General features: G+C 56.2%; 6 protein-coding genes across 7 annotated transcripts; 4 read left to right on the top strand and 2 right to left on the bottom strand.

Annotated features, from left to right (window-relative positions):
• Window positions 1–578: 578 nt before the first annotated feature.
• On the top strand, window positions 579–3,286 carry LOC137161040 (uncharacterized). Its single transcript, XM_067560042.1, has 2 exons — window positions 579–599; window positions 985–3,286. Exon 2 carries the CDS (start codon window positions 1,061–1,063, stop codon window positions 2,249–2,251), a length of 1,191 nt encoding a protein of 396 aa, XP_067416143.1. The 5' UTR covers window positions 579–599; window positions 985–1,060; the 3' UTR covers window positions 2,252–3,286.
• A 13,352-nt stretch (window positions 3,287–16,638) lies between these two features.
• LRRC14 (leucine rich repeat containing 14) lies at window positions 16,639–23,991 on the bottom strand. The gene is made up of 4 exons (XM_067560104.1): window positions 23,907–23,991; window positions 22,095–22,462; window positions 19,788–20,426; window positions 16,639–19,357 (listed from the first exon to the last, which is right to left on the bottom strand). Exons 2-4 carry the CDS (start codon window positions 22,415–22,417, stop codon window positions 18,787–18,789), a joined length of 1,533 nt encoding a protein of 510 aa, XP_067416205.1. The 5' UTR covers window positions 22,418–22,462; window positions 23,907–23,991; the 3' UTR covers window positions 16,639–18,786.
• Window positions 23,992–24,760: 769 nt separating this feature from the next.
• RECQL4 (RecQ like helicase 4) lies at window positions 24,761–59,597 on the top strand. Its single transcript, XM_067560105.1, has 25 exons — window positions 24,761–25,083; window positions 26,265–26,388; window positions 28,916–28,949; window positions 30,205–30,314; window positions 31,801–31,944; window positions 34,093–35,174; window positions 37,162–37,261; window positions 42,184–42,313; window positions 44,055–44,177; window positions 45,476–45,622; window positions 46,222–46,314; window positions 46,624–46,760; window positions 47,244–47,327; window positions 47,780–47,968; window positions 48,431–48,613; window positions 49,093–49,288; window positions 50,403–50,680; window positions 51,197–51,334; window positions 51,861–52,023; window positions 52,757–52,886; window positions 53,938–54,110; window positions 54,468–54,654; window positions 55,552–55,720; window positions 56,889–56,997; window positions 58,423–59,597. Exons 2-25 carry the CDS (start codon window positions 26,305–26,307, stop codon window positions 58,542–58,544), a joined length of 4,305 nt encoding a protein of 1,434 aa, XP_067416206.1. The 5' UTR covers window positions 24,761–25,083; window positions 26,265–26,304; the 3' UTR covers window positions 58,545–59,597.
• Window positions 59,598–61,539: 1,942 nt separating this feature from the next.
• Window positions 61,540–69,669, top strand: MFSD3 (major facilitator superfamily domain containing 3). 2 transcript variants are annotated; one of them, XM_067560107.1, is made up of 7 exons: window positions 61,540–61,667; window positions 62,309–62,483; window positions 62,697–63,048; window positions 63,313–63,460; window positions 63,761–63,867; window positions 66,705–66,814; window positions 67,298–69,669. In XM_067560107.1, the coding sequence occupies exons 2-7, from the start codon at window positions 62,367–62,369 to the stop codon at window positions 67,469–67,471; spliced, it is 1,008 nt and encodes a 335-aa protein (XP_067416208.1). In that variant the 5' UTR covers window positions 61,540–61,667; window positions 62,309–62,366; the 3' UTR covers window positions 67,472–69,669. The 2 variants fall into 2 exon arrangements, with proteins under 2 accessions (XP_067416208.1, XP_067416207.1); XM_067560106.1 differs by having other exon boundaries at window positions 62,309–63,048.
• A 7,563-nt stretch (window positions 69,670–77,232) lies between these two features.
• LOC137161041 (fucolectin-like) lies at window positions 77,233–80,626 on the top strand. The gene is given in 5 exon segments (XM_067560043.1): window positions 77,233–77,317; window positions 77,744–78,026; window positions 78,593–78,702; window positions 78,705–78,997; window positions 80,570–80,626. Coding segments are annotated over 4 exon segments (525 nt in total). The 3' UTR covers window positions 78,752–78,997; window positions 80,570–80,626.
• A 3,577-nt stretch (window positions 80,627–84,203) lies between these two features.
• Window positions 84,204–97,105, bottom strand: GPT (glutamic--pyruvic transaminase). Its single transcript, XM_067560044.1, has 12 exons — window positions 96,861–97,105; window positions 96,344–96,512; window positions 89,863–89,952; window positions 89,113–89,221; window positions 88,431–88,564; window positions 87,503–87,746; window positions 86,744–86,823; window positions 86,336–86,472; window positions 85,892–86,066; window positions 84,897–85,052; window positions 84,661–84,773; window positions 84,204–84,433 (listed from the first exon to the last, which is right to left on the bottom strand). The coding sequence occupies exons 2-12, from the start codon at window positions 96,473–96,475 to the stop codon at window positions 84,343–84,345; spliced, it is 1,461 nt and encodes a 486-aa protein (XP_067416145.1). The 5' UTR covers window positions 96,476–96,512; window positions 96,861–97,105; the 3' UTR covers window positions 84,204–84,342.
• Between the last annotated feature and the right edge of the window lie 7,622 nt (window positions 97,106–104,727).

Consider the following 104,727-nt stretch of genomic DNA (forward strand, 5'->3'; position numbering starts at 1 on the left):
AGAGCACCATCTTCAGAGCCGGCACACCTGGGGTCAATCCCTGCCTCACCCACTGATTTGCTGAGCCCGCCGGTAAGTCCCCGCCCCTTTCTGTGCCTCAGTTTCTTCACGGGGTTCATAACACTGGCCCGCTGCCCAGTGGAGTTATACACGCTTGAGTCACGACTTTTTGTGGAGCCCCAGCGTGTGTGAGCCCAGGAGTGTTATAGGCGGCATCTGTTCTCATCTGAGCAGGATGGGTCCCGGGGCGTGGGGCTGGTGCACTTCTTTGCTGCGGGGCGCCCATCACCGTGGCACCAGGGCACCAGGGCCCGGTGGGGAGCTCATGGGGAGCTGGCCGGGCCAGCAGCTCCGGGCGCCGCCAGCAGGGGGCGGGGCAGCGCCGGAGAGCGGAGGGGAGGGGAGGGGGGACGCTCTGGCCTCCAGCTGCCTCCGCCTCTGCTCCCGGCCCGGGCCGTGTCGCTGGCCGATGACGTCTGTAGAGAGCGCGCCGCTCTCTGGGCACCGGCACCCGGAAGAGCCCGTCACAATGGGAGCCGCGGGGGGAGGAGCCGTTCAGAGCCCCGGGGCGGGGGCGGGGACGGAGCGCCGGGGAGAAGGTAGGTCAGGGGGGGGCGTGAGGATGGGGGCTGAAGTGCTGCTGTGGGGGAGGGGAGCGAGTGTTCTGGGGGAGGGGCAGCTTTGGGGGGGGCGGAGGGAGGGGCTGCTCTGGGGGACCGGGGGTGGGGGGAGGGGCTGCTCTAGTCCCGAGGGCTGCGGGCAGAAAGCAGCACTGACAGAGGGGGGTGGGGAAGCTGAGGGGGAGGGGAGCCATCCAGAGAGGAAGGTGGGAGGCAGGGGGAGCCGGGGCCCCCCTCCCGGCACAGCTGAGCCATCTGGCTGCCGGCACCGGGGGTGTGAAGTTTGGGGCTGGGGTTTGAGGGGGGAGGGGTATCCGTCCCGTCCCGTCCCATCCCGTGTAACGGCGTGGTGCTCTCTCCGCAGGTCTCCCTCGCTGAGCGGCACTGCCATTGACCCTCTCTGCGCTGGGTGCGGCCTGGCCCGTGGTTGCTTGGGCGCAATGCCTCGGAAAAGGAAACATGGCCAGCGTGCAGCCCCCTCTCTGCTGGCTGCGAGCACTGCCGTGGTGGCCAGGGCTGGCTCGGGGTGTTCCGCCCCCATACAGCTGGGTCGCCGGATTAGGAGCCCAGCCTACTTTCCCTTCAGCTTTCTGCCCGTGGACTGTCAGCTCCACGTCTTCTCTTTCCTCTCGGAGGTGGAGAAGTGCACCGCTGCCTCCGTTTGTGAAGCCTGGAGCAAGCTGATCCGCACCCCCAGGCTTTGGAGGGTGGCTGACTTCATGAGACTGGGGGCCTTCCAGTCGGGCATGGATTTGGTGCTGGTTTCTGCCAGGGAATTTGAGAGGTGGAAAGAGTGGGTCCACCAGTATGCCTATCACCTGACCTCTCGCAGTGCTAGCCTGCTAGTTCTCAAGGCCAGCTTCGATCTGGGTGACCAGAAAACCAAATGGGCTGACTTCCTTTCACGCTTCTTGGACAGTGTCCACTGTGGGGAGCTGCAGGAGCTGGAGCTCAACTGGACGTTGACTCACTTGGAACCCCCAGACTTCTACCCACCTGGCGCTTGCAGCATGACTCAGGTCAGCTTGACCAAAATGGACCAGATCAGCAATTTCCAGACCCTTCTGGAGAAGTTTATCCAGCGGTCCCCAAAGCTCACCCGAATGAGGTTGCCCTTTGACTGGTCTGCACACTCCGTTGCCATGCTGACTCGATTCCAGCAGCTTCACACCTTGGAGCTGAAATACTTCTGGAGCTTCAAAGGGGTTTGCCCAGAGATTATGCAAGAACTCACCAAAGCCCTGCCCAACCTCAAAACTCTCATCCTTCATGTGCTGGTGCCAGTCAAAGACTTGGGCATCTCCTATTCTCTGGAATCCAGGTCCCTGGAGTACTTGGACGTGTCCCAGAGCCGTGGCCTGGTGTTCTGTCACCTCGATCTGCCTTCCCTGAGGGTGCTGAGAATCAAGAAGACTGTGCGGGGCATCATCCTGAACCGGAGGACCAGGCTGGCTCTTCAGAGTCGCTGGTCCTGTCTGTACAGCTTGTTACGGAGCGGCACGCCCAGCCTTCGCGTGTTCAACAACCAGGTGTTGCTGCCGCACTGGCGGGAGCAGACGTACAAGGAGCTGAATGCCTTGCTGCTGCAGTCGTGCTACTGTGTCCAGCACTCAGACACCTGGTTACTGTAAAGACTGATGGTGAAGGGAACAGCACGGAGAACTGAGTTCTCCCATATCTAATGGTGTCAGTGGAGGGGGGGTGTGGCATGAAGAGACCATGCATCTGCCTTGGGGGGACCAGGTAGCTTGTGTGTCTCTGGGCCTAGCATTTGTCAGATCAGGAGTGGCTGCGTTTGGGCCCAGAGTTTGCTGAAAATGGGAGGCTGACTGGGGGGTGTTTAGAGAGAAGGATGCTCTGTGTTTCTCTTCTACCAAGATAGAGTAAATGTTCTGTTCCCTACAATTGTTCTCTGCTTTTCATTTCTAAGTGCACTTTTCTGGCCTATAAGTGACAGCCCGTGTTTCTTACATGACAGGAAGGCCTCTGACTGCCGCACACAATAAAATTACATGGCTACAACCAGATATGGGTGCCCTGGTTGTCTAACTGCACTGATGCAGAAGTGAAGATAGAATTAGTCACCTTTTGGCCTCAGAACCCCATGAACCTCTGCCTGATGCATTCACAGAGCAGTTCCATGCTTTCAGCTGGACAGGGAGTGTTATCAGCTGGTTAGAGCGGAGGAGTTGGGATTTCTGGGTTCTTTTGCAGTCTCTGCCCCTGGCTTTGGACAAGTCACTTAGACGCATTTTTCAAAAGTGGCCTTTAATTTTGGGTGCCTGACTTGAGCCATCTTGTGAGTTGCAGGAGCTCAGCAGCTCTGAAAATCAGGACCAAGGGGTCTCGGATTAGGAACCTCAGGTTCGCCATCTTTGGGAATAAGCCGACCTTACCTCTCTGGGAAGGCTGTGAGGCCTTTAGACCCTTGGACGTAGGTGCTGTCAAAATGTAAAGTAGTATTAGACAGTGGGGGGACACGGATGTTTGCCATTTCCCAGCCACTAGAAGGCACCCCTACTTCCCAGCATGCTCATACGTAACCTGCCTGGTTCTCCAGACCATATGTCGTCTCAGCTGGTTCTTCTGACACTGGTGGCCTGGTGTTGAGTTGACCCTAATAAAAATTAATAGATTGCCATCTCTGTCAGTCTGTTCTAACCCAACAGTTGTCTCTGTTTCCTCGTCGCCTCTTCCTCGCCTGGAGGGAGCATAAGTGTAATCCTGGTTTTGTAGGGGTGACGCTCCTCGTGGGACGTGGCGTTGTGCTGGAGTCCTTTTCATGGGCTGTGATGAGGGAGCAGATCCAGCGTTATTCCTCTGAGGAGGGCACCTAGATGCATGTGGCTTTCAAACTGCACAAGTGGTGGCTGGGGAAGAGGGAGTTTCGCTATCAAATGCTGGCAAGGATGATTCCCAAGGGGGGACTCTAATGCTTGAAAACTGGCTTTGCTGGAGGTGGCGCTTGACAGCTGGGCTTGTATTTTCCTGTTGCTCCCCCATCCCTTGCCTTTCTCCCTGCCAGGAGCCGTAGCAGCATTTCACGTTCATTGCTAGGAGTGCTGCTTGTCTCCGTGCCGGCGGCACTGATAGCCATCTCCATCCCCCCAGGGAGGTGCCTGAGGATGGCACGGAACACATCGGCACATCTCCTCAGCAACGCTGACTACCACCAACATGTTACTCCTGTCCTCTGCTCCCTTCGCTGGCTTCCCAGAGAACATCGAGTCAAGTTCAAGGTCTTGGTCCTTATCATCGTGGCAGGGGGCCCAGGGTATCTAAAAGAACCTAAAGCTCTGGGATGCAAACCGTGATCAACAGTGGGACTCTCTCCAGTAAGGATAAGGCTTGTCTGTGCAGGAGACGGAGCCTCCTCAGGGATCAGTCCACGCCTGTGGCATGAACTCCCCCAAGTCTCCCACTGTTCACTCAGCACATTTCCTTGCCTTCTGTAATGTAAACATGCAGCATTGTGCATGTATCGATGTGAAAGAAAAGACTCCCTGGCATGCACTCCTCCCCCAGGGAGAATACAAGAGAACGAGCACGTGCCAGATGTGTGGTCATGTTGCTTAATGTGCTACGGGCAGGTGCTCCGATACAACGATGAGCGCGGTATAAGAACTGACATTGTATAGAATTTATTAGAACTGTGCAGCTCTGCAGCCTGAAGTGATTCACATGGCCATGAGTGCGTCAGTAATGTGCAGCGACTGGGTGGGTTTTGTTCCCCTTGCACGCAGCTGTGGTGGGGATTGTGGGTCAGTCACACCTTGTAGGGTAATGAGAGGCAGCACTGTACTACTGTAGGGCCTCAGAGCCCCAGTCATGGCCCAGGAGCCCATGTGCTAGGTGCTGTACTGACACGGAACAGTCAGTCAATGAGAGAGGCAGTTCTGTCTCGCGTTGTGCTGGAACATGGCAGCCAAGTTCTGCTTGTCCCTTGTGTGGGCAGAGGGAGTGCTGAATGCACGGTAAAGGCACCTGTTGGTTGGGGTGCGCTTTCGGAAAAGCCTTGACCTGCTTGAGGAGGGAGCATGCAGCACTTTCACTTCCCTGAGCTCGGAGGTGGCCTTGGTGAGAAAAATACACAGCTCAGTGTGTGTGGGCGGACGCAGCCAGGCACTTGAGATGCATGGAGCCCAAGGCTCCATCCTCTTTGATAGCCGAAGTCCTCTCTTCCCGGACAGCTGCACTCTGAGCAGTGCAGTGTAAGATTCCCCCTTGCCCTGGATGGAGGATCACCTTTAGGGGCCTGAGAAGAGTCTAGGCTTCTCTACATCTTGCTCTCTTTGGTGAGCTGCCAGCAAGGAGTTTGATTGTGAGGCTGCTTATGAACTGGACTGGGAAACAACTCCCTTCCCTTAGGCCACTGGTCATCAGCAACTTGCTTTCTGCTTGCATAGCCACCAGCTCATTACGAAAGCCGTTACCGGACGTGAGTCATGTGAATGGCTGCCCTAAAAGCGGAGGCCGTGTTCCCCATTACAAATCCCCTGAATCACCTAGAGCCTTGTCAAAGCCCAGTGCTCTGCTGTTCTGAGTATTAATTTGTGGTCACAGCATGAGAGTATTTTACAAAGGCCAAGGCCCTTTTCTCTTTCAGTTGCAGGAATAGTTCTACGCTGCGTCTGTTCTCGGTTCTTAATGCCCTTTTTTAAAAAAAATCCGAAATAAAAAAACGCTTCCAGTCCAGATGTGAATTCAGTTTTAAGAAAATCCACTGAGTTGTGGTTGGGTTTTTTAAGTTTCCCAAATCTTCTGAAAGCAATTCTGACCAAATATGTCCATGCAGACGTGTACATCACTTCTTCGCTGAGGAGAAAATGAAATATTCCACCCAAAATGGAATGTTTTCACCAGACAGACACCAGGGTTTGGACTGGAAGGAAGTGTCACCATCACTCCTCGCATTAGAAATACATAGACTAGGTGAGAATCTTTACCCAGGGACAGTAGTTTTAAGCTGGTATAGAATTAGGTGATTGGAGAGACCAGGTAGCTCATCTTCTACGTTGGTCTGGTGGGAATAGGTCCTGACAGTACTGCTCTCCCTTGTCTAGTCCAGTTCTAAAGCAACCATCAGCGTTTCGGCTTGAAGCTGCCAAGCTGTGTGTCTTGTTTTAATTCTGGAACTGTGTCCATCCCAAAACTCTTTGGGGTTAATGGGTTCTCTCGGAAGCAAAGGAGCATTTCAATGCGAGTCGCTAAACATGGGCTGAATATTTAAAGGTAAAAATGTATCACTGAAGTAGCTTTGGTTAGCAGGACTGAATAATGCTTCCCAGATGCACACAGACGAGGTTGCGTTTGGCTCATGTCAACCTAGAGTAGCTCCTTTGACTTCAGAGGGGAGATTTTGCATTTCCAGCTGTGTAAGGAAGTCAGGATCTGGACCACTGACTGCATACCCAGTCAAATGAATCTCTGCATCCACCTAGAAATAAGGAGAGAAATCCAGTGCTCGTCTTCAGCTGTGCTGTACGCATAATCTGTGTCTAGAAATGTGGTGTAATGAAACATCTGTGTTATTGATCAGTTGTCAAATGGACAGTGTTAACACTTGAGTTATGCGGGCTACTGTTTTTGTGACCAGCACTTACTGTTCTAGGCTTTGTTGGGAGCCTACGTGTTTGCCATTTATAATCTACAGGAATGGGAAGGGCAAATTGGTACCAATCAGTGGGATAAACATTCCTCTTAGAGTTCATCTCCTTTGCATTTCAAGCTGCATTGCCACCAGCACTACTTTGCTACAGCCTTGAGACTGCTGCTGCTGTCTCTTAACTATTGTGATATAGCGAGGGCAGAGGGCAGTAGGAGACTGGTCCCTATTTGCAAACCGGGAAGTACCCGCCCACTGCTTAAGACCCCTCCCCCAGCCTAAGGGGAGGAGCCACTAGACCCAGAATGCAACTGAATGCTTGGGACAACAAATGAAGAAACAGGGAGGGGCATGGGGGTCACAGGTGTAAACGAAGGAAACCGGAAGGGGACATCGAGCAGAGAGCCCCAGACAGTGTCCACTGCTCCCGGAAGGTGTCAAGGGAGCCAGTGGATGGGAGATATGTGAGCCCCAGAATGCTCAAGGCTCTGTTCCCTGCTGACTAGCTAAGAGCCAGTAGGGGTCAATTAGGAGCAGCTGAGGCCAATTAAGGACCAGCCAGGTGCTTGATAAAAGCCCTCTGCCCCAAACAGTCAGGGCCTGAGCTGGAGGAGTAGGAGTGGCGTGGCGTGGCGTGGCTAGGAGTGCTGAGTTGAGTGGAGGAGCAAATCGGAGTGTAGAGTTCTGTGGACAGAAGGAAGGTACCAGGCTCAAGAAGCCAGAAGGAGGGGGAAAATTAGCCCAGGGGAAGACAGTGCAGCTGGGAACACTGTGCCAGCAGCACATAGCTGCTTCTCATGGGGCCCCTGGGCTAGGACCCGGAGTAGCGGGTGGGCCCAGGTCCCTACCCCCTCCTCGGGGAAGACGGGGTGACTGGAGATGCCCTGGCCCACTACAAACAGTACAAGCGTGAGACCGACTAGAGGGGAGCCGGCTGCTTGCCACACTATAAATGCACAGAGTGCTTCAGTCATGCTTTCCAGCTGAGAAACTCAAAAGCACTTAGTAGACATTAACAAACTAACCTGGGAGATAGGTCAGTCCTATTCCTTTCCACACGTGGGGCTACCGAGATGGAGAGAAATGAAGCAACTTGGCTCAGTTTCCCAAGAGCCAGACCTGCTGACTTCCCATCCACAAGGCTGTGCTTCCTAAACAAGATAGCGGCTTGTCAAACAGAGTGCCTTTCAAACTCCTCAGAGCCTCCCTGCTCTGTGCCTCAGTTTCCCTATCTATACAAAGGTATCATTTCTACCTTGCAGGGTGCAGAGAGGCATGGTTCATTTGTGTTTGCTAGGCGCGTGGATACAGGGGAATGGAAGGGGCTACAAAACAGCACAGTATCAGGGGAGCAAAAGATCAATGTAAAGGGCTGTTTTGTGGCATGTGAGGGATCCTGAATCAAATGCAGCACGCTAAGGAACACCTCGGGCGAGCATCACCATGTTACAGATGGGCAGACTGACACGGAGACGTGATGCGACTTGCCCAAGATCACCAGCAAGTTAGCAACAGAGTAGGAATAGATCCTAGATCCTCATGACACCTGGCCCATTGTCCTCACTATTCGACCATGTTGCTTGTCCTGGCATGTCAAATCACAGTCTCCCAAGGTATGTCTTCTGTGTCTACCGCTTTGAGCTAGGCATCATTGCTTTGCCAATGGTACTTAAGATGAGCTCAGTCCTTAGTATTTGTTTTCTAATGCTCTAAAATGTGCTAAGTATTCTCCCCTCCCCAAACCAGGAAGGGGTTTACAGTCTAAATTAAACATCATTCCCCCCAGCTGTTGGGATTATTTTCCCCATTTTAAATACCTTAAATATATCGCACCGGTTGGTTGCTGAGAAAACAGAGTAACAAGAACTGGTCTTTACACAACACCTTCCCTCTGAGGATCTCCACACACTTTACTAAGGCGGGCAGGTTGCTATTGTCACTCTTTGACAGAAGAAACTGAAGCACAAAAGGGACCTAACTCAAGGCTACAGAGAGAGTCATGGGCAAAAATGAGACTAGAATGCAGGTCTTCAAATGCTCAAGCTTCTCTTCTAACCACTGCACAGTGCTGCCTCTGCAGCTGTTTATGCGGGGTCTAGCACACTTTTGTTGTGGCTGCGGCAATACTAGAAAGTGCTAACAGACCCTTTCCTCTGAGCGGGGTTGACGTGAGCTCTAGCTTAACAAAAAGAGCAATGGGGGCTTTACCTGAATCATAGAAGATAGATATGAAACTGACCCAGTAGGCCATGCAATCCATCTCCCTGTCAGTGCCTATTCTTTTGCTAGTATTTTGTCCAGTCTAGTGTAAATTTCCCAAGCCACTGAGCTGAAAGACACCAGAGAATCCCCCATGGTCCATCCCACTGTTTGCTAAGTGGCTCTGGCATGTTGTTTTCCAGCTTCAAAGAGAGTAAAACAAGCCTCACAGATCAATGGCAAAGCGCTACTGCAATGCCGTTCTCTAGCAGCAGCACCGTGGGACACCATGTTCATCGCCTCCCACTGACTCCGGATCGGATTCACTTCATTTCCTGGTGAAGAGGGGTTTGTGCGGCTGGAGATGCTCCCCCCCTGAGATTGGAAAGTCAAGCTGGGTGCTTCCCTGCTTCCTGGGGAGACTTTCAGGCTGATCCCATTCGTGTGTGGAAATTGCACGGAGCTCCATGGATGCAAGGTATGGTTGCTTTGCGCACTGGCCAATGCAAGGTTGGCATATTCCAACTGGCCTCAACTCCACAGATGGGGCAGGGAACCTGCTGCTGGCTTTATTTTTTAATATGCAACTCCGGTGCCATAGTCTTGCAGGGTGCTTTAGTCAGCAGGCTGTGCCATGAAGAACATATAACATAGGCTGATTATGATACTCTGTAGGAGGCTGGTGGTTATACCAGGCAAACAGGAGGGATGGTTGGAGAGGGGAATACACAGAATAAACCTATGGGCTTTCTTGTTGGTTCCTAGCTTTAGAAAAATGTTTGTTGTTTTTTGATTGCTGGAAAGGAAGTGGCAGATTGTTTGAGGGGCTGCGGGGAAAGGAGGAGGAGGAGGGAGTGCAGAGTATTGGGTCAGGGGTGTGCTCTGGGAAGGGGAAAGGAAACAACAGGGGCATGGCAGGGAGCTGTGTTGGTGGAACGCAGGGTCAGAGTGGTGGGGGACCGATGCAGGCGGGTACAGAGCTGGGCAGGACCTTGGTAGGCAAGGACTTTGAAATGGACGCAGAAGGGGCCGTGGAGCCAGTGAAGGGACTTGTGAAGGGAGGCGCTGGGGTCTGGGTGACGTGATCAGAGCAGCAGGTGAGAAAGCTGAATGTGGCGGCAGCAGTTTGGATGGGAGCGAGATGGGCGTTGGGAAGGCCAGAGAGAAGGAGGTTGGAGTTGTTCAGGTGGGAAATGGACGAGGGGTTGGCAGCAGGGATGGGCGGCGAAGGAAGAGCATCGGAGCCAGAGGTCAAGCGGTGCTAGGCCGAAATGAGGCGCCTGCCCGTGCCTTGAAAGAGCAAGAGGGGGAGAGCTCTGCAGCTGTAGCCTTTCCACTAAACCTGCCTTACAGCCAAATCCCAGCCCTGGCACTGCCGCATAGAGAGAGACAGTCACGCATCCCCCATCCCAGCTTCCACAAAGCAGCAGATGGCTAGGAACAGAGCAGGGCTCTGCCTTCCCTCCTACAGCTGGCTAAGAGGGCTTTCTCTGCCAGCTGTGTGCTGGCAGCGTTTCCTGGGCTCCAGCATTCAGCAGGGTTTCCTCAAGCGAGCTGTCACTCCTCCAGCCTCCTAGAGCGCACCACTTTGAAGTTCCTGGTAATTTGCAGTAAGCAGCAGGCACTTAGTGCCCCTTGTTGATTTCAGCAGGTGGCAGGAGATGAACAGCCTTCGTGTTATTAAGACTGGAGCTACTCCCAGCAGCAACCCATTAGGCTCTCAATTAGGGGGAGCATATAGCTGTGGGCATACATTTGTGGCCACGTGTATATTTAAACTTCAATAATGCAGGCTAAATGGAGTACGTCAATCCTATTATCTCATGCCTCCAAATTGGAGTTTCAATTAATGGTGGAGCTTCCTCGATGAATTTATGCTGGCACAATCGTAGAGTCTCTGCAGAGAGGGGAATCGCTTTATGAGAGGAAATGTTTTGGCAAAAAGGCAACTACTGGGGGTTCCTGAAATGTCTCCCCATTCCAGCCCCAGGCTTAGTAAAGAAAAGACAGCCTAGAAAAAGAACGGGGTGGTGATCTGTAAGCCCACTCGCCTGCAGCTGGGATCAGTAGCTGTGAGGGGCTAGGGAAGGGGAGAGCAATGGAAGGACCTGTGTTGCTGAGAAGCTAATAACTGGGCCCTAAAGGAGTTGAGCATCTGCAGTTGCCCCCAAGTTGTGGGTATGAGGCAAGTCTAATGTTGCTGAGGTGCTTTGAGATCCTCAGACGGAAGGGGTCTTAAACCTCCTGTTTTGAGGCTTAAGGTCATCTCTAATTTTAATGGAGCAGGATGATCACCCGTGGGGGGTAGATTATCCCACAACTGCCATGGCAGGATTCTCACACCTTCCTCTGCAGTATCTGGTGTTGGCCACTATTAGACAGGAGACTGGGCTAGACGGACCTTGGTGCTGATCCAGTCTAGCAACCCCTTGATCCCAAGCCCAACAGGATTGCAAAATGCTTCTATCACGGGCTGGCAGTGCTGCACGCCGGAGGTAGATGTGGCTAGCAGGGTTGGTGTCCGGCTACTCACATCCCATAGTTTTCGTGGCTAAAATCCATTAAATGGAGTCGGTGACCTTAACTTCTCCAGCCAGAGACCTGATACCCAGCGGGGGCCCCCCTCCTGGAAGAAATCATGGTAACGCTCATCACTTGGTTACACTGTGACGGCCCATTTGGGTTTCCTGCCTGTACTCGGCTGCCAAGCAGGGTGAATGGACTAGATTTCACAGTGGTGGCTCGGAGGGGGCAACTCTTGGCAGACTGTTGCTCCAAAGGGCACCCAGGTGGCCTTGTGGTGATCTCAGGAAAGGCGAGAGGTCATTGTGGGGTGTACAACCTTTGTAATGGGCCAGGGCACCAGGCGGTAGTGATGCAACCTGCAGAGCAGCTGCAGCTGGCTGTATCCCACATCTCCCTGAAATGCCTCAGCTGAAGGCAGACTGGAATGGAAAAGGGAGAAAGCAGGCTGCTCTCTGCTGGGCCTGGAAGGAAGCAGATCCCAGGGGCCTGAGAACTAGAGCCAGCCTGGAAGAGAGAGAAGGCAGGTTGAGGCTACAGATTGTCCCTCTGCTTGGTGAGTGGGCAGCCTGCCCAGGTCTCCTAGGTGGAAGTGGGTGGGTAGATGGCCCAGCTGCAGCCTGTTGGGATCCAGGGGGGTGGGGTGTGGGGGTTTCACCTCACAGCAAATGGATCTCCAGTAGCATAGCCCTAACTCCTGGGAATGTGAGTTCAGCTCAGAAATGCTCCTACCCTGCACCTCACTTGGGAAGGGAAACTGAGATGGATGAAAACAAGTGGAGAGGTGGAACTGACCCTTCGACAACTGGCCAGATAACTGCCAAAAAGTGACTTTTCCAGGACTTTGCTGGGTCTAGTGCCAGGTGGATGGCTGGGCAGGGATGGGTCTCTTGCCCTACATGAGTGCTTCCCTGTTCTACCTTGTAGCTGGGAGGGGTGGTCCCCCTCGGAGAAGGACCAGAGGGAGAACCAGACCCACCCTGGCTGATAGAGCCCCAAAGGAAAACCCCTGACTGGAAGCAGGGGGGCAGAGCCAGGCCTTTAAAACCCAGGCCTGCGAGCCCAGTCAGGAGAGGACGGCCGAGGGAGAAGGACGCCTCTCCCCCTGATCTCCCAGCTAAGACCAGGCTAGAGAGCCATGCTGAGCAGGAGCGGCCGATCTTAACCCCAGCCTGGGAGCCGGAGGAGGGCCCATCGGAGTTCCCTGCTGCCTGGGAGCTGGAGGAAGGCCCACCTGAGACACCCGCGGCCTGGAAGCTGGAGGCGGGCCGGCAGGAGCAGTATAGAGCCTGGGACCCAGAGAACTTACCGGTCCTGCCTGCAGCCTGAGGGCCGGAGGACCCGGAAGAGCTGCCCTCTGTGGAGGAACCCATGGAGCTGCCAGAGCTGCCACCCGTGGATGAGGAGGGCCTCGTAGGACTACCACGCCTCAGCGACCCGAAGGAGGCAGGTACCAGGGGTTTCGGGGCAGAAGCAGCCCAGGGAAAGCCATACGTTCGTGGCTGAGTCTGGGGCAACCCGGGCGGCATGTTGCGGCAGGAGCCCCGCCAACCCCGTGGCAGACGCCTTTTGCCACTGCGAGGGCCCTGGGCTGGGACGCAGTGGAGATGGGTGGGCCTGCGTCCCCCTCCCCCCTTCCCTAACAGCCCCGAGAGAGCCTCACCCTCCATACCACTCCAGAGAGCGGGCCTGCTCACTGGCCAGCCCTGCCTGGGGGCCGGGCAAAAGATTGCTTGCCCGGAAAAGAGGCTTGAGACTGCTCCCGGCTGGAGATAGCCGGCAGGGGTGGTCCCCCTCTGAGAAGGACCCAGAGGGAGGGGCCTGGACGCTGCCCCCCGCTTCCAGGGGCCCATCCACATCCCTCCTTGATTGGTGAGCTCACACGCCACAAGCAAACAGGCACTGTTCCAGACTCAAACGCTAGTACAAGCAGGGGAAGGCAGGCTGGCCAGCCAGCCGTGCATGCCCAGTTACACAGGGTTACACAGGAATAAACTTGCTGGAGTGAATGAATTGCTCTTTGGAGGGGGCAGGGATCTGTGCTGGTGGTGGGGATAGACAGGAGGTGGGGGGAGTGTTAGATCACTATATGGGTGCAGAGGCAGGATGCCCTAAAGCTCATGATCTAGATGATGCTCATTGCCCTTACAAACATGAAAATGAGACAGCCAAGGAAAGCCATAGCGCTATACTCTGTTTCCCCAACAGTTAACTGAGAACAGTGCTATGGCCCTAACTCACAGGACAATTAAAAGACTAAATGAACTAGTGTTTGTAAATCACTGTGAGATCCTGGGCTGGAAGATGCCAGGAAAGCACAAACCCTTAGTATTTCCCCCACCCCACAAGAGCTGTACTTTCAGCCAGTCTGTATAGGGCATAAAAAGAGAGCCAGTTAATTTCCAGGAATTAATGTGTGTGGTTTTTCTAAAGTTGGAGCACAGGGTTCTAGTGGCTAATTCAGAACAAGGGCAGGCACATTTCTATATTGGTTTCATTAAAATCTCTCAGTGGGTTCTAGAAAGGGGGATAGCTCAGACTGGAGGGTAAAAATGTCCCAGTGACAAGAACTGCACGCCAGTTCTGTTATCTACTAGCTAATTACAGTGCAAGAAGAGTTCACATTAATACTTACCCTGCTCTGATTATCCATGCTTTATGCTAGAATGACCACACTGGTTCTTCAGCAACAGAGGCTTTAGAGGCCAATACAAATGCAGAAGGGAGAAGGTTTACTACTATCTATTCTACACTAATAACATGCTCAAAGTGGACGGGAAGAAACCGGCCGATAATTTAATTCGTATCAAATGGAAGCTGCCTCCCAGAAATCTGCAAGATCAGTTCCAAGCATAAGGGAATCTATCACCCCACCTATGCTTGAAATGAACTAGCTCTCCCCTCTGCAACAAACTGGAGAGGGTTAAAACTATTCCATCTTACGCATAATGGAAACGCGGGTTCTGATGGATTGGAATGTATGCCTGAACCACTTTATCGTTCATTTTAAACTAATTAATTTAAAGGCAGGACTAAGAGTTTAATGCATTTACTCTTTTCTCTGTAATCACTCAGGGGAATGAACAGACACTGGAAGTTGCTCTATAGATTATTCTGATATTAGATACATGCCTTTGAGTATTAATAATGTTTGAACTTCTTGGCTTGGTTTTGGGTATTGCTGTAGAGGACATCCCTGAACTGCCCCAAGATTAGTCATAGTAAATAGCATTTCACTTTCCAAAGCACACGTGCAGCCTTTGCTGCCGCATGTCAAGAGCAAGCAGGTTTTAGGCTCAGCTGCACTGCAGTGGCTAAACTAGTGCCCTCACTAAGAACCTCAGCTAACTCGCATCATCAGTAATTTCATCTTATCCTTAATTCTGGGACGTGGGGGCTTTGGAGCATAGTAATCCACAAAGCAGAGGAGAGTTAGAAAAACAAGTACTGCATTTAATGAACTTAGCTGAACTGGAGAAGCAAGAGAGGATCGCTGTCCAACTCCACCCTTAGAACTCTCCAGGTCAATAGCGAGAGACAACACTTTCAACCCATGACACACACGTTAGAAGCTATACATCCTCTGAACATACTCGCATTAGTTGACTGTCCCCCAGAAGTGAGACACTGTTGTTGGCAGCTGCTGCCGTATAGAAGCCCACCCTTTCAGGGGTGTCATGTCAAGCACAGTGTGTTAATATCATCAGTACAGTTTTGCATTGGACAGCAAACTTTCCCTTTGCTGCGGATTAACAAGCCCCAAAGAAGTTGCTCTTCAGACTGTTCTCCACCGTTTGGTCTCATGATCATGACTGCAACCTACGGGCAGAACTCCCACCTACCCTCTGGAAAGATCCGAGTGGGAGAGTGTCCCATAGGGCATCATGGAGCAGGGTACGCTCTGTTTGGTTTTGAAGGGATACCACGTTTTTGTTTGAACACTTGGCCCCTTAGACTCAGACTTGAAACAGCGGCTTGCCTGATTTTCCTGGCAACAGTTTGCAAATGCGAGAAGCGTCTCTTCTGCCCTGACCCACCTGTTTGAAACGTGAAGGGCTAGTTCCCTCCTCCCATTTCAATGCTTGGAGAAATTGGCTATTGTAGGCTCCAGCCACGGCAGCAAACATGGCAATTCCATTTCCAAGGACACACACAACCAAGATCCTGCTGAGTTCTCATAGTGCTTTATCCAAGCGTTGAAACACCAGTGTACTGATCAAATTCCAACCTCTGCAATGACATTCTGCCTCCCTGCATCCCCTCCTGGGTTTTAACTAGACACAGCATTGTTCAGTTGTGTCCTAACGTGTTGTTGGGCTGTTGAATGTCTGGCGTGTTTCACCCCCGAGGTGGCTGCATGTCATCAGCAAATGAGGCAATCTCTTGTGCATAGTCTGTAAAACACCATGGGATCCCTTCTAGCTGTGAGGCTGTGGTACAAATGCGAGATCATTTCCAAAAAATAAACACTGGTTGAACCATCAGTAGCCACTGCGGCACTTGGCTAGAGTGAGAGGCTCACAGCAGTCCATGAGGAGATGCTCTCTGGCAGGAAGGGAATGTAAAAGATATTTCATCGCTGCAAAGGGTCTAGAGTAATGGAGGTGCGTAGCCATCCAACAAAGTGCCTGCTCCATGAATCTGAAACAGAAATGATGGAAAGACAGACCAAGGGTGAGGGGACAGAGCAGCTTGCGGGGCAGGATGAAAAAGTGTGTGGAGAAGTGAGGAGAAGGACATGAAGGAGGGAGGTGCGGGCAAGGCCACGAATGGGAGGAGGAGCCGGAAGCTGACAGAGAGGGAGACACGTTTAGCGTACACCTGCACTGGAGCTGGGAGGGAGCATGCTCGCAGCTCAGGTATCTAGCACACTAAAACTAGCAGTGTAACCAGGCCAGCATGGGTGGAGGCTCCGTCTGGCTTCCTGATTACAAACCCGGACCCCCTGGGGACATACTTGGGTAGCTAGCCTGACCCGCCACTCCCAGCTACATTGCTACTTTCAGTATGTGAGCTTGAGCATGGCTAGCAAGCATCTGTCTGCTCATGCTGGGACGTGTGCTACCAGCTCCAGTGTCAGACATGCCCATAAATGTCTCTTCCCTTCTCTAAAGGGGAAAGAGCTCTGGAGTCCTGGGGCTGACACACAGCACAGGGAGCTGGACTTGATTTCCTGAGGTCCCTTCCAGCCCTACATTTCTATGATTCTAATGGCCAAAACTTATCTGAACCAGGGCTTTGCTCTCACATTGTGTTGCTGCTGGCAGCTCCTGCAGCGATGTCTTCACCATGAATGCGACACTGAGCTTGTTTTCCCATGTCATTTGCACAGGGGGAGGTGGCAGAAAGAGAAAGTGGCTCCAGAACAGTCTTGACTCAACCAAGTGTGTCCAACAACAGCAGAGTGACCTCTGCCAAAGGGCAGCCAGTTAAATAGCTGTTACAGGGGGAAAGTCCCCTGGGTCAGAAGACACTTTATTTTGTAGAGTGTCTTTCCTATGAAGAGAGACTGGAGTATGGAGATTGTATGAAAGGCCAGAGAGGAGGCCAGCTTTAAACAAGCAGGGAAGGGGTGGGTGGGTGTGTGTGGAAGTGAGACAGGATGGCCAGTTAGAGTCTTTACAAAGCATATTTTTAACTGGATCTTAATCTTGGATGTGCAGGGACCTAATGGAGTTGTCTGAGGATGGGACTGCTAAACAGAGGACATACACAGAGGTAAGTGGATTTTGGAGAGGGGCTGCACTCATTAGCTAAGGTAAAAGGAGAATTTAAGCAGAGGGGGAGCCCAGGTAACACCGATCAAGGGTACTGTGCTGAAGTAATGAGTTACTAGCTTTCAAAGTCCCATAGCTGGGCAGTCTCACAAAATTAACCCCCCATTGGGCATGATTATACCAAAGTTACGGACAGCAGAAACAAAAGTGTGTGTCAAGAGCCGAGCTGGATGTGAGGGCGGGTCCTCTTGCCCAAGAGAAACAGTTGGGTCTTGAAGACTTTAAACTGATGGGAGTTAAAATGAAGCCAGAATTTTAACAGGTCAAGACAGGGATCATTGAAGGTGTCAAGTAATGTGTGCAGTAGAATATGTATCATCGGCATGAGTTAAAGCAAAAAGGAGCTTTAAAATGATTATGCAGGTAAACAGGACAGAGGGTCATGAAAGTAACCTTGTGGGATTTTACAGAAGAGAGAAAAAAGAAGCCCCTTTCAGACATAAGTTAGACAGATAGCAACAAACCCGCCCTAGAAGGGAACCAGATAGCTGCAGGGCTTGAGTGTGGAAAGGTATGCAGAAACCGAGAGTATAAATTAAATGGAAGAGATCTATTATGACCCCGCTCAGCTAATGCAGGGTTGTTCCCTAGGGGATGTTTTTAGTACTTAGTAAAAGTTCTAGTTTGAGGTGAGGGCCTTTGACACCAAAAGTCTGATATTCAAGGCGATAGGAGACCAGCAGCTGAAAGGAGGAGACGTGAAGAGGTATCAGCAAAAGCTGTCCTCACAAAGTTGGAGCGAGTGGATAGACTGACCAGGGAGAAATAGCACTGGGTGTGCGCCAAGCCAGGGGAATATTTTAGGGAGAGAAGATGGACAAGTTGTTTAGAGGTGAAGTAGGTCTCAGTGGAGAGAACAGGACTTAAGCTTTATCTGTGACTGCAACACTACCTACTTGGCCAGGTAATGAGGCTTTCCAAGGAGAAAGCATTCTTCAAATGGAGAAAAAGCGAGAGTACAGGGAAGGGGAAGAGAGATTCAGACCCTACACCAAGCTGAAAAACTCCATCTGCCCATGCTGGTAAACATACCAGAATCACCTTCTGCAGGATCGAAGCACTAATTTTAAAAAAAGGTTTCTTGTCTTTCCAGTTGTGAAGAAAGCCTTCTGCATACAAGCGGGGTGTAAACAGTTTGCATACAACGCCAATGCCTCTGCTGCTACTCAGACCTGCCATGCAGCAGCAGCACAGTGAAAACTGACAGGGGTGCTGTCAGTTTCACCACCCCTATACTCTGTAGGTAACTGTGAAATGGATAAGAACTGGGTCAATTGTATTTTGCTGCATCTTAGGAAACTTTCAGGCAACAGCAGAGAGAGGAAATATTCAGTTCAGGGGAACTCCAAAGCGAAGGCTGGGGGAGGGGCAGAGTAGCACAAGACACCCCACTCGCAGCAGCCAGAAAGCTGAGGGGGAGGACAGTAGAACTGTCTGTCCCTAAATACAGGGCTCCCCATCTTTCAAATCTGTCTGGCTAGTAGGTTTAGAGCTCTGGCTACTAGATGACAGATAAAATTTCTAAGCCCTACACACACGTGTGAGAGAATGATGGGATACGTTGGAAGAGAAGTGGTGAGAGGTTTTCAGCTGAGGTACTCCACACAGGGAAAGAGAAGAGCAGACTGCTCAGACGCTAGAAAAGGATTGGTGTTTTTAGAAGGGGGCCTTCTAATTGTTGGGCTGCTGGATTTTCACTCTTGCTAGCACACTTTGCTAAGAATCCTGCAGGGCTACACTAGAGACATGTAAGGGGCATGTAAGAACCGGCATAAGGTAAAGGGGTCGTTGGCACAGCAAAACAGGACAGCAATGGCACTATCTGGGATAAGCCTTGGATAAAAAGGCATAGAGCCTGGCAGCTTTAATCTCACCTTTACAGAATGGAGGTGCAGAAGGGGAGAAGAGAATTTCCATTTGAATTCATGCACTAAACAGATGCTGTTAAAGTGTATAAACGTGTTGTTGCTGCATCCGCTGAATTGCACAGCTTTGATGGGGCATTAAAACCCATCAGCCTGACCAGAGTTTGTTTCCTCCTTCATTATGCATCCCTGATGAGCTACAAGTTAAAATAATCTAGGGTATTGTGTCTGCATAAGTTCGTGGTCCAGACAGTGTCAGCCTTGCTTGCACTCAGCAGCATCTGCTGCAGCTCAGCGCTCACCCTGGAGAACTTCTCTTCATCCACAGAGCCATTCAAGAGGTTAGAGGAGGTGGGGGGCCAAGGCAGGTTCTCACTGTAGCAGTCCACAGGGTAGGGGTAAATGACAAGTTGCAAGTACAGCAGGCCCATGGTCTTCTGCAGCAAGTTCTTTAGCCCCCGCGTGGAGAGGGGGTTGCCAAACACGCCCAGGTAGCGAAGTCGAGAGCAGCGGCACAGGGCGGGAAGAAGCGACTCCAGGTGGATATCCATCAGGCGGCATTCCATGATGTCCAGGTGGAGCAGGGATGAGGCGGCCTCTTCTAGGAGATGCTGGAAGGGCTGGAGAAGCGAGTCAGACAAGTTGTTGCCGCTGAGGTCCAGCTTCTTCAGGGTGGGGGTGTGAAGGCTTTGGGAAAGGTAGGCGAGGTCATTGGGGAGCAGGTAGCAGAAGGCCAGCTCCAGGCTTTCCAAGGGACCCTGCAAATCACTGGTGAGAAGAAAGATTGTAAGCATAAGTTCCATTTCAGAGAATTACTGTAGCTCGCAGAGGACAGAAACCAAAATGGTTGGAAACGGCCACACCACCAGGTAGCTCACGGCCAAATCAAGACCTACATTAAAGGTTCAGACTCATATGGTGAAGAATGTCCCTAACGCTAGTTAAAAAGCCTGGATGCTCAGAGAATTGCATGATGGGACCGGCAGTGCATTGACCACACTTTCACATTAAAGGAGGCTGCAGAAGTCCCAACATGCAAAGAAGCTTCTCTGATCAAGATGGACCATTGCATGATGGGACCTGTAGTCTCCACGGGTCACAGAAGAGCCGTGACCTGGTCTATTACAGTCACTCACACGCCTGTCAAATTGCCAGCGCAGCCCTCAGCCGGGCCCCCTCTGCCCTACAAACAGCTTACCCCAGCAGTTGCCTTAGTTTTCCGGAAAGCCTGGAGGAGCCCAAATTCAGCTCCTTGAGACAGGACAATCTACTGAGCTGGGTGGCGAAGTAGTGGAGGCTTCCTTCCATTCCTGCTGAGAGCCGTCGCACATCAATGTTGCTGTAGGGCAGCTTCAGGCTGACCAGGTTGGTGAACTTTGCCATGTGAGGGAGAATCACCCTCAGGCCAGACAGCCCCAGGTTATTGAATCTCAGATCCACCTGCCGAACACCCGTGGGATCCAAGAACTCCAGGAGCCCCACTGTACTTGCAATGGGCAGCTCCTCAGCCCGGAAGTCCCGGCACTTCAGCCGCAGCACGCTGTTGGCGTTGTTCTGCAAGGCGTCTTTAAGGACTCCATAGGAGGTGCTGTTCACGAAGAGATCCACATGGACATCTACAGAAACAGGCTGCGGCAGCGGCAGAGCCACTGAGCTGCTGTAGGGGCCCTTCCTCCGCTTCAAGGTGCGCTTGGTGCACTTGCTCTGGTGTTTGGACACGTCGATGCAGGCTTTCGCCAGAGTCACCGTCCTGGACCACAGGCTCATGCTTTCTGGGCCCTGGTCTATTCCATCATCCTGAAGCCCCGTCATGTCCAGGATCTGCAGGCGCTGCCTCCTGTTGGGGGAGACAAGAAAAAATGAGCAAAGATAGAAGAGTGAAAAGACCTATTGGGTAACCTACTTCATTCACCCAGCCACGGCAGGGATTGTTCCCTATACAGGGCCACAGAGGAGGAAACCCCAGGGCCATAAAGCAGGGACTAGAATCCAGGTCTCCTGATTTCCACTCCAAGCCCCTATCCAGCGAACCTCACAGCCTTCCGTGGCAGGGCCTTTGTAAAACAAAGCATTGCATATCAATTAAGCTAGACTGAGATTTAAGACCATTCCCTCCCTTCCCTCTCTGAAGGGAATAGAGCAATGCTCATCTTGTAAGATGGATAAGACCAGTGGCTCACCGGCAGGAATTACAGAACTGAGTCCCACCTCCCAAAGCTGCTTATAGCCTGTCACTTGACAAATGGCTGTTATTTAATGCTGCGTACGGGTTAGCGCTTCAACAGTAGTGCCACACTGCAGAGAAAGCACGTGCATAAAGACCACAGAGCCTGCTTCCAAAGCATTGTCTGCAGCACAGTCACATGCGAGGAGCCAGAGGAGGGATTTAGCAAGCGGCTGCTACCTGAGAGTCATGGGAAGACACGTGGAACACTTAGTCCACCCAGGATTTAAGTCAGCCTCCAGCACCTCAGATCAGCAGCTCTTCCTCCAGAAGGACACAGAGCACCACTTCAATTTGGGCTATAAGCTCATTATGGAAGCCACCACATTTTCTTGTCACACAACCAAGAACAAAGGCAAAGCTTGTCTCAACCCTAGTGGATCACCACTGTGGGCTGTACTAATGGGCCTCAGGCCAATACCATTTAACATGTTAGTGCAGTGCTTCTCAAACTGGGGGTCCCGACCCAAAAAGGGGTTGCAAGGCTATTGTAAGGGTGTCACCAGATCACAAAAAAATATCGCGGTAACCTTCAGATCCTTTGCTAGGGTTTCCATATTTCAAGTTGCCAAATAGAGGACACTGCTGGGGGCAGGGGGAGCTCAAGGGGAGGGGCTACAGCAGCCATTGTTCTCCGACCACCTAGCTCTGAAGGCAGTGCAGAAGTAAGGGTGGCAACACCAAGTCACAGACAATTGTTCATATTTCAAAAATGAAAACTGAACGCGGAGGACATTTTAGGGTCCGCCTCAGTTCCCTGGAGCCACGATTGAAAAAAGTGTGTGCTTCAAAACAGCAGCGCCACTCGCATTAGGTGGCCAGATACTTGTTTGTATATAGTTGTGTATAAAGCCACAATCTTTGGACAATGTTATGATTATTGCCACAATCACTGGAAAAGGCTTCCAGCTCCCCAAACTGTAACCTGTTGTCTATTTTTCCCCCAGAAAACGTGTTTCTTAAATGTCCACATACTATATTTATTCCTGGAAACTGTTGCTTTACACTTTTTGAAAGGCTTCAGTGCCTTTGACTGCAGGGATGATTAGATGCTTCATTCAGTGCTCCTGTGAGTATGCACAGTAATTTAGTATCACTTGTTTTGGGAGGAGGGTCGTCACAGCCTGAACTATTTTCGAAAGAGGACGCAGCAAAAAAGGTTTGAGAACCCCTGTGTTAGTGTGTTACTAGACGTCTTCTCCCCAGCCTCCCCCTAATATGGTTTAGTCTCATTAGTATGTGACCCTTTTGGTAGGTGATGAGCTGTGTGCTGACAGGTACCTTTGGCTGCGGAGTCGATCTTCTAGAGCCTCATTCAGGTAGGTCACCACTCCCAGGATGACAGTCTGCACACACAGCTTGTTGGGCTTTTCCTGAAGCAGAGCACGGTCACAGTGCTGACACTTTCGCAAAAGCTTCTGAAAACTGAGTACTGGGAAAGGCCACATCTGCACCAGGTCTTGTAGCACAAGGGTCCTCTTGTCCATGAAGGCTGCCTTGAACAAGACGGGATACAACTCCTTTGGGATGAACTCCAAGGCACCGCGCACCGTGGAGTGGTGGGAAACCACCTTCTGTGCACAGAGGAACACAAGGGAGTGCATGGCTGCGGGGAGGCAGCAAGCAAGAGCCCCAGCTCCACGGAACCACTGAAAGAGAAGACAAACACCTCGTGATACACTTGTCCCTAGGACCCACCGCAACTCTCCATCAGCAGGGCAACTCTCCTGAAGAGATCCTGGACTTTCACCACCAATCAACCAGCTGTTGCATTGCTCCCTGCAGCTGCAGTGTGGGTGGGCAGGAGAGACCTACCCCATCCTCCTCTGACCTATTCTGCATCTCCTGCTCAGATTACCACTTGGCCCCCACCTACATGCTGGTTTGTTCCACCCTTGTCTCCTTATGCTGATCCAGACAGAAAGCAAGGAAGTTAGGTCAGGCGGTTGGACTAGATGACCATTGCAGACCCTTCTAACCTTATGATTGTAATATTCTAAATGGGATGGGACAGCGACTCCTCATGGCCCTTCAGCAGCCTTGCTCCACCTGTTCAGTCAAACAATCTGGGCATCAGAGGGTTTCAGCCACAGATGCGGGAGGTTCAAGTAACGAAAGACCAAACACAGAGCAAGAGGCATTCTAGTGCACCCTTCTCAAACCAACCAGCTCCATTGCCAGCAGCACAGCCCCCACTGCACAACACGGCCCACCCACGCCTCATCCCCCTGCACTTGGCCATAACATCACGGGGTGGTCCAGCGAACTCTGGCACCAAATCCTGGCCATCTCCCACACCGCGGAGGCTGGTCAGTGGCACACACAGGGGGACGCTCAACAAGGATAACCTCTGAGCCCTGTAGCGCTCCCATAGCCCCTTCCTTTTATTTCCTGCTCCAAGTCACAGGAGAAGGGCAGAGGGACAGCTCGACCAGGAGAGGCTGGGATTCAGGCAGTCACCGGTGGAGGAGACTGGACCACAGCCTAGTGACCAACAAGAGGGGGCAGCTCTCCCCAGCTGCTGCTGTCCCAAAATGCTGGGGGAGCCTCCTCTGACCGAGCCCCAGCCCCCCTGCAGGGGAAGCTGCTCCCCTGGGCCCGGTTCTGTTGGAAGCGGCCAAGGAGCTGCTGCGGGAGGCATCAGCACGGGGGGTGAGCGGGGCAGCGGGGGGGGGGGTTGCGGGGGGGAGGGGAAGAGGACCCGCCGCCCCTTTCCCGGCGACGTGGGGGGCAGAGGGCAGCAGCGGAGGGACAACCCCCCCCCCCGGGGCAGCGTCTGGGGAACGGCCCGGTGCCGCAGGGGGGAGGGGGGAGTCACCCCCCGCACACACCCCGCCCCCACACTACTGCCTAGGAGGGGCTCAGCCCCAAGGAGGGGGGCTCCCCCTTCCCCCCATAAGGCTAATGCCCCTCCCCCCATAAGGCTCATGCCCCACCTATTCCAGACCCTCCCCTACCCCCGGGGGGGGTCGCACCCCACTTACCCCAGAGCCCGGCCCCAGTGGGGTTCACGTCCCCGCATCCCCCCCAACTCTCCCCGGGGTTGACGCCCCGCCCCGCCCGGCGCGAGGAGCCCCACCCCCCGGCCCTTACCGTCTCCCCACCGGCCAGGCCCCGGCCCGCGCGCGCTCTCGGCCGGCCTCCCTCCCCCCTCGGAGCCGCTCCGGGCTCCGCAGGCCCCTCCCCCACCCGCTGAGAGAAGCCACCGCACTTCCGGGTGTGCGCGCTGACGGCGGGGCGTGCCCGCCCGACGTCTTCCGGCATGGCGAGGCGGGTCCTTCCCTCCCTCCCGCTCCCTTGCGTTTCCTTGGCGATGGGGGCTGGGATTGGGCAGCGGCCTCGTCCGTCCCGCTGCGGCCGCTCCCATTGGTCGGCGCGCCGGGCAGGCGGGAGGTTTGTGCGGGAGCCGGAGCGCGGTGAGTCCGGGACTTCTCGCGGCTCCGAGCCCGGACGCCTGGGTTCCTTCTCACGCGGGGGCGGGGCGTGGGCCTGGGCTCTGGAGGGTTCCCCTCAGGTGGGTGGGGGCGGGGGGTCCCGAACACCGGGGTTCCCCTCAGGTGGGTGGGGGGGTGGGTGGGGCGGGGGGTCCCGAACACCGGGGTTCCCCTCAGGTGGGTGGGGGGGGTCCCGAACACCGGGGTTCCCCTCAGGTGGGGGCGGGGGGTCCCGAGCACCGGGGTTCCCCTCAGGTGGGTGGGGGCGGGGGGGTCCCGAGCACCGGGGTTCCCCTCAGGTGGGTGGGGGCGGGGGGGTCCCGAGCACCGGGGTTCCCCTCAGGTGGGTGGGGGCGGGGGGTCCCGAACACCGGGGTTCCCCTCAGGTGGGAGGGGTGTTTGTCCCGGACTCCTGGGGACTCCTGGGTTCTATCGCCAGCTCTGCCACTGAGCGGCTGCGCCACCCTGGTGAAGTCTCTCCCTCTGTGCCTCAGGCCTGCTCTACACCCCGGCGTTAGGCTGATGTAAGGCAGCTGACCTCGACCTACCTCTGTAAGCGTCTACACTGCAGCCTGGCTCCCACCGATGTCCCTTGTCCGCTCTGCCAACATACCAACTCCATGTCCGCCGGCGACGTAGTGCTTCGGGCAGAGAGTAGTTGGGGCGACGCAGTGGACCCATGGACCGTGGCTGCCATTCAGAAGCCATCCCCCAGCGCCCCTCGCCGACAGTTACATGAGTGCAAGCGCTGCTGGTGAGGACACAGACTGCCGACGCAAGGAGCATAGTGTGGCCGTGTAAAAGCGATTCAGTTACCGTGGTGGCCGTGCAGCGAGGTAACTTCGGTCGACTTAATTTTGGAGTGTAGAGACTTGCCCTCATTTCCCCCACCCCCTCTATCTGTGACATGAAGATAGTGATTCCCTGGTGCACACCTGGGCTGGGGCAGTGAGTTACCTCTGAGTGCTCTACCAGGTGTTTGCCAATGTTTACCAAGGTTTGTCCTGGGGAGAGAAACCCCTTGTATACTAATTACTTGCTTCTGGAAACTCCAGATCAAAGACCCCTGGATCTGTATAAGAGGGTGGACTGAACTTGTGATGAGGATGCTTGTTCTGAGTTGAAGCTCTGATGAACTTGTAAACAAAAGGACTCCCTGAGGGAGGAGAGGTGAAGTGCTTATCCTGCCAGAACCCACATTAGAGTTGGAGTGAACTCTGATAAGCTTATTAGCATGTGTGTAGGTTGTTTTAATATGTTTTCCCTGTAATGCTTGTTACCTTACGAATAAAGTAGGCTTGCTTAGAAAGCTCTGCGTGGTAACTTATGTAGCAACTACTCTGTTATCAGTCTCTGAAGAGAAAGCAAGCAGGTCTGTTTAACCAGACTGTCTTTATTGGGAAATACACAGCGAAGGCAGGGAACTGTTCAGCCTGAGAATACCTTGGTCCCGCTGCAAAGAGATGCAGGCCCTCCACCCGAGAGAAGCATCAGCTGTGGAGCTGGAAGCCCGAGAGTGGGTGTCTTTGCTGAGTCACTGAGGGGAGATGCTGGTTCGGTTGCCTGGAGCTGTGAGAATACTGCACTGCCTTCTGGAGTGGAACGTGGGAGCTCTGTAACACCACTCAGTTTGGGACAGGAAGTGAAGCAGTAGACTGCACTGATTTCATACCATAGTGGGATGTATCCATTTGCCCTGTTTGTGGGGCACAGACAGCGTGAACCACTTGAGACTCTATCAAGGGTATTAATCCTCTTGCAAAGTACCCACAATGACGTAAGGGTTAACGTGCAGGTTCCTGCCAGATGTGGCAGTCCTCTGCTATGGCTAAAGTGGTCAGAGCCTGGGCCTTACATTACACTGACATTCCCCTTGTATTTGCCTATAGAAGGTGCTTGTATGACTACTGCATTAGTATTCACCAGAAAGCAGTGGGGATATCTGACTCTTGCTAATAAAGCTTCAAATGGCTAGTTCTGGAGAGGATTAATTTGAAGACCTGTGCAATATTTACAGCTGGTGAAGCTCTTCAGAGCAGGGCCAGGCCTTCGGAGCCATGGACAGATACAACGACGTCAAGGTCCTGCTGAAAAAATGGGAGATGACATTTCTTCAGGAGCACCAGAGGAAACCGAACAAGGTATCTATGCAGGGACTGGAGGGAATTAGATTCAAGGAATCAGAGGTTTAAGAGTAGCCTTGCAAAAGACAAATCCAGGAAAGAGAAGAACGGGTTTAAATAGGCCAGTGCTCATCTGTGCTAGGGATTATGTGACTCTGCTGCTCTCTGCATTGATTTGAGGAAAGATTAAAAGAACTTAATCTGCAGAGCGTGGCTGAGCAAACATCCTGGTGTGCCAACTGTCTGCAAGTTCAAATGCCAAGAAGAGCCAGGAATTGTTTAAGGTGGTATGAAGGAGGCATAAATTGAAGGGACGGGATGACAAGAAGAGGGGAAATTTATGACTGAGAATTGAGGAAAAAATCTTAACAGTGGGTGAAAAGTTCCAGAGGGGTAGCTGTGTTAGTCTGTATGCAGCAAAAACAACAAGAGTCCTGTAGCTGCAGCCCATGAAAGCTTATGCCCGCAGAAATTTGTTAGTCTTTAAGGTGTTACAGGACTCTCATTGTTTTTGCTTAATAATGGGTATGTAGGATGGCCTCTCCGGGGGATTGGAGGAAATCCTGTCACTTGAGAGATTCAAAGGTTATTATTTATTTGGATATTGATAATATCTGGAGGCCCCAGTGGAGCCAGGCTCCATTGTGCTAGGTGGTGCTCTATGTTGCATAGAGGAGGCCTGCAAAGTTTCTGTTAAATGGTGGGGAGGGTTTGGTTTTCTCCCTGTTTATTTTAACATTAGAAATTCAGGTTTTGTCTACCTTGGAAGACTCTGTGGATGACTAGAGAACTAGCAGGTTCTTGACTTCAGAGATATCAAGGAAGTGTGAAACTGGATTAATTTAGAAGGGAAGTGACTTCTATTCTCCCAGTTTAAAACTTTTTTTGCTAACCTCTGTGTAACTCCAGCTCTCTTAATGGTTGGAAGAAAAACTCTTTTGTTAAAGGTAAGGGCTGAGAGAGCTGCTGATCTGCATCTCTCAGAGAGGTGAGACTTGACATTCCTGATATTTTTAAGGATAACAACCGAGTAGAATTTCTTTGAATCTTTTCATAAAGAAGCAGGAAAGTGCAAAAATCTATTTTTCCTTCCGTTTAGGTCACCTGTAAAACTAGACTGGATAAGACACTAGCAATCATAATAGTGCATGAATGCCCTGATTCTGCAGTCAGATTCACGTGGTTGGACCCTGCACCTGTGCAGAGCTCCTTGGTCCAGTGTCTGACTACAAAACTGAGAAATTAGTAAGGACAAAGAACTGGTATTTTCAAAGGGCTATATAGATATTAGCTAACTAATCTGCATTAAAACCAATCTTGCATCAGGAGGGAGATAGTGTCATCTAGGTTCTATGTCCTCTAAGAACCTGGAAAATCTGATCTGTGGACATCCTGGCTTCTCTGCCAATGGGATAGATGTCACAGATATCCTAATGGCAGGTGGCAGAGAACTGTACAATTCTCCCTGCCTCAAGGACCTTACAGTCTAAGTGGAACAGAGTGCAGTTCAGCTGCATAAGACTCTGGATGACAGATCAGCAAGTCCAAAGTGATGCAGATACTGCATATGTATATTTTAGCTCCATTAACTTCACTTAAAACACAGTGAAGTACGTGCATAAGTGTTTGCAGGATCAAGGTCTTAAGTCACTATTTATTTGTTTATAACAGCCCATTCTTGCACTGTGCATCAATAGGGGACATCAATCTCCAGGGCACCATAAATGTTTTAAAAGAAAATAATTAAATATTGGGCTGCATAGAAAATTGGTCTTTTCCTTTTCTGTGCATCTGCCAAAAAAAAAAAAAACCCTCCCTGAATTTTGTCAAGTAATAAAGGCTGAGAAATGGAAGCCCCAGTTCTCTTTAACTGTGCAGTAATGTATGTCCTTTCAAGGAGGTTGAGGCAGTATCATCTAGTGGTCTGGGAACTGCTAAGATGGTTCGCCATTGGCTCCCTCTGTTGTCTAAGTCTCTGAGGCTTTCTGTGGCTCCGTTTCCCCATCTGTAACATGAAGATGATACTCTGCTACTTCTCAGGGAGTAGAGAGGTTACCAAAATGTGTGGAACGGGCTTTATATGTGAAAAGTGCTATGTGGTAAGAGTTATTAATGTGACTTCTGCCATCTTCATCTGGAGACCTGGCCTGTTACTACACCTCTGAATTAGGAACTGGATGGGATGGTATCACTTGGTTATACAACTCACTGATATGTACACAGTTCTGTGCAGTGGGTCACATTCACCAGATGAAAGGTGGAGTGAGGCTCTGTCCCCAAAAGCTTGCAGTGTAAAGGTATGAGCAAGAGCCATGCAGGATAAACATGGAGCGGCGGGTGGTCATTCCTGCTGGAATGCAATGCAGAACAGAAGGATTCTCAGGAGTCCTTGAAGCAGGATGCTTCGGGCACTTTGTGCACAGGGAGAGGACGGGGGTTCCAAGTGGGAGAAGGAGCCACAGGGGCAAGTGGGAGGGATGGAGCCTCACTCTAAACACAACTCCTTCTGTGGTTAATGCCTCATAGTTTGGCATTTGTTTTACAGACCGATATGGAAACGGCTCCAGAGGAGACCAAGAGTAAGTGTGAGCTATAAACCCCCCAAACGGCACAGCTGCTCCCCAGGGTGAAGGGAGTGTGTGCTTGTGTCACTAATGAGGGGTCAGCCCAGGGGGAAAATCACCATCGACTGCCGCGGAGATAAGGCCTTTGCTATAACTGTCCTGGGAAAAGCTCTCCTTTCCCTCAGGTGATCGGTAAGTTAGTTGGCTCCCCCTCTTCCCTGTACAGCTCTGCCTCAGACTTTCCCTGTGACCTTGGGTAAGTTACCTAAACTATCTGCCTCAGTTTCCCCTTTTGTGAACTTGAGATGCTGCAGCCCTGCTTCACTGGGAGTTATATGCGTTTAAATAAAGCACTCTGAGATCCTTGGAAGATGCTAGATGAGAGTAAAATTATTACTATATATATTACTATAACATTATTACTATTACTAATTAAAATTATGACAGAATATAGAAAACAGGCATTTAAAGTTGAAATGTATTTAAAGAGACGAGAGAACAGTATTCAATCTTAGACTTGAAATGTTTCAAAGTCTTTAATAATGTATCGTTAGGCTTGGAAGTATTAATTTTTAATTGGCAAACATCGGTAATTTTGGATTTCTCCCTCCACTCAAAAACAACAGGGAGCAGGAGAAATTCCAGAGTTATACCCATTGAAGTCAGTTGTAGTTAGAGGCCCAGTCCCATAAAGCACCGCCACTGGGCACATGGGTGACGTATGCTTTGATGGGACACATGTGAGGAGTGGCTTGATTTCAGCACATACTACTTCATGCTTAGAAACTAAAACTTAGGGCCCAATCCTGCCAATACTTACACGATTGATTTTACACGTGGGAGTTGTCTGTTTAACTCAGCGGGGCAACTCGTGTGTAAGTTTAAGCAGGTGTGCGTTTTTAGGGTCGAGCCTAAGATGTGAAATATGGTCATCAAATATTATGCGTTGACTTCTCAATCTCTTGCAAATCTTGATGCCAGTCATGAAATATTGTATAAATAACGATGAGGATGGTTTTGGTTTTTTATAAATTCCAGCTAGTGTAAACTGTTAGCTGTCAAAGCCAGGGGAGGGTCTTTAGACATAATTATTGATGTACAAATCCAATTCCTCCAAACTTAAATCTACAGAATCCTTGTTCTCCTGGGAATGGGAGTATGCCTTCCTTTACTAGCTCATTACTGCTTGGGTTTTCCAACAAAAATAAGATCATGGGGTATGTTCCAGCTACCTTATGAAATCTCTTATAATCCTTGTTTTAACGCACAGAACTGTACAGAGAGTATAAAGCACTAAAGCAAGCAAAAGAGCATCAAGGCCTCCCCGAATCCAGCTCAGTCTGCCAGCAAGCTGCTAAAGAAACCCCACCAGTGGAACAGGTAACCAAGGGACGCTCCTGCTTTGCTGAGCTCAGCGGCTTCTTTGCAGTGACATCTTTCTTGGAGTTCTGACAGCAGGCCTGATTCTGCAGTCCTTGTATATGCAGAACTTGCACAGACTTGATAGCTGTGGGTGTGGTGGGATTGCAGGATTGGGCCTACAGTGGCTGTCTCCTATTGATAAACATTTGTGTTTCAAGAAGCCCTTTTTTATCAAAATCCCATCCTGCTTTCACACTAAGTGATTGTCCTCTGTAAGTCTGAGGCTATCAATACAGCTATTTGGATTGTCTGCCCTAGAGAACTCTCTCTCTTCTGAAGATGGGATGAGAGAGGGTTGGGGGGGGAATTGAAGCCCTGTTCACTTTTGCAGCATCTCTTCTAAGATCGCGCTGCTGCCTGTTAATGTGCAGACAAGATTCCATTGATTCTGGCTATGCAGAAAGATGCTTTGCTTGCCCTTTGAAGGGAAAAGTGTCCCATTAGCAGCCAGTGTTAGGCCATGTCTACGCTACAAAATTACGTTGACCTAATTGATGTTGGCATACAGTCACTGCAGTTATTAAATCACTTGTGTGCGCACATTTGTCTTCGTTGGTCAGTGGTGTGCATCCATGCCAGGAGCACCTGTACTAATTGTATTGTCAGCGTGAGGCATTGTGGGACGGCTCCTGGAGGCCAGTAACAGTTGACATAAGCAACGCAGTGTCTACCCTGACACGGCATCAACCTAATTACATTAACCATGACTGTACAACACTCAGGGAAGGAGGAGTTACTAAATCTCTGGAGAGAGGCACTTTTATGTCAGTGGGAGCCAGATTTAACTGAAGACACTTCCACGGCGAGGTCGACATGAGGCAGTTTACGTCGATCTAACTGTGTGGTGTACACCAGGCTTTAGTCTGAGGTGAAAGATTAAAACTCCAGAAAACAAAGTGCAAAGAGCGTGAGGACAAGACACTGTATTGGTGGAATGATGAATGATTCCAGTCAATTGCATGTTTCGTGTTCCCAGGCTTCTAGGCTGTGATAGACCGAGATGTACAATAGGATTTCAGAATTATGTTCTGCTATATCCAGGATTCTTTTCTTCTTATGCAACTGAGATATTAACCATTGCCTTTGCAGCTGGTCTGGGATCTAATAGGTCAGAAGGTTAGCATTCCATCAGTTACTGCTCCCAGAACATACCCTTGTCTAGCAGTATTTGCATTTGCGTCTCTAGGTTTCAGCCACCGGAGGATGACAGGTTGATACACACCAGAAGACCTGATGTTTTCCATCCAGCTACGTTTGCCCTCTGGGGAGGGCTGACAGATAGCACAGTGTTATTTATTAATATGTAGGTGATCTCTGGCTCTTCATCCTCCCCTACTTGTCTCAAATATAAGTGAGCATGTGCCTGTGCTTTCTCTAATTGGCTCATGCTTGTGCACGGAGAGAAGTGCTCTAGCTTGCTTTAACTGGTTTCTCTTTATTCAAGGCACTTGACTCGGGTTGCTGGGGCGCACATCTGAATCGAGGGCAGGCAGCCCCCAAGTTGAGCCACCAAGACCGTGACACACTAAAGGCGTCTGTGCAGTATTTTGGAATGAAGCTGAAAGCCAACCTGGGAGCAGCCACAAAGGTCTGATGACTCAGTGATGGGGGCCTTTGAAGTTTGGGTAACTTCAGTGTCCTGATAAACAAATCCCTTGGCTTCCAAAGTGGTTGCATTTGTGTAAGAGGCTTAGGAGAGGAGTCTGAGCTCTAAGACTCTGAATGGGATTCACAGGGCAGAATCTCATACCTGGGCCCAAAGAGCAGAGGTAGGCAACGTGTGATCCCCTGAATTCGATAATGTTGTTCTCTTTAATGCAGAGGTAGAGACCTGAAGGACTACAGCTCTTAGGGTGTGATACTCCACAGGAGTCAGGGTTGGATCAAGAGGGAGCATTGCATGCTGGGAACTGTAGCCTGCAGCTGCCCTTCCCTTTAGTACAGAGGTTCAGCCTGCATAATCAGCTCCTTTTCATGCCTTCTAGGTGAGCTTCAGGCCAGCTGCTAATGCAGCAAGAGTTTGATCCTTTCCTGCCTTTCAGAAGGAGAAGCTCTCTTGCTCTCAGAGGCAGCATGTGCCAAAGGATAGCATAAGCAGGCGCAGTTTGAAATGAAGCTTGCATGGCAGGCAAGGGAATGCAGTGGGGAGAGAGCCTGGAAGGTGCCTCTTAAAGCCACTTATGGCCCTTTCTCATAAGGCGAGGAGAATGCCCCGCTGCATTTCCAGAGAGAACCCTCGGGGGTAAGTTCCCAACACATTTTCAGAGAACCTTATTAGAAAATCAAACCTATGAATGCTGCAAATCTCTCCACGAGTTACAGGGGCTCAGCTCAAATGATGCTGGGGAAGATAAGGCTGCCCAGTTGGAGTCATATGATCCATTTTTATGAGGTCATGGTGGTGGTCTGCAAACCAGCTAAGGGGTTAGACCGCACCCCACGCTCTGTGTGAGACCTTCTGTTTCATCTGTCTCTGCTGTGATCAGATAACAAGGCTGGAGAAGGGGGTTATGGAGATGATACAATTTTGTTTTTTGGGAGGGAGCCTGTCTAATGAATCTTTGATATGCCCTTGCTTGGCACCGTTCACAAGGTAGTTCTTTTGCTCAGCAGCTGCTACGTAATGAAAATGAGTCTGGTCTCTGGTGAGATCTCTTGGATATGTTCAGCACATGTGACTGAGTCACTGGAACTCTCCTTTAAGAGGCTGCTAATTCCTGCCCAAGGCAAAGCTGATGTTTTCAGAAGCAATGGAAATTCGGTTTTGATGTTTACTGTACCGTTGCAAATATGAATCCTTGGGACGCAGCCTAAAACAGAGCTCCTGACTTCTTGTAGTCACTACAGATCCCCTGGCACAGAGGTGTTAATTCTAGTGTCATGATCCGATTTCATTTTGAATGTTTACATTCTACAGCATTAAACCTCCCCAGTAGGTTCTGTAGGATGCCATATTCTTCACTTCCTGTCCCAAAGCTTTTGAGTAGTTTTGTTAAAACAGCTGCCACATTCCACTCCAGAGGTGGCTGCATTTCAGTGATTGTTGAAGTGATCCCTGTGTGCGTAGCTTGTTTATCTGGGCCAAATTCTACTGGGTTTTGCACTCACACTGCATCATGAGTAAGACCCGTTGTATATGGCCCATCACATCCTTGGGGGCTCTCTAAAAGTGTCAGTCATTCTTATCAGAGGGAGGCATCTGTTGAAAGTGTCTTTGTTCTCACATCTTTCCCTTAGTGTGAGTAGAAGCTAGGTGCTGAGAGTTGATGCGTAAAAGCAAATGCAACCCATTTGGAAGCCACTGATGCACTAAAGAAATGCTGCCCAGAGCAGCTGCGATGGTAGCATGGTTGGTTCTTCACTGGGGGATTTTTGAAAGCGCTAACATTTTCTTTGGGGCTTGTTCTAAGTTATGAACGTGCTGATGCTGCACTTAAGGCTATTTGGTGAAGCCAGTGTTTGCCTTGAAGAGTTAGCAGAGCTGAGGGAGGCACTGGAAGCCCAGAGGAAGGAATATTTTGGAGCTGCTTTTTAGATGTTGGTTTGTGTCCCTTGCTGTGGACATCCCAGAGGACGTGAATCTGTAGAAGCAACTTGGATTTGGGGAGGGGAAGGGCCTGGGGAAACGGGATTCAAAGGGTGTCCATGCACAGGAATGACATGGAGAGGAGCAGTGTAGGGCCTCGATTGGGACTGGGAATGCTGAAAACTTACTGCCATTTAATTCTGATGGCAGGAGCGTCCTAGACCTTTGAGGAAGTCCTTGACTCCCCGAGGAAAGCTAGCTGTGTCCCTTTTGGAGAAGAGCTTGGACAACAGAAACCAGGGTGCATCTCCAAAGCTCCCTCAGATGCCATCGGTGGATAGCGACAAAGACTGTATTACTAACTCTGATCCTAATGAACCAGGAGATCTCCTCCTTCCTCCATCCATGTTGGGGCTGGCCCCCACCATCCTCTCTGCAGGGCTGAAGCCGCATCCTCAGGTGAATAAATTCCAGCAATTGAAGCAGACAGTGGCCCAGAGACTGGACTCCCTGGATCCTGGCTGGCTGGATAGGTGTCAGGGCATCAGAGAGCAAGCAGTGGAGAGACCAAGAGAGGAAAGTGCTTCTACCTCAAATGGCAGGAATAACGATCAGACAAAAGCAGGCCCTACCCTGCTGGGAAATGCTGATCAACCTCTGCATGACCATTCCCTCAACCAAAACACTGGAGCTGGGGCTCAGTCCCTGGAAAACGAGAATGTTCCACCTTTTGGAAACTATAACTGCAGGGCAGCTGTGAAGGATGAGGAGGGTGCTAATGGAACCCAGGGGAACGGCCAGATGGACTTAGCACTTGGTGCTGCTGAAATCTTTATTGCCAAAGAATGTGTCAGGAAATCTAAGAATCTCCCGAAGGATGTCCCTCAGGGAGCAGAGCTTGGTAACACTTCACGAGGGGAGGAAGGGGACTCTTGTAGAGCAGGGGACAGGCCAAGTCAACCCAAGAAGGTCCAAGCGACTGATAAAAAGAGGCAGCGAGCTGCCAGGTCCAGCAAAGATGAAGGTGCAGCAGGCCCAGAAGATGGTGCTGTGGCCCCAAAGCGCAGGCGGACTAATGCATCAGCCAGAGATGGCCCTGTCTCAGCGAAGGAGAAAGCAAGTGGGGCTGTCCGTGAGCGAAAGCCGGGCAAAAACAAGTTGGGAGAGGATGGGGAGTCCGGAGAGGTTAAAGAGGAGAAGGGAAGGGATGTGCCATTGCTCTCTGAAAACCTCCTCGGAGAAGTCGAAGGGGAGGGGAAGCACAAATGGAGCAGCAGAGCCAGTGTCTGCAGGTGGGTTTTGGTCTCTCTTTGGTGGCTCACTTTTGGGGTTGGGAATCCAGCAGGGTTGGCCGAAGTGCAGCACAGAGGGATGTATGCCGTAGCCAGTTGTCCTTGACTTGAGTATAGAGAGGCAGCCCTGGGAGACTCACGGTACTATCCCTGTTGATCAAAGAGGCCAGGAACCTAGAACGTGCCATCTCACAGATCTGTAAGCTGGGCAGTTCTTGCAGAATCATCTGCAATTCCTGTAACGTAAAATAAATGAGTTAGAGTCAAACCTGTTTGGACCTGAACAGTGACTGAAATGGGTATGGAAACTGGTCTAAGCTGGCGTTGCAAGGTGCAGATGCTTTCCCTGTTGACTTCAATACAGAAGGAGCATCCTCATGTCCTAATTTAGCCTGCTTCCTGCTAGCAGCGCTTATGGAGTGTGCATGGGCCAGATTCTCTCCTATGTGAAGATGCACTTGGTGCAGCAGATGAGAGGAGCAATCAGGGAGTCCCCAATTCTCAAGCTGGTCCTGGCATAAATTGGAGCATCTTAGAGGCTGCTCTGATTGTGACGGTTGGCTCTGGTCCTTAAAGACCATACACCAGCTGAGAATTGCTATAGGGGAGCAGAGTTTGATCTGGTGCAAGTGAGAGGAGAGTCTGCCTCTCTGCAATGAGCAGGTGACTAAACCTCCAGCTGCCGATAGCAGGGGTGATTCTGACATACGGGAGAAATCAATGAAAATCAGAGTAGGGAAGGAAGCTGAGTGGGGGGGCTTGCCAAATGTGAATTGGGAGCCAGGGAGGTTTAGGACGAGAGAGTTTTTTCACGCTGCTGACAGTGAAATAAACCATTAAAACCTAGCCCAGCAGACATGCTGCGAGGAAGCTAGACGACTTTCCAGTTTGCTTGTCAAAGCACCTCCACATCCCATTTCAAGGCATGTGGCACGTTAAATATTGTCAGAGAAAGAGGATCTGTATCCAGAGCATTTATCGAGGTAAACACAAGTAAGTGGGGGTTGGTCCTGCTTTGAGCAGGAGGTTGGACTAATGACCTCCTGCGGTCACTGCCAGCCCTAAGCTTCTTTGATTGCAAGTGCTGAGCTGCTTGGCTCCTTCTGCAGAGTGACTGCAGGGCTTCTCAACTAGCGCGGGGGCACTGGAGGGGCAGAGCAGGGATCAGTGTGGACTGTCTCCGAATAGCTCCCTCCCTGTGTTAATCAGCATGTGTTGGAGTCTTTAAACACTGCTTTAAAAATAGAGCATGGGGACAGATTCTACCCCACCACCTGCATTGTCCAGTACCCAAATCAACGGGATCGCTCTCCTAACGGGCTCATTCAGGGGGTGTGAGGGTGGCAGAATCTAGCCCTTATCTTGGGTAGGCTCATGTTTAAAACATGGGAGTGGGAGTCAGGGCACCTGGGTTCCATTCCATTCTGTTCCCACAGGCGGAGCATCTGGCTTCGGGCCACACTTACGTCTCCACTAATTTTGGGTGCCCAATATGAGCCCCTTTGCACTTGTTTTTTCCCAAGCACCCATTGGCTCTGATTGGAGTTGTGGGTGGTTAACGCCTCTGCTGGTCCAGCCAAAGCATCTCAAGTTGGCCTCCAAATCAAGGCACCCGGAGTGAAAGCAACTTCTGAAACTGTGGCCATTAGCCTCTCGGTGCCTCAGTTTGCCTTCTGTGAAATGGGGGTAATAATACCTATGTCATGGGGGGTTGTGAAGCTTAATCGTTGTTCCTGCAGCACTTTGAAATCCTTGGAGGGGAGGTCCCAGGACTGTGTGGTGTTGATTTCACCAATGATGCAGCTTCACTACTTGCATTTCACTCTGCTTGGGAAAATGAAACCAGGCCTATTCCCATCTCTCACCATTGCATCATGTGCCTGCTGTGAGGCTGTCCCGCTTTCATTGCAGCAAGAATACAATCCAGTGCATCTTCAAGTGCAATGTGCACTCTGCCTGCCTCTACAGTCTGAACTTGCTTTTCCAGGGCCCCTCCAAAGAAGGATGGCAACTTTGTCAGACTCAATCTGAAGAAGAAATCTCACGTTAAAGGTTACATGTTGAAAGGAAACCGCCTTCGCAAACAGGTGAGGCTGCCAATTGCTTGGCAAGTGCGAATTAAGGGGAGGAACCCTCTCCCCTTTGTAAAAGAGCAATAACCCTCATTTCCAATGTCCCTGTGTGTTTCCATGCTGCTAACTTCTCCTTCCCCATCTCCGCTCCCCTGCAGCATATGCTGTGAGCAGTTCATAGAATCATAGAAGATTAGAGTTGGAAGGGACTTCAGCAGGTATCTAGTCCAACCCCCTGCTCAAAGCAGGACCAACCTCAGCTAAATCATCCCAGCCAGGGCTTTGTCAAGCCGCAGCTTAAAAACCTCTAAGGATGCAGATTCCATCACCTCCCTAGGTAACCCATTCCAGTGCTTCACCACCCGCCTAGTGACAAACTTTTTCCTAATGTCCAACCTAAACCTCCCGCCCTGCAACTTGAGACCGTTGCTCCTTGTTCTGTCACCTGCCACCACTGGGAACAGCCTAGCTCCATCCTCCCTGGAACCCCCTTTCAGGTAGTTAAAGGCTACTATCAAATCCCCCCTCACTCTTCTCTTCTGCAGGCTAAACAAGCCCAGTTCCCTCAGCCTCTCCTCATAAGTCATGTGCTCCAGCCCCCTAACCATTTTCATTGCTCTCCACTGGACTCTCTCCAATTTGTCCACATCCTTTTTGTAGTGGGGGGCCCAAAACTGGACACAATACTCCAGATGTGGCCTCACCAGTGCCCAACAGAGAGGAATAATCACTTCCCTCCATCTGCTGGCAATGCTCCTACTAATGCAGCCCAATATGCTGTTAGCTTTCTTGGCAGCAAGGGCACACTGCTGACTCATCTCCAGCTTCTTGACCACTGTAACCCCAAGTCCTTTTCTGCAAAACTGCTCCTAGCCAGTCGGTCCCCAGTCTGTAGCTATGCTGTAGTTCTGAATGTTGAATTCTGTGCTGCGGATCCTATTTCTGATGGATCTAGGTATTTATACCTCCTTGCTTGCTAGGTTTTGCCTCTTCCATTAAAGGGACTCAACAAGCTTGAAATCTAGTCCACTTTCTAAAGTGAGTTTAAAGCAGTTTCAGGTTTACCCTTGCCCGTGAATCCTCCTGCTAGTTTTTGTGGTTTTACAGTCACATTTTTCTATAGTTTCCTCCTCTTTGTTACCGTGTGGATCCACGCAAATGGAAGACAGCGACTGACTGTGCAGTGGGGATGGGGAAAGGGGAGAGTGACTAGAGAAAGTGCTGCCCGGTGCATGTAGTAAATGAACTGAGGGGGAGGGAAGAAGAGAATCATTTTTGTTCTCTGATCTCAAAGCTATAGGGATCTTGGGCCCTAATCTTGTCAGTTACTCTGAGAGCAGAACCCTGCACCCATGCAGAGCCCCACTGACTTCACTGTGTGCTCCGCTCCACAACCGGCACCAGACTTTCAGGCAGGATTGTGCTGCTTACATTGACAGGAGCCCTTTGAAGTGTTTGAGGCCTTTGCCGTAAAATATGCCATTCCGTCTAACATGCCTAAGGGCAATGATGGTGCGCAGAGAATTCACCAGAGAAGGTGCCCCTTAGGCTTCTTTAAAATCCACCCTGTTCCTCCTTTCCAAAGGCCACATGAGAGCCCTGAGTGAGACTCTTGGCGCCTTTAGCAGCCGGACGTGCTGTAGAATTACTGTTGTTTTAGTTTAGAGAATTACACTCTTAATGAGACACACGAGTACTGGAATCCAGCAGGAGAAACCGCTTCCCATTAACATCCTGACAACACTTCGGTGCCTCGCTGAGCTAATAATCCACGGTCGAATAGCATTGGCTTAATCTCACTGCCAAGCCAAGAATTGCTAAATAACTGGGAATTCAACAGCACGTCTTTTAAGAAGATGAAGATCTGTATGACTTGGGGGATTCCAGCCTGCTCGGAGATGTTAAACAGAGGTACTGGTCACGTGGTCAAAACTCCCAAGACATTTCTTGCGAGAGCAGTGGAATTAACCCTTATGTTCTGGCCAAATTCTACCACGGGCGGCTGCATTCTGCCTCCTTTAATCCCCCTCCACTCCCTGCAGCTCTAATTGGATACAGTTGACTTCCTTTCCTGCCCTAAATTGTGTAGTGTTGCTGTGTTAAGCGGCTGCTGCATTTAGCCCCAAAGATGGCCACACACGCGAAAGGATTTCTGTATTGTAGTTTTGCATTGTCCTGAGGGTTACCCCAGATAAAGTTCCTTGCAGCTGTGAGAACTGAAGGTGAAAGATGTTCCACGCTGTTGTTTGCTAAAATGCAGATTGATCTGTTCCTGCCCCCTTTGCTTGCCAAAGAATGGACACTTGACCAGTGTCTGCCAATTAACGTTGAAGACACCTGGCTAGAAGCATCAGCTTGTCCTTTGTCTCTGAGGAACCAGCTTACTCTCCCTTGCTGTCCCAAGAACTCTGTTTACTATGTATATGTAAATGGGGGTGTAAACACATTCCTTTGTTTAGGATATTGCTGTTTCACAACTTCTGCCTAGTCAGGGCTATGTGGATTCAAACATGCACTAACATCATCATACAGGGGGAATTCATAACTTTACATATAATGTTGCTACATATGTTTCACGGTAGTATTATTGACCAGTGAGTTTAGTTTTCAAATGATACCTCACAAGGCCTATTTTGTACAAAGATTATTACAGTAGTTTGCATGGTGTGCACAGGGGTGCATTTGGTTACATATACCACGTACTATACAAGGTGTGTGATGTAGTTGAGTTAGTTACTGTGGCAACTATAACACATATTGCTTTTCCTTCCGTGTTTTTAACTTTAACTGTGCAACATAAATGTAGGTTTGTGCATTTAATAGATACTCTGGGTAAATACATTGAATCTGTTACGTTCAAGGCATATGCACAGAGAAGTTGGATTAAAAACACAAAATATTTTTGCTGGAAAATTGCAATGTAATACTTTTATTTCGTAGAATTCTGAATGATAAAACACAGGAACCCACAATCAGAGAGAAACAAAGCAGGCTGCTCCTTATGGCAGAGAAGCATAACCTCCCCCCCACACCTTACTCTAGGCTGCAGCCGACTGAATGCTCAAGGCCTAGGTTGCACACTTCCCTACAGAGTCCCCTAGCCTGCTAGCAGGACTTAGAGTGATAGCTTGTAATTTGAACACAATTTGCAGTACGCCACAGGGGCCTTCTCCAAAGGTGCTACAGAAATATATTATTAGCCTTTTAGCAAAGATTTGCTGGGACGCCTCATTGGACGGCTGTGTGTGTGAGAGCAAGAGCGTGAGCGTGTCTAGTTGTGGAGGGTGGGGGAGGAGGAAATACATTCTGATTTTAGCTGAAAGAAAAGCCTGTTTGACGCTTGGCATGTTTACACAGCGAACCTGCAAGCATGTCATCCGTGAGCAAAGGGACCAAGCAGTATAGAAATATCTGGGTTATCAGTTGCTTCTCAAAACGGTTAACGTGGAAGCTCTGATAACCCATGGAAAGGTTAGCTCTTTGGATGATGATTGTCCTTGTGTCACATCCGAGAGGGCAGGTGAGGACAGCAACTGCTGCTAGGAGAGGCTTTCTGTAAGAATTTTCTTTCCAGTCTAATAAAACCAGGAGAAAACATCCTGATTTTGTTTATTTCAGATCTCGAGCCCGAGGTAGCGCGTTTCAGTTGGCGTAAAAGGCCATGGAAATGTCCAAGGAGGGTTGGTTGTATTTTGATTCTATCTCAAAAATAAACCTCTCCCTTGTGTTTGATCTGCTGTTCCCTGCCTCGCTATCCCCTGGCGTCTGGATCTCTTAAGATCTCAGACTCTTAGGGTTCTAACAGCCTCTCCTGCAGTAAAGGGAACCAGAGGCCAAAGGAATGCTGCCTTGGGCTGGGTGCCATGGAGGAGGCAGGGGGGTGCGCCCTCTAAACCCCACAGATCCTGGGTACCTATAGGCTAGAGATACTGACACTGTAGAGCGGGGACACTGCTTTCTAGGGGTGCTCTTCCCACCCCGCAGGCTCCTAGAACCCAGGCTCCAATCCAAACCGGAAGTCTATACAGCAGTGAAACAGCCCCGCAGCCTGAGTCCTGTGAGCACAAGTTGGTTGGCCCGGGCCCAGCTGTAGGTTTTTCTTTGCTGTGTAGACAGACCCTCAGTCTATTCAAGCTTAACAAAGAGAAGGTGAAGGAGTGAATTGATTGCAGGCTATAAGTCCCTGCACGGGGAACAAATATTTGATAATGGGCTTTTCAATCTAGCAGGGAAAGGTCTAACGTGATCCAAAGGCTGGAAGTTGACGCTAGACAGCTCAGACTGGAAATAAGGCAAAAAGTTTTTACAGTGAGGGTAATTAACCATCGGAACAATTTATCATGGGTTGTGGTAGATTCTCCATCATGGGCCATTTTAAATCCACCTTGGCTGTTTTTCTAAAAGCTCTGCTCTAGAAATCATTTTGGGGAAGGTCTGTGGCTCATGTTACACAGGAGGTTAGACTTGATGGTTGCAATGGTCCCTGCTGGCATTGGAATCTGTGAAACACCTAGCAAGAGGCAGTTCAAAGAGTTTACAGTCTAACTTAACCTAGGAAAATGCAGATGGTTTTAACGCTTCTTCACATCAGGGGCAAGAACAAGGAGTCCCTTTGCAGCACTTTTGTTAAGTGAGCTGCCAAAAAGCCAGTCTCCAGCCTAGGTCATTTCTATCCTCCCATCATCTGCAGTTTCAAATGAATTCAGTCTTCTCCTTTGCTTTGCTTCACAGCCTAACAGTTGTGTAGTGTTGCTGTGCACTGTTACATACCTGCTGACTGCCACTCCAGAGGTGGTACACTTCCCAGGAGGTTGAAGGGATCACTGGGGGGGTGTGGAGATGTAGGAGGTTAAGATGTTCCTCATCTGGCTGTGTCTGGTGGGTCTTGCTTGACTTACAAGCAAGGCCCTGGCTTAGGCATGCTGGTCACTTTACAGGTGTGGAAGCAGAAGTGGCAGAAGAAAGGTGAATGGTTTGGAGGAGGTGGCAAATGCTTTGACAGGGGCTCAGATACCTGCTTCAGATGCGGCGGAACAGGGCACTGGGCCTCCGAGTGTAAGGGCAGAGGTAAGGTTTTCCACTTCCCACAGCCAGCTGGCCCAACCTGAAAAAGCAAGAGACCACATCACCAATTCTTGCACTGGTGTCAGAAACTGCTGCATAATGATGATGACCTGCTAGGGACAACCATGCTTGGTAACAGTACTTTTGGGAGGCTGACGTGTGGCCAAGAGTCAGCTGGATGCATGGCAGGGGATGTTCCTGGATTTTACTTTTTTGCACAAGCTGGTGTGGTTATGCGTGCTACCCACTTCACATTTGAATGCTGGATAAATTACAGCAGCAGCATGAGATAAACGTCAGCTATGCAGCCCCGAAAGAGAACACAACCCAAGGTCTAATGAATGCAGAGAGCCCACAGCTGTGCAGGACAGTAAAGACTGCTGCTTGTCAGAGACAATAGGTAACTTTGTCAAGGCCAAGCGTCATCAGAAGTAACAGTGGGAATCTCTTCCCTCCCACTGGTTTCAGGACTTTGCCTTTGGGGGGGAACCTGTCATAGGAAGATACTGAAAAGATTGGGATTGCTACCTTGGAGAAGAGAAAAAAGGACATGATAAAATTCTATAAAACAATGAATGGTGTAGAGAAGGCGATCCGGAGCTTCTGCTCTCCCTGTCTCGTAGCATGGGAACAAGGGGACGTTCAGTGACATTCAAAGGTGGGAAACTGATCAGAGGAAGTACTTTTACAGAAAACCTGTAACTAGGTTATGGAACTCACTGCCACAGTGTATCATTGGGGACAAGAACTTAGCAAGACTGAAAAGTTAGAATAGCCGATGTAAAAGAGAAGTATTGGACGGGACATCAAACCTCCTTTTTCAGGATTTAAGCCCATCTCTGAGTACTAGAGACCAGGATGAGAACTAACGTAGGGGCAGACTATCCCACATCTGTTGCTGTGGGATTCTTACACCTTCCTCTGAAGCATCTGATGCTGGTCAGAGAGAGGATACCTCGGTCTGAGCCATTCCTGTGTTCCTATGCAAAGTGAACTGGTCCTGAAAGCTGCCCAGTCCACCAGCTGGCAGAGAGCTAGATATTGGCTCTTAAGAATCATTTTGTGGTCTTGGTCTCATTTTGCCTTTTTTCCCTCCACTTCAGCTAGATATCCCACAGCCTGATCAGCCATAAGCAGCTTCTGTTACTTTGTAATATTGGAAAGGCCAAGAGTTGGTTTCTGACTGTAGAGGTTTGTGTGAGAGCAGCCATTGCTATCACATGAGAGAGGAAAGCAGGAAGGTAACTGGAATGATGTGCTTTTAAGGTCCGGTATCTCACACCCCTTGTACAGTGAGAACAGAGGCTGTACTTTGCTATTGCAAAGTAGCAAACCAAGAGTGCCCCGCGGTACAAAGCAGTTGTTTCCAGTCTTGATGATTTATGAGGTATGGACCTTTGCACCTTAAAACTTGCTTTGGTTCTGTAGTCTAGGCATTCATCCAGAATTGAATATAGCAGGACCTGGACCTCGGGCCAGTGTGACAAACATAACGACCAGCGGCGATGACCTAAACCCTCCCTAAGTCCATTAGGACATGTATCGGCTTCATTTCTTTGAAGTGTTGGTATGAAACGCGTTGCATTTAGCAGCCAGGCCACTGGGCATTGCTCTGCAGTGGGCGCTGCAGCTGGCTCTAACCGCTGTGACTGTTCAGGGCTGACAAGTTTACATGCTGGGACACAGAGGCCCTCCCTCCAGTGACTGCCACCTCTATAGGAGTGAGACTCTTTCTGCCTTGCAGGACCAGCTCCAGCCGTTGAACCACCATTGGAGGAAAACAATGAAGCTATTGAAGAGGAGATGCCATTACCCACTCTGGAAGAAGTGGCCCGGATGACTAACACGGCTTACAGCAAGATCTCAGGTGAGACTCTAATGCCGCAGAAGTTAATGGTTCCTTGGTACCTGTTTGCTCCCTGAGCAAGTCAAGAGAGCTGGCTTTGCTCAATGGGAGGGCACATCTCCCTTGCTCTCCAGAGGCACCTAGAGCCTGGTCATGGAGTAGCAGGGCTGTCAGTGACTGGAAGGTTAAGTACTTATGTAGGGTTTTGTAGCTGCATCTACAGAAGGAAAGCTGAGATGGGAGTTTAGAAAGGTGCATGCTAAGAGGGAACACAGTCACAGATGGCAGCCTTTCATGAAAATCACAGCAGTCTGGCCTCTACCCTGCTGGTAAACTCTGTGGTCTCTTGTTTTTAATTGAACTAATCTGCAAAGTTCCCTTGGAGGAACAAACAAATGTCGTTGCAACCCTACAAAAACAGTGTTTTTCTCTCTACCTTTTTCATCTCCTGGGCTGCCTTTCTGCTTTGTGCTTGTGAGGAAGCAGGTGCCTGGATCTGCTCCCTTCTCTGTGCAATGAAATTTAGAAGACCCTAGCATGAGCCGTCAGTCAAAACCTGCTCTGTGAAATTGACAAGAAAGGCCCCCTGAGAGCTGGGAGCAGGGGGAGAAGCCCCAACGTCTGGACCTGGCTGAGCCATGAATTAGACATGGCTGCCTGGTTCCCAGTGGGAATGGGGAGGGAAGAAGTCCCAGGTGGCTTACCCCAGCTCCCTGCGGGGAGTGGGTGGAGTGGCAGGGGTGGTGAGAAGCAGGGGCAGCTGGATCCCACTCCCCAGGGGCAAGAAGCCCGGGATGGCTTCCCCCTGGGAATGTGGGGGGGAGGAGAGGAGCCCTGGGCATCTTCACCTGCCTCCTGGCAGGGGAAGGGAGAAGCCCGGGGCTGGCTCCCAGCGGGGAATGAGGAGTGGAGTGGGAGGAGCCCACCAGGAGCCTGTGGGGCTCCCGGCAGAGAACTGAGAGACCGGGCTTTCGGCTCCACACTGCCCCTCTGCAGAGTGGAGGGCCAGGAGGATGAGTTCATGGTGACCTGTGCTGCCACAGAGAGACTGTTACATTCTGTACCCGTCAGAGCCTTTCGTGGAGAGAGCGCTCCCCGGGTCTTTAATGGCCAAAGGAGTCAGAACCTCTGGTCTGTAGCTAGTCTGAGTGCAAGTCCAGCTCTGACTGCGCTGGAGCATTGGGTCTGTGCTGACAGCGGGAAAAGAGCCACGCGTGGAATCACCCGCACTTTGGGTTTCCTTGGAGGCCTCTCAGCCAAGTGCTGTATAACCCTAGCGTGGGTTTCATTGGCTTGTGCCTGTTCTGTTTCATCCCCAGCCGAGAGCGGAATCAGCCAAGCCGGGCCTGGGAATGGTGGCGAGGAGGAGTTTGACCTGCATATGCAGAGGCCGGTGTATGAGCCGCCTGCTCCGCCCCCGCCGATGGAGCCTCTCTATGGGCTGGGGCAGGATGGGAAGGTGAGAGGTAAGAGCCCTGAAAGGCAGCTGTTCCTTGGGAGTGGGATTGTGGTTAGCTTGTGCTTGCTCCTGCTTTCTGTTGGATGCACTGGGCCTCTTTCATGCAGCTGAGCGCGCGGGCCTGGATCGCTTTGCAACGGGCACCAGCCCAGGGATGTGGAATTTGCGTTCTGCACTGAGCACGTCGCTCTCCCGCGGCCCCTGGTGCTGCTGGTCCCTCTGGGAACTGCACTGCCACGTTGGAGGGGAACGTAGAGCGCAGTACAGTGACGGTTCCGTTGCATTCTGCTCATGCCCCTGCTCCCCTTGGGGAGAACAGCTTGCATTGGCTTGGGAATGAAATCGGACTTGTAATCCTTAGCCCAGGCGTCACACCCAGAGCTGGAAATAGAGCCCCGGAGTCCTGACTCCCAGTTCCTTTCCCTGTATCCACTAGTCTCCATGCGTTCCCAGAGCTCCGATAGAACCCAGGAGCCCTGGCTCCATTCCTCCGCTCGGTGCTAGCAGCTCCTCCTGGCCTGTGTGTGCTGCTGGCCGCCTTGTCCCTTGGGCTTTGCAGTCCACTGTAGGCCCTTTCCTGACTGCATGTGTCTCCACGCCATGCAGAGACCCCAGAGGAGGTGTTTCAAGCTCTGGCTGAGCTGGGATACAGCGCCTTCCGGCCGGGCCAAGAGGTGGCTGTCATGAGGATTCTCTCAGGTAGCCTGTTTCACTTACCCTGGAGTAGATTCTCCCTCCCTGTCTCTGTCTCCCCCATGCCTGTCCCCCCCCGCCCACTCAGGCACTGTCATCCATGGCACCAGATAGTTGGGGTTAGCTATATGTGCCTAATGGGGGGTTAGCTACAAGAGCGCTTCCCCGTCCCTGGGCTCATTTCCGTGTGGGCGGTCTGGGGGGGGGGAAGGCATCTGTGCAGCCCACACCTCTCCGCCCCCTGCCCATGCTGACTCCTCTGGTGAATTCTGAGGATCACAGCTGCTGACTCTGCTACTGCCCTTTGTGAGCCAGGTCTGTCCACGCTGGTGGTGCTCTCGACGGGGATGGGGAAGTCTCTGTGCTACCAGCTCCCTGCGTACCTGTATGGCAAGCGGTCCAGGTGCATCACCCTGGTGATCTCCCCACTCGTGTCGCTGATGGATGACCAGGTAAATGGGACCTGGCTTTGGTCACAGCCTTGCTGCACAGGAGTTCCTTCCCTTCCCCCTCACGCCCAGACCATGCAGGGGAGGTGCTCAGGGCCTGATCTCTCTGAAGCTGAGGACTCTTGCCACTGATTTCCTTCCTTCATCCACTCCCTTATCCCTCTTTTAATCTCTAGCAGCTGCTGCTAAGGCCCTTCACCCCACAGGGTGGTACGTTTTGGGATAAATATTTCCCATCTGCAGATCCATCCTGTTTCCAGTGCAGGGATGGGGCCGGTTGCTGGGAATTCCCCAGTCAGCTCCAGGGTCCTGTCCTTTCTGACATGCGAGGTAGGAAATCCTGGGAGCCTCAGATATAAGGATTACATAGGAGCCCCAAGCTGCTGGATACCGAGTCTATAGACAGGCCCCCAGACGGAGTGCGGAGGAGTGCTGTCCCTTGAAGAGCGCTGTCCACTGACGTGTGTGTAATGGATTAATTCCCAGGTTTCGGGGCTTCCCCCACGCCTAAAGGCGGTCTGCATTCACTCCAACATGTCAAAGAGCCAGCGAGAGGCTGCTCTGGAAAGGGTGAGTTGTCTGGGGTGACGGGACACTTGCTGTACGAGCTGAGAGTCTGAGCCTGCTCTTGGACCCCGGACTGGCTCCCCGCTCACATTTGAAGGGCACAAGGGGCACGGCGCGTTGCCACTTGGCTTGTGGTGCAGGCCTGCTGCTGTGTGTGACGTGCTGTCCGTTGGCTGGGGCTAATTGTATCGGTGGCTTTTGAGGTGCAGGCGTCTGACCTGAGCGCTTCCAGCTCCTCTCACACACAGCACTGAGCAGCCAGTGTGGGGTAAAGACCTTCTCTTCTCCCCTTCCCCCCCCAACACCCCATGGGTGGGGTTGGAGCTTTATCCAGGCCTATGGGCCATCCAGCTCCCCTCTCCTTGTGTGTGTGTATTTCTGGGGGGCAGGAGGGGCTGGGTATGTGTAACTCTTTTATGGGGGTGACCTTCCTTCCTGACTCTGTGTGTTTGCAGGTGAAGGGAGGGAAGGTGCACGTGCTGTTGCTCTCCCCAGAGGCCCTGGTGGGCGGAGGCGGGTTGAGATCTAGCTGCCTCCCCTCTGCCGACCAGCTCCCTCCTGTGGCATTTGCCTGTATCGATGAAGCGCACTGCGTCTCCGAGTGGTCCCACAACTTCCGCCCGTGCTACCTGCAGCTCTGTAAGGTACCCGGGGGCAGATCCGGCCAGGGCTCACTGGCACCAGCGTGGCATGACACTTCTGCCTGCGGGGAGGGGGAGAGATGGGCCGGGCTATAACGACTCCACACGCCTGCTCTGTGGATGTTCACCGCAGCACAGCAGCAATGAGACAGGTGGTGCCGGGGAAGGGGTCTGGTACAGCAGGGCTGCCATCTCTGAGATGAGCTGTCAGACCAAACTCCTGGCTGCTTAGTACCAGTTCCCTCCTGGGTAACTGCGCTCTGATCCCCTGTGCTCTGCTTGCCTCTGGTGGGACCTTCCTCCCGTCCTGCCCCAAGCTGTGGTGTGACATTGGGAGGGGGAGATTGGGAACTCTCCAGAGAGCGGGTGGGAAGGGGCTGTACCCCTATGTGCAGTGCACCGCCACCTCTCGGCCAGGAAGCACCAGCCCCTGGCATCGGGGAATGACAGCTCTTTTCCCTGCAGGTTCTTCGGGATCGTCTGGGGGTGCGCTGCCTTTTGGGCCTTACGGCCACAGCCACGCTAGCCACGGCGCAGGACGTGGCCCATCACTTGGGCATCCAGGAGGAGGCGGGGATAGCAGTGCGCTCTGCTGCCGTTCCCCCCAACCTGCACCTTTCTGCCTCGACGGACAGGGACAAGGATCAGGTAGGGAGGGAGAGCAGGGCTGTCCCGGGAACACCTGGTCGTTAAATCACTAGGGCAGCTTTCTGCTGTCTCGCTAAATCTCAGCTCAATTCCCCCCGTGGTTTCAGCTGAGTACAATATTCATCCCTTCCTGACCTAAGTGGTTGTGTGGTGTTCTTGTGAGCTGCTAGATGGCTGCCATGTGCCTCTCCTCTCTAAGAACGGATGAAATGATCTGTGTGCCTTATATCCTGGCTCCGGGCTCTGTTGGGGTGTGAGGCTGTCTATATGGGATCCTGTGCTGCACAGGGAGTGGAATTCCCCAGGAACAAGCCGGGGAGTTGTCCGTGGGAGCGGGTCAGCGTCCCTGCCTTCCGGGGACTTGTAAGCTCAGGTGTGGGCTTTTCCAGCCCAGTGAGAGGCGTGCGTTGCCTTGAGAAGCTCCGAGGGAGTGAAGTGTCTGTAGAGCGGAGACTCATCCTCTGCTTGTCTGGTTCCAGGCCCTGGTCTCGTTGCTGCAGGGGGAGAGGTTTGGGGGTCTGGACTCGGTCATTGTTTACTGCACCCGGCGAGAGGAGACGGCCCGGATTGCGGCGCTGATCCGCACGCGCCTCCAGGGCACAACGCTCAGGGAGTCCACGGCGGCTGAGGAGCAGCACGCTGACGATAGCGCTGGGCGAAGGAAGAAAGCCAAGGGTAGGGGAGGGTTGTCGCTGGGCTTTTCTGCAGCTACAGCGAGGGAAGCCTGATCCAGCCCCTCTGCTGTGATTAGACACTGCGCCAGCCTCGGGCCTCTGTGTATAGATATGCGGGGGGACAGCGGAGGCCGCTGGGATGCAGTGTGTTAGGGATGAATTGACATCTGGATGGAGCCGTCTAGGACACACCGGACTTTCCATGCTGGCTCAGACCACTGGTCCCTTAAATCCAGTAGTGAGTCTCTGGCAGGGCGAATACCTGATACTTCAGTGGAAGGTGAAACTCACTTGCCCCTCCTGCACCCCAGGCGCCCATCCTGGCTGCACATGGGGCCTTCTCGATCCCCGTGAGCGTCAGATCCCTGAAACACGGGCTTTGCTTACCCCATTACAGGCCATCATTGCAAAGGTCATTAACACCTGGCTGTTCGCCTAGCACCAGCTGTACACTGCGTGCTTCACACGCAGGTTAAGGGTCCATCGATGGGATCCACTTTTATTTTGCTACCCAGTGTTTTTGGTATTGATTATTTATCATCTTGTAAAGCTGAAATCCATAAGGGCTCCCAAGTCCAGACGTCCGTCCAACCCCAGCATGCGCTGGCGGGGGAGGTTAAACCCTCTCCGATGGTATCACATGAGTGGTGTCGGGCAGGGCACTTTGTCCGAGGATTCCTGCTGTCTGGCCCGTTGGCCTCTCCGTGTTTTTGACCCTGTTCCTTGCCTGAATCTTGGAGCAGTCCCACTCCTGCGGGTGGGAGCTCCTGGTCAGCGGTGTCTAAATCTCAGCTAGGGAGCATAAATGAGGAGTGAAGATTGAATTGAATCAAATCGAGGCTTAATGTTCCATCAGAGAGCCCCTGCCGGGGGAGGGGGAATGAAAGGGAATTGATCATCTGATGATCAGGAGCAGATCATGCAATTGCTACCCAGCGTGGGTGACTAACGGGGGAGGGAGGTGTATGTTTCCTAAACACTTCCTTCTTGGTTTACATCTCTGATTGATTGGTGGCTGCTTGCAGGGTGCTCTGACAAAGGGAAGCCCTAGGTCAGCGCTAATGATGGAAATTCAGTGGTGGTCACTTTTCTCTCTCCACATCTGCCTGGCGTAGCTAAGAAGAGCATCCGGCGCCCCCTGAAGTGGATCGCGGATTCCTACCACGGCGGCATGTCGGCCGCTGAGCGCCGCCGCGTCCAGAACAACTTCATGTGCGGCCAGCTGCGGATCGTGGTGGCCACGGTGGCCTTCGGCATGGGGCTAGACAAGTCAGATGTGCGCGGGGTCGTGCACTACAACATGCCCAAGAACTTTGAGAGCTACGTGCAGGAGATCGGGCGGGCAGGGCGGGACGGGAAGCCAGCGCATTGCCATCTCTTCTTGGATCCAGAGGTAATTGCTGCCGGAGGGCTGGGGGGTTAATCCAAGAGCCAGCGCAGCCCATCATCCGCTTCTGCTGCAGACAGAGACAAAATCCCAGTCAAACTCAATGCGCCTGATAAGTAGCTAGATGTGCAGCCATTCTAGGGAGAACCTACCAGGTGACCTGGGATGGCTTTAGGCACACACAGCCTGTAGCCAGGCAGCCCTTCGCTGAGGGAGCCAGTCACAGGCTTGGGCCAGCGTCGAGTCCAGAGGGAGGAGGAAACTCGCCCCAGATCCACATTCCTCCCTCCCCCCAGTAGGACTGACAGGGAAATGGCCATCTACAGCTTCCTGGCCGTCCAGCCTCCACCTCTGACGTGGCGAGCAATAAGACCAGAGCAGGAGGCAATTCTTGGCCCAGTTTTCCCCACCAGCAGCTTGGAAGCTCTGGGCTCAGCGTGCATGGCGGGGGCTGTGCTCTCGCCTTTGTGTGTGTGTCTCGCTGGTCACTCCACACTCCCCGGCTCCTTCCTTCCTTCCCAGGGTGGGGATCTGCAGGAGCTCAGGCGACATATCTACGCTGACACCGTGGATTTTTTCACCATTAAGAAGCTAGTGCAGAAGGTTTTCCCTCGCTGTAAGTGCCGGGAGCTTCACCGCAAACAACAGGACCTCAACAGGGTGAGGAACAAGTCCTGACTGCCAGTGTGGCCAAAGCATGGCCTGAGCTGCCTTCTCTCCTTCAATACAGTGGTGCAGCCTGTGGGGACTACAGGTCCCAGCATGCCATGCTCCTTCCTGATCTGATTGGCCTGCCCCCTTACCAGCTGGCTGATGGCAGGTTCAGAGAGTGACCTTCTGTCCGGCACCTGGAGGGGTACATCCGGATCGGGCCGACACACGTAGGCCTGGGATGGTGCCCGGGGTGGTGGTAGGACAGGCTGCCCTGGGCTGCACCTTTTCTGGAGATAAAGGGGAGGCTTCAGGCTGCCCGTTCGGCCTGGAATCACGAGTTCATCTGACCCTGGTTAGAAGTGGGATGGGGAGCGTCTGGCCTGGGGGAGCAGAGCTGCAGCCAGCTGTGTGGGGCACCTGTGTTAAGGGCAGGGCTGCGTGTGGCCTCTGCGGGAGAAGGAGGTCTCCAGTGCCCCAGCTGCTCTCCTCTGGTGTCTCCTGCCTGGCAAGGGTTCGGCGTTTTTCCCTGCAGGGGGGCGAGGTGTTTGACGCTCAGATGATGGAGCTCGTGGGAGCCAGCGAGGAGCAGGCTCCTCAGGATGACGGGGTGACTGGGCAGCAGCGAGTGTGTTATAAACACGAGCGCGCCATCCCCGTGCAGCAGACGGTGGAGTCCCTGGACATCCGAGAGGAAGGTGAGGCTCACGCCGCTGCTTGGTGTGGCGATCCGGAAAGGATTCTCCGTGGGCAGGACTGGGTCCCTGGCTGGGGTGGTGTGGGCTTCTTCAGCTTTGTGCAACATCCAGGGCTGGTGGCAGGAGCGCAGACTGGAGGGAACCTCGGCCCGATCCGGCACAAGCTGGGCTGGGATGCGGGGCCCTTGGCCTGATCCAGTAGGACAGACCGTCTTCCATTCTAGGTCGGGCCAGGCCTTGCTGCTGAATCTGTTCTCCTTTCCTTCTCCAAACTTGCTGAGGCACGACAGGCACATCGGGAGAGGGGGATTGCCGGGCAGCCAGCATGTCTGGTGTTTGAAAGTTGCCCATCCGGCCTGGGGCTGCTCCCAACCTGTGTCCAGCCAAGGGCCCGCACCTTGCTGTGAGCATGAGAGAGGTGTCTGCTGCACGCACAAGGGAGCAGCAGCTGCTCCTCTTCAACATAGAGGGGGCAACTCCTGGAGACATCTTGTCCCACCACGTCCTGTTCTTGAGCAAACCAGATGGAGGGCATTACCAGGTCCTGTGTGGGGCGGTCAGCAGGAGGCATGGGAGGCTAGGTTGCATCCTGGGGGAGGTGGGCCATAGTTTCCCTATGCCTGCAGCGCTAAGAGCCAGGGTCTCTGGAGTGGGGCTTGGAGGGGTGACTAGCCCAGGCCAGTCCCACCGGAACGCCCCTTGACTGGTGCTTTTCTCCTCTCCTCTGCTGCAGGCATCGAGACCCTGCTGTGTTATCTGGAGCTGCACTCGCAGCGCTGGCTGGACCTGCTGCACCCCACTTACTCCTCCTGCCGGGTGATGTGTTATGGGGGCCCCCCGCAGCTCAGGGCAACTGCAAAAAGGTTAGAGTCACTGCATGGCATGAAATCTGAGCGTGTTCCTGCTGGGAATGGATACGCCTGGCAGGGGATGTGCAAAAACTGCTGCCGTCGCTGAGCGAACTCTGTGGGAAACGCCTTAATCAGATCAGACACGGCATCTAAACGGTTCCATCTGCTTCTGGGCACCTCTGACCGGGAAGGGATAGTCAAGCCAGAGAAGTGGTCAGGGCAGGAGCTGAAAGACTGGACTTGGCAGGGGAGGAGCTCAGCTGGGAATGTTCCTGCCAGCAAGCATTGGGGGAGGGGATCAGGAACCTGCACGTGGGGGTGAACGGGGGATAACTAGGAGTCATGAGATGAAGTCAGGAATGTTTCCTGGAGGATCTATGAGGGGTACGATGGAGAGCTCCTCTCCTGGGATGCGGAGAGAGGGACAGGTGGCTAGGTTGGCAGACACCCTGCACTGGCTGGGGGATGGATTGGCCCAGCTGGGTAGTTCTCTTGCATCATGCATCCGAGAAACAACCTGCCCTTACAGCCTGATCCCCTGACGTGTCACGGGCTGGGTTACCTGGATACCTGCAGTGTGAATGCAGGCTGCCAGGTTTGTCACTACACCACCAGCCTGATGGCCAGATAATAGGGCAGCCGGGTTGGCAAGGGCTGAAATAAGTGCCCCGATAAAGGGATTGGATCCTGTGCCCAGTGCGTAAACCAAGGCCTCCAGGAGCCAGGCAGGAATTGCCCTTTATGGGCAGCATTGCACAGCTGGCCTGGAGCCTCAGGGCTGCCGGATACGCTGGCGTAAGGGGCCAGTGCAGAAAACCTTCCACTAATAAAGATACTCAGAACCTTGCACATCTTATCATTGTTTAAGCCTCCCAGAGGCAGAGGGACAGGCCCAAGGCCACAGGGGGAGTCCGTGTCAGAGCTAGAACTAAATCGGAGGAATCCCTGGCTCCCTGCTCTAGCCCCCTTCTCTCCTCAGTTTCCGTGCTATTGCTGCTGGCTTAGAATCTGTCTCTGGGTTCTCAGCATGCATCCTTGGCTTTTTCTCTCCTCCCGCCCTCAGCTCCCCGCCCATCGCAGTGTGCCTGGCCCGGGAGCGTCTGGCAGGGGTGGATCACACGCACGCCAGCTCTGTGGAATTCGACGTGGTTGCACTCAGCGACTCCATGGGCTGGGAGGTTCTGCCGGTGAAACGAGCTCTGCGCCAGCTCCAGTGGAACACACAGCTGCAGAAAGGTGCTGCGGCGCTTGTGCTAACTGAGACCGCTTCTCTGGAGACTGGTGTCTAGGGAGGGAGCTGGGGAAGGGAGCCCCAGAGAGCTATGTTGGAAGGGTGAAATCCCCCCTCCTGCTGCAATCCACGAGGGTTCTGTAGCACCTGCAGTGGGCAGAGTCTCTAAAAACGCCAACGGTGCATATGGGATTGGACCTCTTCTGTGCTCAGGGCAAAGCCCAGAGATTACGGAGGAAGCTGTATGGTCTGGCCCCATGTTTAGTGATTCTTGCGTGTCCCCTGCAGTGGGATTGTATCCGTTCACCCCCTTGCTGAGCCAGTTCCCATACAGAGCCCCTTCTCCTCTCTTTGCTGCTCAGGGTGCCGTGGCACTGGGAAGAGCGGTGTCCTGGTGGAATTCAGCGACCTGTCCTTCCACCTGCGCTCCTATGGAGACCTCACGGACCAGGAGATGGACTCGGTGTGCAACTTCCTGCACCAGCGGGTGATGGTGCGGGAAATGAGCGCGCTCTGCCAGCTCCAAGCCTGCTTCAGAGCCTTCCAGAAGTGAGTGTGTGTGTGGGGGGGGGGGGGCAGCGATGGGGACCCAAGCCCCACTCTGCATGCCGCGGATGGCCTGTCCCAGCAAAAACCTCCACAGATTGGTTTCATCTCGTGCTTCTCACCCCCACCCTCCCTCCCCTGCTGGCAGAGGCTCCTGGGGGTTACCAGGTCCTAGTGATAAGACTTCGGAAGCGGAGGGGGTCTCGTAGCACTCGAGCAGTGAGTTAGACAGCAGCAGTCCAGGGCTGGCCAGACAAATGCAGAAGTCCTGCGGGGTCTGTCGGGAGGTCAGATGGTGTGTGGGGCAGTGAGGAGGTACTGCTGGAGTGGGGTGGAGACCAGAGGCGGAAGATCCGTGGGGTTGGCTGGGGGAGTCCCCAGACAGCTTTTGAAAACAAGGCATAATTTTGCCCCTGATCCAGTGATGGGGGCCAGTGGAGCTGCGCCCAAGAGCAAAGGATCATGACATGCCTCCCCTGTCCTGCTCCAAACACCAAGAGCACTCCTCTGGTCTGCCTTCTCTGACGTCAACACACAGCAGCGTGGCCATTCCAACTCCCTCAAACCCTCCCCAAACAAACTGCTCCTCTGGGGAGAGGAGGAGAGAACGGACCACGCAGAGGATGCGTAAATTACATCACTTAAGACGTGGCTGGCAGGTGCTCCGATACACCGGAAGCAGAACCTGTATGATATAGACTAGCAGTCCAGGGCAAGGACAGAATGTGATTGTCCTGCTCTATAGGCATCGCTTGCTTCTCCCCTGTCCTTGGGATCGCTTCCCAGCTTGCTGCACGACCCTCTCCTTCCCTGTGGTGCATCCCACTGGCTTCTCCAGTTACCCTGCACCCTAAGAGCCAGTGGTGCCTGTTTGTCACTAACGTCCCTTTTCCCGAGCAGCGTGGCCTTCCAAGCCGGCAGCACCCTGTACTCGGAGCATGTGGATGAGGAGAGGAGTGCCCGGCTGAAGGCCTTGTTGATGGAGTATTTTGAGAAGACACCTGCACTGGATGAGACGGAGCTAATGCGCAGGGAAGAAGAGGACGCGGAAGATCTCAACAGCATTAAAGTGAGCAAACCTCTTTGTTTACTCCCTTTTGTTGGTATCTAGTTTTGAGCCCATCTGAGCCACTAGCAGGCATGTCCGAACCCCTGTAACCAGGGCATCTAGGCACTGGATGTAGTGTCAGCTGGTACATCAGACCGGCTGTCTGAATCGCTTATGGTTGTACTGGGGTAAGAGCTGGGGCTGCCATTGGGTGAGCATTCTGTTACTGGCGTTGAGACGCTTCTCTGATACTGAAGTTAGGAAGCATTTTGCCCAGCGGGGTGGATAGGGAGGGAGGGTGTGTGTGTGGGGGGGGAGGGAGATGTTTTGGTGTGTGCTTGTGTGTGGTTGTGTTTGTTTTTCCTTCATTGCACTTTGCTTTTAGAAGTTCAAAGGGATGCTATCAAATTATTCTACACCTTTAAATTTAGGTCTTGTTAGCCACACCTGCCGGCCAGTCCTGGTTTCATTGACATCCCTGACATTTGGCAGTTAGTACTTTGCACTTTTCATCTTCAAAGTGTTCCAAATATGAATGTAAAGGGGTTGTTTTGGTAAAGGTTTCACTGGATCAGCTGGGAATAGAAATGATTCCATAACTTTTATTTTCCTTTAATAAGTCTCCCTGCACTCCCTGTTTAAACACTTTCTCTGCAGCATCCTTGTGCTCCTGTTTGACAACCAGTAAATGAAACTGACTGAGTGGAAACGAAAGTGAAACTGATCCCTTTGGTTTCACTCTCCAAAGTGGAGAGCAAAAATAATCAGCCATGATGGTGAAAAGTAAATTAGAGGGGTTTTGCCCTGATTCCATAATCTGAGGCTCTGTTAGATGGACACAAATGTCTAATCCCGGTTTCTGTAGAGCACTGTGCTATCTCAGCACCCGGTTTCGAAATACGTCTTTTATCACGTGTCCTTTTTATGCAACCGAAAGAGAACTTTTTAAATCCAAGCACGGGATGAGACCGCACCTCACTGATTTGGTCCCAGTTAATTTAACCCTTTGGCATGAAGTGGGTTGTGAGTGCTCATTAGCACAGTTTGTTTTTTGGATTTGTCTGGTCAAGAAATGGTCTCTCCCAACACCACGAGGCTGTAGAGAGAAGGAATCTGCCGGGGAGACCAAGAGGGAACTTGGCTTGTTTTCCCCAAAAAGCTTAACAAGTTCCAAATATTTTCTCCGTAGCTGCGGGAGTGGGAAGGGCAGATCCGCTCGGACATCCGGAATTTCCTGTCCATCCGCCAGGATGAGAAGTTCACTGGCAGAGCTATTGCCAGGATATTTCACGGCATTGGTAAGGGAAGCCGAGCTGCCTTTGCTCTTTACGTGGTATGAATTGCAATAGTACTAGGCAAGATTTTGCATGATCTCTGTGTGACCGCTGCACAGATCTCATTTTAGCCCTCCTTAAAATGGCTCTGTAACCATGGCCCTGGTGAAATGTGCTGATTTGGAGACTGACTGCCTCTTTTGAGACCGGACCCCACTGCTGTCTTTGTTGTTGTGAAATGGTGAGCAACATCTCTGTCTGATGGAGTGGAGTGTAACCCCCACTATTGCAGTCCAGGGGGGGATTTGAGCTGCAGGGGACCTCTGATCCTTGGGGAAGGGGGGCTTCTCCAGTCAGGGGGAGCGTGTATCTGTCACGATTACAGGGCAAACTGTGCTTTAAGGCCCCTTTTAAGAACTGATTTTGCTGCCTTTCCCCACTCTCTGGGTGGAATCAGAGTCTTGCCTCTCTCAGACGAGGCATCTGGGCTGCGGTCCCCTGGCCACCACCCTTGTTAGCCCAACTGGGCCAACTTGTTTGGCACCTGCAAGCCCTTTTCCTTCGAGGCCTTCAGCAGCAGCTGATTAGAGTGATTCAAAACCAGCTTGTTCCAAGCAAAGCCTCATGCGCTCACCCCCCAGGGCCAGAGAGAACAGAGCCACGGGTAAGACCAGTAACGGCCTGTGAACATGTTTCCCCTTACCTAGACCTTCATCTTTCCTTGCCAGCTTGGAAAGCTCCCTCCATCTCTGGGTTGGCAGCCAGCCTGCTTGCAGCTCCCGTTTTCCCCTTGCATCCCTGGGCAGCTCCAGCAACTCACTCCACCCCTCTTCCTTCTCTATGCCCCGCGTCCTCCAGCAGCTCGGTATATCCCTTTGGTCCTGAGTTCAGGCCTGGGAAGAGTAAACTCGACCGGCCTGCCTGGAGCCAGGCGGGGGTATTCCCCGGTTTATAGCATCCCACTCTTTCCTCAAGGCCCCTTGGGAGATCTCGGGGGACTGTACCTTACCTTTGGCCATGGTTTTGTTTCCTGCTGCTTTCCCTCCTCCCAGCCTCCTCTGATTTAACTCCTCGCTGCCAGGCAGGATAATATCAAACAGGTGAACTAAGGGGCCATATGGTGATTATAAAACATAGTAGATATAACTCCCTCATCCTGCCTGGGAGCCCATGCTGATGGCGGAGTCTATCTCCCTCTAGTGGCCACACCACATATAGGTTCAGGGATCTGCTCCTGCCTCTGAACTAGGAGACATGCTCCTTTCTGTCCAGGCTTTTAGATGAGGAATCAGGCCTCTAAAGATCTAGGCCAAAGCTGCACGTTCTCAGCAGCTATTAATGTTCAGGCCACGTGTTTGAAAGCTTTGGCCACTGCTCAGGCACTGCCACTCGATGAAAGACGGGGCATGGGCTTAGCAGCTGACTGGGGCTTTTTCTTTCTCTCACCAGGGAGCCCGTGTTACCCCGCCCAGATCTACGGCCGAGATCGCAGGTTCTGGAGGAAATATATCCACTTTGACTTCAATAAAATCATGCGCCTGGCCACAGAGGAGATTATCCGATGCAAATGAGCCTGCAAGGGCCGGGGTATGATCCACAGAACGTCTGACACTAACCAGCCGGGGAATGAAATGGTACAACAGCCACCAGAGCAAAGCCAGGGAGGCCTGGAGGCCGTGGCTCCTGTGTGCCATTCACCTCCCTGCAGATCCCTTGAGCTCCCTCGCGGGCCCTTTCTCCAATGGCTCTGTGTCATGATTCGAGCCCAGCTTAACTCAGTGCTGGCATCTGGGGCTCCCGCTTGCATTGGGAACTCTCTGCACATCCCAGCAGCGCAAGTACCCGCCTTTCAGAAGTGGAGAGGACGAGCCTTTGGCTGTGCCCAAAGGAGGCTGGGCGAGAGAAGAGTTAAAGCTCAAAGGTGACCCCCCGGCTCGCTGGGAGGAAGAGGCTTTGGGCGATTGTCCAGTTGACTGTATATAAATGTCCCTTTAAGGTGCAGTCCCCTAGATCTGCCCCAAGCAAATGCACCTCTCTGGCTCAGGGAGGCGAGTCACCCGCCCTGTGTGCTAGGGGTTTTGTCTTCCCACTTTGCAGGGCTAACTCCACTTCTGAGTTCCACTCATTTTGTAAAGCTGCACAAGATATCTGAACCCAGGTCCTGCCCCGGCAGCCCCTCACCTACAGTACAGGGGAAGGGCAGGCTTGGTTCAGCAGGACTTTTCTCCTGAGGTGTGGGCTGTGAACAGAAACATTCAGTTCCCACGTGAGATTTAACAACCATCATGGGAGGTGGCAGCATTTGGCTGGTTCAGGAGGGTGTGGGGCACTGGCCATGCATTTAGATGGGGCAGAGGAGGTGGAATACCCCTTCCAATATGACAGCGTGTGTAAAAAAGTAACAGACGTTCATGCCTGTATTTATGACCAAGCTTTGACTGTTGTGTTGTTTCCCCTCACTAACGATTCCTGTTGCTCAGAGTCTACTCCAATGCCTGTGGCGTATCTTCTCAGTTCTGTGTGATTTCCACCGACCCTCTGAAATCTTTGTCTCGCCTTGTCCATGTGGGACAATATTTGGGTTTTATATTCACGCTAATAAACAGTAACCGCTTTTTAAAGTGCCCATGACTTCACCTCTTGGCCCTTCCCTTCCCTGTGTGGGAGCAGAGTTGCAAGACTGTCTGTCTCCCTGGGAGCTGCTGGGGGTGGTGGGACACTGCGGGGGGTGGGGTTTGGGCATGTGGCCTGATCTCTTCAAAGACCCCTGATAGAAAGAGGAGCTCTAAGAGCCTGTCCCATCCTTGGTTTCTATCTGCATAAATAACCAGAAAGCAACAAACTCCACAGCCTGCCCTTGTTCTGAAGTGAGGCAGACTGGGCTACGCTAATCTGCACCACAGGCTCAGGAGAAGTGGGGGGAGAAGCTGCCAAATCCAGACAAGGTCCCAGCACCGTCCTGCAATCCTAGTTGGCTGTTTTGAAAAGGATCTGCTTTAGGAATGAATTTGTGGCAGGTCTCTGGCCTGTGTTATACAGCTGGTTGCAGTGGGCCCTTCTGGCCTTGAACTCTATGCAACTCCTCTTAGCTGCCTTTTTTTTTTTAATCCACTAAGCTTGCAGGCTGTCTGGTAGTTTAATAAGTAGATGTGTAGAAGTGATTTCAGAACTAGCCCCCTGATGCGTTTCTAAACTGCCCCCGCTTTGTGTGGGGTGCATGCTGTCATGCTTCATCTCTGCTAACGGCTGTCACTGGCTTTTCATGCTGCTGAAAGCTGGCGAATTGAAAGCACGGCAGGCCTCTTGCAAATGGGTACAGGCTGGGTGATGGGAGGGCAAGCTTCCCTGCCACCCTGCTGCAGCCCTGCTGTGGAGGGCCCCTGGTTCTGGAGGTGAGAGGGACCTCAGGGGGGGTCATCCAACCCTTAGCTCTGCTGAGACACCCTCTGCCCCCAACAACGGGGCACTTCCACCATTCCCTCGCTGCAGCTTTTAGCTGACAGTGTCCTCCCCCCTTCCTCCCCCAACCAGCACAGGGCAGTGGCTACAGAAAAAGCTGCCCAGGCAGCTGTGAAAATGGAGCTGGGCTAAGAGAGATGGGCCAGCCAGGGCGTGATCCCCAGCCCTCAGAACATCCTTCTCTCAGCAGCCTGCAGCATGGGGGAGGACGAGTCAGTGATGGAAAATCCCCATTCAAGGGGGAGGCTTAGGCAAAATACACCCATGTTGTGTGTAGCGAGCAGTGGGGCGGGGTGGGCATCACACTTGTACCTGTTTGCTGCCTGCTTACCATCACCTGTTTTAGCAGCGGTCAAGGACCTAGAAGTGACTCTTCTCAGTAGATGGGGTCTCTGCAGTGGCGGGTTGGTACAGTGTGGGGCTGGGGGAGGGGGCCAGCAGGTGTGGGGGGAAGAAGGGGGAGATGTGGCTGGTTAGGGCTATGGGCTGCGGAGCTGATGCAGGGGTGAGATGCATGGTGGAGGAACGGGGGGGAGCTCTTGAGCTGTGGGGCTGTGGCAGTGGGGGGAGGAGGGCAGGGGTGCGGTGCGGGAAGCTGCGGTGTGGGGTGGCACAGGAGCAATGAGGGGGTGATGTTGGGGGAGGGGGACGGGTGTGGGGTGGGGTGGCACAGGAAGGGGAGGGCGGTGCAGGAGCAATGAGGGGGGGCAGGGGGGCAGGGGACAGTGCAGGGGATGGTGGGTTCAGGTAGCACCCCCGGCCATGGCCCTGGGGGCAGGGATGTGGCACATGCTGGTGCCTGAGCCCCAGAGCCCAGGGCTGGGCCAAGCTGCCAGGAGCCCCCTGAGCCCTTGGGGGGGGCGGGGTCAGAAGGGGCAGCCACAGCCAGCCCAGCAGGGCAAGACACCACGGTCGGTCCTCCACAGCCATAGAGAAGAGCGAGGGGCATGCTAGAAGGGCCCCCTCCGCCGCCCGATACCAACGAGGAGCAGGCCAGCGGCCCAGACGGGACCCTCTGCGCAGCCCCGGAAAGGCCAATGGTTCGCTCGCGCTCGTTCCTCAGCCAGTGGGCGGGGCTAGTCGTCGGGGGAAAGGCGGCCCCTCTAGCCGCCACTTCCGCGTTCTCCGTGGCTGTGGAGGACCGAGGCGCTGCTGCAAAGACCCCTGAGCCCCCCCTCCCTCGAAGAGCCGCCAGCCCCTCGCAGCTCCGCCCGGGCCCCGGAGCGGCAGCGGGGGTGAGCCGAGCCGAGCCCCGCCCCTGCTGGGGGGTCCCTGGCCTGGGGGCTCTGCCATCTTGGCTGTATGGTCACAGTAGGTGCCCGGTCACCATGGTGACTGTCGCCCTGGCATCAGGCATCAGTTGCCATGGCAGCGCTGAGTTGTGACTATCACCCTGGCATCAGGCCCTAGCTGTGGCATGGGGGGGGTTGTTGCCATGGCAGCGCTGGGTTGTGACTATCACCCTGGCATCAGGCCCTAGCTGTGGCATGGGGGGGGGGTTGTTGCCATGGCAGCTGAGTTGTGTGGCATTAGCTGGGCATGGGGGGGTTGTTGCCATGGCAGCGCTGGGGTGTGGCAGCAGGAGGCCATGTGGTGTCTCTGTTACCATAGCAACAGGTGACGGGTACCATAGCACCTGTTGCCATGGCATGAGGTGACTCCAGGGCCTGGTCCAGTCCAGCCAAATGCCCCCTCCACCCCCCCAGCTCCCTGCACCCACCCGCCCGCCTCGCAGCGCATTTAAAACCCGTGGCACTGAGCCCCCCAGCTGAGGCAGGGCCCTGTGTCTTTAGCCCTGCTGTGCTGGGCCGGTCGGCTCGGCCTCGCCTCTGGTCGAGCCCCGTGCGATGCCCGTCTGTGCTTGTCTTCCCCACAGCCCGGCGGGTCTCCCCCAGCTCTTGTCCTGCGTGAGCCCCTCGGCCTGGGGCTGAAGGATGAACGCCAAGTATGTGCTGCTGGGGGGTCTCTACTTCGTCCAAGGCATGCCGTACGGGCTGCAGTCTGGCCTGCTGCCCATCTATCTCCGCAGCGTGGGCCTCTCCTTCACCAAGGTCAGCTTGGCCAAAATACTCTACCTGCCCTGGATCCTTAAGATGCTGTGGGCTCCTTTTGTGGATCAGTACCACACCAAGCAGGTCTGGCTGGTGCTCAGCATGTCTGGACTGGCGCTGGCCTGCCTAGCGGGTGCCGCTATGTCGCCAGAGACCAACTTCCTGCCCGTCGCCGCCATGCTGCTGCTCATGAACTTCTTTGCTTCCGTCCAGGACATCGCGGTGGATGGGGTAGCTGTTCGGCTCCTGGGGCAGGACGAGATCGGGTATGGGAACACCATCCAAGTGGTGGCTTACAAACTGGGCTCTGTGCTGGCGGGAGGAGGCCTCCTGACCATGATACACCTGTTGGGCTGGGGGATTCTTTTCTTGTTTCTGGCCATCATTTATCTTCTGGCCATACTGTCCGTGTGGAGTGCACCAGAACTGCGACTCACGCTGGGACGTCCTTCCCAGGATGGCCGGCTCCGGCCAAGAACCTTCAACCCTTGGAGAATTCTCCAGGAGCTCCTCCGCGTGCCGGGCACCCTTTGGACCGCTGGCTTTGTCCTCCTCTACAAGCTTGGTGAGTGTCTGCCTGGTGGGGGAACAGGTTCCTCCTGCTAAAGAAAGGAGCGTTTAGGGTGGAGTACTCAGCAGGGCTGCAGGTGGAAGGGAGCTATTGGATGTAACAGCTGTAAATCTGGACAGGGTCACCTGGTGGGGCTGGGTTAGGGGGCAAGCAAAGCCCTTAAAGCTCCTTGTGCTGTTGGACACCCCCACACGCAGGGAAGCTGATAGAACTTGGACTCAGCTGTGACTCACCTGATTGTGTCCTTTCTCTTGGCAGGTGAGCAGGGTGCCAACACCATGTTCCCACTCTTCCTGCTGGACCACGGATTCTCCACCCAGCAGCTCGGCTTCTGGAACGGGATGGTAGCCATGGTCTTCTCCATCACTGGTTCCTCGCTGGGTGGCCAGCTGATGTCCAAGCACAGGTTAAGTAGAAGGGGACTCTCCTGCCTCCCTTCTTGTATGGGAAGAAAGGGGTTGGTTTGTAGGTGGGGTGGGGGAGGCGTGCATGGCAGGAGAGGACAGGGAGATGCCTAGTGTTGTTTTGATTGGTCTTGGGCCTAGGTGCTGTATCTGATTCGTGATCCTTCCTCTCAGTCCAATGGGGAGGAACCAAACACAACCTCCTCACCCTTCCTGTTCTGCTTGCTCTACCCCTGCCTGCCGCGTCTTGCTGCAGTGGCTTCCTTGACCATCTCTGCATCGGGTTTGTGTCTCATTTCCAGGCAGCCACTGTCTCTGCTGAAGGCTCTGTTACTGCTCCGCTTCTGCAGCCTGAACTTACAGACCTTCTTGGTCTTCATCTACGATGATGGAGTGTCTCTCTTTAAAGGTGAGCATAAAGGGCTCCTCCTTGATGTGGGGTGAGGGGAAAGAGGACAGAGAGGTGGTTGGAAATTTGCCATCAGAACTGGGTTTGGATGGAAAACTGGGTTTTCAACTATACAACATTTTTTTGCAACAGGTTTCAGTTTTCTATAGAAAATTTTGATTTAGTCAAACTAAGCCCACCAGAACATTTCAGTTTGGATATGCTGCCAGCTTCCTGGCCGGACTAGGAAGCAGCACATTCAGGGACCCTCATGATGCACCCCCACCTCTCTCCAAGAGGGGGAGACCATGGTGCATCATGGAAGATATTATTCAATATGGAAGCCCAGGCTATAGAGGAGAACAGGAGTGCGAGGCACCCAAACTACACCTCCCAGGCGGCACTTTGAGAGCATTTCCAAATGCAAGTGTTTCAATTTTGGCTACATTTTCACCAAAAATTTGAAATGTTCTATGTGAAATTTAGACAAAAACAATTTAGTTTTTTCACAGAAGTTTTTAATTGGGGGGGGGGGGGGGAATGTTTCCCACCCAGCTGCAGGGTGTATTGATTTAAATCAAGTCGATTTATATCATTGATTGAAATGATTTAAATCACCAAGAGAAAATCATTGATTTAAATCAAGTTTCCCACTGATACTTCTTCACATATTTCTTAAGCAATGGTGCAAATCTGATCACTAAAACATGTGAATTTACAACTCAGTACAGCGTTTTACAACATCGAGGAGGGTATACTGTGTGTACTGCTTTAGATAACTTGATTTCTATTAATTTAGGAAATAGCACATAATACTCATTACCTGTGTTATGCTGCAGATGCAGCAGCAGCGCATTAGGAATGGTAAGAACTAAATCACACACACACACACAATAGCACTTATATTTTATTAAACTAAATCTTAACTGTTACATAATGTTTCACATTTGCAATTGCAGCAGTCTCCTGAGTTGCCAGCTGACGGCTGTCCGTAAACTCTTTTTAAAAATTTTTATTAACTCTAACAGACAAGCCATCACAACACTAAACGTACGCTGTTCTTAAAACTTCTACAACTAGCTCTCATCTTCCCCGCCCACTGTCATTTTTATTCATAGACTGAAACAGAAATACGAGTGTTCCTGCTTTTTCAACTCCCAGTTGATTTCTTAGCTTTGAGTGAATAATACCAAACGATGAAAATATTCTCTCTGTGCCTGCAGAGGAAGCTGCTGCTGTGAAAAGTTGGCTTAGCACCTGAAGGAACTCTGTTTCAAGGTGCCTGGCTAATGATTTCCACCAATTCAGGGGAGTGACTTTGTTCAAAACATCCTCAGTGAACATGTGCTGTTTAAATGGTTCTGCTCCAGCCCTGAAATTTATTATGATTGGCATAACTGAGGAGTGATTTGGAGATGCCCATGTCATGGCAGCAACATCTTCTTCAGAAGTTAGGCATCTACCTTTATATCTGGGGTCGAGAACGTTTGGAAGAAAATGAGGTGGCGTTAGTGCTTGATCCATTCGCTTCTTTATTGCCTGCAGTTTAACTTTCTGGTGAGGTATTTCTTTCTTCAATGTCTCTTGAAGTGCCTTCCAAATTTCGACAGCATCAGCAATGCAGCAACAATTTCTCTGAAGTTGGTTTAAGGCTATGGATATAGGCTTCAGTATACTGAGCATATCCTCTACATTCCTCTTTAATCCAATGTTAGATACTTTGGACGAGATACTTCCATCGGTTTTATCACGGTTTTCATCACAAAGTTTTATGAGAATAGGCCAGTTCTTAATAAATTGTTCAAAACAATCAACCACAGAATTCCATCGACCATCTTGAGGGAGAATTAGTTTGGATCCTCCTGCTTTCTTCTGTGAAGCTGAAGCAAAATGGTTGTTACGGAAGTATTTTGCGACTTCAACATTTTCTTTCATTCCTGGAGAAGACGTACTTAAGTCTTTGGCTAAAAGATGCATTAAATGGGCACTGCAGCCATATGTAGTTAAGGAGCATCCTTCCGTTTCTTCTTCTAAGTATCTTCTCATCTTTGCATCTCCTTCTTGCACTGCTTACACGTGACACATTTTCCTTTTTTACCAAGGGAAGGAATTTCTTCAAAATATTCCCAGGTAGAGTCTCTCATGCCCAGAAGCCATGACCACGTTTCTGTGGCAAAAATGTGGGGGAATATAGGAAGCTGTGTGTGTATTGAATAATGTCTTCCCTTTTTCTTTCCAGTCCACTCCACTGTTCCTTTCTACTCTGCCTCCGTCTTTTGTCTCTCTGTCTTTAAGACAGTGTCTTAACTAACTCCTCTGCCTTGCTTGGCTCATCTCCCCCACCACATAAGCACAGAACAACAGCAGTCCTGTCCAGCCTGTGTCTGTCTTTGCACATGTGACTTTAGTCTGCTGAGAAACAGAAACGGAAAGCCCAGAACTTTCGAGAAGCAAGAGCGGGTAGTTAGGCTGGACAGACTAGAGCCATTAATTCATTTTTATGAGACTGTAAGTGTAGGTTTCACATGTTTGTGATGAGATTTAATTGTAACTGTTATTTTTTAAACAAGAGAGAAATTTAGTATTTTATTGATTTACAAAAAATTTTAAAAATCCAATTTAAATTTAAAAAATCCGATTTTTTAATTTAAAAAAAAAAATCATTGATTTTTATCCACCCTGCCCAGCTGTTTCTGAGAGGTGAAGTGACTTGCCCATGGCCACAGAGAGTGTCAGGGTCAGAACTGGGAGCAGAACTCTGGAGAACTCATGCGCGTGGGCCATGCCTCTCTCCAACCCCGAACTGATCACCTGCGTTTCTCCCCTGTTGCCCTGTCCTGCTGAATGCATCATTTCAGGAGCTGCGATCCTCAGTGTTTGTGTCCAGCACTTCATCGGAGGGCTGATCACCACCCTGGCTTTCAGCGCCATGATGCAGTGCACGCAGAGGGCGGATGGAAGCAGACAGGTACCCTGCAACCAGCACCTCTGGAAGTGTGGTCCAAGTGGGACTTGCTTTGAGCGCCTACAATCCAGGGCCATTTCAGCCATCTGCCTCCCTGTCTGCAAACGGGGGATGTTTGTAGTATCCACCAGTGCCGGGGGGCTGCTGAGTTAACTCGTCAGTGTTCGTAAAGAGCCTTGAGATGCAAGTCTCTGTGTGGCCCTCCCAGACGTGAATGCCCCTGAGGGAAGCGTTAAGCGCACTGGGCCGGTGGGGACTCAGGCACAGAGAGGGGAGGCGAATTGCCCAAGATTACACAGGGAAAGGCCCCCCAGGCCATCCTGCTGCCTTGAGATGAGGCTTGGCTCCAGGCTGCTGAAGGGAACGACAGCTCAGTGCTTCCTGGGACTCCTGGGCCTTTCCCGCAGCCCTGGGGTGGCAGGGGTTGGCGGCACTGCCAGGTTTCTTGGGACTCTGTGTGACAGCGTACCTGGCTCTCCTTTGCAGGCCACTCATTACAGTTTCCTGGCCACCCTGGAAGTGCTGGGCAAGCTGGCGTTCAGCACCTTTGCCGGGAGCATCGTGGACTGGCTGGGCTTCAAATCCAGCTTCTGCTGCTTCCTCTTCCTCTCCTTCACCTCGGTGCTCTACGTCCTGAACGTGCCTCCCGGCGGGAACTGACGGGGAGATACTGCCTGGCTTCTCCAGGCATTCACTGTGGAGGGGGGGCCGTGGGCCTGGCTTAAGGAATCCTATTGCCAAGGAGCAGGATGGCTGAGCCACTCTCCGGCTGGACTTGCCAAGGCCTCGAGCAGGCGTATCAATTTGCGCTCGTGATAGACGTGGAGGAGCCCAAAAATGCTCATCAGAGGGCCAAATGCTGAGCTGCTGAGCTCCCACCCTCCTATGGGAGCCCGCAAGAATTGCAGGGGCTCAGGATTGCCCCATGGGGGTCTCGGCAGCTGTAACCAACGTCTTAAGATCTCCTCCTGTCCCATCTCCTGTAGGGCCTACGCTCCCGGCTTTCACCAGAGCTGCGTTAAGGAGCCGGCTCCCGTGTGTGCCAAGCCAGGGGTGATGCAGCTACCAGGAGCCGGCTCAGTGCCGCACTCACTCATCTGCTCACACTCCAGCCCCTGGATCTGAAATTAAAACCTTGGTTTATTGAATGTGTCTCCTTCTCATGCCCCTGCACCATGCTGCCTCCACCCTGCTCAGAGAGCCGCTGTCCGGACTGGGTCCCGTGCGGGAGCCTTGGGAAGGGAGGAGCAGGGCTGGCGGTTACCAGGGCCATGCGGGTACCGGGTTTGATGTTCTTGCTAATGGTTAGACTGGCACAAGCTGCAGCTGGCCACACTGCAGAGTGCTCAGCTCTGGCTCAGCCAGGCTGCTGTTGTAGGAATCTCAACAGCAGGGCCCTGCCTCTGTGTTAGCAGAGTCCTTCAGAGCCAGCAGGCACGTCTGCTTCCCAGCTTCTCACGCTGAGGGGGGTGTCTCGGGGTGCGGGAAAGCCACACCATCAGCTGTGGCCTGGAAACCTGCCTTACGCCGTTTGGGGGGGGTTTCTGCCATGCATATCATGGGTATAGACAACTGGGTATTGCGGGGCGCGGGGGAGGTTTTGGCCCCCACCAAAGATTTAGGGATTGAATTAAGGAAGAAAGAAAACAGTGAGCTAGGAGCAGAAGCTGTTTTATCTCATTTTATTAGAAGTGGATGAACGTAGTCACTGGACAAAACTACTCATTAAAGGGGGATTCCCAGCTGCTATTTTAGCATTTTTGACCCTATAGCCACCCCCCAGAAAAAGCTGTCCGCTCACCTGCGGTGGAGGAATGTGGGGGGAGGTTGAAGATGTTTGAGGAAGATACAGTGCCTTGTTTCAGGCAGTTAGCTCATTGCTAAGGCAATCATCAGCCCCAGTGTTACAGGGAGGTCGTTCCTATGGTTTGAAATAAGAAATGGGATCAGCAATGCTAACTCCACCGCTTAGCAAAGGTGTGTCTGTGAGATTAGAATAGTTACATCATCATCATTAGAGTAAGGGTTAAGAAAAGAAAGCTGGCTGGGCCCTGGATCTGACTAGGATCCTAGGACGTGGCAGGGTATGTTTTTCCTCCCCGAAATGCTCATGCAGCGTCACGTTTGCCCCGTGCTGCAGCATGCCCTTCCAGAGTGTGAAGAGTGGCTAAACTTAAACCACAACATGCAAAGAGAAGGCCCCTACCCCACCCGCAATGCACTTGTAACCTGGCTCTGGCTGAAGGATGCCCCAACATACCAGTAACAGGCGCACTAGCACTGTTCTCAAAAGGGCCTGCTGATAACAATCTTTCTAATCTCCATCAGACCCCTTTGGCCAGGAAATAGCAGCCGTTTGAGAGGGGTTACATTTTGGTCTTTATGTGAATCCTGAGACTAGGGCGCCTTTCCTGAGGGCACAATACAGCTGACTTTGCTGACGTCCAGCAATGCCTTTGATCACACTCAGCCCCATCGTTCAGGAAATGGGGGAGAAGCATGAGTCCTGCTCATGTTACCCTAAAGCTGCAGCTCCCTGAAGTCTTTCATCTTCCCTCTATTTCATTAATACTCTTTTCCCTGAAACTACTTGTAAAGTAGAACCTGAGCCTGCAAAGGGTTTTTCGAACACGTTGAACTAGCTGCTGTCAGGGCAAAACTTCCAGAAAGAGCTTCTGACAACACAGCTAATGTGTACCACCCCCGTTCTCAGAACACTGCCAAGGCAGGGGTTGAACTCACATTATGTGGGCTAGAAAAAGACTTTCTAGCCTGGTGGTGAGGGCGCTCGGCGGGGAGGGGGCAGGCCTAACATCCTGTCATTACTCCAATGACCGTTTACCGACAGTGGAACAGCTTCAGCAGGAAAGACTGAGAGTGCATCACCTCAGTAGCTGGGACAGTCTGCAGTGTGGGGGGCCCAAGTGCAAATCCCTTCTCTACGTCAGGCAGAGAGGGGAATTGCCCCTGGGTCTCCCACATCCCTGGTCAGTGCCCTGATCAGTGGTCTGAAGTTTATGAGACAGGTGCCAGGGCCATCTTCTCTTCCATTCATTGTGTGACTGGTGCCTCAGTACCAATTATTTTTCCCCTTCCTCCCCCCCTCCCCCTCCCCCCAAAAAACCCCCCAAAACTATTTGGTGAATTCACATCAAATCTGTGAATAATATTGGTTCACGCCAATGGGCATTTTTCAGTGAATTTACTATTAGCTGACAAAAGAAATCACCCAATTCTCAGAGCAGACCTGGTGCCAAAAGTAGTTCAGCACCATCTGGGACGTCCTGCGGTGTTTTCTGGACTCTGAGTTGGGAACAAACCCATAAAGTGACACTGACCCATGAACAAAACTGGAAGCGGAAGAGATGTTGCAGTAGACGGTGAAAAGGCGACTACTCATATCACATCCCCGCTCCAGGTAATTCCTGCGGCTAGGCGTTCCTGAGCAGGAAGAGCTCGCTAGTCCCACTGTTGCTGAAAAGTGTTGCTACAGAGCTTCATTTGTACAGGCAACTCACCCACAGTTCTAGTGGCTCGTGGGATGTCACCACAAGTATCCAGGAGCTTGGATTTGGGGGATTAGTGAGCCCCCAGAGAGGCTCATAAGGGGGGAAAAGATCCTTTCCAAGCAACTACAATTCTGCTTACGGTCCTAAGTGCTCATCTCTTCCCACCACTGGAGATGTGGCTGCAAGAGACGACAGAGAGGGAGGGTTTTGCTGCGGTAGCTGTTGCAGGGGCCTTGTGGGAAGAGAGAACCCAGGGGACAGCCGCGGCAGGAGAGCTGAATGGACTCTGCTGAGACCCGCCCCATTCTGTCAGTCTTAACGCAACCGAATCACGGAGCTGGGGTAGGTGGTGGCGCCTCTGGACAAGCAGCCCCGGGGGAGTGGAGCCAGGGCTGCAAACAGACATCGGACGACGACTGCTCCACGCCGATGCCAGCCATGAGGGGCTCAGTGCTGAGCGAAGTGGTGTGGTCAAGGGGCTATCAGCTGGGAGCCCTTGGCACAGGCAGGTGGAGGGAGTTAGATGGACGGCTGCCAAGGTTCCTGGAGGGCAGGGCAGGCGTTTTACTCTTTATCTGCACATCTGTTGCGTTGCTGTGCTGGTTCAAGTTTGCCTGTTCTCCTTCCATTAATAACAACTCCCTTGTGTGCACAGTGTCTCAGACAGCTTGTGTGCGGCAAGAGTTCTGTGTTCAGGGCACGGAGGGAGGCTGGGTTTGATTTCCCCAGGATTCTGCGTGGGAGCCTGAGTGGGTTCAGTTGTTTGTCAAGAGGGACACGCCATGTATTGACTCGCTTATTGCTGTGTTAGCCGCCTGGCAGCCCGGTTCCAGACAATTAGAGTCGAATTGGGCAGAGCGTCCTTATTCCATCAGTCAGAATTATAGTCAGCTCTGCAGCTCGTGGATGAGGGGCTCGTGCGTCTACATCGATACGGCTTCAGTGCAATCCACGCTGAATGCTGAACTCACAGCTCGGCAATGCGGCCAGCCACGTCTGCCCTGTGTCAGCTGGCTTGGCACAAATACGTGCTTCTCGTCCCATCCATTCCCCAAAGGCTCCAAGGAATCAGGACCTTTCTGTCCAGGAGGCATTATGGACTTCTTCGGTTTTCTCTTGTATTTCCTTTTCTCGTTGCTGGCCTGGTATCCACTGCTGGGACATTCCCTAGGCATGTCATAGCAGCGTAATTCTTAACGCCTCTGTGGGAGTAGCCACTAGATCCTAGACAGGTGGTGAGCACTCTGTCCTTTTGTGGGCAGGCCCGTCTAGCAAGAGCCTGTGCGTAGCAGAGACTGCACTGACGCTCTCTTGTGGTACTACGTGTCCTCACTGCTTGACGGACGCTCTGCAGAGCTGCTGTTTCTCAGTTGATAGCCTTAGACCAGAGGCTTCAAGCCTGTCTAATGCTTCCGGGAGCTTTTCTCCCTGCTCCTCCAAACGTCTTCCACATACATGATACAGGCCAATGTCTGCAGCAAATTCACAGCTCCCGCCGCTTTCTCCATTAGACGCTGAAATGTGCCAGGCGCTCCAGCTATGCCTTGGGGCATGTTGTGTTTGAACCGATAGAAACCCCAGAAGCAAATGAAAGCTGTCTTCCCTTTCTCATCTTCTCCAAGCAGGATCTGCTACCAGCTACTTTGAAGGTCCAGCGCCCGCTCACGGCCTAGCAAGCGGTCCTGGGCAGCTTGTATGTGATGCATGCTGTGCTGGTCAGCCAGTGCAACTAGTTAAAGTCCGGGATTTTACACACTTCCTAACCTTTCCATTTTTCTCCCTGACCACTGCCAAGAAGGCTAACGGCACATTGGGCTGCATTAGTAGGAGCATTGCCAGCAGATGGAGGGAAGTGATTATTCCCCTCTGTTCGGCACTGGTGAGGCCACATATGGAGTATTGTGTCCAGTTTTGGGCCCCCCACTACAGGAAGGCTGTGGACAAGTTGGAGACAGTCCAGCGGAGGGCAACAAAAATGATTAGGGGGCTGGAGCACAAGACTTATGAGGAGAGGCTGAGGGAACTGGGCTTGTTTAGTCTGCAGAAGAGAAGTCTGAGGGGGGATTTGATAGCAGCCTTCAACTACCTGAAAGGGGGTTCCAGGGAGGATGGAGCTAGGCTGTTCTCAGTGGTGGCAGAACAAGGAGCAACGGTCTCAAGTTGCAGTGGGGGAGGTCTAGGTTGGACATTAGGAAAAAGTTTGTCACCAGGAGGGTGGTGAAGCACTGGGATGGGTTACCTAGGGAGGTGGTGGAATCTCCATCCTTAGAGGTTTGTAAGGCCTGGCTTGACAAAGCCCTGGCTGGGATGGTTTAGCTGGGGTTGGTCCTGCTTTGAGCAGGGGTTGGACTAGACACCTGAGGTTCCTTCCAACCCTCCTCTTCTCTGGTTCTGTGGTGTGTTTGTAACTGGGAAATGGCTGCCAGTACAGGACAGCTGGGGAGGGTGTGTTTCGTTATCACAGGTTATTGGGGGATCAAGCCTATGCAGATGTTTGTCGAAGGGGTGTGTAACCCAGGTGCCTGATAGTGATACTTGATCTCTTTACGGCATCTCTCGGGGGTGGGCAGGAATGAGTTGTGTCTGTCCTTGTTGCTAGGCAGATGCAGTTAGCTCCCCGTACCCAGCAGTTGCTGCAGTGGGGTGCAGTAGTTTTGGGATGCCCTCGGTTCCCTGTCGCTACACACAGGTGCCATGAGGGCAGTTATTAGTCAGGCAGCTGCTTTGCGAAGGGCCGTGTGCACTGTGTGGGCTGGAAGAAGCTGAGTCCCCGGAGTAGAAAGCAGGCTCTTTTCTCTAACGCTGAAGCCTTTGGCAGGAGGTTAGTGACATTGTTAACCTCCCGCCAGGGGAGCCCGGCCAGTGGTAATTATAGAAAGGGGAAAGTCGGAGGGAAAAATACCTGATTTTATTTTAATTCTATTCTTTGTTTTAGTTCAATTGTCTCAACAAGTGTGAGCCACCAACTTTTCTCTTATTTAAATGTGATGATGGGGAAAGGGGCATTTATTTTGCTAGTCAATTTCGTATTTTTCTTGTAACTGTTTTTTTGTTTGTTTGTTTGTTTGTTTTTAACTGCGTGGTTGGTTATTTGGTAGCTGACTAAGTTAACTGTGTGGTTGGTTAATTGGTTACATGGTTGGTTAATTGGTTAGCTGGCTAGCTAACTGTGGTTGGTTAATTGGTAGCTGGTTAGCTAACTGTGTGGTTGGTTATTTGGTAGCTGACTAGCTAACTGCGTGGTTGGTTAATTGGTTACGTGGTTGGTTAATTGGTTAGCTGGCTAGCTAACTGCGTGGTTGGTTATTTGGTTAGCTGACTGGCTAACTGAGTGATTTCAGCAGAGGCGGAGGAAGAGTCTGCCTGGCTTCCCACTGAAGATTCCTACAAGCAAGGGGAGGAAAGATGTTGCTTTCGACTCCGTAGACTGTGTAGATTTGGTGATCAGAGACTCTGGCTGAGGCCTGATCTACACCATAGAGTTAGGTTGACAGAAGACAGCTTACGCGGAGCTAATTACGGCGTCTGCACCGCAGCCTCGGTCCCACCGATGTAAGCGCCTCCTACAGCGACATGACCGCACCTCCAAGAGCGGCAAAGGTTCTGCTGGTGTCGCCAGGGCAGTGCACTGTCTGTGTAAACACTGTTGGCTGTCATTCTTCAAAATGACGAGAAAGGCTGGTAGGATCCCGGCTGTGGACCCAGTGCTGGGCTCTCAGCTCGGGCTGTCACCTCCAGCTAGAGCCCTGCCCCCTTGGGCTACTTCCCGCGGGCTCCCTGTTCCCCACTCCCCGCAGGGAGCCCGGCAGGAACTCTGTACAGGGAGCCCCAGGGGGCTGCCAGGCTCCCCGCGGGAGCTCTGTGCGGAGCTGAAAGCCCAGGCGCTCAGCCCCCCACGCTGCCCTCTGAAGTCGGTGGACGCTCTCCTGGGCAGGACGTGCACCACTGACAGGAGGGGGGTTGTGTGGACATGAAAAACCACAGTCATTACTGCCGGGGCTGTAAGTCGACCTGACATAGGTGGCCCTACGTGTGAGTGTAGACATGCCCCGAGACCTGGTGAGCTCAGCCGAAGCTTTGGGCAAGTCTGTCTGTCTCACGGTGGGTCTGTGGGAATTGACCCGGGTAGCCTGAATTTGCTCCTTTCTGTTTGTGTGTCACTGAAGATCAAGTATGTGGACTATGAAATGGCCATGTTAGGTTGTGCAGATCAGGTTGCAGTTGTTGTTAATTATGTTTCTTTATCATGAGATTTTATAAAGTTGGTACTTCAGAATTACATTCCTACCTACTGTTCTTTTGGGGACTTGAATGTGGAGAGGCTGAACCCGTGCAATCCTGGCTGAAAATCCTTAGAGACTGAATTCTGGGTCTCCAGGTGCTTTTCTATGGGACATTGGCTTTTTTAGGCACTGGTGAAGGGCAGTGAAGCAGACGCTAGCCCACCCAAAGGTTACATTTATTTTTGTCAGGTGTCTGGGGATCAAGAGGATTTAGCTGTCTGTGAAGGGGGGTGTTTAGTTTTCCCAGGTTCCTGGGAAACTGGTACTCCAGGTTTCTGGGGACTCAAGTGCATTTACTTTGGCAAGATCTAGAAGAGATTAGATATATTTGAACCCAGCTCTCATTGTGCTGTTAACCGCAAGGTAGAAAGTTTACACACAGAGGGGACTCAGCTTGTATTCAAATTAGGCAAACTGGATTCTTCATGAGAAGCGTGGATCACATCCTCATTGGTCCACACCAGCTTGCAGAGTAGTACCCAGTCACCGTACCACCCCTCGGGGACTGAAACAAAGCAGCTGGACTTCACTTCCCAAGCTCATTCGCCCACAGACCGTGGCTACCAGGGCTGGAGCTGTTGAAAGTGAAGTGAATCCCACCTGACCTACACAACTGGTGACTGCAAGGTGCCCAGGTGAGCTGGAAAGTCCCTCTTCACCTTTGCCACAGCTGGTCAGTTGACTTTTATACCTGCCTTTCCTTTCAGCCAAGCGAGGACATGATCCTTCTAACGCGCCCCCTTCCCAGGGGACACGCACGGAGCTAGAAATTCAGTGAGGGTGCAATTCGCCCCGGTGCCAGGAGCCAGGAAAAGAGTCAGGCTCCACATTAGTCCTCAGACTAGGATGGAAGTGGGATTGCACTGGTGACTGGGCCTCTTCCCAAGGCAATTTCTCTCTCAGTGACGCAGATGCATAAGGTACAAGCAGGATTTTCCGACAGGTTAACCCCAGTTGTTTCGGAAGGGTTGTGAGTCAAAAGCTGGCAACTCGCATCTTTGGCCGGAGCTGGAGCCAGTCAGAAGAGCAGGCGAGAAGCTGGCTGTGTGACTGCTTTCCTCCAGCCGGCTTTTCACTGAGCCAAGCCTTCCAGGGTCTGGTTTAAACCCCATTTTATCAAGCCTGAGGCAATAGCCCCACTTACGCCCTGTCCACATAAAGATACTTCACCTTCGGTTTTTGAGATCTCCGGGTCAGAGACGTTTTGCCCTCTCCAGGGATCAGTGCAACTCTGCAAGGACTGGCAGTGACACCAGGAAGCTTTTCAACATGGAGTAGGGTTTGTTAGTCACCTGCAACCTAGCCTGGGGAAGACCTTATGTGAGCAGAGAGAAGGAAAGGTAAAGACATAGTCCATCCTGGCCAAGCCAGGGGTCCCTGGAGCCATCCTGCTGGAGGAACCACCCTTGTATCCTCTCTGTCTCTCTGTTCCTTTGTGTCTCAGTCCCAGGTGAGAGCTCCGGCTTCTCCCAAGACCAGGTCCTTCCCTAGCGTCCTGCCACCTCCTGCTTCATTGTCTTCCTTCTGCAGACTCAGGCTGAGTTCTCATGTTCCACCTCCTGGAGCGTCCCGTGGCTGGGTGTCCACTGTTCAATCCTGGGGCTCCCCATTGTCTTTCTAGCTCCTCCATTGATCTGGGTCGGTTTCAGCCAGACCTTTAACAACCCATTCATGCCAACCCAGGCTGCTAGCGACCCAGCACCCCTGTCTCCTGCTCTGCTCCTGCTCTGGGTAGCAACCCCTCATCGAGTAAGTCACAGCCATGCATCTGATTCAGAGAAATAATACAGGTAATTCCCTCTTTGTCACATCATCCACAACACTTGATATTTAAAACAAACAAACAAGGAGAATTCCAGCCAGACACTACATTAGAGGTGCAGCTGAGAGAGCAGAGCAGTAATGCAGGGACGACACATGGCAGGGGTGATGCAGTTATCCGGGAACCAAGTGTCATAAGCTCAGGAAATGCACAGTTAAGGTTAAACTTAAAAGAAACCCACATATGTTGCGTTCACATTAGAGCAGCCAAACAACCTTAACTTTGCCCTGCCACAGACTCTTCCAGCTTCCCATACAGTTAAAACTCCCTGCGATCTTGCGCCTGCCTGCATCAGAATAGTCTCTATGATTCATGAAAGCTTTTTCCTGTTGTTCTTCATTGCAACAATGTTCTTCATTGGCAGAAATCTTCATTCTGCCCCACTGCGGCACCATGGAAACCCCAGATCCGTATGATTTTAGGGGGTTGACGTACAGAGCCTGGCTGCCGGACGGATAAGGACCTGTATTAAAGGATCTAGCCGCCCTGAGACAGGTTCACCGGCTCAGCCATGTTTTGTCCCCAACGGCCGGTGGAAGCTAATCAGAAGACGCTGTCATAAGCCCAGAAGGATGGACTAGTGGGCAGAGCAGGGCCCTAGGATTTAAGGGACCATGGTTCTGTTCACAGTTCTGCCCCTTACCTGCTTCAGGATCTTAGACAAGTAGCTGGCTGCCTGTGCCTCAGTTTCCTGCCCTGTAAAGTGAGGACCATTGGGGGGTGTGAGGTGCTCAGCTGGAACGCGCTACGGGCAGCGTTTATTCGGAATAAAACATTCCCGTGATCTCCTGTGTTCACAGTGCAGGGATGGCGTTTCTCTGGCGTCTGTTGCTGACTATCGGGATCCTGGCCGGGACGGGGGTGTCACAGGGCTGCACCCCACCGCCTGGGGGTAAGGAGCTGACACAGTTTGAATGGAAACTTGTTCTTCGTATTTTATACTCCATTCCCTTCTGCCCCGGTCTCTGCCTAGCAAGACTCTTCCCCCGCTGCCGCTGCTAACTTGGGCCTGGCCGCCAGCGGGAGGGGGCAGATGGGAGGGGCTCCATCTGAACATTGTGCCCCATCCCTGCCTCGGGGAGCAGCTCCGGCTGGGCATGGGACGGGGGGCTGAGAGAGGCTCTCTCTGGGCTGAGACCCCAGCACTGACCTGCTCTCACTCCTGTCCCTTGGGGCCAGGGCTCCCAGTATGGACCTGCCTCTCGTGCAGTGGCTGGTTTGCGTGACACTGCTGGGAAGCGGCTCTGGCTGCGTGTGGGATACAGGGCAGCTGGAGCCCCCTTGTGATGGGTACGTCCCACCTCCCCTCTCCTTGCAGCGCAGAACTTGGCGCTGAGACGCCCGGCCACTCAGTCCTCCACGTACAAAACTGGCGTGGCTGAGAACGCCGTGGATGGACAACGTAACGGGAACTGGTTGCAAAGCCCCTGCGGCCACACCCAGGCCGACCCGGACCCGTGGTGGACCGTGGACTTGGGCAGCCGGCATTCTATCTCCGCGGTGATCGTGAAGAACAGGGAGGATTGCTGTGGGGAGAGACTCCGAGGGGCCCAGATCCGCGTGGGAGACTCCCTGGAGGACCACGGCAAGCAGAACCCCATGTGAGTTGCTTCCCCAGTTTCTGGATGGAAGGAAACAACGCGTCACTGAGCACAGGGACCCCGGCCGGGCAATCCAGGGTAGAGCCGGTCTCCGCAGGCCCCTGCCTGTTCTCTCGCTGCCCGCACAGCTGCTCCTCGTAGAGAAGCATCTCATCCGAGGTATAGAAACTGATTTTCCTGGGATCCATAGATTTCTGGGGCCTGAAGGGACCTTTCCAAAGTCCAACTTCCAGTATCTCACAGGCCAGAAAACCTCAGGGTGATTCTACCCTGAGCCCGTCATTTCAGTGTGAGCAGCCGGGTATCTGTCAGACAGACGTCCAGTCTGGATCTAAAGACGCCAGCGAAGGCGAATCCGTCGTGTCCCTCAGGGAGCTGCTCCAGCGGTTACAGACCCTGCTAATACCGGGTACCTTATTTCTAGCCTGAACTTGGCTGGGAGGGGAAGAGGGACGCTCGGTCTCTTACGGTCTCTGTTGTTTACGCCGTACGTTGGCCTCTGCAGGCTTCCCACTCACTTGTGCTCCCTGATCTCAGCCTTTGCTTTTGTCTTCTGCTCTTTGCAGCTGCGGGACCATCACCGACACCGCAGCAGGATCCCTCAGCACCATCTGCTGCAACGGGCCGGAGGGGCGCTACGTGACCGTCACCATCCCGGGCAGGGCCGAGTATCTCACCTCTGCGAGGTCGAGGTCTACGGCACCCAGCCGGGGGATCAGTGCTAGGAAGCGGGAGTGACGCACCTTCTCCCTGCGCGGGGGGCAGGAGACGGGGGAGGAGAGGTGGGCGCGCAATGAGCCGCTGTCCCTTGATAAACGCCGCCGGTCCCTTCCTGCGTCTCTCCTGTCGTTTGTCTCCACCCTGCACTGTTCCGGCCGGATCTCCCATCGCCTTCCCTGCTCCTGCAGGCGCCGGGTTCTGATCCCACAGGAGCCAGAGGGGCCTTGGCTCCAAACCCCAAGTTAATCCAGGTCTGCTGCTTCCAGCCCTTCCCTTTTCCCACGGACCACTGCCCATTCCCCAGCCTGCTCCCCCGCTGCGCACAACCCGCTCTCTGGATCCCCCGCCCTTCTCCCGGCCTGGCTCTGAAGCTCCCCTTCTCCATCCCCCCATCAACCCAAACAGCCCTCCCCTGAATCCCAGCTGGCTCACGGCCCTGCTGCCGCATATGCTAGCCCTGGGCCATCAGCAGAGCAAGCTGGGCTTTGGGCTGTGCCTCCATGCGCTCTGCAGCTGCCTGGGCCCTTCTGGGATGCCTCTGACCGCGAGGAGCCCCAGGAGCTGGGAGGAGGACAGCTGCCATGCGGCAGATCCCAGGCTGGGGCAAGTGGGCACGACTCCACTGGGGGTACAGCCATTGCAGCCGCTTAGACCAGGGCTGAATTTGGCCCATCTATTGTGCCACTCTACCCCTGAGAACAGCCTAGCTCCATCCTCCCTGGAACCCCCTTTCAGGTAGTTAAAGGCTGCTATCAAATCCCCCCTCACTCTTCTCTGCTGCAGACTAAACAGGCCCAGTTCCCTCAGCCTCTCCTCATACGTCTTGTGCTCCAGCCCCCTCATCATTTTCGTTGCCCTCCGCTGGACTCTCTCCAACTTGTCCACATCCTTCCTGTAGTGTCAGATGATCGTTAGCACCTCTACCTCCACCGGGCTAGTGCAGATGTTTCTGTTACAAGCCTTTGTTGACCCACTATCCCCGCTGGCGGCGCCGTGTTACCCGCACGCTAGCCCCGCGCACAGGCCCTGTCACACCAGGCCTGTTCTCCGAAATTCCTCCCCTTGGGGTCCCCAGCGCCTCCCGCTGCCTCCTTCTCACTCTCAGCCCAGCCCAACCCTTGTGTCTGGTGGGCCCTGGTCCTTAGCCACTGGTTTTAAACCATCTGTTACCTCGGCTGGCACCAACCCGCTCCGCCGTCTGTGAGTTGTGCCACGCCCAGCGCCTGTCACACGTCCCAGCACAGCCACCACAAGCGGCCGTGCGCGCTGTCTTGGGGGGAGACGCGCCCGGCTGCTACCTACCTGTGCAGTGAAGCGTGTGCGAGTCACGGCACCAAGATGTTGGGGCTCCCCCGGCCATCCTGTCGCCTCAGTTCCCAGCCACAGGTCGCCGGAAAGCACCAGGCCAGAGTCCGATGTGCAGGCAGCGCTGCGAGGGGTTTATTGGGGTTACACTGACAAGCGTAAAACCAGAGCCGTGCCTCCAAGCCCATCCCACCAGCCGGGCTTATTGCGCTCTGCGCCGGGAGAGGTCCCTGAGTCTATACCCATGGCGCGCCCTCTTTCCCCGGCCATGGGTCACGCCGACGAAAACCCCTCTCCAGCCTTCTGCTTGACAGCCTGCGTTATACCTGCAGCCCCCCCAGAACCACCCCTGCCCATATACGGTCATGTGCTGCTGTGGGGGGTCTGGGTCTGGGGGCTTTAGTACAACCCCGTTTGTACCCCACGGGCGGGGCAGGGCGTGGAGGGCACAGCCTGGCCAGGGTCAGTTTATGGCCCTGTGTGTCTGTTTCTTTTTAACGCCGCCCTCGCTTTCCCAGCCGCCTGCTTGGCCTCGCTCTGGTGTCTGCCCTGACGAGGAGGCAGCGCGTTCCCGCACGTGTGCACTCACGTATCACACCGACACAGCGCCTGGAAACGTGTTCGCTGCAGCCTCGTCTGCCCCCCGTGACAGCGACAGCCCGGCTCAGAGCGGGCAGGCGGGACCACACCATGGCTGTGCTTTGCTGACAGGTGCCGTGAACCTTCAGCCAGGCACGCCGGCCCCGCTACCAGCGCCGGAGAGACACGGGCCTGGATTCCTACACACACCGGAACGTGTACTGATCTCCTAGCAGGGCCCCTGTGTTACCAGCATCCTCGCCAAGCACCGGGCATGTGCTGGCTCTGGGTCCCCCTCTCCTGGCTACTGCCAGCAACCGCAACAGCTGGTCGGGACTGCCAGGTGGGGGGGCTTTGGTGGTCAGGTCGCCGGTTCGATCCCTGCTGCCCATGTGGCCCCGGTGTGGGCCGTGCCCCCCCGGGGTTGTTCTGCTCCTGGTGGCAGGTCGGGTCCAGAGCAGGTGGTGCATGGAAGGTGCCAGCCAGCCGGCTGCTGGAGAGACCCTGCTTCTGCTGGCCAGAGCTGTCCCCAGAGTAGGGTGGAGCAGGGCGACTGCCCCAGGCCCTGCGTTTTGGGGAGCCCCCTCTCCAGCCTGGGTGGAAGGGGAGCAGCTACAGCCGGCCCAGCTGTGCAGCAGATGGGGCGGGAGCCAGGCAGTGGGGTATTGAGGGGGCCAGGCCAACCCGGCTGCGGGGCTGGCATGGGAGAGGCGGGCGCCGCGTGACGGGTAAGGTGGGTACGTCAGCTAAGGGGGGGAACAGCGGAGCCTGCCGCCCCACACAAGAGGAGGTAAGCGATGTGTCCCCCCCCCCCTGCGCAGGTTCAGACCCCCTTTTCTCCCTGGGGCGGCGCTGTCTTGTGAGACTCTTCCTGCCCTGCGCCGGGGGGGGGCATGAAGTCTGGGGGGGGAAACACCCCAAATGCTGGCTCAGCCCCTGGGTGCCGGAGCCCCAGGGCATGCCATTGGAGCCGGGCGAGCGGCTCCCCGCCCAGTGTGCTGTGCCCCGGGGCCCGCACCCCCCCGGGGCCGGCCTGGCTGCTGGCTGCGGAGGAAGGGCCTGATCCTGCCGCGCCGGTGCCAGGCGCACACGGACTGACGGGCTCCGGTGTGGACGTGGGCTGCAGCTGTGGGCTCGTAGCCAGGAGCGGCTCTGCTGGCCGAGCCCCTGGGCCAATGGGTGCTGGAACGCAGCTGACCCCCACTGGCACAGAGCCACAGGATCGGGGTTACACCCCAAAGAGCCCCGCTCTGCTTCCGGGCGCGCCACACAGCCTCCCTGCTGCCTCGCCTGCCCCCCGGGCTCCACCCCCTGCCTGCCCCAGGCGCTCTGCCCGGCCAGGGCAGCCGAGCCAGACGCCGGGCACAGCCTTGGCTCCCCCCAGCCAGGAGCTGGTGTGACACCAACCAGCCAGTGGCGGGATTGCAGTCAGCGGCCCAGGCAGCCCTGTGGGCCCAGCACTGGCATCCTGGGGCATCAGCACTGAGCAGGATCCGACCGGTCCCTTAACTGCCCGATTTCCTGCAACCCCCCCCCCCCCCGCCCCTCCCAGCGTGCACGGCTCCCCAAGAGTGTGGGCAGTGGGGGGGGAAGCAGAGCCAAGCCTGCATATGTGCCCCCCCCCCCCCCGTGCCTCATGCCCCCCATAGGTACAGACCCCCCCCCCCCCCCAGTGTAGTTGGGGGGGGGGGGGGCGCCCGGACCCCTCCGGCCCGGCTGGGGGGGGGGGGGGGGTGAGGCCCAGCATTTGGGAAGGGAGGGGAACGTAGGCTTGGCCCCCTGGGCACCAGAGACCCTCCATACGCCGCTGAGCTGGCTCCATCCCCAGGGATGCGGCCCCCCCCCACCCCCGCCCCACCTGGGCCTCCTCCTGCCCCAAGCACTCGCCCTCTCACCCTACACCCAGCTGCAGACACTGCCCTGGGGGGGGGGGGGGGTTATGGGGTGGGGCGGGGCTGGGCTCGCTCTCCTGCATCACTGCAACTCCCCTGGGACGCTGTGTCCTGCTCGTTCCCACCAGCCCAGCCCAGCCCTGCGGCTCCAGGGACCGGCTACCCTGGGCCCGACACTGGTGGTGGTGATGTCCCCGCTGGCGCCGCGCGGGCCTGGCCGGCCCCACACCCAGGCGCAGCGAGCCCCTGGGGCCTGCCAAGGGCTGGGTGCACCATGTGGGGCAGGTTTGCCTGGTTATCCTTGCCCTTTCTTGTCATCCTTCAGCCACGAGAGGGCAGGAGCACGCCAGCCTGCCCCCAGCTCGGCCCCATTGCAGACACCTCTCCCCCCCCCCCCCCGGGCCCCCGGGGCAGTGCGCACACACACACACATACACATACATGCATGCTCTGCCCCAGCAGCTGGGTTGGCAGACCCCCCTCCCCAGCGCCGCCTGCCTGGTGGTGCCCGGCTGGTGCCAGCGCGGCAGCAGCGTGCCCAGCAGGTGATGCTCACTCCTGCGATGTCCCCACACGGTCAGAGGTTTCGGGGGCCGCGTCCCAGGATTTCTGGGTCACTCGCTGTCTGGCGTCCTGGCCCCATCCCCCGACGCACCCCCTGCCTGGGCAGGGGGAAGCCCCCCAGAGGCGGGTGCAGAAGGGCAGGGCGGCTAATGGTTACAGCAGTGCAAGACTCAGGACACCCGGGTCCTTTTCCTAGCCCTGTCACTTGCTGGGAGACCCTGGGCCAGCCCCTTCCCCACCTTGTGCCTCAGTTTCCCCTGAGCGGCGTTCTGCGTGTCAATGTCCCTTGGGTGCTGTGGGCAGATTCCTCTCCAGAGCCCAATATCCAGCCCCCTCTCCTTCCCCCCAGCTGCTCTGCCCATCCCCCTACACCTCCCCCCAGCTCCTCCCCATGGAGCAGCAACCCTCGTTCAGTCATTAACTGCCTTTATTGATGCCCCGAAGGCTCCAGCCCAGGCCCAGGGGGAAGCCCCGGCTCCAGCCAGCCATTGCCAGGCTGCTGCCACCCATGCCGCCCGCGGGCAGCTCTCCACCTGGGCAGGTACCATGTGCCCGGCTCCCTGGTTGGCTCCGTCCGTCCTGCAGCCCCGGGGAAGGGGATGGTACAAGGTGCCCCGCTGGCTGTGGGGCAGACAGAGCCGCTGGGCTGCCCCCTCGCCGGCGGAGGTGGGGAGACAAGGCACTTCGGGACAGATGGCTCCAGGCCCCGTGTGGGTGGGGAGGAGCCGGTGGGCGCCTGGCAGACGGGCACGGCCCCAGAGGCCTGGAGCCTGGCACTGGGGGGCTGCAGGGGCTGAGGTGGGTGATGCAGATTGGGTGGGGGCATCGGGGAGCACAACGCGGCTGGCCTGCAGGACGCGGCGCGAGCCCACCCACAGGTCCCACTGACTGGCGACGCCACCCCCATCCGGCTGTGTCCAGCAGGCCGCCGTGGGGTCAGCTGGCTGGGCAGCGAGGGGGGCAGGGAGCGTGGGGGTGGCAGGCCCCCCTACCCCGGGCACACAGCTCCTGGTGCTGATGCGTCCCGAGCCCCGACTGCCCCTCGTGGAGATGGGGTGTCGGGGGCAAGGCAGAGCGCCTGGCATGCCTCGGGGGCACTCGGCAAGTGGGGCAGCCGGGCTGGCACAGGCGGGGCCGGTGTGGGGGCACGAGCACCTGCCAGCCCCGCTGCCCCAGCGAGCGCCGTCCCGGGCCCCGGGCGGGCAGGGCAGGGCAGGGCAGGGCAGGGCAGGCGGGCGGCTGCCCCGGGCGGCACGTTAGGTGTATTCCTGGGTGAACTTGGCATGGAACTGGCTGAGCTTCTGCAGCAGGATCCGGAGCTTCTCCACGGGCGGCAGGATGGTCATTCTGCGGGCGGGCAGAGAGATCCCCTCAGTCCCCGGGCACCCGGCCGAGCCCAGCCCCCCAGCCCGGAGGCAAGGGGGCCCGTGGGGGGTCACCCCCCCTGCAGAGCGGGCGGGAGTCAGAGAGCTCCCGTGGGGGCGGGGCTGCAGGGCGGGAGTGAGGGGCACGGGCAGGGCAGGTGGGGCTGGGCGGGGGGAGGGGGGAGTGTCAGGATTCGGGGGGAGCCTCACCTGAAGTGGTAGGTGCCCTCTCTCTGCCCGAACCCGCTGCCCGGCACGACGCAGATGCCCGTCTCCTCCAGCAGCTGGCGGCAGTAGAACATGTCTGGGGCAAGCCCTCGGGCCTGGGGCAGAGCAAGGGCTGGGCTTAGGGGAGGGGAGATGCCCACTCTGTGCCCAGCCCCCCCCGGCCCTGCTCCCCCCCGGCCCTCCTCCCCCCCCAGGCTGCTCCGGGCCCCGGCTCTCACCTGGGCCTCCTGCACAGCTCTGGCTGGGAGCTGGATCCGGGGGAAGGCGTACATGGCGCCCTGCACCGGGTTACAGCGGATCCCGGGCACCTGGCTGAAGATCTCCTGGGTCAGCCGGGCTTTGTGGGCCAGGTCGCTCAGCACCGCCTGCTTCTCCTGGGGGGGCCGAGAGAGAGAGACGCACAGCGCTGAGTGGGCAGGGGCGGCCGGGTGGGAGAAGAGATGGGGGGGGGGCTACAGGCAAGGGGAAGTGGGGACAGCTGTAGCAGGGCCTGGGGGCCAGGGTGAGAAGCCCATGGGGTGATGCAGGGGGCATGGGGTGGCTATGGGGTGAGATGCCTGTGGGGCTGGTGCATGTGGTGGGGGTGACTATGGGGTGAGATGCCTGTGGGGCTGGTGCGGGGGGCATGGGGTGTGGTGGGGCTGACTATGGGGTGAGATGCCCGTGGGGCTGGTGCATGTGGTGGGGGTGACTATGGGGTGAGATGCTGTGGGGCTGGTCGGGGGCTGGGGTGCATGCCGTGGTGGGGGTGACTATGGGGTGAGATGCCGTGGGGCTGGTGGGGGGCATGTGGTGGGGGTGACTATGGGGTGAGATGCCGTGGGGCTGGTGCATATGGTGGGGGGGCATGGGGTGGCTATGGGGTGAGATGCCGTGGGGCTGGTGCATATGGTGGGGCTGGTTCTGGGGGGCATGGGGTGGCTATGGGGTGAGATGCCGTGGGGCTGGTGCACATGGTGGGAATGGCTATGGGGTGAGATGCCTGTGGGGCTGGTTCGGGGGGCATGGGGTGGCTATGGGGTGAGATGCCGTGGGGCTGGTGCACATGGTGGGAATGGCTATGGGGTGAGATGCCGTGGGGCTGGTGCACATGGTGGGGGTGGGCTATGGTGGGGCTATGGGGTGAGATGCCGTGGGGCTGGGTGTGGGGGGGCGGGTTCGGGGTTTTCCTCGGGGCGGGGCCGGGCCGTGGCGGCGAGTCCCCCGCACTTACCCGGAGGAAGCTCTGGTACGAGTCCTCGCCAGGCTGCGGTGGGTTCATGACGACGTCCAGCAGCACCTGGCCGGGCACGGGCGGGCACAGACGCACGGACACCAGCTTGGAGAGCTGCTGCTGCACGGCCGGGTCCACGTTCACCACCTCCACGTACCCACCGCGGAACCCGCACCTGGGGCACGGCAGGGCGAGACATGGGGCTTGGCTGCCTCCCTCTGGGACCCCTGGGGGGCGGGGCCTGGCTCCCCCCTCCTTGGGGGGCTACTGATTTGCTCCCCCCCATAGGCACCCCGATTCCTGACCTCACCCCTCAGTGCCTGGGGCACAGGAGAGGCTGCCCGGCGCCTGCGGAGTCCAGGGGGCCGGTGGGGGCAGGTGGGGGCCGGCGGGGGGCAGTGGGGGGCAGGCGGGGGCCGGTGGGGGCCGGCGGGGGGCACTCACTCTCCCATGAAGCCCTTGGAGACGGAGTGGAAGGACGCCAGCTCCACGCCGGCCGCGTACGCGGGGCCCAGCTCGAAAAGGACCTTCTTGAAGGAGTGGAACTCGGAGCCCTCGGCGTAGACGTTGTCCTGATAGACCTGTGGGGCGGGCAGAGGGGTCAGGGCTCCCGCAGCTGTGCCCACGGGCGGGTGCGGGGCTGCCACCCTCCCGGCCTGGCCTGGCGTCGCCGGGAATTAAGGGCTAATCTCCAGTTGTGGGGGGGGACCTCCAGGAATCCGGCCAACCCCCACTGGCATGGGCCGCCCCGGAGCTCTGCCGGCCCCACTCCTCCCACGGGTCTCCCCCCCCCACCAGAAAAGGGAGCCCGGCCGTGGGGCAGCGAGGGTGGCCCCCGGCCCTCGCCCTCACCTCGTCAGCCATCAGGAAGAGCTGCTCCTCCCACGCAAACTTGATGACGTCCTCGATGCATTTCCGGCTCTGCACCTGGCCTGGGGGCACGGGACGGGCCCATCATGGGGGGCACAGAGGGCCCCCACCAGCCTGCACCTCCTGCCCCCCCCCCCACGCCGCCCTCACCCACCCCTGGCACTGGGTGGGCTGTTCCCCTCACTCTGCCTGGGTGGCTCCATTCCCCTCCTCACCCCACGCGAGGGGTCCCCTGGTGCCAGGGCCCCTGGACATGGGGCCGCCGTGCCCCCTCAGCTGCCCACCCACGGATCTCAAAGCCCTTCGAGAGCGTTCATTCTAGGCAGGGGCTACGTGTCACGGTGGGGAACTGAGGCACCGAGGCGGAGATGGGCCCACGGTCACACGGCGTCTGGCCGTGCTGGGACCGAACCCAGGAGTCCGGGCTCTCCGTGCCCGGTTGTAACCCCTAGCACACGCTGCCTCCACTTGGCCCTGGCTGGGGGGCGGGGCTCGGCTGCTGCCCAGACCCGGCCACCCCACTCTGGCCTGTCAGCGCCCAGCCCCACGGCTGGTGACGGGGAAGATGGAGCGGGATAAAGGAGCCAGTTCACGAGTTATGGGCTGGTGACGGGGGCTGGCGGGGCACCTCTGGAGCCCTCCTGGGCCGCGTTCCCTGCCCCCCTGAGCCCGGCCGTCCCCGCCCTGGGGCTAGTCCGGAGCTGGCGCCCCCCCCCCCCCCCCGTCCCATTCCCGCGGTACCAGTGGGGTTCCCGGGGTTGATGATGCAGAGCACGCGGGGCTGGCAGTGCTGGCGGGCCTGGTGCAGCGCCCGGCGCAGCTCCCCGACGTCCAGCGCCCAGCACCGCTCCTCGTCCAGGTAGTAGTCGACCTGCACGGCGTCCAGCTCGGCGATGCCAGCCGAGTACAGCGGGTACTGGGGGATGGGGATCAGCACGCCCGTCCGCGACCGGCCCTCGCCCGACACCAGCAGCTTCAGCATGGTCTGGGGAGAGAGGGGGGGCATGGGCCGGGGGCGGAGGATGGGGGTCAGGACCCTGGGGCTGGACCAAAGGGCCATTGATGCTCTGGGCAACGTCCACTGGGCCCCTTCGCACTCCCTGGGGCACCCCCAGCGACGGGGGGTGCAGGGCAGGGTCAGACGCCACCTGCCCTTGCAGTGGTTACGTGTCCCCCCCGTCGCTCCCCCTGATCTCCCCCATACTCCACCCCCCTCGCTGCCCCCAGCCAGCTCCCCCTCCCCCAATCCCAGCCTGTGAGGTGCCCATGGCTCCGTGGCTGCCAGGATGTGCCAGGCATGGCACAAAAGGCCCTTTATGCGGCTGCCCGAGCGCCCAGGCAACGCTCATGACTGCACGGAGGGCCCAGAGCGGGGCTGGGGGGGGGAGAGGGGCTGGGGGGGGCCCTGGGAGCTCCAGGGGCATCAGCAACCAGGCAGCAGAGGAGAGGCCAAACCTTCCCCGGGCACAGGGGCCCCGAGAGCTCAGCAACATGAGATTAAAGACACCGGGGGGGACGGAGCCCCCCCCCCCGGCTCTGCTGGTGCCCCTCAGTCCCGCCCTGCAGTCCCGGGCTCCCCCCCGACCCAGCTCTATTGATGCCCCTCAGTCCTGGCCTGCAGCCCCCCCCCGGCGTGCCCGGGGCTGGGGGAGGAGAGGGGTCGCCGTACCATGACGCCGTCGCTGGCCCCCGTGGTCAGGTAGATGTTGGCGGGGTTGGCGGGGATGCCCCCGTCCCGCCGCTCGATGTACCGCGCCACGTCCTGGCGGATGAGCTCGATGCCGGGGCTGGACGTGTAGGCACCTGGCGGGAGAGAGGTCCAAGCTGGGGCTCAGGGAGCAGACGCTGGGGGGCGCCAGTGAGTGGAGGGAGCCCAGGGGCCGCTGCCCTCGGGGCCTGGCTGCGGGGTGGGGCTGCACCCAGGGGATTCGTGCTCCTGGTTGGAGGGCTGCTGTCGGCGCTGCAGGGAACAGGGACACGCCGCCCGCCCTGGAGGGGCCCCTCTGGGGATCCGGGGGGTTCAGTGGTACCAGCCTGAGCCGCCCCAAACATATAACCCAGTAGCTGACGCAGGGATTTGAACACGTTCCGGGCTCCCGCTCTCCTGTATGGGTCGCCCTGGAGGGCAGCAGCAGCAGGGCCAGTGGGACGTGCCAGCCACTAGCCCACGGGCTCTCCTGCGTGGGCGCTGTGCACCCGGAGCCGATGTCCCGGGTGGCTCTGGACCTGCCCCTGCTGCAGGCGGCGCATGGGCCGTGTGCGCCCCCGCTGTGGCTGGGCCTAGGGGCGCGGGGCAGCGCGTGGGCCCTGGGTGGGGGGGCAGCACGCTGGGTTCCCGGGCGGGCACTCACCGGCACTGTGCCCGCCGCACGCGGCCAGCAGTCTGCGCGCCCTCTGCTTGGCGTCGTTGGGGAAGAGGGGCTCGCTCAGCAGCTCAGGGCAGAGGCACAGGGCGCTGACCTGCAGGGCACAAAGCCTTGAGACTGCCCCACACTCTGCCCCACGGCCGCGCCGCTGCCTCCCAGCTCCCCGTCCGGCGTCTCCAACCCCAGGAGGCTTCCCTGCCGATCAGTCTGGCTGCAGGGGGAGGCGGGGGCCAGCAGGGCCCCCCGCGCCGTGTGACCCAGCTCCAGGGAGGAGCCTCGAGTCCTGGCTTGGCCGCATCTCAGGACAGGGCTGTCTCAGCGGCTAGCCCATGCCCGGAGTTTCCTGCAGCAGTGAGTTCCACAGGCTGCTGAGCCCTTTCATCCCATTGTCTGCGCTGTGTGCCCCCTTGCTCGGGTACAACGGCTCAGGGACAGTCCTAAGCTGGGTGCTAGGACTCCTGGGTCCTATTGCTCGCTCTGCCATTGGCGCCCTGAGCAATCTGCTTCCCCCACAGACGGACAGCGGGTTACTAGCTGCACTGGCTGGGTTTTATAGCCCCCACCCTACCCCCACCAGCACAGGCTCTGCCCAGCTCCCTGCCTCCCCTCCCCAGGCCCAGGCTTGTCCCCCAGACTCAGATCGGGGATGAGGGGGGTGGTTTGTTGTACTTGGTCCCCCCCCCACACACTGTTCCCACTCCCGGTGAAGGGCTGGGGGGCGGGGCCCTGCCGTACCTGGCGCAGGAAGGTGATGGGGCGCTGTCCCATGGCATGGGCATCGCCGATGTTTGCTTTAATCACCTCTGTGAATGGCTTTTTCACGCCCTGCGGGGGGGGGGGGGGAGAGAGAGAGAGAGAGAGGCCGGGGAGATAATGGAGCCCACCCGGGAAAGCTGCCCCTGCCGGGGCATTGCCCCCGCCCCCCCCCCCCCCCCGCTACGATACCCAGCCTGCACCCAGAGGGGAGCGCGCCCCACTACTGAGCCCCCGTGACAAAGTGTGAGGTTTTTTTTTCTTAATGTTTTGCATGAACACGGTGTGTGCCTCAGTTTCCCCTGTGTGTTACACACACACCTAGGTGGTGGATGGGACACGAGTGTGGGGGTCTTGCAGAGACGCCCCCCCCCCCCATGGGCAGTGGTGGATGCCGCTAGCTGCCTGCCCTGGACACGCTGTAACCTGGCATCTGGTGGCCCGGAGCCTCTCGCCAGCCGGCTGTGACCCGTGGGACCAGCCGGGCCGAGGCCAGGTGACCTTTCTGCCCGGGAATGAGCCCCAGGGGGCCGGGGCGTGTCTGAGGCCGGGCTGCTGGGGGCTGCTCCGTCTCCTGGTTCGGGACTCGTGCGGGCAGAGCCCAGGACTTGGCTGGATGTTGCTAACAAGCTCTGCACGACGCTGGCTAATAAACCTGCTTTCCCTCGCTGGCTGCGTGTCGCTGATGGCGAGGTGGGGGGCCCGGCCCCTTTGGGGACGCACGCGGCTTCCCCGGTGTCCCAGCCCGGGGGACTCGCTGCGGGCACGCACAGTGTGAACGGGAGCTGAACGCCCCGAGGGCAGGCCCAGGAGGCGCCGGAGCCAAGGAGCCGTGGCCCAGTGAGCGTGTGCCCGGCGGGGACTCAGGCTGCGCTGGGGCCCGGACCGACTTCATCCAGCGCATCGCAGGGCGCCGGGACTGACAGCCTGGGACCCGCACCCAGCCAGCAGCCCCCCGCCCGCCACTGGGACCAGCACCCACTGGGGAGCGACTGCCCCCCTGCCTTGGGACCAGCACCCACTGGGGAGAGCGCCCCCTACTGACTGCCCCCCGCGCGGCACAGCGCCACCCTGGGACCAGCACCCACTGCGACTGCCCCCTGCGCGGCACAGCGCCACCCTGGGGCCAGCACTGACCGGGGAGAGCACCCCCTACTGACTGCCCCCCGCCCTGCACAGCGCCCCCTAATGAAGGGCTTTGACCGAGGCTCCAGACCAGCTAATTCCTGCCTCGCTGCCCTCAAGACGCCCCGCCGGTGGCGCGCCCGCCCCACAAACCCGGGCTGGAGCAGAGCTGCCAGAAGCTGCCCTCCACATGCTGGGTGCCCCGCCAGCCGGACTCCTGCGTCCCCTGCCGGGATGCAGCCCGCCCAGCCAACGCTCCTCCCCTGCGCCCCACAGCACCCGCTGCGGGCGGGGCTGGGGGGCGGCACCGGCCTGGCTGCACGCCCAGGCTGTAATGCTCACGCAGGCAGGGAGGTCGTTGCCCTCGGGACGCCGCTTCTCGGAAGCGAGAATCCCTGAGTCACCCCGAGCGCCAGGGACCAGCTGGGACAAGCGTCACCACGGGCCGGCAGCCAGCGCCCGCCACACCCCCGGGGACTTCGACCCACGCCACGTGTGCGCAGGGTGAGCCTGCAACGCCCGGCCTTGCCCACGGGACACACAGCCAGCCCCGCACGGGGAGGCGCCCACGCCCGCCCTGCGGGGCATGGCCAGGCTGGCCAGCCTGGACCGAGGGCCAGGGAAGCACCGGCCCTGGCGGAGCACCCGGGCTGCAAGGTGCCGAATGTCACCGCAGCCTACACAGACCTGTGCGTGCGTGTGTGTGTGTGCGTGCAAACTACTGCCCCCTGCTGGAGGGAGCCAGCCCTGGCCTCGCGTGTGTGTGCACGCGCCTGTGTTTGCCCACCTACATGTGAGCCTGCCACTGCCCCCTGCTGGTTGCACTAAGAGCCGATCGTACGTCCGGGCTACCTGCGGGCGGCCCGGCTAATGGCTCTGGGCTTGGCCCGCCTGCGCCCCTCGCGCTGCCGTCCGGGGACCTGAGCGGGAGCCGTGCCCCAGCCCAGGCGTGCCCTGCCCCGCCAATGCTCTGCTGCCCGGCCCAGGGCTGGCGTGGTGCGGGACGCCGGAGGCTGAGCCCAGCCCCAGACGCTGGCCCCCCTGGGCGTTTGCTGCCTCGCCGAGGCCCAGGCAGCGACCAGGCGATGCAGACAGGGCTGCCCGGTCACATCCTAGAGCTGCCAGTGTCAGCCCGGGGGTGGGCAGCCCCCTCCCCAGCCATGGGCCCGGGGAAGCACAGACAAGCCATGGGGAGGACACCCTGCCCAGTCCTGAGTTGCCCCCTCCCCGGGGGAGATGACCCACTGCTGCCCCGTGCCCCAGGGACGCTCGCCCATCCCCGCTCACCCTGGCGTCAGCCCTTTCTCAGCCCCCTCCATGCCGCCCTCTGCCCCGCACTGCCCCACCCAGGGCCCCGGCGTCCCGCGGGCAGGCCCCTCCGTGTCCAAGCGCTGGGACGGGCCAGGCTGTCTCCCCCACCCCCTGCTCCCTCTCCCGGCCGCTGGGGACTGAGCCCAGAGGCCGGGCAGGGGCGAGGGCCCCCCATTGTGTGTGCAGAGCGACGGCGTGGACTTGGGGCCGTGGGCTCCGCAGTGCGGACGTGGCCTGTGCCAAGCCAGCTGGACGCAGTCCAGGGCAGGGGAGGGGGGCAGGGAGGGCGCTCAGGGGACCGGGCCGTCCTTTGGGGTGGTTGGTCGGAGGCTGGCAGCGAGAGGGGCTCGCGAGTGACAGGAGAGGCAGCCAAAGCAGCCAGCGAGGTGGTGCCGTGTCACATGGCGGGAGGCACCGGCAGGGGAAAGCGTAACCGGCTGGTGCCAGAGGAACCCTCCCGGCCCTGCTGCCGCCGCTAACTAAGGAAGGCCCAACCTCTCCCCCGGGAGCAAAGGGCGCCCTGACACCTCATAGCATGCAGCAGGCACTGGGCAAGGGCCAGCCACCGCTTGCTGCGAGGCGAAGTAAGACCTGGCTGGGACGTAAACTACACACACACACCACTTCCCTTTCCTGCATGGACTCAGAGCTGCTCAGCTGTGTGTCATAGGCCCTGTACTGCTCGTAGCTTATAGAGATTCTCCTCTGGCTTTTGAAGCAAGAAGATTCAAACCCCGACCCAGCTGTTGCCGAGTTATTGCAGGTGCCCATGCACACGGCCCAGGGGATCCTGGAGCCCTCAGTGCCCACAGATTCACTCTCTGTGTAGGTTGGTTGTCAGTCAGGGCAGAGAGGTCACATTTAACCCCCCTGCTCGGCCAGGCAGTGGGGCTAATGTTGGGGACAGCCCCCTCCCTGCACTTCCGTCTTCCCCTCCCACCCCACTCCTGCTAGAGACAGACCCACAGCCGTGGGCAGCAATGCCTGTAATTCCAGCCGCCATAAGACCCTGTTTTCAGGCTGAATTTTAGAGCTTCAGCGGAACCAGCTCAGCTGTTTCTGAGAACGAAGTCAGGGGAAACCACAGTGCTTTGCTCTCGTTAAAAACGTTCTCACAGCCGTTGCGCTGAGATGATCTAGCGCCTCTAAGCTTTGAAGAAGGGACTGGCAAACCGGCACAGGGGCTGCTCACCCTGGGGCTGGGAAGTGCCTCTTGCTGCTCCTGGGGAAATCTGCCCAAATGTGGCCACGTTCCAAGCCTTTGAAAATCTCAGTTTGAAAATCTCTGCTGAGCATGTGCGAAGATAGAAGATAACAGCCTGCTACTGCTAGCAGTTACTCTGGGGGCAGAGGATCTAAAGGTCTGATCCCTGCTGCACCTGGCTCCTCAAGATGCAATCTGGGGCTGTCCATTTTTAGTGTTTGCGAGCTCTGCGTTAAAAGACCCTGTTAGGGCTGTACAGGAGAACCCCCGAAAGTCAGAAAAAGCAGAATTCAGGCTGCGTCTGTTGGACGTAATCTCAAAACCCACCGGGCCGCTGCCTGCGGCGCCTGCCCTGGACGGCCTCCAACCAACCCTTCAATCCTGACCCGCAGGCCCGTTGCTATTCCAGAGACGGGGCAAAGGTCCAAACGTCCCCCTCTGGGTCCCTGGCTTCCTTGCCTCCCTGCTCTGAGGCTGGGCCCCTGACTGCAGTGGGGGGATGGAGGGAGCTGGGGTCTGGGGGTCACAGCTCCACTGCAGGGGCCTTGGGGGGGGTTTGCATGAAGGTTTTTTGCTGCAATTCAGCAACCTGCGTGGTGGGGGCGGTGGGGGGCGGGGGCTGGGCTGTAATGCGGGTCCAGGGGGCTCGCTCTGGCACTTCAGATCCCAGCGCTGTGCCCAGTGCCACTGCACCCTCTCCGCCCTGCCAGCGGCTGCTGGCCACTCCCCTCCCCGCAGAGCTGACTGCGCTGGGCCGGGCTGGCTGGAGCCAGGTCTGATGTTCTGCACCAGGCTGAACGAGGCGGGTCCCGGACAGTGCCTGGAACGGGCAGGAAGGGCACAGAGCTCACAGCTGTCCGTGGCTGGCAGGGCAGGAGAGACGTCCCTGCCTGCCCCTGAGTGCGAGAGGCCATCCCCGGCGAGGTGGCATGGAGCCTCGCCCGCCCATTAACCCTTAGGTAATGCCCCCGCTGCCCCCCGAGCCGTGTGTTTGCACGCCCGTCGCCAGCCCCCAGCACATGCCCCAGGTCCGTGAGATGCCACACCTCGCTGAGCCCCTGCCTGCACCGAGCCGCCCCCCAGAGCCGGGCCTCGCCCTGGGCAGGTGGTGCCAGAGACGGGACCTGGGACAGGGAGCTCCCAGCCCTGGGTCGCGCCCTCCCTCTCGGGCTGTGCCCTGGGGCGAAGGAAAGGAGCAGGAGGGAGCCCCAGAGGGAAACAGTGGGGAGGGATGGAGCCAAGTTACGCACCAGGCACCTGCGCCCAGGTGTGCAGAGTACACGCCCGGCTGCAAGCGTAACCCTGGCGACTGGCCCCGCCCCGCCTCACCTGCCAGCTGGTGGGATGGCCTGAACCGGCAGCACCAGACCCAGATGCCGGAGGAGGAGACTGGCCTATCCCTGGGCCACAGAAATGGGAAGGGGGGACCCCACGGAAGGAGGGGGCTTGTCTCCTGCCCCCTGCAGAGATTGGAAGCTGCTCCCACAGCCTGCCATGGCGTAGCTAGTCACTCTCCCAGTAAGACCCCAGGGCAGGGCAAGGGGGCATGGTGCGGCAGGGAGCGGGGTGGGGGGCTCAGTAGGGGGGCGCTCTGCCCCCTGTCCATGCAGACTCTGCTGCCCCACTGCAGTGCTAGGCCAGTGCCTCTCAGCCTTCCCAGAGGGCTGGGCCCCTTTCAGGAGGCTGATTCGTCTTGCAGACCCCAAGTTTCACCTCACTTGAAAGCGAGACATTTACAGAATCAGCCATAAGAGGACAGCCGTGTGGCAGCGCCTGCTCCTGAACCGTCATGGGCTCCCTCCCTCCTCCCTTAGCGCTGGAACAAAACCGCCGGGAACAGAAATCTGGTACTTGCATTTCAGGGCACATCCAGCCCGAGAAACAAGTCAGGGTTTGTGTGAGAGTTTAGTCTGCACGGACTTCGCCAGGGCTTTGTGTGGAGCCTGTTGTCACACCAGGCAAATATCAAGCCCAGTGGATGCACCCCCTGGAAGAGCTCTGCATACCCCGGGGTACACGTACCCCTGACTGAGAACCTCTGTGCTAGGGGCCCTGTACCCCCAGAGGGGCCATCCTTGAACCTTGTGCTTAACCAAAGTCCCGCTGCGCCTTCCCTGAGAGCTGGGCTTTCCTCTCTGGAGCCCTAACGAAACTCAGCTCAGGGAATCACAGGCAGCTCCTGACACGGTTCTGCTTCCCTTCCTGGCCTGCTGCCCACCCTCACCGTGCGCTGCCCCGTTCCACCCCAGAAGTGGCTGCATTTCAGCAGGGCTGGCGGGATCCCTTTAAATGCACCTACGGAGTCTGCAAAGGGCTTTGGGTGCTGAGGGCACGAAATGCAGTTAATTCTTCCGCTTCCACCCCCACCCCGCCTCCCTTTATGTCACCGGCAACTCCCAGGTGTTTGCTCAGGATCTGGCATGCTGAGAAATCAGCAGCTGGGTGCCCTCCTGCCCTCATCCTGTTACAGGCGGTGCCAGGGACCGGGTGACTGCAGGCCAGCTGTCAGAGGAGCCAAGTGCTGTGCCCTACCCAGCTGCAGGGCCCAGGACCAAGAGACCCTTCCCAGGAGGCGCTGGGGGTGTCTTGTTCAGGATCCCACCTGGGGAGGGGGCGCAGGGGGGCCTGCCGAGAGCCTGCCCATGGTGCTGCCTGCCGGAGGGGTTCTTTTCTCCTTCTCATTAAGGAGACTTGAGTTTATCCGGGCAGGGCCCCCAGAGATCCGGGTCTGCGCCGTGCCAGGCGCTGTACAAACAAACAGCGCGGCCGGTCCCTGCCCCGAGGCGCCGGCCGGCTCTCCCCCCAGCCCCCCCTTCCCCTTACCTGCTCCAGCTCCTGCTCCAGCTCCAGAGCGCGGGCCAGGATGGGGCCCCGCACCGCGTACTCCAGCCGCTTGACGCACGGGTTCATGGAGTCCAGGCTCAGCACCTTCTCCCGCAGCCCGTTCTCCGCCATCCCGGCCGGATCCGCCGCCGGTCCCGAGGCCCGGGCTCTGCGGGGCGAGAAGCGGGGAGAGCTGAGCGCCGGCGGGGGGCGGCGGGGGCCGGCGGGGCGCACGGGGGATGCCCAGCCCAGCGCAGCCCGGGCGGCCTGCAGCGCCCTCATGGCTCGGAGCCGGGCTGGGGAGGGACCCAGGGGCTGCCCCCCACCCCGAGCCCCGGGGCCGGAGGGATCCGCACGGGGCAGAGGGAAGGGAAGTGAGCGGAAAGTGAGCAGGGCAAGGGCAAGGGTCTGCCCCCCCCCTCCTCCCCGGGCCGCCTCCAGGGACGGGCCGCCCGCGCGTCTTGTTGCCCCCGCCCGGCCCCAGACGCGCCGCCCCCGCCGGAGAAGACAGAGGCACCTCCGCGGCTGCTGGCGGGGCCGCCCCGCCCGGGTTCCCAGGCGCCGGGCTGGAGCGAAGCGCTCGGCGGCTCTTTAATAGCGAGCGGAGACGGGGGAGGAGACTGCCCGGAGCCGGAGGGGACGCGTTTGGCCCCGGCCCGGAGAGGAAAAGCGAGTGAAAGAGGCGCTGGGGCCGGTCCTGCAGCCTGCCAGGAACGAGCCTCTTTGGCACCGTGGGAGAAACGCCCCCCCCGCCCCCCGCGGTGCTTTTCACCGGCTCCAGAAGGGAAATTGGACTTTTCATCCCCTGGGCGGGTGGGGTAGGGGGGGGGGGGGCCAGGCAGGGCTCGGCGGGATGCCCAAAGGTGACAGCGCTCCAGCCCGGGAGTGCTGAATCCAGCGGGGCAAGGCACCGGAGGCCACTGGAACGAGGTGCTGGCTGGCGTGGTTGTCCTGGGGCCGCCACTCAGCATGGTGGCCAGGCCCCCAGCCGCCAGGCTCCTGCCACTGGAGCTAAGTTAGGAGACTCTCCACTCCCTGCAGGCAGTACAGGGCCTAGGACACAAGGTGGAGCAGTTCTGATTCCACCCAGTAGAGGGCAGTGGAGCACACTGTAGCCACATATACACCTGGCTCTGCAGACTCTGCTCCCAGTAACAGCTGCGGGGCTGCCCAAAGCGGCTGGGGAAGAGGGTTCATAGAATCACAGCAGAGGAGGGTTGGAAGGGAGCTCAGCAGGTATCTAGTCCAACCCCCTGCTCCAAGCAGGACCAACCCCAACTAAACCATCCCAGCCAGGACTTTGTCAAGCCTCAGCTTAAAAACCTCTAAGGATGGAGATTCCACCACCTCCCTAGGTAACCCATTCCAGTGCTTCACCACCCTCCTAGTAAAAAACTTTTTCCTAATGTCCAACCTAGACCTCCCACCCTGCAACTTGAGACCGTTGCTCCTTGTTCTGTCATCTGCCACCACTGAGAACAGCCTAGCCCCATCCTCCCTGGAACCCCCTTTCAGGTAGTTAAAGGCTGCTATCAAATCCCCCTCACTCTTCTCTTCTGCAGACTAAACAAGCCCAGTTCCCTCAGCCTCTCCTCAGAAGTCTTGTGCTCCAGCCCCCTCATCACTTTTGTTGCCCTCCGTTGGACTCTCTCCAACTTGTCCACATCCTTTTTGTAGTGGGGGGCCCAAAACTGGACACAATACTCCAGATGCGGCCTCACCAGTGCCAAATAGAGGGGAATAATCACTGCCCTCGATCTGCTGGCAATGCTCCTACTAATGCAGCCCAATATGCCATTAGTCTTCTTGACAACCAGGGCACACTGCTGACTCATATCCAGCTTCTTGTCCACTGTAACCCCCAGGTCCTTTTCTGCAGAACTGCTGCCTAGCCCGTCGTCCCCAGTCTATAGCTGTGCATGGGATTCTTCCTTCCTAAGTGCAGGACTCTGCCCTTGTCCTTGTTGAACTTTTCTTTGTTTCCTCTCACCTGAGCCTGCGTGGGAGGCATGAGACAGTCAGGTCCCGACTGGGGAGAGGGCAGTGGCTGCCTCACCCTGCAGCAGGGCCCAGGTAATTGTGTCCCACCCGTATCACGTTCCGCGGCCCGTCAGAGCTGAAAGGAATGGAGCAGAACTCCCTCTGCACGCCAGGCAGCGATGCTGGGGAACAGGTTCTCCCATGCACCGGCCGGCAGAGCGCACCAAGAGCCACCTTGGACAGGCTGGGGAAAGCCAGCAGCCGGGCGTCTCTGATTGTCCCTCCGCACGCAAGGCAAACTCATTGCGGGGAGGAGGGGAGCCAGCGCTGACCCCAACCTCCTGAGTCACCGCTGATCACGTCCCCAGTGGGACGGGACGGGGGGTTGTGCCCGGCCCCCTGATCCCCTCAATGCAGGAATCCTTGGGGGCAAAGTGATGCCCAAATGGGACCTGCCTCCTTGGCCAACCCAGGCTTAATGCTCAGCAGTAGGGAGAGAAAACCAGGACCCTTCTGCTGCTAGGCCTGGATCACTTGGGATAAAGGAGACTCTCCCTCAGCTGCAGCAGTATAGCGCTTATGAGACACACTGGCGCAGGTCAGCTGATCTGCCTTATGTGGCTACCCTCGGTGCAGTCAGGGGAGACACAGGCCCACCCGCCATAGGTCCCAGCCTCCAGGATCACGTGCGAAGGGGGCACAGGAACAAAACCCAGCCCTCCTGCTGCCCTAGCACCCCGCCTACGGGCCCACGCGGCAAATCACCTGAGTCCAGCGAGGCCGTTTCCCCAGCATCGGCAGTTAACGATGTCAGCGGCTCTAGAACACGGCGCTTGCGTCCCGGCAGGCGAAACAACAATTCAAGGGGCCTGATGCGGGCAGGCAGCCTGCTCTCGCAGGCAGGGGGTGGGGCTGGGAACCCGGACACCTGGGTTCTATCCCTGACTTCCTGCATGAACTCGGTTGAGTCACATAAATCTCTTTGTGCCTCGGTTTCTCCTTCTGTAACATGGGGGTATTATCTGTGACCACCCAGGACCTGCTCCCATCCTGCACAAGGTGGGGGGGCTCAGATTGTCCTGTCCCAAAACCACAGGTCCCTGGCACTTGGTGTAGAGGAGAATCTCCATTATCTGTTGGCAGTATAGTGCATATGGCACACAATAGAACAGCTTGTTACAATGCTCACCCACCTTGGCAAAGTGCTTTGAGCCCCATCATGGGAGGTGAGAGAGATTGTTAATGAGTGTCGTGTCCTTACCATTTAAGGTGGGTGACGGTTCCCAGCTCACCCACGGGTCCCTTAACGATGCAGGAGCTTTTCAACCCACGGGGGGAGTTTTTAAAGCAATCTGGGCATTAATGAGGAGGGGGAAAGCCTCCAGCCAGGCTGGTAACCCTTGAATCACACGGAGTTGACCCTCTCTGAGCCTGGCCCTGGGGGAAGCCAGCTGGGATCTTCAAAGGCCAGCCAGTGGCCCCGGGCCCCGCCTGCGCTGTCTGACCCAAGCCACCGAGCTGCATGCTCAGGTCCAGCACCCCTCTTGAGATGCTCGGAAAGTCAGCGGCACCCAGCCCTGGGCACAGATCCACACGGCATCCTGCGATCCGCTCAGGGGCGGCCACTCCCCCCCAGCATGGGGTGACGGGAGCAGGGGAGGGTGGGTGCAGACACCTTTGGCAGAATGGCCTTCCCTGCCCCCCAAACGCGGCGCCTCCTTGCTGTGGAGTGAAGGGGGCTCCCTTGGGAGAGGGACGGCCCGAGGGGATGGGGCCTGGAGCCAGCCGCGCTGGCGCTCTCCCCGTGCTCCCCTCGCAGGCAGAGCAGACTGGAGCCGGGGCAGCGCAGGGAAGGGACCAGGGAACGGCTGTGCACAGCACAGCAGGGCAGCGAGAATTGGTTTCACATTTGCCCTGGCTCCATGCCTGGGCCAGGGGCAGGGGCAGGGGCAGGTTTGACCCAGGGGCCTGGCGCCGCTGGGGGATCTCAGAAGGGACAGAGACTGGGGCGGAGGAGCCGGCTTTTTCAGCTTATCCTGCTGATCTGGAAACTTTCCCCGTCCCAACCAGCTCTTTAGCATCTGGGGTTCATGCGGGAAGGGGCCCCTACCCCATCGCTGCAGGGCAGGGCCTCCCCGCACTCAGCCAGCAGCACACGGGGGCTGGGGATGTTACAGCCCGCAGCAGCTTTGGGACGATGGTTCCGGCTGATTCTTGTCCGAGCCGAATGGGCTGGCCCCAATGAAAGCACGCCTGGGCCGGCCAGCCAGCCCGTGTGGGGACAACTAGGCCCCAGTGCCCCGGTTAGCCAGGCAAGGACCCTGGGCTCCATGGGGCTGGAAGGCAGTGTGTGTCAACGCTGAGTAGAGGGATCCCTTTCCCCACCGCTGAAATGCAGCCAGGTCTGGGGTGGAGCGTGGCAGCTATTCAGCACAGCAGATTGGCACAGGGAATGAAGAGCAATCCCATAGTCACATGAAACTCCGCTGGCCTGCCGGGGGCAGCACTGACTCCAAGAGCAGAGCAGCTCTGCCCCAAAGCCCCTGCATGGACCAAGGGAACAGGGCAGGTGACTCAGGAGGGGGATCCCCCTGGCAGCCCAACTGCAGCCCAGCTCTGGGGAAGGCTGGCTTTGGATCAGAACCGGGGGACATTGGAGCAGCCCGTGTGTGTCTTCCTCCACCGGCCTCCTCCTCCCTCCAGCCCACCCGCACTCGTTGTCCCTCAAAGGATCAGTTGAATGCAGGGGCCTGCCCTGCCCAAGGCTGCAGCAGCCTGAGCCGGAGTTTTTGGCATTTCATTTCCTAGGTTTGGGGAGCTGGCGGGAGCTGGCTCAGCCAGTTACACACGCCCAACTCGTGGAGCCTGGAGCGCAAGTCCCCAGCTGAGAGTCAGTTCGGCAGTTCCCAAGCTCCCCTGCCCACTCACGTCCCCCCCAGGGCCCCGGCTGCTCAGGGAGATGCAGAGTCTGGGCGAATTCGCACTGTTTGCCTCCAGGGCACTGCCACCCGCCAGGGCTCAGCTCACAGGCAGCCCTGCTTGAGTCCATCAAACCCTGGCTGCCCTGGCCAGGCCAAGGCACCGGCTCTCAGTGAGGAAGGGGCTCAAGGTAACGTTTTAGAACAGGCAGAAACAGGGCAGGGCAGGGCAGGGGTGTGGCCAGCCCAGGAGCCCCTGGCCCCACTTCGCATCCCCACGTGAGGATCCAGGGAGAGGGAGGTTATGTCCCCTCCCCTTCCCCCCCCCCGGTTCCAGCACTGGAAGAGTTAAAGGAGGAGTGGCGCCCGCAGGTCCCTGCTGACACACCCACTGGGACCCGGCTCTGATTATCACCCCAGGAGCTGAGCCCAGGCAGAGACCCAGCCGCCCGGTGGGACCCGATAGGCTGCCTGCCGTCAGCGCGGCGGGGCCCCTCCTGCCTTGGGCCTCCCGCCAGGACTGCAGGTCCCGCTCCCAGCCCCAGCCTGTCACTCACCAGCTGTTGAGGCTCCCAGTCCCCTTCCAGCCTGGCTCCGTCAGCACCCGCCTGGGGCACCCAGAGAGCAAGCAGCCCCCCCTCTGTCCCTATCCCCCCCCCCCAAATAAACAGACCCTCCCCTTCCACCCCCAACTGATGCAATCACCAGGAAGGACACTGCCCAGGCCATGGGACAAGGGGCAGGGCCCAGCCGCGGGGCTGGAAATGCAGCGATTGCTGGGGGGGGGAGGGAGGGACCTAAACCCCAGCCCCCGAGTGGGACACAGGCAGGCGTCTGCAGTGGGGTGCGGATGTGCTCGGCCAGGGTGATTCGGGGCTGCAGACCCGCAGGCCTCCTGTCCCAGAGCCCCCACCTGCCGCCCGCCGAGCCCGGTGCTGGCCCGTGGCACTGGCCCGGCGCTGCCGGAAGCAGGATGCCCAGAGCGGAGCCGCCCAAAGCATCAGCCGTGAGGGTCTGTCCCGCCGGGCCTTGTCCCGGGGCGGTGGGACCAGGGGCCGGGGCCATGGGAGGGGGAGCCGTGGGGTAAATCAGAAGCAGTGGGATGAAACGGAGCCAAGGAAGACGGGGGTGGGGAGAGAGCCCCGGCCGTGGGATGTGGGTGAGCGGGAGCCCGGTCGCCTGGGACAGAGGCAGCGGGACGAAGGAGAAGGACCAGGAGAAGGGCCGCCTGGCCTGGCCGGGCCCCACCCGGCTTGCCCAGCTGCAAGGGGCCAGGACCTGGCCAGCTAGGGGCCTGGGAGCAGCCGTTCCACCCTGGAGGGAGTGCGCTCGGCTGGGCTGCGGGGGTAAAGCACAGGCCCGTGGGAGTTGCCCCCTGGGTGCCAGGCTGCAGGGGGCACCGCTGGGCAGCAGACCCCCACTGGACCCGAAGGCGGGTGCTCTGCCCCCCTGGGAGCGTTGAGCGGTGCCAAGGGGCCGCGCGTTCAGGCCGTCACTCACCTCGGCTCCCGGGGGCTCCCTCTGCCGCCCGTGCTGCCCGAGCACCGGCGCTAGCAAAGCCTCTGGCGAGGCTCAGGGCGGAGTGCGGGCGGGCGGGCGGGCGGGCGTCCCCTCGCTGTGCGCGTAGCCAAAGCCGCTGCGTGACCCTTCCAGCAGCAGCTGCCTGGTGGGGCGGCCCCAGCCGGCTCCTGGTATGTAAAGAGCGCTGGGTCTGCCCCGCCCGCCCCGGGTCTCCCCCGCCCGGCAGATCCCCCCACCCACGCCCACCTCCCGGCCCTCGGGGAGGAGATGCACACACCGCGCTCCCTCGGCGGTGCTGGTCCACTGCCAGCTCCCCCAGCTGAGAGGCGAATGCCGGGGCCTTGCCCTCCGGGTGACTGACAGCCCTGCCGCGCGGATCCAGCGGTGCCCAGGGGCTGGGCCTCGGATCCCTGATCCCTGACCCTGCAGCCAGCGACAGGCAGCCTCACGCCACTGGATTCGAATCATTCTGAGTGCGCCAAGGTTTCCGGGGGTGCCTGAGCTGGGACATCTGACAGGGGCGGATGTGAGTGCCCAGCACCTGCCCTCTGAGGGACAGGGACCCTTCAGGGTCTCTCACGTCAGGCCCCGCCCAGTCTCTGTGCCTCAGTTTCCCCCCCGTCTAATGGAGGACAGCCCTGCCTTCGCCAGGAGGGCTGCGAGGGTTCCTGTGGTTGCCCCCACGCATGGAGCGACCGTGCCCCTCTTGCCTGCGGGGCTGGTGGCTGTGAACCTGTCCCTGCAGCAGGTTATGGCAGGGTCTCCGGGACCCAGCACTGGTGAGGGGGCCAGCCCCACTGCTAGGACCTTGTCCTCCACCCCTGGGGCAGGCGCAGCTCCAGGGTCGCAGGGAACTCAGCACCCGCCACCAGCTCTGCCCGGGAGGGAGGGGGCGCCCAGGATCCAGGGCCCAGCCTGTACCCGGCCTTCCTGCCAGCCAGGGCCAGCTGGGATGGCTGTGTGCACCACATCCATCCGGGGGGGGGTCTGTGCTGAGACCCACCCGGCTTGTGTCACGCCAGGACCATGGTTGGGGGCTGTTAGAACTGAGCCCCTCCTGGGCACGTCCCCCAGCTGTCAGGCTAGCCCCACGGCCGGCAACTGGCGCAGTGGGGCACTCAGCGGGGGGAGATTCCTGCGTCTCTGCTCAGATGTCAGCAGGTGACGTGGGGAGATCCAGCTCCCAGCAGCTCGCCCGCCCCACTCCTCTTCCTATCCCCTCCCCCAGGCGCCCCCTCCCTCCCTGCCTCTGGCTGGCCCCCAGGTCCCCGTCTCATCCCTGGAGGTGCCATGTCTCCCCCCGGCTGGGACACCCCCTGACCCGGGAGGGAGGGTCTGTGCTGGGGACGGGGCACCGGGGGGGACGCCCCTGGCCGGAAGGTCGGAGGCAATCCCTCTGGGAGGTGATTTTGGGGGTGGCAGCCCCCCGCCCCCCGGCCACCTTTGCACCCCGTCCCGAGGGGGTTCTGGCCCCAGCGGGGCTCAGGGTTTGTCTCTGCAGCCAGGCCCTTCCCGCGCCCTCGCCAGCCCCACGGCCAGGCCCAGGGGCGGGCACGGCGCCAGGACAGCTGGAGCCACAGGACATGTGCTGGCACTAGGCCAGGTTGGACTGGGGGGGGCGGGGGGGGTTACAGAGCCTGCGTCAATTCCCCCGGTACTAGGGGCACTGGGGGGGGCTGCCCCCCCCGATCATGGGAGGGGACGATACTGCTCAGCAGCGGACAGGAGAGGTGGGGGCTGGTTAACCCACCCCCCCTCCCAGCGAATGGAGAATCCGGGAATCCCGCCCCTCCCCCCACACTGCTGGGGGGTGGGGACGGGGGGGGGGAAGGGCAGTGACGCCAGCGGAGTTTGAACCCGGCCAAGGGGCAGACCTGCTCAGGCAGGAGATAAGCGCCGTCAGCACCGGGCACCGCGTCCCTCCCCGGCCCCGACTGTCCTCTGCCCCCAGCGCATGGCACGGGC

Source organism: Emydura macquarii, unplaced genomic scaffold (genome assembly GCF_026122565.2).
Source record: "Emydura macquarii macquarii isolate MOO-44397 ecotype Brisbane River unplaced genomic scaffold, CSIRO-AGI_Emac_v2 contig_2246, whole genome shotgun sequence".
Classification (NCBI taxonomy): Eukaryota; Metazoa; Chordata; order Testudines; family Chelidae; genus Emydura; species Emydura macquarii.

Bases quoted from the DNA above. Each gene is read 5' to 3' on its own strand.
- LOC137161040 (XM_067560042.1), top strand. From the start codon at position 1,061: ATGCCTCGGAAAAGGAAACATGGCCAGCGTGCAGCCCCCTCTCTGCTG.
- GPT (XM_067560044.1), bottom strand. From the start codon at position 96,475: ATGGCGGAGAACGGGCTGCGGGAGAAGGTGCTGAGCCTGGACTCCATG. The intron at 89,953-96,343 runs GTAAGGGGAAGG...CCCCCCCCGCAG, and splicing joins TGGAGCAGGAGCTGGAGCAG to GGCGTGAAAAAGCCATTCAC. The intron at 87,747-88,430 runs GTACGGCGACCC...CTCTCTCCCCAG, and splicing joins GGGCCAGCGACGGCGTCATG to ACCATGCTGAAGCTGCTGGT.
- LRRC14 (XM_067560104.1), bottom strand. From the start codon at position 22,417: ATGCACTCCCTTGTGTTCCTCTGTGCACAGAAGGTGGTTTCCCACCAC. The intron at 20,427-22,094 runs GTACCTGTCAGC...CTCCCCCAACAG, and splicing joins GATCGACTCCGCAGCCAAAG to GAGGCAGCGCCTGCAGATCC. The intron at 19,358-19,787 runs GTAAGCTGTTTG...TCTTCTCACCAG, and splicing joins AAACTAAGGCAACTGCTGGG to TGATTTGCAGGGTCCCTTGG.
- RECQL4 (XM_067560105.1), top strand. From the start codon at position 26,305: ATGGACAGATACAACGACGTCAAGGTCCTGCTGAAAAAATGGGAGATG. The intron at 26,389-28,915 runs GTATCTATGCAG...TTTGTTTTACAG, and splicing joins ACCAGAGGAAACCGAACAAG to ACCGATATGGAAACGGCTCC. The intron at 51,335-51,860 runs GTGAGGAACAAG...TTTTCCCTGCAG, and splicing joins AACAACAGGACCTCAACAGG to GGGGGCGAGGTGTTTGACGC.
- MFSD3 (XM_067560106.1), top strand. From the start codon at position 62,367: ATGAACGCCAAGTATGTGCTGCTGGGGGGTCTCTACTTCGTCCAAGGC. The intron at 63,461-63,760 runs GTTAAGTAGAAG...TCTCATTTCCAG, and splicing joins CAGCTGATGTCCAAGCACAG to GCAGCCACTGTCTCTGCTGA. The intron at 63,868-66,704 runs GTGAGCATAAAG...GCATCATTTCAG, and splicing joins TGGAGTGTCTCTCTTTAAAG to GAGCTGCGATCCTCAGTGTT.